The sequence below is a fragment of the Chiloscyllium plagiosum genome, unplaced genomic scaffold (genome assembly GCF_037043375.1).
Source record: "Chiloscyllium plagiosum isolate Xiang-an unplaced genomic scaffold, Cpla_swu_hap1 HiC_scaffold_28, whole genome shotgun sequence".
NCBI classification, from domain to species: Eukaryota; Metazoa; Chordata; class Chondrichthyes; order Orectolobiformes; family Hemiscylliidae; genus Chiloscyllium; species Chiloscyllium plagiosum.
In genome coordinates this window covers 29321140-29457414 of record NW_028270166.1, presented here as the reverse complement: position 1 = coordinate 29457414, position 136275 = coordinate 29321140, and the positions used below count along the sequence as shown (strand labels likewise).

General features: G+C 40.9%; 1 protein-coding gene across 1 annotated transcript; it reads right to left on the bottom strand.

Annotated features, from left to right (window-relative positions):
- Positions 1-17673: 17673 nt before the first annotated feature.
- On the bottom strand, positions 17674-127964 carry ranbp3a (RAN binding protein 3a). The gene is made up of 18 exons (XM_043721086.2): positions 127915-127964; positions 121024-121082; positions 107340-107384; positions 96744-96780; positions 96303-96392; positions 91107-91178; positions 88321-88386; positions 71605-71697; positions 65088-65221; positions 45964-46113; positions 38768-38877; positions 35292-35376; positions 34653-34788; positions 34064-34188; positions 27538-27658; positions 24110-24252; positions 20889-21072; positions 17674-18940 (listed from the first exon to the last, which is right to left on the bottom strand). Exons 1-18 carry the CDS (start codon positions 127934-127936, stop codon positions 18897-18899), a joined length of 1716 nt encoding a protein of 571 aa, XP_043577021.2. The 5' UTR covers positions 127937-127964; the 3' UTR covers positions 17674-18896.
- Between the last annotated feature and the right edge of the window lie 8311 nt (positions 127965-136275).

The following is a 136275-nucleotide window of genomic DNA, read 5'->3' as shown; positions in this document are numbered from 1 at the left end:
GATGTCCACATGTGATCATAGTCCTGCAACATGACTTCTGCATCCTTTAGTCCAGTCCTCTAGATATGAAGGGCAGCATTCATTAGCTTATTGATTGTTTTCTGCATTTGTTCATGACATTTTATAGACCTATGCATCTGAACTTTGGGCATCCATTATTTTAATTTCATACCATCCAGAAAGTACAGTTGGTTCTGGTATAACACAATAGTTCTGTTTTCGTGTGATTTTGCATTATAAGAAAATCAGGCAATACCCACACCATTTAAACTAACGGGGTCAGAATTGTGTTATAGTCAATAGACAATAGGTGCAGGAGTAGGCCATTCTGCCCTTCGAGCCTGCACCACCATTCAATATGATCATGGCTGGTCATCCTTAATCAGTATCAATACAGGTAAGGGAAGTTCGCATTTTACAAATAATGGTCTAAATTGTTCAATTGCATTAAAACCAATTCGCGTTGAAAAAGCACGTGTAGCAGAACCGACTGTAGCCTGATTTGTTCTTTTTCAGTCCAAAATGGATAACCTCACACATTTACATTGAATTCCATCTGCCATAGTTGTGGCCATTCACTTATCTCCCAATATCCCTTTGTAATTTTCTGCTTTCATCTACACTGTCTGCAATGTCACCCAACTTTGTGTCATCAGTAAATCTGGATAAATGACTTTCTATGCCATTATCTAAGTCATTAATGGATAACATGAATAATTGAGGCCCCTACACAGATCCTTATGGACACCATTGGTCACATCCTGCCAAATTTGTGTACCTTCCCATCATCCCTATTTTCTGGTTGAGAGGCAGGCAACAATTTCTCAGCTACGTCAGCAATTTACTGAGAGGCATTCACATCGCAGCTCAGGGGACTGAAGGTAAAAAGGGAATGGGTGACCACCAGGCAAAGAGCATCAGGGATGTCACGAACCAGCTGTAGGGTATTCTGAAGGTGAAGGGTGATAAGGCAGAGGCTGTGGTACACGTTGATATCCATGATAGAGCTAAAATATAGGATGAGGTCAAGAATTCAGAGAGCTAGGCAATAGATTAAGAAGGATCCTGAAGGTTATAATTTCTGGAATACTCCTGATGCCACATGTTAGCGAATACAGAAACAGAATAGAGCAGATGAATGCATATCTCCAGATTTGGCGCAGGAGGAAGGCTTTTGGATTCCTGGATCACTTGGAATATTTCTGGAGAAGGTGGGACCTGTACAAGTGGGATGGTATACACCTGAACCACAACAGGGGAGTAACATCCTTTGGGGAAAGGATTCCTGGTGAAGGGTTTATGCCCAAAGTGTCAATTCTCCTGCTCCTCAGATGCTGTCTGACCAGCTGTGCTTTGCCAGCACCACACTCGACAGTAACATCCTTTGATTGGGTTTGCTCGTGCTGTTGGCAAAACTTTAAACTATTTTGGCAGGTGGATGGGACGTTAGTCCAAAGGTACTAAGGCAGAGTGAATTCAGTCATGTTGAATTTCAAGAGAGTAGAGCAAAGCTGGGTTCTACTTTTTTTAATAAGTATTTTATAACTACTCTACTCCACAGACTACCAAAACACGGGAAAAAACAAAACAAAACTCAATAAAAACTACAATTCAATAAATAACCAAGAAAAATAAAGAGACAAAATACAATTAAACCACGTTTTAACAAGGTAACAAATTATATTCAATTAAATTACTACACTCAGCACAATCTCATCAAAGCTCCCCCACCACTGGGAGCAATAGTAAGTAAACCCGTATTTGTTCGGGATTCTCCCCCCTGGGGGCCCACAAACCGACAGACAATTCTCACGGCTACACAAAGGTCCTGGATAATATAGCTGATATGTCTACATCAATATAATTCAAAAAGGGCCACCATATTCTGTAAAACAATTCAGTTTTCTGGTACACCATACTCGTAAGGAACTCCGGGCGGGGGGTGGGGGGTTTCATGATTATCCTACACCAACTTGAGAGTCCTGGGGGATTCTCCGACACCCAACTCATTAGAATGTTCTTCCTCGCGCAGAAAGAGAGAATATTAAACAATTTCTCCCCATGCATATCCAGGGAGGCATGATTTGGAAGGCCCAAAAGGAGGGACGCCGGATCCAACTTAACCTCAGATCCCAAAACCTTTGCCAAAACACTCGCTATGTCATCCCAATACCTGTGGAGCTTGTGGCATGACCACAAGCAGCAAGAGCACCAACCTCCATTTTACACTTGGGGCACATTCGAGACACCCCGGTCTTAAATTTTGCAAGCCAATCCGGTGCCAGGTGTGCCCTATGAAGTACTTTCAGTTGAATAGCCTAGGTTCCATTACAAATTGAGATCTTCCTAACATTTTCCCAGATATCTTCCCAAGTCTCTGAGGAGATTTCCACCCCTAAATTCTTGAGTCCATGTTTTATATAGCTGTTCAATGTCCTTCGAGACATTACTACCTAACAAGTGATAGGAGTGCTAACCGAGAGGGCACCCGTAGACTGGAGCACTCTCCTCTCCACGTCTGACTTGAGTTGACCATCAGTGTAGTCTTTTTTTGTAAGAAGTCTCTAACCTGGAAGTAATGAAAGAGATCTTTCCTAGGTAGCGCAAACGCCTGACTCAGCTGTTCGACGGACATCATGACCTCCTCATCAAATAGATCTCCCAAACAGGAGATTTCTCTGGACTCTCGTGGCTTAAAGCCAGAGTCCATCAAAACTGGCTGGAATCCCAACATTCCCACTATGGGAGTGAAAGGGGAATTTTTTTGTAAATTGCTCTTGCCCTGCCACATCATTCTCCATGCTTTAACTGTGTTTAGGACATTCGGGTTTTTACAATGATCCATAACAGTTCTCATCTTGTCCATAACAAGTTAATGAGAGGGTGTTTTGTTTGGGAGGCCTCACGTCTAGCCAGATTTATCACGGATTGTGACAGGCGCGTTCAGCCACATAGGATAGTAAGGAACTCATTTGGTACTTCCTAAAGTCTGGAAAATCTACACCCCTCCCCCCACCTTGTGGAAGCTGCAATTTATCCAGCTTAATAAGAGGCTGCCTATGATGACAAATAAAAGATCCAAGTCAGGTGTAAAGCCTGCGCAATATTTGCCTTGGCAGCAAAGGAAGCATTCTCATGGGATATAACAAGTGAAGAAGAACATTCATCTTAACCACAGCTATTCTGCCCAACCAAGATATCGGAAGATTTTCCCAGCGCCGAAGATCCTGCCTTATCTTCTATCGCAGCTACCCGTAATTTGTTCTATTTAATTGATCAAAAACTAGGGTAATAAAGATGCCCAAATAGAGAAAACCTCCTTGTGACCACCAGAAGGGGAAACGGGTTCCATTCCTAAAGTTGGATATATTAGTAAGACCCCCCCCCCCCCACAAGCATGGCCTCTGATTTCATGAAATTACTTTTATACCCTGAAAACAAACCAACTAGATTAACCACTTGTATTAAGCAGGGCACAGATGTCATTGGTTCAGTTAAAAAGAGAAGGACATCATCCATGTCGAGGGTAATTTTATTCCTGCCTGACCCTACCTCTGGGGCAGTTATATTGGGATCCGTCTGGATGGCTTCCACCAGTGGCTTGATCACCAGTGTAAATAATAGTGGCGAGGGAGGGTATTCTTCACAGCAGCCCCTGCTGACACTAAAACTATCTGACCTGATACCATTAGTGAGAACCGCTGCTATTTAGCACTGCCACCCATTTCGCAAAAACCTCTCCAAGACCACACCAGTTCCATGACATAAAAGAGGTACGGCCACTCCACCCAATCACATGTTTTTTCTGCATCCAGAGAGACTACCAAGGCCGGGATTGATCTTTGCTAACATATTTGGACCATATTTAATACTCTTCTAATATTGTTGGTAGACCACAATGAACGGCAGTATCCTCTCCAGCTTTAACGCCAGCATTTTTGACAGGATTTTAAAATCCACGTTCAGTAATGATATGGGCCTGTACGAAGTGCAATCTGGGGCTTTTCCTTTCTTAAGAATAAGAGAAATATTTGCTTCTCTCAAAGAACATAATGTCAGTTAAGTGTGTTTCTTGTAACAAGGGTACATGACCCCCTCTTTTCTAAGGCTTGATAGTATCTTTTTTCTCTTAATTGGTGAGTGACTTCCCTTAACATTCAAGGTGCACCATTTAAACAAATGGCTAGCCATGATCGTCCAAAACAGTCCGAGGCCTCCCGGGAGGAAGAACCCCACTCAGCGCGCCAAGTGAAAACCATAAACAGTTCGTATAAGTTTAAAAATGCAACTTCCAAAACTACTAAATCAAAACTTTTAACAACTACTTCTACAACTTACCAACAAATAACATAACTGAAGGGAGACTTTCCCCCTTGTGCACAGGGGGCACTCATACCACCCATTAATCCCACCATGACTCCTTCTCGCTGGAGCCCTCCACATTGTTATCCTAGGCATTCCTGGTAGAACAACAAAAATATAACCTCTCCCCACATTCCCCAATGCATCCCCATCCAAAACAAAGGATGACAGGAAGTGGAGAGAAAGGAAACAAAAAAAAGAGATAATTATGACCCCGACATATATTAAAAAGAAGACCAAGATCACCTTCTGACAACCAGGCAAATTACAGAGAGAGAAAAAAAGGCAGAATAAAATAATTGTCCATATAATTCAATTCAATTGGTCTATTTTAAAACATCCAAGAAGTCCTTTGCCTTTTCCAGTAAATCAAAGTTGAACACAGACCCTCCGTGGCTGAAACGCAGTATCGGCAGATATTTAATGGAATATTGAATATTCAGGTCCCTCAGCCGCTTTTTTACCTCATAAAAGGCCTTCCTCTTGTGAATCATGACCGGGAAAAACTCCTAAAAAAACATGATTTGTGATCCTTTGTATACTGGGATCCTTCCCCAATGCTTTAGAGGCTTCCAGCTTCATTTATCTCTATAGTGCTGGAATTGCACTGTGGGCCTGCTTGACCCACACCCGGCCCACCTCAACCTTCAGTCTTAGAAACTTGGGAGCCATTGGTCCAGAAAGCTGACAAGCTGGCCTTCTTCCTCCTGTTCGGGAAGATGTTCTTCCGACGACCTCTAGTTTCAAGGTCGTCAACCTGCTCCTCCAAGGCCCGCATTCCAGGGCCTGAACCTGACCCACTGAGGAGTCCGCTGTGGTCTCGGTTACTCTGAAACACCCACCCCCAGCACGCTAGATCTCCAGCTCATACCTCTGCAGCATGACTGAGATCGATTCGAGCCTGGCCCGGTCTCTGCCAATTATGAATTAATCTTCTCTCAGAGTTTCACAACCTCAGAGATCAGGCTCTGCTCTGCAGGCAAGTCCACTGGGGCAGTCACAGAAGCTGTCATTGCAGCCGCAGATGCACTTGCTGCTACAGGAGGGTTCCTGCTTGGAGCGAGCTCCATGGTCCTTTCCCCTTAGTTATCTTCTTAAACTGTGTCAAACCACTCAGAACTGATACTAAATAATTCTAAGGGTCAGGAGATAGTTTTTCCAACAAGTCAAACAGTGAAGGGAGGGTGAGCGCCTCACTTAGACTCAGAGATGGACAGCACGGAAACAGACCCTTCGGTCCAACCTGTCCATGCCGACCTGATATCCCAACCCAATCGAAGCCCAACCTGCCAGCACCCGGCCCATATCCCTCCAAACCCTTCCTGTTCATATACTCATCCAAATGCCTCTTAAATGTTGCAATTGTACCAGCCTCCACCACATCCTCTGGCAGCTCATTCCATACACATACCACCCTCTGCGTGAAAAAGTTGCCCCTTAGGTCTCTTTTATATCTTTCCCCTCTCACCCTAAACCTATGCCCTCTAGTTCTGGACTCCCCGACTCCAGGGAAAAGACTTTGCCTATTTACCCTATCCATAACCCTCATAATTTTGTAAACCTCTATAAGGTCACCTCTCAGCCTCTGACGCTCCAGGGAAAACAGCCGCTGCCTATTCAGCCTCTCCCTATAGCTCAAATCCTCCAACCCTGGCAACCGCCTTGTAAATCTTTTCTGAACCCTTTCAAGTTTCACAGCATCTTTCCGATAGGAAGGAGACCAGAATTGCACGCAATATTCCAATAGTGGCCAAACCAATGTCCTGTACAGCTGCAACATGACCTCCCAACTCCTGTACTCAATACTCTGACCAATAAAGGAAAGCATGTATGGGTTCTGTTGCAGAGCTCAGCAAAGCAGATCTATTGAGTCACCGCCATCTTGAATCCACCCCCTCCCCCGTCACCCCAGTTTCTACTTTAATGCTAAGAGTATTATAAGTAAGACAGATGAATTAAGGATGTGTAAAGCAGGCAGAATTGACGTTGCCATCATCACAGAGACATGGTTGGGTAAAGAGCAGGGTGGCGACTCATTATTCTGGGGAATGGGATCTTCAGGCAATAGAGGAAAGGGTGTAAAAGAGATGTTGTTGCATTATTGATTAAGGAGTCAGTTACTATAGTAAGGAGGAGTGACATCCTGAAAGGGTCTTCAAATTTAGCTCCATGTTTAACCTAAGGCTATAATGAGGTTGGGAGCTGAGTGGCCCTGGCGGAACCCAAACTGGGAGTCAGTCACTGAGCAGGTCATTACTGAGCGGGTGCTGTTTGATAACTGGTGATGCACTGTTGATAACATATTCCATCACTTTACTGATGATCAAGAGTAGACTGGTGGGTGGTAATTGGCTGGATTGGATTTATCCTTTTTTTAAATGTACTAGACATACTTTGGCATCTACCGACAGTGGAAAATTGCCCATGATGTAACTGTACTGGAATAGCTTGGATAGAGTAAAAGTAGCTTTTTGTTTGTCATTTCTACCATATACAACTGATACAGTAAAAATGAGACAGCGTTCAGAACTGACGGTGCTACATGGACAGCACAAACTACACAATCATACATGGCATAAAGTGCATAAGAAATGCAAAGCACACAAGCTATAGTGTAGCAGAAGAATGATGAATGATAGACATTTTTCTAGCAGCAATACAAAAGAATTTCAGATGGGAAAGAGCCCGATCATACTATGTTAAGGAGCCTGATGGCTTGGAGGAAGAAACTGTTGCACAGTCTGGCTGAGAGACCAAATGCTCCAGTATCTTCTACCAGATAGCAGGAGGGAGAAGAGTTAGAGTGAAGGGTGTGTGAGGTCTTCCACAATGCTCTTAGCCTTTTGGTTACAGCGTGTGGAGTAAATGTCTGCAGTGGAGGAGAGACCCCGATGATCCTCTCATCTGTCCTCGCTATCCATTGTAGGGTCTTGCGATCCGAAACGGTGCAATTCCTAAACAAGGCAGTGATGCACCAGCTCAGGGTACTCTCAATGAACCCTCTGTAGAATGTGGTGAGGGTGAGGTGAGCTTTCCTCAACCTGCACAGAAAGTAGAGACGCTGCTGGGCTTTCTTGGCCATGGAGCTGGTGTTGAGAGTGCAGGTGAGATTCTCCACCAGGTGTACGCCAAGAAACTTAGTGCTCTTCCCTATCTTCATTAGAAAAAAGGAGATTGAAAGAGGACCTGATTGAGGTCTACAAATTATGAAGGGCATAGACAGGTGATTAGAAATAAGCTTGTTCCCAGGGTGAGGGAATCAATATCGACAGGTCACATGTTCAAAGTGAGAGGTGATAAGTTTAAGGGGGATACACGCGGAAAGTACTTTACACAGAGGGTGGTAGTTGCCTGGAACGCATTGCCAGCAAAGGTAGTAGAGACATGCACGGTAGATTCACTTAAGGAGTGTCTGGACAGATGCATGAGTAGGTGGGGAGCAGAGGGATACAGATCCTTCGGAATTGTGTGATAGGTTTAAATAGTGGATTGGGATCGGCTCAGGCTTGGAAGGCCGAAAGGCATGTTTCTGGGCTATAATTTTTTTTTTCTATCACCGTAGGGGACCCGTCAATATCTAGTAGAGAGTGGTCGCTCCATGCCCCCTCCTGAAGTCAAAAACCATCTCTTTGATCTTGTCCACCTTCAGAGACAGGTTGTTGGCTCTGCACCAGTCCGTTAGCCGCTGCACCTCCTTTCTGTATGCTGACTTGTTGTTCCCACTAATGAGGCCCACTGCAGTTGTATCATCAGCAAACTTGATGATGTGATTTGAGTTGTGCATCACTGCACAGCCATGTGGCAGCTGGGTGAACAGCAGTTGACTGAGCACAGAGCTCAGTGTGATAGTGTTGGAGATGCTGTTCCTGATCTGGACTGACTGTGGTTACACAGGACCCAGTTACACAGGGAAGTATTTCGTACCAGCAGACTCAGCTTTCCAGTCATGTGCTGAGGAATGATAGTGTTAAATGCAGAACTAAAGTCTCTGAACAGTAGTCTGATGTAGGTGTCCTTCTTCTCCAGGTGGGTGAGGGCCAGGTGGAGGGTGGTAGAAATGGCATCATGTGTTGAGCAGCTGGGTCAATATGCGAACTGCAGGGTGTCCAGTGGGTGGGGGTGGGAGGGCAGTAGGGTCTTAATATGCCTCATCATGAGCCTCTCTAAACACTTCATGATGATGGGTGTAAGTGCAACAGGGCGGTAGTTGTTGAGACAGGACGCTGAAGACTTCTTTGGCACGGGGACAATGGTAGCTGCCTTGAAGCATGTTGGAACTATGGTACAGCCCAGGGAGATGTTGAAGATGTCCATGAGAACATCCACCAGTACATGAGAGTATCCTGAACACTCTGCCAGGGATGTTGTCTGGTCCAGCAGCCTTATGTGGGTTGACCCTGCATAGGGTTTTCTCATGTTGGCTGTGCTAAGACACAACACCTGGTCATTGGGAGAGGGTGTGGACTTCCTCGCTGCCACATCATTTCATACCTTCCAGGAGGAAGGCGTCACCAGCACAAGCAGGCTATGCTGATCTGTGGTTGGTGATGGCCTGGATGCCCTTCCACATATCGCTGCTGTCCTGAAGATGGCTGCGTATTCTCTGTGCATATGCATACTTTGCCTCCTTGATGGCCCAGGTCAAGTTGGCCCTCGCTGTGGTTAGGGCAGCCTTGTCATCTGCTCTGAAGGTGGAATCACAAGTCTTCAGCAGCGGCACACCTTTGTGCTGGTTGGGGCAAGAACCACAGCTTCTAGTTGGGGCAAGAAGTGATGGTCTTGGACACAGTGATGTCGTCAATACACTAGCAAATCACAGACGCCATGTACTCCTCTAAGTTGATGGAATCGTCATCAGTTGCCGCCTCTCTGAATACACGTCAGTCAGCGTGCTCAAAACAGACTTGAAGAGCAGAAAGGGTTCCTGCCGGCCAGGTTTTCACCTGCTTCCGAACCGGTTGGACACATCTGACGAGCGTCTGAATGCTGGGATTAGCATAACAGAGATGAGGTCTGAGAAGCCAAGGCTCTGCTCTGTATGCGTTGGGGATGTTTGTGCAAACCAGATCCAGCTTATCCTCCCCTCTCATCGCAAAGTCCACATGCTGATGAAATTTAGGGAGCACCGTCGTGAGATTTGCATGGTTGAAATCTCCAGCAACAATAAACAGACTATCAGGATGTGCGTTCTGCTGTCTGCTAATAGCCCCATACAGTTCACAGAGTCTAATTAAAAAGGCATTAAGGACATTTCCCTTCATCAGTTATGGTATAGATTATAAGACCAACGAGGTTATGTTGGGCTATTCTGGACTTTAGTTTGGCCACAGCTGGGGTAAGATGCATAGTCCTGGTCACTACATGATAAGAAGGATGTGACTAGTATATTCCAGTTGTGATCACACCATAGTTGCCAAACTAGCCATCAGGAGAACCCCGCTTTGTAGTAATATTGGCCAGTGAGTCACAGGACTGGCTGCATTACTCCAGGTTTTCAGCTATGAGGAGAAAATGAGGTCTGCAGATGCTGGAGATCAGAGATGGAAATGTGTTGCTGGAGAAGCGCAGCAGGTCAGGCAGCATCCAGGGAACAGGAGAATCGACATTTCGAACAGAAGGGCTAATGCCCGAAACGTCGATTCTCCTGTTCCCTGGATGCTGCCTGACCTGCTGCGCTTCTCCAGCAACACATTTCCATTTCAGCTATGAGGGCCAGGGTGTCTCAAACACTGCTCTGAGGAAAGGTCACTGGAGCAGAAATGTTAACACCGATTTCTCTCCACAGATGCTGCCAGATCTGCTGAGCTTTTCCAGCAATTTGTTTTGTTTCAAACTCTGTATGCCACTGCTGCTTCTCCCTGTGCATTTCTACAAAGTCCCTCATTGCCAAGACCATAGGGTCCTCTCCTGCTGGGGGCTGAGCAGGTGCCTGGTCCCCAGCAGTCCCTCCAAGGGCCAGTGGCTTGGGGTGCTTTTTCTCTCACCCATCATCCATTCAACAGTCAGTCTGAGCTCCTCATCTGGCTCCAATCCCACACTGTTGACCCCATCAAGATTCCAGTATCAGAACTGGTAGGGGTCCTGCTGAAGAGTTTGAGATTTTAGACAACCACCTGATGAAGGAGCAGAGCTCCGAAAGCTAGTGTGCTTCCAATTAAACCTGTTGAACTATAACCTGGTGTTGTGTGATTTTTAACTGAGATTTTAGAACACTTTATGAAGATGTGATGGAAGCAAAGTTTTGAGACACAGATAGACTCTTAGGTAGGAATATGGATTTGACATTGCAGTCAGATCAGCCATGATCTTATTGAACAGCAGAACAGACAGAAGGGGCCAAATGACCTATTCCTATATTTTTTTCACGTTTGTGACAAATCCTCAGACAATAAAGCAATCCATGCCTGCATGTGACAAAATCAAATATAATGGATCCATATTTATTGACAGTACCAAACAAAGCGAGAAACAAACCTTTGTGGAGACACAAAGTGGCTGCAAGACGTGTTTATCGGGCTGGGAACGTGGGCAAGAATTGGCAGATGGAATATAACACAAGAAAGTGTGAAGTTATGCATTTTGGTCTGAAATTTTTTTTCATTTTTAGACCCTGCCATTCAATGGAACCTGGAGGTAGGATTTTCTTCATTTTGTTTGAAGTGTGGGGCGGACTTTAATGGTGAGTAAATCCCTGCCCCCACCAGTAAGAAAATTCACCTGATCCAGTGCAGTGGAGAAGACCAGCCCTGCCTGAAGTCGCTGGCCAGAGATTCAGAGAATTATCGGAAGGTGACATTGGGATGGATACATGAAAGGGAAGGTTTGGAAGGACATGGGTCAGGAGCAGGCAGGTGGGGCTAGTTTAGTTTGGGATTATGTTCAGCATGGACTGGTTGGAAGTGCAGTATGACTTTAAGTCTAGGCTGTTTAGTCACAAAGGCAGAGTCTGGTGACGGGTGTGTGTGTGTGTGGAGGGGGGTGGGGTGCTGTTGTGTGTGTCTGTGGGTGTTTTTGGCGTGATTTGGGGCATCATGGCATAACTCAGGGAGAAATGGTCAGCAGGGTCAGAGGCAGGCAAGGGACCTGACTTTTAGCAGCGAGCGCCCTACCCCTCGCAGATGGAGGCCATATGGGATTACCATAAATAGCAAACTAATCACAGTAATGGTAGCATACAGATACTACATAGTTAAAATATTCATTAACTCTTGCAATTTTACATTGAGGGCAAGTGTACACTAAATGCCTGTGGTTAACAGTTTGATCCCAAGTGCACATACATCCACATGCTCAAGCATCAATTCCAGACTTTTAACCACTACCATAGTCCTGGATGTAGGTTTACTCAGAGCTGGAAGGTTAGTTTTCAGCAAGCAAACCTACACCCAGAACCTCAATTTGAGCTACAAATCTTCTCAAAACTCGCTAACTACCATAGTTTTTACACATTGGTTTCTTTATTCTTTCCTGGATATGGGTGTCACCAGCAAGATTGCTGCCTATCTCTAATCGCCCTTGAATGGACTGGCTTGCTGGTCAATTTCAGATGACAATTAAGAGTCAACAACATACATTGATGTGGGTTTAGAGTCACATACAGGCCAGACCAAGTAGGGATGGCAGACTTCCTTCTCTGAAGTACATTAGTGAGCTAGACATGCTTTTGTGCACAATAGTTGTTGGTAATGACCGAGTTGTTGGCATTTGCATCACATTTAAACCCAATCGCTTAATTTTTTTTTAAACCTTAATTTATTAATGACTCCATTGCCTTGCACAACCATTCCTTTTGCCAAACACTTGCCTATGAGATACTTTGCCTTTTGTTTTTTTTCTCTTCTCAACCTCTTCCCACCTCAGCACTTACTTCAAACCTGTTCTACTTCTATCTAACATCTTCCTGTTTTGAGCCAAAACAACAACTAAAATAGAAAATGTTGGAGATGTTTAGCAGCTCTGGGTGCACCAGAACTCGAATTCAAGGGCCATTCGTCTGGAACATCAACTCTGTTTCTCTTTAAACAAATGCGAGCAGACCTGCTGAGTATTTCCAACATTTTCTGTTTTCATACCCAACTTACAGCATCTGCAGGACTTTGCTTGTGTACAAGTGCACCTTGCTTTGTACACTACTGGAGTGTTATAAACTTGAGAAATTATCAATCTATTCAATCATGCACATTCTATAAAAGAAATCAGCCTTCTGAACTTACACTGGCCTTGTTTCACAAAAACAATCAGGTACATCTTTTGAATCATTGAGAAGGGAATAAAAGAGCTTGCGTTAGGATTACATTATTTGATTATCCTAATAAAAAAAACATTTTTAACAACTCCTAGATTATCCCATCATGTATTGGACAATTAAAGTAAACTCGTGTTCATGAGGAAGCTGATAAAGCTTACTCAAATGAGCCCTTATATCAATCATATCATCAAACCAATAATATTGGCATTTTAATAAAACACACAATTATCAGGTGACACCTCCATATATCTTCATTACAGTCTCCAAGATAATATTTCATATGTTTGTAAATGAGACATGAGCATGAAGCAGTTGAAAGGCACCCCAGCCATAGCCTAAATGCTACGCAAAATCAACACATGGGATCAGAAGAGATTTGGGATAAACGTCAGCAAGCAGCACAACACGGGGAGGCTTTAACTGATCAAACCTCATACTGAGTCTTCAATACATGAACAGTCCTCATTTGTGCAGCATTCTGCAACTTACTACCACTGCTTCCAAAATTCAATGGATCATTTTATATTGAAATTATACACAGATTACCATGCAATTCAACAGGGAATTCAGAAGAAACGGCTTCACCCAAGGAGCTTAAGAATATGGAATGTGCTACCACAGGGAGTTTTTGAAGTCAATAGTATGGGTGCATTCAAAAAGGAAATTAGACAAGCATGAGGGCAAAGGACTCAAATGGTTACAAATGGTAGATTTAAATAAGATGCAAGTTCAAATGGAGCGCAAACAACAGCGAGGACATGTTGGACCAAAATGGCCTGTTTTTGTGCTACATATTTCGATCATCGAGTAGTTATGTTTAAAATCAAAGTATATTTTTTATGTCACTGACAACTTATTATATTGCTACCTGTCCACTTTAATTTCTATTTCTAAAACTACATTGTAAAGCTCTGTAGAAGTCTCCTTAGCTCAAAATATCCATGCTTCTGCACTTCAAAACATACCTAATCTTCTCTTCAGATTTCTATTCTTCTGTCCTTTTCCTATTTAAAACAAAGCTATATATATATATAGTGATATATACAACTTCCCATTACATCTCGTCAAACTGTTTGAAGATCATTAGAAGACTTATTCTTTCACCTGTTTTTCTGGAAACCTTTAGTCTTACCCATGTGAACATTCATTTCATAAGCAAGCAGCATTCATGCTACACACAGGTGTACAGGTAATAATTGTAGATCAATTATTGCATTCACTAGAAACTTATGCCTTAGCAAATCTGATAATATTCACTAAACAATTTCCAATCTTCATTCCCATCTCTGCTTACTAGAAAGGAACAAGTTCATCTTTCAGCCTGTGCAACCTGTTCCATCATTCAATGAAATCATGGCAGATCTACAGCATAGCAATATCCACGTGCCTTGAAGCTAGGAACAGAGGAAAAGGAGTAGGCAATACAGCCTGTTAAAAGCTATGCATCTTTCAAACAGATAAGGTTTATCACCTACCACTATGCTATTATCCTCCCCTATCCCCTTATCTTTCAATATAATGAATATCCAGAGGTCTATTGACTTCTATCTTGAATATACTGCAAAATGATTGAGCTTTTACAGTTCTATGGGGTAAGATTGACAACCTTTAGAGTGAAGAAATTCCTTCCCATCTTTAGTCTTAAAGGACCGCTCTCATTTTTGAGGCTGTGCCCCCTTGTTGTAAACTTAGCAACAGGGAAAAAACCCTTATTCATATTAAGGCTGTCATACCTTGTAATAATTTGTAAATTTCCATGAGATCACCTCTCATTCTTCGAGATTCTAGAGAATATAAGCTCAATTTTTTTCAATCCTGCCTCACGTAAGACAATTCTGGCGATTGGTCTGGTGAAGCTCCATTGCACTTACTCTTGTACTTGCTCAATACATCCTTAGATAGAGATTAAAACTGTACACGGTACCAGAGGTGCAGTCTCACCAAGGGCTTCTACAATTGCAGTGAGACCTTCACTCCTGTGTTTCATATCTCTTGCACTATAAATGATTAATTATCAATTTCTTTGATGCGATAGCATTTCACGTTTCTATTATCCTTTGAATGAAGCCTAACTGCTCTCCTGAGTAATACGGCTCAGATTATAAGGTTACATTCTCTTTGATTAAACATCCATACTTGCAGAAATATACTCTCTTTCCTATTAAGTTTGCAAAATCTTAAAAGACTCAATCAAATACCCCCTTATTCCTTTACACTCTAGAGAATACAAAGACTAGTTTATTGAACCTCTTGTCACCACCTTAGTCTTTTGGAGACCTGGTGGGTAGGCCAGATCACAGCAGCCTTGACATCATCAATCATGGCTTTCTTCACATACAGCAAAACTTGCCATCGTTATAAATAAGATTCAATTAGCTATATTTGATTATGTCTTACTACATTTCAATGGTTTGTGTAAATGGACTCTGAAATTTGTTACTTTAATCACCACTTGAATATTCCATTCTTTAGTGCAATATCAATGACCTGTACTGAAATCCATCTGTAGGTTTTACCCACTCACCCATTCTAGAGATTATTTTTCCTGTAATTTTATGCACCAGTCTTAATTTACTGCACCAATCTGTTCATATCTGCAGACTTGAATATATAGATCTTTAATAAATATTGTGAATAATTGAGGGTCTAGCACAGATCATTGAGTACCATGTACTTAGTTATAAGTTGCCTAGACATATGAATTGTGCAAACACTAGAATTTGCAAACACAAATTATGGCACACAACAAATCATGAGAGGAGTGCAGGACAAAAGCAGGCTATAAAAATGGTTGCATATTTAGCAGATACACTTCAATGCAGACAAGGTGACGTATTTCATTTGGAACAACTCAGAAAATACACACACCTAAATCAATAGGATCTTACAGAATACAGGGTATATATAGGTAATCAATGGCACTGGTAAAAGTAGGTACTGTTAGAAAAAGGCTAGCATAATCCTTAATCTTGTACCTTACAGGCACTAAATACAAAAGCATGAAGGTCATGTTGAATGTTTACAATATCTTTAGCAAATCATAGTTGGTTATTGCATTTTAGGCCACTCAAATAAGGATATAAAAGAAAGTATTCACTAGGAACAAAGTGGTTGGTTTTCATAAAGAAGTTAAGGGCTTTTCGCACCAGATTTGAGGAGGCAGAGAGGTGACCTTTTAGAGGCTAAGATTTTGGGAGGTCAGGTTACCTCTGCTGTTTGATGGCAAATGTAAGTTAATACAGAAAGAATTAATAATTTAGAAAAAAATGTTTCAGATTGGTGAGAATGTGAACTCCTCAGGGTATTATTCACTGACCCTATTCTGTACATTCTTTGCAGACCATGGATACCATAGGAACAGGAGTCAGCCATTCAGCCCCTTAACCCTGTTCTACTATTCAATGAGATCATGGCTGATCTGTGACCTAACTCCATATACCTGCTTTGGCCAATTCCCTAATATTTTAGTGTGATAAAAATATATGTATCTCAGACCTAAAGTTAACAACTGACCTAGAGTTGTTTCTGTGTAAAGTGCTTCCCAATATCTCCTGAACAGTCTGGCTCTAATTCTCAGACTATGCCTTTGGTTCTAGAATCTTCAATCTGTGGAAATGGTTCATCTTTACCTAGAGAGAAAGTGAGGGCTGCAGATGCTGGAGATCAGAGCTGAAAATGTGTTGCTGGAAAAGCGCAGGTCAGGCAGCATCCAAGGAACAGGAGAATCGATGTTTCGGGCATAAGCCCTTCTTCATCTTTACCTACCCTGTCTTTTCCTGTTAATATCTTCAAGATCACCCTTTAATCTTCTAAATTCTAGAGAAAACAGGCCTAATTTTTATAATCTCTCCTTATAACTTAACCCCTTAAGTTCAGATACCATTCCTGTAAACCTAAAGTTTACTCCCTCTAAGGTCAATATATCCTTCCTAAGGTGTGGTACCAAATCTGCTCTCACTACTCTAAGTTGTGTCCAACCAGAATTCTGTGTAATTACAGCATAACTTCTGCATCCTTGTTTTCCAGTCGTTACAAGACCAACATTCCATTAGCTTTGCTGATTATTTTCTGCACCTGTTTGTGTAATTTAAAGATGTATGCACCTGAATTCCCCCAAGACTCTTCCAGCATCCACCAAATTTAACTTCATACCATCTAGAAAGTATCTGACATATCCTTTTTAGTCCAAAATGGACAACTTCAAATTTCTTACGTTGAAATCCATCCGCCACAGTTTTACCCTTTCACCTAATCTATTCCTTTGTAATTTTATGCTATCACCTACATTATCAAAAGTATTGTAAGTCTTGAATTTGAGAAAGCCTCTAATGCCATTCACTGTATAAAACAAAACAGGATTGCAACAAAAATATAACATTTTTTTTTAAAATAAAATAGATTCAGGGAAACTCCATTTTATTTAGGTTAGGTTTTATGAATAAATTTAGCATAAACCTGATAAAGGCTGGTTTAAGGATGGTTCCAGAGCCGAGGAACTTCAGTTGTGACAAAGGATTGACGGAAGTCAGAACTGGCTTCCTTGGAGAAAAGAAAGTTGAGAGGAGATTTCAGAAGTATTCAAAATCCTGTAGGTTGTGAACAAAGTAGATAGGGAGAAACTATTTCCGCTTGTGAAAAGATCAAGAATGAGGGGGGAACAGGTATGAGGTAATTGATAAATGAAGCTAAAGTGACATGAGGAAAAACATTTTCATACAGCAAATGGTTAAGGTACAGAATGCACTGTCTGAGAGTTTGATAGAAGTGGGTTCAATTGAGGAATTCAAAAAGGAATTAAGACTTATCTAAAAGAATGCGCAGGGTTACAAGAAGAAGGCAGGCAAATGTCAAAGTGAATTGCTTATTTGGAGAGTTGGTGCAGATAGATGAATGGCCACCTTTTACTTCAAAAAACCTCTGTATTTCTGTGAAATCTTCCAATGACTCTCGTCTCATCTTTTAAAACCCCACTTTGATAATTTGTGAATACTGCTAAAGTGTTCAAGAAAAGAAGAAACAAAGCTAATTAAGATAAAGACAACAACACTCCCACACAACCTGTGTAACATAAAGTGTTTTGTTAAATGTTTAATGTAATTCAGAAATACATTTTGATATAGTAATCTTACACAAACTTTTCAACCACATCAGTAATGATTTCCTCTAGGAGCTAAGGCTTTAGCAGAAAGTAACCACTTTCCAGCTCGGTCCTGTTGGGAGGGGGTGGGAGAGGACAGGATGGGTTTTATTCTATTTTGTTTCAGAACTCTCAACTATTCAGTGTAAAGAAAGCTACTATCAGTCCAAAAAGGACTAACTACAGAGACAGAGAAAACACAAACTGACCTACGCAGATCCAACCCCAAACTACATGGAGCGCTTCTGAAGAAATAAACAGAAAAATAAATTGGAGGTTTTTTGTCTTTTTTTTGAACAAGGAAACATTACATACTAATTGTTTCTGTGCTAAAATTTAACTATTACATTTCCGCTTCCAAGGCTTGCGAAAGCAAGTAGACAGGTAAAGGGAAAAGCACACTTTAATTTACAGCTCAGTAACCTCCCAGCATCTCCGTGTTCTTCCCCCCCAAATTTACCAACGTTCTTGGTTCCTTCAAGAACAAAAACATTAATGTGTACAAAAAAGCCTGAATTGCAGGATTCTGTGAACACACAAGCGTAACTCTTTAAAGAAATTAAAAAAAAACAGCACAACACAAATCCCGGTAATAACATTGGAAAAATGAGAAATGGGCGTTCTTTGCCTAAAAGTCCATTATAAGTCAAAGTCTGTTAATATTACAGCTGCTTTGAGATGCAATCCTGGCAAATTCTCCACTTGTAAGTTGCAAAATCTGACCTCTGTGCACTCATCCGCCAGAGTATAAAATGTGTATGTGTGTAGGTGTGCAAGAGAGACAGACACTGGTAACTACAACCCAGAACTTCGTGCACACTGGCTGTACTGAATAGACAAGTCCCATGGGAAAATTGAAGTGCCTTGCTGAGTTATTCTAGAGACAGAGAGCAAGTTTCACTCATCAATATGATGAGACTCTGCATCCCAAACTGAAAATCAGCAGCTTCTCAGTTTAACGGTGTGAAATCCATTAATTCAGACAAAACACAAGAATAGGAAGGCACAGGCCGCCAGTGAGCTGTGCTGGGCCCAGTCTGGAGTTCATCTTCAACACTGCCTAAAAAAAAACACTGGTCTGGGGTGTCCACAGAGGTGCCTGCAAGACCCTGGAGCAGAAACCTTGCAAGCGGATTAGTTCCAATGTCGCTATGTGCTTCCTGTAGTCTGTTTGTCATCTGTGTCACATGGGCCTGTACCGACAAGAAAATAAGCATTAATTGGTATGTTTCCACTCCATTTGTAACAACAACATTTTTTACCAAAACTTTCCAATTTAATGATTTCATATATTTGAGATAATGATTTAGCACAACAGGTCATTGGGATGATTTTTTAAAATCTACTTCCTCAATTAAAAAAAACTTTAAAAATTGTTTTATTCTCAAGTGAATCAAGCCAAGTCGATCATTTTAGAATGTAGAGTAGCTATTAACTGATAGTATAGCATGGCAAACAAAAAGAATCAATTATCTGAATCTGGTGCAAAAATAACAATTTGAATAAGAATTGTGACAGGTACAAGAAAACGTGGGGCGAATATGTAGAATACACACAAACAGTTTTTTTTAAATGATTAGTTGAAACAACCGTTGAGAAACAGACTGGGAAGGTTTCAGATAATCAATGATACTTCTAAAAAGTCTAGAATATTTTAATTAGTCAAATAATTTAGAAACAATGGAAGGACAAGAAAAAATAGGGAAGACTTGCATTGATATGTACAATTTCACAATCGTGTAAAGGGCACTCATTATTACAGATAATATCACAGCCAATTTGCACTCAGCAAGTTCATACAAACAGCAATCTGAAAATTGAGAGGTAATTTCATAAAATTATTTTTGGCGGAGGGATAGGATACCAGGAAACACTTCATTGTTTTACTTTAAAATAACCCAGAATCCAGCAAAAAGGCAAAGAGGATCTCTATTTATTATTCCACTTGAAAAACAGTACATCCATAATGTAATACTCCATGAGTACTGAAACTGAATGTCAGCCTGGACATGGAGGTTTATGGAGTATGATTTAAACTTGCAGCTTTCTGACTCTCAGGCAAGAATGTTACAGTAAACCACTATGAAGTGCACACATCTTGTAGTGTTGCAACAAAGACCTTATTTGGCTCATCAAACCACAAACTCAGTCAGCAGGCTTATCTTTAGCAGCAGACGTTATACATCTTAATTTCACGTGGTCTCTGAGCAAACAGCACAGATCTTTCAACACAGAAACAGGTCTTTTGACCCATGAGATCTGTCCTAATGTTTTTCTTCACATGTACCTATATTATTTCCACACTCCTGTTCTATTCCCTTAAGCTTTAATATTACTTTTTGAACAGTTACGATCAAAATTGTTTTTTTAAAAAGAATGCACTCTTCTTAGAGGTGATTTGTTACACAGAATTCCAGTCTTCTAAACTTCATTTTAACATGTATTTTAAAATTGTGCCTTTTGATCAATGTCTCTCCCAGCAACAAGCATAATCCATCATTGGGAATAATTCACAATTTGAATACTTATATTAACACTCAACCTTTATTTCTTCAGTAAATAAAACTTGTCTAGTCAAAAACATAATTTTTCATAGCCCTATATTATTCCAAGTGGAGCTCCTTAGAAAAGTATTCTTTGCCTAACTAGCCTCAAATGGACAGAGTGAGCAATGACTTATACTCAGTAATCAACCCCATTCTCAAACCCTCAAATACTGTGCCATCCTACAGCAGGACCCGGAAAACAATGACAGCTGTGCAAACACATGAGATCAATAACGTGGCTACAAGAGTAGTGGCTGGTTAATCTGCTCATTTCCAGCTAATTCAAGGCTCAAGTCAGGGAGATGATGAAAATTATCACTAATTGTTTGGTGGTGCAATTCCTGCAAAAACAAATTGGGAAAAATGGCATGACTTAGTTTAGGACAATTTGCTTCATCAGTGATCCTGCAATTGGATTCAATTATTACTCTTCACTGCAGAAGATATGTGGTTACATCATGTATCATTTAAACAGCATGAGGTCCAGCAGTTTACTGAGATTATCATGTCAACAGCTTCTCCCACAAATCCAACTAACACTACCTGGATCCAGGAAAAGTCATCAGTATTTATTATCAGCCATCATCATACTTACCACTTGTTGCTGTTGCAGGAACAATAACCTCATCGTCATCATCGCTATCTTCCTCATTTGACTGTGTTACCCCTGCCTCTGAGACTATGCATGGAGGTTCTGGCTCCTGCTCACAACGACTTCGCAATGCCAAAATGCGGTGATGTAGTGCTGCATATAGCTGCCCTGCATCCTTTGAACTGGCCTGTGAGGAATTCAAAACAGTCCAAACCTTCAGATTACATAGCAACTTTCTTGATTTAAACAATAACATCAGGAACAGAGTCAAGGTTATGACAACAGTACAATGGAGTCAAATAATTTATCTTGATTTGAGAATAATTATACAATTTTTAATCAGTCTCAAGATTATATCAGTGGATCAAACAGATTACTCACTTATAATAGTGGAAGAAGGAACTTCAGTTCCATTCATGTTTACACTCGAGAGTGTAATTTTACAAGTTTTACAATCAAAGTTGAGACACGGAATACTTTTCATACAGTAGTATTCGCATGGAGCACTCCCAGGATAAATTTCCTGGATAGGTGCCAAGAATATCCACTACCCAAGCAAACCTTCTGATTTAGCATAGATTAGTACATGTAAATTTCCCTATGGATTACCCAAAAATGTTTCTTGTTCTACGCCTCAAGCAACCACCATTTACAGGACAAAAATTAAGATTCCTCTTGCTACAAAACATTAATTTCAATGAGGACCCAATTTACTAACAAATCTGTCATAATTGCGAACTGTTAAACTATATCCACTAATCCAATGAAATAAACAAACGGAGCTTTATCATTGCCCCACATTCGTGGCAGTAGCGGAAGTAGTGCCAGAGTTTGGGGGTGGGGGTAAAGAGAGAAAGAGGGGGGAAAAGAGAAGTGAGAGAGGGGGTGAGAAAAGGGGGAGGAGGGGGAAAGAGAAGAGAGAGAGGGGTTGAGAAAAGGGGGAGGGGGGGAGAAGAAGGGGAGGAGAGGGACGGTGGTGAGGAGAGAGGTGGGGGGGAAGGAGGGAGGGAGAGAGAGAGAGGCGGGGAGGGAGGGAGAGAGAGAGAGGCGGGGAGGGAGGGAGGGAGAGAGAGAGAGGCGGGGAGGGAGAGAGAGAGAGAGAGAGGCGGGGAGGGAGAGAGAGAGAGAGAGGCGGGGGGAGGGAGAGAGAGAGGCGGGGGGAGGGAGAGAGAGAGGCGGGGGGAGGGAGAGAGAGAGTCGGAGAGGGAAGGGGGGGAGGCGGAGAGGGAAGGGGGGGGGAGGCGGAGAGGGAAGGGGGGGGGAGGTGGAGAGGGAAGGGGGGGAGGCGGAGAGGGAAGGGGGGGGAGGCGGAGAGGGAAGGGGGGGAGGCGGAGAGGGAAGGGGGGGAGGCGGAGAGGGAAGGGGGGGAGGCGGAGAGGGAAGGGGGGGAGGCGGAGAGGGAAGGGGGGGAGGCGGAGAGGGAAGGGGGGGAGGCGGAGAGGGAAGGGGGGGAGGCGGAGAGGGAAGGGGGGGAGGCGGAGAGGGAAGGGGGGGAGGCGGAGAGGGAAGGGGGGGAGGCGGAGAGGGAAGGGGGGGAGGCGGAGAGGGAAGGGGGGGAGGCGGAGAGGGAAGGGGGGGAGGCGGAGAGGGAAGGGGGGGAGGCGGAGAGGGAAGGGGGGGAGGCGGAGAGGGAAGGGGGGAGCGGAGAGGGAAGGGGGGGGGAGGTGGAGAGGGAAGGGGGGGAGGCGGAGAGGGAAGGGGGGGGAGGCGGAGAGGGAAGGGGGGGGAGGCGGAGAGGGAAGGGGGGGGAGGCGGAGAGGGAAGGGGGGGGAGGCGGAGAGGGAAGGGGGGGGGAGGCAGAGAGGGAAGGGGGGGAGGCGGAGAGGGAAGGGGGGGGGAGGCGGAGAGGGAAGGGGGGGAGGCGGAGAGGGAAGGGGGGGCGGAGAGGGAGGGGGGGGAGGCGGAGAGGGAGGGGGGGGAGGCGGAGAGGGAGGGGGGGAGGCGGAGAGGGAAGGGGGGGAGGCGAAGAGGGAGGGGAGGAGGCGAAGAGGGAAGGGAGGAGGCGAAGAGGGAAGGGAGGAGGCGAAGAGGGAAGGGAGGAGGCGGAGAGGGAAGGGGGGAGCGGAGAGGGAAGGGGGGAGCGGAGAGGGAAGGGGGGAGCGGAGAGGGAAGGGGGGAGCGGAGAGGGAAGGGGGGAGCGGAGAGGGAAGGGGGGAGCGGAGAGGGAAGGGGGGAGCGGAGAGGGAAGGGGGGAGCGGAGAGGGAAGGGGGGAGCGGAGAGGGAAGGGGGGAGCGGAGAGGGAAGGGGGGAGCGGAGAGGGAAGGGGGGAGCGGAGAGGGAAGGGGGGAGCGGAGAGGGAAGGGGGAGCGGAGAGGGAAGGGGGGAGCGGAGAGGGAAGGGGGGAGCGGAGAGGGAAGGGGGGAGCGGAGAGGGAAGGGGGGAGCGGAGAGGGAAGGGGGGAGCGGAGAGGGAAGGGGGGAGCGGAGAGGGAAGGGGGGAGCGGAGAGGGAAGGGGGGAGCGGAGAGGGAAGGGGGGAGCGGAGAGGGAAGGGGGGAGCGGAGAGGGAAGGGGGGAGCGGAGAGGGAAGGGGGGAGCGGAGAGGGAAGGGGGGAGCGGAGAGGGAAGGGGGGAGCGGAGAGGGAAGGGGGGAGCGGAGAGGGAAGGGGGGAGCGGAGAGGGAAGGGGGGAGCGGAGAGGGAAGGGGGGAGCGGAGAGGGAAGGGGGGAGCGGAGAGGGAAGGGGGAGCGGGTGGCGGGGGAAAGGAGAGAGCGGGGGGGTTGAGCAGAGACAGGGGGGAGCAGAGAGAGAGAGAGAGAGAGAGAGAGAGAGAGAGGAACAAGAGGGGGAGCTGGGGGAGAACAGAGGGAGGGAGGGAGGGGGAGGGGAGAGGGAGAGGGAAGGAGGGAGCTGAGGGTGGGGGGAGGAAAGAGAGGGAGGGAGGTTGGGCGGCGACAGAGCTGGGAGAGGGAGGGGGTGACAGAGGGGGGGCGGGGAGAGAGTGTTAGAGAGAGAATGGGCAGGGGAGAGGGGGAGGGAGAAGGCGGCGGAGAGAAAGTGAGCGAGAGAGGGGGGAGAGAGGACGTGGGGGAGAGAAGACAGGGGAAGAGAGAGAGGGCTTCTATTTGTCTACTTCAATGCCTTCCTTCCCCTTCTGCTTGTTATTACTTTTACTGAAGATTTTGAAACATGACAGTGGATTTTTGTGCAGACAACCAGCAGACTAAAAGACTGAAGTTCGAGTTCTTGCAATATATATAAATGATGCACTACCGACAGACATACCGATATGAGAAAGACTTTGACACCCTGGTCCTCAGCATCCATGGCTGTGATTCGAATGCTCTTCTCACTTGCTTTATCAATTTGCATCTGGGCCCAGAGTTTAGTATTTAGAATTAATCGAAGGCTGCCCTGAGTCCGCATCACTATAACAAAGAAAGAAAAGCACTGAACGTATAAAATTAATACTGTATTGACCACATATTGTAGATTAGCTCTTGTTATGTAGATACTGAAGCATTTTAAACAGCTGAAATAAATACTTTATAATTCACTGGCAAAGATACCTTTGGATCATTACTTTACAAAGTGCTCTTAGCTAGCAACATTACAATTAGGCATTTCATACTCATATGTTCTGTTACAGTAAAGATGCAATGGGTTGATCATTTAATTGATTATCATCTTCCGCATTCTTTGCATGGAGCTGTGCTTCACTCAGTGGGAAATCAAAAACCTGGAAGAGTCAGCCTCCTGATGAGTTTCACATTTCATAGCTGAAGTGTTTTACATAGTTCCCTGAGTTGTACTCATGTTTGCACACTAAAAGCCATTTTGCATCAATGTCGACGCAGCAGTCTAACAAAATCTTTTGAAAGAAATTAAAGTTCCATATTAACTATGGGGCTAAAAAATGAGAATAACTGCCTTTCAAAACAATTATATTTTTTGTGTCATCATCTACCTCCAATACGGTTCTTCCTTTGCTCAAGTCTTTGTCATCTGTACGTACCATAAGCACTAATTTCCAAATATTCACATACGCTAACACTTTGTTTTCTATCCATCAACAGTATTCAACTGCAACATTTCTTCTTGTACCATACACCTAATTTTTTTTTTCCAGCAAGCTGCTTTGTGCAATACCTTAATGAATGCTGTCCGAAAATCCATTTACACTAAAACCATTTATCAATCTAAAATTATTCAAAAAAATCAAATTGCCTTTACCAAATCGATACCAGATGTTGTCAATTACTGATTTCACTTTGAACTATAAATCCAGGACCTTGCTCTCAATGAAAATTTAAACTTTCTCTACAACTGAAACAGTTCGTAATTTCAAAACTAACCATACTAATTTTCCTTGTCAGTGTTATTAGCTGTCTACTCAGTACATCATGATTTCTTCCAAGCTGTTTAAATCTCTGAAGATCAACAGCTAACATCAGTTAATAATAATTTATAATCTCATCTTTTTCCTTCAACAATTCACACTCTTGGCCTTTAATGTCACACATTATTTTCTCTTTTGTAGCATCCCTTTTTCCTTCAATCCTTGATGAAATACAAGTTATACACAGGCTTAATAGTTTGCACTTTATTAAGAGTCTTATCTCTCTTATACTTCTATCAGAAGTGACCCTACACAGGAAAATACACTCGACACACAGAAAATATTTTCTCTCTGCAGCTAAAGAATTATTGAAGAATACACAATCCTGACAAAAACATGGCTGTCTGAAAGTGGAGCACAAAGTCCATTAATCTAGAAACAGAAGTAAGCTATGCAGCCTCTCAAAACTGTTCTGACACTCATCTAGATTGTAACGGATTTATATCTCAACTTACATACATTTTGGACAGCAGTAACTTGTATGATCCTAAAAAATTCTGTCTCTAATTTTAAAGTTATACCCACCTGTTCTGGATTTCTCCATCAGTGAAAATCAGTGCCTAATCGAATCCCTAAATTGTTTTAAACCCTGAATCTTCTAAACCGAAGGGATTATAAATCAAGTTTGTGTAACTACCATTGTAATCAAAGCCAATAAACTGTGGTACCATCCCAGTGAGTGTGGTGATGAAATGGCTCACTAAGTTCTGATACAGCAAATATCCCAAGTGACAAAAGCAATTCTGGAGTTGGGTGTACAGCCTTCTGCGAGTCTCACCTGTATCGCCAGCAGCTGAGAGTAACTAGAATAGGAGTAAAAGATATATTGCTGAACATCTATTACTTTTATAGTAACACAAAACAAAAAGAGCATGATCAGTACCAACAATGACAATGTTTTCAAGCTGAACCTCAAACATTGTGGTACAATGTGGTTGAAGCTCTATCAAGCAATTGAAAGATGCAGTAACTAATAGAACCATCCTGGAAGAACAAAAGGTTTTGTATCCTCAGTATAGTTTTGCACCTAATCCATGGGACATTTCTCAAAATATTGCTAGACCACAGAACACAATCTCAGACCCAAACTCATCTTCCTCACCATGAACACATTCTCAGGAGGTCTCCTGATGGCATGTCAAAAGATTAGCATTTGCATATGCTTTGGTTATAATATAAAAGGCATTCAAAATGTAATCCAAACTAAGCTGCCATTTCCGAGTTTTAATCCAATTTCTATGTTAAGCCTCTTTTCAAGGAAGGTCTGCAGTGCTAAACAATTTCACAGTAACATTGTGTTTTGATTCTGTTTGAGATGATAATCCATACTATGGTAAACTCATGCCATTGTATGACTCCAGCATGTCATACCGTAAGTTGTCAAGTCTGTTTAGCTGAAATTCACTTAATATATTGTTCACAAAGAATACTGCATATCTGCTTGAATTCATTTTACAAGTACCTCGCAGCTGGTTGAAAAAAATATACTTAGGAACTGTGGAAGACCACAAGACTTGTGTGATCTAGGTTACTTCTTTAAAGAGATTGCAGGCCTGATCGAAATTTTATATCCATATTACAAGAAAGAAAAGGTTTCAGAACACAACCCTTTTAAGCTGGATAGCAATCATCTACAACACACGATGCTATTTTTAATGTTTGCAAAACTAATTAATTAAGTTAGATTTTAATCCAAATTTGTATGGAGGATGCAAAAACAAAAATATTTCAGCAGGTAAGGAAAATGGAGTAATTAAGACCCTTCTCCCCATGCATGGCTTTACAAAGGATACAAATCTATTCTCTCTTGTAGCTGTTACCCGCACAATGAGTTTTCGCAATTATACATATGAATTATTTCCCAAGTCCAACTATAGTATGCTACATAGAATAAAACAATAAGTAATCCTACAATGTCTTTGAAAATTTTCCTCTGCCCAACACTTCAACAGCTGGGGCTACTGAGGTCAATTGCAGGATTGCTCCTATTGCGATCAGCTAACTCAAGATTGGATGGGAATCACACTGTGATTTAGCTTATGTGCATGAATAATGTGCTCTGCACTGGGAAGTACAGGTACAAATTACTTGGTTAGGATGTGCGTGTTTCGGGTTCTTGAAGTACTTACAGAAGAAAAATCAAAACAGGATTCACACCATCATTTTTATGAGGTACTGTAATGTTTAGAAAACTAAAATTTCTATTTTTATAGATTATAAGTATTCATTAACAAAAAAAATAAATAACTATTACAAACAGCAAGTGTCACTAAGTATCAGTGTTTAACAGAAAGTACAGAAAATGCACTCATACCTAGCCTTGACTGCAAGGCTCCATCATCAGCAGATGCCATATCGTTGAGTCTCAAGAGGCCTCTTCCCCTCTCTACCCAGGATTGTGATGTCTTGTCGAACACAAATAACTTGCATTGAATCTGAAATTAATCAAGAATATTCTGAAGCTAAGAAATATTTCCTTCTCATAATTGCAAAGGAATTCTTTGTTTTTAACAGATACAGTAGAATAGTAAGTATGTTCATGGACTAGAGATCTGGAGACAGGAATTCAAATCTCAACAGGAAAGCTGGAGAATTGAAATTCAGTTAATTAAGCAAATCTGTCTAAAACTATCAGACTGTATTGTATCCTATCTAGTTCACTTATGTTCTTTAGGGAAGGAAATCAGCTGTGCTTACCCAGTCAGGCCTGTATGCAACTGCTGACCCGCAACAAAATGGTTAATTCTTAATGATCCTCACAAATGGCTACACCAAGCTGGGTTCCCTGAGAAGGTAACAACTCCCCCAAGCATTAGTTTCTTACTTATAAGTAGTTTACATTTTTATAGTCAATGAAGCGGTGAGCAACCTGCTAATAAGTTCCAAATTGTTGCACCTTCAAGGGAACATTGTTAGCAAGCCATTCAATTTACGTCAAAGGCAATTAGGAACTTGCAATAAATGCTGGCTGGCCTTAGCAGTGATGCCTATATCCCATTAAAAAAAACAAAATAAATGCAATTAGGGAAAAAAATTTCAAATCCAATGAAATAATGGGAAATTATTAACCAATCCAAAAGCAACCTTTCACCAAACTGCCAGTCATTATAAAATCTGCTTATTTCTAACTTGAAGTAATGAGTTAGTCATAGAGTCAGGACAGAAACAGACACGTCAGTCCAACAAGTCCACGCCGAACATAATTCCAAACCAAACCAGTCCCACCTGCCTGCAACTGACCCATATCCCTCCAAACCTTTCCTATTCATGGACTTATTTAAGTGTCTTTAAACCCTGTAACTGTGCCAACATCTACCACTTCCTCAGGAATTGCATTCCACAGGCGAACCATCCTGTGTAAAAAATGTACCCGTGTGCTTAAACCTTTCTCCTCCTACCTTAAAAATATGCCCCCTAGTCTTGAAATCCCCAACCTAAGGAAAAGACAACTACCACTAACCCTATCCATACCATGATTTTATAGACCTCTATGCTCTTTCCACTGGCTCTTCTAAAGCTTCCTCATATTGAAGGCTCCTGTAAAGTGGCTGTCCATCATCTGGGCCTGCGCACTATGGAGTCTAGCTGATATCAGAATCATATCTGAAGCATTTTGATCAGTAACAAACATGTTTTCCCAACACAAAAGCACAATGAGTTGGAGAATACACCACAAACCTAATGTCACCACAGCAAAGTAGAAGACATATAAAAGAGGCATGCATAAAAACTATCACCTGATTTCGATAGTGTCACTCAGTTTCTGGATGTGTATCCACTTTTGTATACATATGGCTATGGTCAACCAAAAGGACGGAGTGGGGTTAAGATATATAGTCTCCTTTTAAGATGTTGACACTGTACAATATCTAAGTTAATGTCATACATCTTCCCACGATCAATTGTTTTTGTAGCCTCATTTTAGTTGTATGTCTCACTGGGAGGAGGCAACAGTAGGCAGATAGATTGACAGAACAAGAAACGTGCATTAATACCTTTAAGTCAGTTGGGCAAGTATGGAAGTAGCTTTGAATATGGAACTAAATCTACATTCAAAGGGAGATTATATCAAATGTGGTTATCCAACACTATTCCTCACTCTTTCAGTCTCTTATAGTGTATTAAAAGTGTTACACAGACCTCGTGATAAACGTAGAAATACTATGTACACATTTCGTATGTTGATTCCAATGTCAAAATGGTCACTCTGAACTATTAGGCTTATAAGTTACATCTACATGTAATCAATACGTGGCACTTTAAAACACACCAAATGGTGATGTATTGTAGGGAAGGTAAAAGCACTACTAGAACTTCTGGATAGCTCAAGAGAGAACTGAGAATTATTGTCAATTCGACTACTTGTAAAATATAAAACAATCACTATATTTAAAGATTTACAGCTCATACAATTCAACACTAATTCTCCTTCTCCATCTGTTTCTTTTGATGGTTCCTACAGCACCAATCTAAAAGACTTATTCACCTGTATCCTTCATCTGCCATAAATAATTTTGGATGGAATATCCAATGATCAGTTTGATATACTTTCCCTTTGTCTCACACACACATTTTATGAAAAGATGACCAGTGCATATAAAAACCTATTTGCTTACTTCAGGATGATTCCAGCTGTTTTGGATTCTAAAAGATTCATTAGTTTAAAAACTCACTGAATTCAGCAAAGGTTATGGGGATTTCTCCAATTATTGACAAATAAAGTGATTTAACAAGTACTACAATATTCACTAGCACTGAGTATTGACTCTTAAGAGGGTAATTTTAGTTGGATGGATGTATCCTGGTTCCTATCGGTCTCTCTGAAGGAAATAAAAATGGAAGCCATCAACAGAGAACCATTGTATTTAAATGGGCATTCTTAGCAAATAGTTGTCGAGCTCTTCGTGTGAACAGAGCTGGTTCAAATAGCTCATTGACTGCCTTTTGCCTGCTCATAATCTGAAGACGTGGGCAGGGAACATGAGTACCACACAGAACATCCGTCCCCATTTTGCTTGCGACCAGCCATACTTCAATAAATCAGGAAACGGTCACCTGACAGAAAGCCCACTTAAACCGTTAACCATACATTCTGAAGACTGTACCACCAAACTGTGCTAACTTTGATTTTCACTACAGATTAGTATCCATCCTGTTCAAACATTTGTGTGTGTATCACACCAGATGTGGCTGGGCTCCACACAATTCAGTCACTGTTCCACAGAGAAAATCAAACTATTCTATCAAGCAAAACATTGTTGTTAACCAATTGCAAAAGGGATGATCACCTTATTGGGATTGTATTATAGACCCCCTAATAGTCAGAGGGATATTGAGAAACAAATTTGTAAGGAGATCTCAGCTATCTGTAAGAATAATAGGGGGTTATGGTAGGGGATTTTAACTTTCCAAACATAGACTGGGACTGCCATAGTGTTGAGGGGTTAGATGGAGAGGAATTTGTTAAGTGTGTAGAAGAAAATTTTCTGAGTCAGTATGTGGATGTACCTACTCTTGGGAAATAAGGCAGGGCAGGTGACTGAGGTGTCAGTGGAGGATTACTTTGGGGCCAGTGGCCATAATTCTATTAGATTTAAAATAGTGATGGAAAAGAATTGACGTTCTAAATTGGAGACAGGCCAATTATGACGGTATTAGGCAAGAACGTTCAAAAGCTGACTGGGGGCAGATGTTCGTAGGTAAAGGGACGGCTGGAAAATGGGAAACCTTCAGAAATGAGATAACAAGAATCCGGAGAAAGTATATTCCTGTTAAGGTGAAAGGAAAGGCTGGTAGGTATAGGGAATGCTGGATGACTAAAGAAATTGAGGTTTTGATTAAGAAAAAGAAGGAAGCATATGTCAGGATAGATCAAGTGAATCCTTAGAAGAGTATAAAGGCAGTAGGAGTATACTTATGAGGGAAATCAGGAGGGCAAAAAGGGGATATAAGATCGCTTTGGCAAACAGAATTAAGGAGAATCCAAAGGTTTTTACAAATACATTAACAAAAGGGTAACTAGGGAGAAAACAGGGCCCCTCAAAGATCAGCCAAGCGGCCTTTGCGTGAAGCCACAGGAGATAGGGGAGATACTAAACGAGTATTTTGCATCAGTGTTTACTGTAAAAAAAGGTCATGGAAGGTAGCGAATGTAGGGAACTAGATGGTGACATCTTGAAAAATGTCCATATGATAGAGGAGGAAGTGCTGGATGTCTTGAAATGCATAAAAGTGGATAAATCCCCAGGACCTGATCAGGTGTACCCTGGAATTCTGTGGGAAGCTAGGGAAGTGATTACTGGGCCTCTTACTGAAATGTCGACGTTTCGGGCATAAGTCCTTCTTCAGGAATGAGGCAAGTGTGTCCAGCAGGCTAAGATAAAAGGTAGTGGGGAGGGACTTGGGGGAGGGGCGTTGGAATTGCGATAGGTGGAGGGAGGTCAAGGTGAGGGTGATATGCCGGAGTGGAGTGGGGGAGGAGAGGTCAGGAAGAAGATTGCAGGTTAGGAAGGCGGTGCTGAGTTCGAGGGATTTGACTGAGACAGGGTGGGCGGAGGGGAAATGAGGAAACTGGAGAAATCTGAGTTCATCCCTTGTGGTTGGAGGGTTCCCAGGCAGAAGATGAGGCGCTCTTCCTCCAACCGAGGAAGAAGTTTGTGCATGGGAAATCATGTCTCACAAACTTGATTTGAGTTTTTTGAAAAAGTAACAAAGAAGATTGATGAGGGCAGAGCAGTATATGTGATCTATATGGATTTCAGTAAGGCATTCAACAAGGTTCCCTGTGGGAGACTGGTGAAAAAGTTTAGATCTCATGGAATACAAGGAGAACTAGCCATTTGGATACAGAACTGGCTCAAAGGTGGTGGAAGGCTGTTTTTCAGACTGGAGGCCTGTGACCAGTGGAGTGTCACAAGGATTGATGCTGGGTCCACTACTTTTCATCATTTATATAAATGATTTGGATGTGAGCATAAGTAGGTACAGTTAGTAAGTTTGCAGATTACACCAAAATTGGAGGTGTAGTGGAAGTGAAGAAGGTTACCCAGATTACAATAGGATCTTGATCAGATGGGCCAATGGGCTGAGAAGTGGCAGATGGAGTTTAATTCAGATAAATGTGAGGTGCTGCGTTTTGGGAAAGAAATCTTAGCAGGACTTATACACTTAATGGTAAGGTCCAGGGGAATGTTGCTGAACAAAGAGTCCTTGGAATTCAGGTTCATAGATCCTTGAAAGTGGAGTCACAGGTAGAAAGGATAGTGAAGGTGGTGTTTGGTATGCTTTCCTTTATTGGTCAGAGTATCGAGTACAGGAGTTGGGAGGTCATGTTGCAGCCGTACAGGACATTGTTTAGGCCACAGTTGGAACCTTGCGTGCAAATTTGGTCTCCTTCCTATCGGAAAGATGTTGGGAAACTTGAAAGGGTTCAGAAAAGATTTACAAGGATTTGCCTGAGTTGGAGGATTTGAGCTATAGGGAGAGGTTGACTAGGCTAGGGCCATTTTCCCTGGAGGGTTGGAGGCTGAGGGATGACCTTATAGAGGTTTATAAAATCATGAGGGGCATGGATAGATAAATAGACAAAGTCTTTTCCCTGGGGTGGGGGAGTCCAGAACTAGAGGGCATAGGTTTAGGGTGAGGGGAAAGATATAAAAGGGACAATGTTTTCACGCAGAGGGTGGTATATGTATGGAATGAGCTGCCAAAGGAAGTAATGGAGGCTAGTACAATTGCAACATTTAAAAGGCATCTGGATGGGTATATGAATAGGAAGGGTTTGGAGGGATATAGGCCCGGTGCTGGCAGGTGAGACTAGATTGCTTTGGGGTATCTGGTCGGCATGGACAAGTTGGACCAAAGGGTCTGTTTCCGTGTTATACATCTCAATGTATATACATCTCAATTTAATGACTGTCTCAAGACTTCACATTGATATCAACAGAACCAGATAATTCATTATTTCTTGTGAAAGTTAAGGTCCAAGTGCATCAAAAGCCTTTTATCCTACACCATACAGATGATTGGTGCTCTCTAGATAAACATGTAACACTAAATAATGAGATCAAAACATTTAGGAATGATTATCTAAATTAGCAAGTGTACCAATGGAAAACACAAGCCAGAACCTACAAGACGCATGATCTGGACTTGAATATTTACAGAAGAAAGATGATCATCCTAACGCACTGATTACCTCAATAAAATAAAAATGGGTAAAATTTGAAAGCTCAAGATTTCAGCACTGACCATATAGATCTCTAAAACTCAGTGGAAATTTGAAGAGATCTCCTAGAGTTTCAGAAGAACTTTACCAAGGACTACAGGCAATACTACAACATGTTGCAACTTCTTAGTGAAGCCGAAGAATGGACTGGTACAGATGCCAAAATAATGGAACAAAAATTCAGACGTGTTACCACAGATGGTTGATAAGTAGTAGATACTTGAGATTAACATTAATCTTACATGGAATCAAACTCTTAAAAGAAAACATTTTAAACACTAAACAAGTACCTAATATGAAGGGAAATGGAATAGGGGAAGGTGATTGGGGTTAAAATAGTAAGACCTGCCTTGGCCAACAAAATTGCAAATGAGAGTCAATGAGCTATTTGAACTATTTCTGTTCACTTGAAGACCTAGACAGCCATTTGCCACTTTTATACTTCTCAGAAGTAATCTTGGAAATAGATTTCTAGGACAGCTACAAAGAGAGAGATTATTTAAAAAAACAAATAAAATGTAATCGAGACAATTGAGTAGAATGGACAGCACTAATCAAGAATTAGTCAAATTAAATGCAAATAACAGGTTTTCTGGAGTTTTAAATCACATACCTGCAGGACATTACTCTCAGCTTCTTCACCAGTGATAACTTCCACCTTTTCCAACAAGCATTTCTTGGCTGTTGCTTTGGTGTAAGCAGCTGCTGATTCCTCTAGTGATTCAGTCACATTATTTACTAGAATTAAACAAAGATAATTACTCCTTGCATATATTTGAGGTTTCATTGGACCCCATAATGCTCCACACCAATTCGGTTTTCAAATGCAGTAACCTTTGTTCCATAAATAAATGCAGCAATGATCTGTGCTCACACTACTCCATAAAACAAATTAAAATCCTACAATGCTAGCGTATAAAATATATTGTGTTAAAGGTCTGGAAACTAAAACTAAATACTGTAAGTGTTGAGGAACTGAAATGAAAACAAAATGCTGGAAATATTCAGCAGGTCAGAGAGCAGCTTGAAGTTAAAAGTAGAATTGACCTTTCAGGTCAATAGTAACTTGTGTTCTGATTAATATTATCAACTTAAAATCTTTTCTTCTCTGCACAAGCCCTGCCTGGACTGCTGAGTATTTGCAGTAGTTTTTGTTTTTATGAAAGGCAAAGGCTGGTGGAACTACGAATAATATCCCATACCTAACCAGTCAGTAGCTTTCTCAGGTATAGCTTCCGGTAATGGTTCAGGAAGAGATCCTGATGGAACAGGTACATTTTCTCCAAATAGCTGCTCTTTGTTGCTTTCAATGCTCACATCACCTGCTCGTGGTAAGCTCTGTAAATATAATGAATAATTCTAGGTATATTACTGATCATCTCTTCGCTACCATATTACAATCTTAAAAAATCACACAACACCAGGTTATAGTCCAACAAGTTTAATTGGAAGGCCCACAAGCTTTCGGAGCGCTGCTCCTTCAACCACCTGATGAAGGAGCTGTGCTCCGAAAGCTCGTGTGCCTTCCAATTAAACCTGTTGGACAATAACCTGGTGTTGTGTGATTTTTAACTTTGTACACCCCAGTCCAACACCAGCATCTCCAAACCATATTACAATCTATATTCAAATATAGCAAATGATTACAACCTGTCAGCCACCAATTAATGTCCATACCATGTTAAGCTACTAAAAATCTTCAAACTATTCAACAGATCTACTCCAAATATGTCAAGTTATATATGTTAGAGACTGTCTTCTACTTGACACTTGCCATCTTTCAATAATCGGTACAAAGTGAAGAGGATATACGAATTAAATGTTTAATTTGCTGTACTCACCAATACCCGCTCACTCATGTTCTCCCCAAACACAAACTTGGCACTTCTTGCGTTACTATCTGCATTTTCTCCAGAGTCCAACAGACTGTAGTTGACAGATAAAAATAAATAAATATATAAATAATTTCCAACAAATTGGGCAGAAATATATCAGGTGCAATCAGAATGGTTAAGTGCAAAGAACTACACATTTGAAGAATTGCAGAGGGAAGAGCAGATACATTTAATTAATGGTGTCAAACTCTTTCTAGAAGAGGAAGTGTATTAGATTGGGAATCAGGCTCAATATTTAGTAGAAGAACATACAAATTAAAAGGAGTAAAACTTCAGCCCTTTGAACCTGCTGCAGTTGATCTGATGGTGGTCTCAACTCTACATATGTACTACTCAGTTAACCTTTAAATCCCTTGTTTAACAAGCCTTGAAAATATTCAAGACGCTACCTTCATCATTATTTGGGGAAAAAAGTTCCAAAAAACATGAACTTTGAGGGAAAAGAAATCCTCATTTCAATCAAAATAGAGGACTGCTTATTTTTAAACAGTATCCCGCATGTTCAGTAATCAATGAAGTAAAGAGAATGGTGAACTAATCAGGTTGATGTCATTTACAATACTCTGCTATGGCTACATCATGTTCGGGTTATGATACAAAGTAAGCATCTTAACTCAGTCTTTGTTTACATTGCTGACAAAGAGATGAACTTCTGGAGCCTGAAATTTCCCAAGGAGAGGCTGGCAAGAATTAGACACTGACTCTTCTCAGGCTAAGCATATAGGAACACAAGATATCATAAGAAATGAATCAAGTGACTTTCAAGCAAAAGTTGAAGATAAATTATAAACACAGGAAAAAGGACAGAGACAAAAATCAGTAAAGGACCACATCAGACTGATACCAGAAAGCACTTCTTCATGCAAGTAGGTACTTACAATAATTATCTGGGTAGTGCAGTAGAATGAAAAACTCAATACACAAGAGACATTGTGGTAGTGCAGATGAGAAATTATGAATTTCTATGAAATCAGGCTGGATATTCATCTTCATCTGAACATACCTTTCAGATCGTTATGATTAATTGAATTTGACATCATTTATTTAAGGGTCAGAATATATAAAGTTAAGCATGAAACATTTCATTGGTTGTTAAATGCTGTCTTGCTCATTATTATTAGAAATCCCTAACTAGTGGCCAATTAAGAAGAAATAAGATAAATAGAACAGGGTTCTTTTGCATCTCCATGTTAGAAACAACTTTAGTATGGACATTCATATGTGCACCCCAAACTTATTGAGCAAACGATAGCACTGATGTTTCCTTTTCATTCTTTGAATTAATCAGTATTTACTGTGGAAAAGGATATGGAAGATATAGACTGTAGGGAAATAGATGGTGACATCTTGTAAAATGTTCGTGTGACAGAGGAGGAAGTGCTGGATGGCTTGAAACGGGTAAAGGTGGATAAATCCCCAGGACCTAATCAGATGCACCAGAGAACTCTGGAAAGCTAGGGATGTCATTGCTGGGCCTCTTGCCGAGATGTTTGTATCATTGATAGTCACAGGTGAGGTGCCGGAAGACTGGAGGTTGGCAAACGTGGTGCCACTGTTAAAGAAGGGTGTTAAGGACAAGCCAAGGTAGTATAGACCAGTAAGCCTAAAGTCAGTGGTGTGCCATTTGTTGGAGGGAATCCTAAGGGAGAGGATGTACATGTATTTGGAAAGGCAAGGACTGATTCAGGATAGTCAACATGGCTTTGTGCGTGGGAAATCATGTCTCACAAACTTGATTGAGTTTTTTGAAGAAGTAACAAAGAGGATTGATGAGGGCAGAGCAGTAGATGTGATCTATATGGACTTCAGTGAGGTGTTCGACAAGGTTCCCCATGGGGGACTGATTAGCAAGGTTAGATCTCATGGAATACAGGAAGAACTAGCCATTTAGATACAGAATTGGCTCAAAGGTAGAAGACAGAGGGTGATAGTGGAGGGTTGTTTTTCAGACTGGAGGCCTGTGACCACTGGAGTGCCTCAAGGATCAGTGCTGGGTCCTCTACTTTTCATCATTTACATAAATGATTTGGATGCGAGCATAAGAGGTACAATTAGTAAGTTTGCAGATGACACCAAAATCGGAGGTGTAGTGGACAGCGAAGAGGGTTGCCTCAGATTACAACAGGATCTTGACCAGATGGGCCAATAGGCTGAGAAATGGCAGATGGAGTTTAATTCGATAAATGTGAAATGCTGCATTTTGGGAAAGTAAATCTTAGCAGGACTTATACACTTAATAGTAAGGTCCTAGGGAGTGTTGCTGAACAAATAGATCTTGGAGTGCAGGCTCATAGCTCCTTGAAAGTGGAATCGCAGGTAGATAGGATAGTTAAGAAGGCGTTTGCTTTGCTTTCCTTTATTGGTCAGAGTATTGAGTACAGGAGTTGGGAGGTCATGTTGTGGCTGTACAGGACATTGGTTAGGCCACTGTTGGAATCTTGAGTGCAATTCTGGTCTCCTTCCTATCGGAAAGATGCTGTGAAATTTGAAAGGGTTCAGAAAAGATTTACAAGGATGTTGCCAGGGTTGGAGGATTTGAGCAATAGGGATAGGCTGAACAGGCTGGGGCTGTTTTCTCTGGAGCGTCGGAGGCTGAGGGGTGACCTTATAGAGGTTTACAAAATTATGAGGGGCATGGATAGGGTAAATAGGCACAGTCATTTCCTTGGGGTCAGGGAGTCCAGAACTAGATGGAATAGGTTTAGGGTGAGAGGGGAATGATATAAAAGAGACCTAAGGGGCAACCTTTTCACACAGAGGGTGGTACAGGTATGGAATGAGCTGCCAGAGGAAGTGGTGGAGGCTGGTACAATTGCAACATTTAATAGGCATTTGGATGGGTATATGAATAGGAAGGGTTGGAGGGATATGGGCCAGGTGCTGGCAGGTGGGACTAGATTGGGTTGGGATATCTGGTCGGCATGGACGGGTTGGACTGAAGGGTCTGTTTCCATGCTGTACATCTCTATGACTATGACTAAGTTTACTCTCATAATAAGGTCAAGGTTGATACTTGGATTTTGGTAACATCACTTACGGGTAAGAGCTTTTGACAATAAAAGAAAACTTATCGCCCCCAAAGACAGCCTTACCAAGATGAGAATCTGGCAATCTCAATTTTCAGATACTGATATCAAGAACGTCAACAGACTTGAGAAAGACTAAAATCGGTGATAAAAGGAGTTAACTATTACTCAACTTGAGAAACACTGCAAAACTACATCTTTATCACTTTAGGTAAGTTTGAAGTGCATGGACAAAGACAATATTCTTTACAAATGCCCTTAGATGCCCTTAAAGAACATCCAATCCTCATTTCTAAACAGAACTAACAACATGTTATCAGTTGTCCCTGGCAGTCCCGGAGATGGAAGTTACAGGTTTTACTGATTCTATATGAATAATTAAATTTAGCCACTTACTTTACCGTGTTTTGTTTGATGTACTGGAGGAAGTAGTTGGTTGCTGGCAATGTTTCTCCATCCGCAGAACTTTGCTTCAGAGGACATGTAAAATCACTGCCCTCCATCATCTGCAACATATCACATATAACAGATATGCACAAACTAGAATATGGGTCATCTCTGTTACAAATTCCCAACACCATCAGCTGGTCTTGCCAGTCTCTCGACACTCTAGTTTTTACTGAGTGTTATATAATAGATAGAAAACAGTCAAGGTGGATTTTACTTTCTAAATATTTAAGCTATCGAGCTTCAGAACAAGCTTCTAATTTCAAAACAAAGTAAAACTGAAAACTAACTTTTCTGTAATAGGAGTGAGAGGTTTTTTTTTGACTATTTGCACTTTTCTGATCTGTTAGTGACCTGCAGAGGCAGGAAGGCATATGGGATGTGCAGAGGTCCACAGCAATTGATTCACAAGCTTCTGCTAATAGTTTTGTGATTGAGGGAGTGGAACTGTTTGAAATAAAACCATCATTTAAGCAAAGCTCAGTTACAAAGTTACCCCAGGGAAGAACTATTATGACAGCAGTTCAAGAGGAGTGGGAGTTGCGGTATCCTGGATGAGAAAAACAACAGTATACGGCAATATGGACCAAACTACACCAAGGCTGTTTTGGGATGGTGGGGGAAATTGAAGAGGTGTTGTACAGCATATCAGCTGTGAAGAAGGGAAAGCACTGGTGTGTGTTGGCTTTGGGGCACTGGGAAGAAAATGCATGTGAGGAAAGGATGAAATGGCTTGGAATGGGGATAGGATAGAAGGAATAGAAGGGAGGAGTGGTACAGAAAGATTGTGATGATTTAGGGTCATGGGATAGCAAAGGAAGGAATGAGAAATAGCAATGAGGGGTTGGATGGGAAAGCTGGAATAGTAAAGCATCAATTAGCATTGGCAGATTGGGAGGGAGAGGATGGCATCAGATGGCCAGTAGTGAAAGAATAGAATGAGGGTGGCATTGTAGGATTGGTGAAAGGAGGGAAAGGGCTGGCATGATGGTTAAATGTACAAATTTTGATTATGAATATTTTGTAGGACTCTGCTAGTATTCCAAGAAACATCTTTTACAGAACAAAAGAACTTTCAGGAACAGAAAATCCCAACAAACCTAATTTTAATTTGATATCAATCCCATTCTTTCAATATTGCTCCCTTCAAGAAACTATACCATATGAATTGTCAAAGGGATGAGAGAAGGATGAAGCATAAATCCCAGCACAAGAATTTGGTAAAATGGCTGTACATTTTTTCTTTATACTATTATAACTCAGGTCCCTTAGTATTAAAATTCTACTGTAGTGAGCTACTTGCTGGAGGCAGTTTTGAATTCACGCTGTTATTAAGAAAACTTTATGGAGTCTTTTCAAATAAAACAAGTTTAATTTCCTCAAGCAGTTTTTCATATTTTAACATTTCAGGTATTAGGAATCATCATTATAGTAACTCTCCACATAAATTCAAGGTGAAAATATGCTTCGTACATTTGACAAGTCGACTGTACATCATTTATCTTATTTACTGTTCATCTAGAATCCATAAACTCTTAACTTTATCTTTTTTTAAAAAACGCTATCTTAAGAGTGACTGTAATATATAGCTTTTTAACTTCGCTCTTTATTTCTTTCTACCTTATTCTTAAGTTTTTGTATCTAAGATGGCGCTGCGCGGCGAATTTGAAAAAAACTTTTCACAGTCCTCCTATATTTTTGTACTTGAATACCCGAGACAATAAAATCTAAATCTAAACTCTTAGTATTCAGGTCTGGTATCTTGTCCTCTCCTCCTCTTTCAAATTGGTTGCGCTGATTAAACAAGGCAATCTTCCCCCATGCAATCAGCACTTATGCTTTTGCCGAGTCTGGCTGGGTGAGAGGTAGCTTGAGCCATATCTTGCATCATAATCTCCAAATGTAAAATATCAAAACATAGTACTACTCCAATGCGAACAATAAGTTTACTTTGCTGCTACACTTACAATTTTCCCTTTAATGAGGGGTACAGCCACTGTATTGCCAACATTTTCATTCCTAGTGCACTTATAGGGTCCAGAAGTTTCTCATGTCCTTTAGTCTACTTAAAGTCAGGAGAGAAGCATTCCCAACACACAATTATTTTCATGACATACCTCTACACCAACGACAGGAACTTGGACAATTACAAGCCCAATTTTTTCAGGATCAAATTACTATAATTATTTCAAGAGACTACTAAATGAAGTGTGAAATTCCTCTCTGGCTGCAGCTGTGCTGAATCTTAACTCCTATTGTGTTGGACAAAGTACGTACAGGTCATTCTGCTATAATGCATGTTTTGTCAACACAAAATGGCAACAACGCAATTGATGAATCGGGACGCTGTTTCTAAAGTGTGAACTTTTAAACGTGTGTTGGCCATAATGCAATTGAATCACCAACACTTTAAGTGCTGTTTTTATTGTGAGGTTTTTATATAGTGAGGGATTACACAAGAATGCAACCACTGCGTTATAGAAGAACTATCTGTATTGCTTTGTGTCCACTTTCTCAGTGGAAGCTTGAATGTAAACTTCTGGAATTTGAACAAATTTCACAGAACTGCACAAGAGTTGGTAAAAAGGTTCAGGGAAAGGTACAGACACAAACAGCAAGGAACTGTGAAACGTGGAAAGGAGAAAAATTACAGCATATAAAAACTCGAGCACAAATACAAAATACAGCTCCACACTGAGTTTGGGGCCCTTGGTCAAAAATGCAAAAAGTCAATGCAAAATATGAACTTCCTTTATTTTTACCTGGATGCTTACACGCGCAATGCATCCTCTTCCACAAAACATAGGAAAGATAACTAAGTATTGAAAATAAGGTTCTTTTAATGCCTTTCCATTACCCAAATGGATCTCTGTAAACCATCTGTCCATAAGACACAGGAGCAGAAGTTAGGCCATTAAGCCCGAGTCTGTTCTGCCATTCAATCATGGCTGATGAGTTTCTCATCCCCATTCTCTCACCATTTCCCAGTAACCCTTGATCTTCTTGTCAATCAAGAACCTATCTACTTCAGTCTTAAATACCTGGCTTCTGCAGCCTTCTGTGGCAGTGAATGACAACTATCACTTATTTTCAGCATGCCTATGTTCATAATTCACCTAACCTCAGATAAATTTATATTCAAATATCCTTAGAATCGTAGAGATGTACAACACAGAAACAGACCCTTCGGTCCAACTCGTCCAAGCCAACCAGATATCCCAACCCAATCTAGTCCCATTTGCCAGCACTTGCGCCATATCCCTCCAAACCCTTCCTGTTCATATACTCATCCAGATGCCTTTTCAATGTTGCAATTGTACCAGCCTCCACCACTTCCACTGGCAGCTCATTCCATACACGCACCACCCTCTGTGTGAACAGGTTGCCCCTTAGTTCCCTTTCATATCTTTCCCCCTCACCCTAAACCTGTGCCCTCTTGTTCTCAACTTCTTGGGTTTGTCTATTTGCCCTATTCATGCCCCTCATGATTTTATAAACCGTTATCAGGTCACCTCTCAGCCTCTGATGCTCCAGGGAAAACAGCTCCAGTCTATTCAGCCTCTTCTTATAGCTCAAATTCTCCAACCCTGGCAACATCCTTGTAAATCTTTTCTGAACCCTTTCAAGTTACACATTATCTTTCCAATAGGAAGGAGACCAGAAGTGCACGCAATATTCCAAAAGTGGCCTAATCAACATCCTGTACAGCTGCAACATGACCTTCCAGCTCCCATACTCAATACCCTGACCAATAAAGGAAAGCATACCAAATGCCTTCCTTGCTATCCTATCTACCTGCGACTCTACTTTCAAGGAAAGTACTTCAAGTCCTCTTTTTTCAGCAACACTCCCTAGGGCCTCACCATGAAGTGTATAGGTCCGGCTCTGATTTGCTTTTCCAAGATGCAGCACCATGCATTTATCTAAATTCAACTCCATCTGCCATTCCTCAGCCCATTGGTCCCTCTGATCAAGATCACATTGTAATCTAAGGTAACCTTCTTTGCTGTCCACTACCTTTCCAATTTTGGCATCATCTGCAAATTTACTAATTTTACCTCCTATGTTCACATCCAAATCCTTGTTCAACTTAAATCTGCTGTCCTCTTTTCTTTCATCCACATTTTACTTTCTTTGGTTCTATTAACTTTCGATTTAGATTATTTTACAGATACTAACAAACTCATTCTGCATTCACAACATTTATTGAAATTAAAAGAATCATTTGATACATAATGCATGCCACTTCTTGCTCTATCTACTTTTAATTTCCTACACACAACCAGAATCTTTCAACTCAATTGTTTATTACATTACTTTTTCAATGTTATTATCTTTGACTCAGCACTCACTAGGTAAAGAATTCCATGCTTTAGCAGCTCTGGGAAAAATCACTCCTCAGTTGTTCCACATTTTTCTAAAAATAATGCTTCTTATTCCTTTTTTTAAAACTAATTAGTCAATCACGAGGAGCAATATTTCATCGTTGTCTCAGATCCTTTTTATTATTTTGACAATCTTGCCCTTAAAGCTCTTCATTCCAATGAAAATTCCCAATGTTTTGATCAAGACTGCTGTTCTCCGTTTCATATTGCTGGCCTGCTAATGTTCGTGTCCCATGCCCTTTACTGTGCTAGAATGATATTCAACAAACTCAAAGGACAGCAACTCAACTTGAATTAAGCATTTTGCAGGTTTTAAAAATCAATTTAGCATCCCAACTATTTCAGACCCTGGTTACATTTTGTTTTGTTTCCTTCTCTGCATGCTTTTGCCTTAATCTATCTTTCCCACTGCTTTTGCATTTGGAAGGCAGCAGCTCATTTTTCTGCCTTTCACACCTTCCTTGAATACATCCTGCATTTCTTTCTTTATCCCATTTCCGCTCCCTTTAGCTCTCAGTCATACAACATGGAAACCGGCCGTTCGGTCCGACTAGTCCACGTCGGACATGTTCTCAAACCAACCTATTCCTACCTGCCTGTATTTGGCCCAGATCCCTTCAAGCCTTTCTTATTCATATACTTATCCAAATGTCTTTTAAACTGTACCTACATCCACCACTTCCTCTGGCTATTCGTTCCATACTCTAATCACTTTGTACAAAAAAGTCCAATTCTGCAACAACAGCTATTTGTCATTTAATATCTCCCACATTCAACCCTATCACAGATGTTTCCTTTTGTTTTTTCAATCCCTTATCCCACTTTCACTTGTTCAAAACGTTTTGCATTTCTAACATTTCCCAACATTGAATGAAAGGTCTTAAAACATTTATTCTGCTTCTCTCTTCATAATTACCACTTGACCTGCTGAGTATTTCCAGCATTTTCTAGTTTTATTTCAGTTTTCCAGTACCTAAAGTATTTTGCTTTTGTGGAAGTTCTCACACTCTGGTAGCTATATAATATAAGCAGTTATGCATCCATAATGAGGCCCTCTTGTGACACAGTGGTAGTGTCCAGAGGTGCGTTTATAACTTCGCTGAACAGGTTGATTAGAAAAATAAGTTATTGAAAAATGTATTAAAAAGAGTGGAACTTTGTTCTTGTTCTCTTTTGATAGTATCTTTCTTGTGACACCACAATGTACACCAAAGCAAAATCCTTGTTAATAGAATAAGGAAAGAATCGTTTGACCATCATGCAAACAGCTATTTAATCCAATATATCTGACAATGAATGAAAATTCAGAAATCAGAAGCTTGCGACCTTTCATTTTCAATCTCCCAGCATCTGTCTAAAACTACTTTTCACCCTTTGAGTATTTCTATCTTGTATCATCAGCAGTTGGATGGCTCGTACTACTTACTCTTACAAACATACAAACAAGGAATGACATAAGGCCACGCTGCCCACCACGCCTGCACTGCAATTCAATATGATCAAAAATGATCTAATTTTAACCTCAACTTCACATTCCTGCATATCTCGATAATCTTTCAACTCCGTGATATTCAAGAATAAGACCCATTTCTACCTTAAAAATATTTAAAGATTCTGCATCCACTGCCTTTTAAAGAAGAAAATTCCAAAGACTCTCAACCACCCTCAGACAAAAAGCGTTTCCTCATCCCGTCTTAAACGGGCAACTTCCTGTATTTAAACTATGACCACTAAGTCTAGATTCTTCCACAAGTATCATAGAATCTCTACTGTGTGGAAGCGGGCCATTCAGCCCATTGAATCTACACTAACCCAGGTGACTAACCCACCTACCCTGCACATCCCTGGACACTATGGCCAATTCACTTAATTTGCACATCTTTGGACTGTGAGAGGAAACCCTTGCAAACATGGGGAGTATGTGCAAACCCCACACAGACAGTCACCTGAGGGTGGAATCAAACCCAGGTCGCTGGTTCTGTGAGGCAGCAGCACTAACCAGAGCCATCATGCAACCCACAGACATCCTTTTGACATCCATCTGGTCAAGTCCCTCAGGATCTTTTATGTCTCAGTTAAGTTACTTCTAACACTTCCAAACTCTACAAGACACAGACCTAGCCAATCTGGCCTTTCCTTGTATGGTTATCTACTCATTCCAGCTACTAATCTAGTAAATGTTCTTGACTTATACATCCTGTTACAAATGCAACTCTATGGCTTTTTTAATGTAAGTGTAGCAGAAATATTATTAATAAACTAACATTGAATTTACAAATTACTATAACTTTGTTTCTTTAGTACTTTGTTGTCCTTTACCTCTGAGTTACTCTGACTTCTAGGGTCCAACTTTCCTTCTACAATTAAAATTCTTACTGCCTTTGATGTAGAAGACGTGTCATACAGGAACATTTTATATAACTCATCGCAATTGTTCCAATTTCTTACTATCTTTCATCAATTCATTCTTCATAAACATGATTGATGCTTCATTTTCATACACTAAACTTTCAAATAGATTCTTGCTATAGTGTTAGATACATATTACATATGTTTAAATCACTTAACTGAACACTTCCACTCTTCACCTATCAATATCAAACAATGGAAAAGCTTAAACAAATAAATGACTCAGGAAAGTAAGTAACCAAACCATATGAACCCAAGACAAAACTATTCTATGCAAGCCCATACTACAGGACGGGTTGTGAGAACATTGAACAACACAAGTGGACTTTTCAAAAGTGGAATAACATAAACCTTCACTCTGTCTTGAAGATTTTCCCCAAACACGAAGTTCGTCTGTTCCATCAGCTGTTCGGGTTGCTCCTGGCTATCCAGCTTTTCTTCCTTCTCATCTACTTCACAGCTGCTCTTGGACTCTGATGATTCAGCTAACTTTGTATTCTCCTGAAAATGTGGAGAAATAATTTTAAGTAAACAAACAAGTAACCTAAATATCAGGCAATAAGAATTTATAAACAAACTTTCCAATCCCCACTTCAGGGGCACCTTGCCAAACAAAAAGAGTGACTGCCTCAAAGGTTCTTCCACTATCATTATTACTATAAATTTAATCTGCACTTAAAACAAGAGCTTTAACAGACAAAGGAATGTTACATTCTTCCTTATTCAGTCAACCTCGACATACAAATAGTTGCGTACCAAAGTTCAAGATATGGTTCCACCGTTGGCTCAGTTGGTAAACTAGTGCCCAGTGTAGAACTGAGCCATACAACCAAGAAGATCCCAGGTTCGATCCCTGGTCTATCCTGAGTTAGCTGATCTCAGCTGCAGCAGGTGTACAGGTGCTCCAATTGGCCTTAGTTCCCCTGGGCTAGGGAGGAGAGAAAAAAATAATCAGCCAGGTCTCCCACTCCTGATCATTATCCAGTGACTTGCTAGAAAGTGCATTTGCGGTCATCGGACAAGGACAGGATTGGCTTGGCTGTGCTGCCTCCCAGGATTATGTCACTTTCTTCCTTGACAGATTCTGCTCTGCTGATTTCCAGAACATTGCACCATCACTTCTCAAGCTGATTTCTTACTCATTGCCTAACCATGATGAGCCTTGATTGGATACAAACAAGTTCACATCTGTGGTTCCCTCGACTTTCCATTACAGCTCTCAAGTATACTCCAGCAGCACCAAGATCATCAATACCCAATCAAGGCACTCAAACAAGGAAACAGGTAAGTTGGCTAAACATAATCCAAAGCTAAAGTATCTCGAGCTCACTAGGTTGCTCTTAGTCACCACTTTCTTCATACCCTCTAAATCACATCCAGCCTCAAAACCTGGACTACCAACATCTCCAGATAGTTTAGCTGCTTAACGACCTTGTAACATCTTCAGCCAGATGACATCACATTGCTGAATCTACAAACATCTGGCAGCTATTAGAAGTTTGGCTTGCAATTAAATAAGATACTATCAAATCACATCTTGATTTCTTCAGCTATTATACATACTATATGACTGGAAGGCTTGATGTACCTTTGGCTCATTCAAATTCTCACCACTGTGATTTCAAGCTCCTCCTCCTATTTTCTACTTCTTTCATGCTACGTTGTCATTTCATCTCAGTACTTTCAAACCCCTGATACCCAGTTGCTGACTTCCCTGTCTCCTTCAGTACTGTATTTACATCATCTTCACGCCTCATCTTCACCATGTACACGCCTCATCTTCACCATGGACATCCAGTCCCTGTACACCTCCATCCCCCATCACGAAGGACTCAAAGCACTCCGCTTCTTCCTTTCCCGCCGTACCACCCAGTACCCTTCCACCGACACCCTCCTTCGACTGACCGAACTGGTCCTCACCCTGAACAACTTTTCTTTCCAATCTTCCCACTTTCTCCAAACAAAAGGAGTAGCCATGGGCACCCGCATGGGCCCCAGCTATGCCTGCCTCTTCGTAGGGTATGTGGAACAATCCATCTTCCGCAACTACACTGGCCCCACCCCCCATCTTTTCCTTCGCTACATTGACGACTGTATCGGCGCTACCTCGTGCTCCCACGAGGAGGTTGAACAGTTCATCCACTACACTAACACCTTCCACCCCGACCTCAAATTCACCTGGACAGTCTCGGACTCCTCCCTCCCCTTCCTAGACCTTTCTGTTTCTATCTCAGGCGACCGAATCAACACGGACATCTACTACAAACCAACCGACTCCCACAGCTACCTGGACTACACCTCCTCCCATCCTGCCCCCTGTAAAAACGCCATCCCATTCTCCCAATTCCTTCGTCTCCGCCGCATCTGCTCCCAGGAGGACCAGTTCAAAATACGTACAACACAGATGGCCTCCTTCTTCAAGGACCGCAATTTCCCCCCCGACGTGGTCGACGGTGCCCTCCACCGCATCTCCTCCACTTCCCGCTCCTCCGCCCCTCCAACCGCCACCAGGACAGAACCCCACTGGTCCTCACCTACCACCCCACCAATCTCCATGTACAGCGCATCATCCGCCGTCACTTCCACCACCTCCAAACAGACCCCAGCACCAAGGATATATTTCCCTCCCCTCCCCTATCAGCTTTCCGTAGAGACCACTCCCTCCGCGACTCCCTTGTCAGATCCACACCCCCCACCGACCCAACCTCCACTCCCGGCACCTTCCCTTGCAACCGCAGGAGGTGCAACACTTGCGCCCACACCTCCCCCCTCACTTCTCTCCAAGGCCCCAAAGGAAACTTCCATATCCGCCACAGATTCACCTGCACCTCCACCCACATCATCTACTGCATCCGCTGCAGCCGGTGTGGCCTCCTCTATATTGGGGAGACAGGCCGCCTACTTGCGGAGCGATTCAGAGAGCACCTCTGGGCCACCCGGACGAACCAACCCAACCACCCTGTAGCACAGCATTTCAACTCCCCCTCCCACTCCACCGAGGATATGCAGGTCATTGGACTCATCCACCGCCAAACCACAACAACGCGACGGTCGGAGGAGGAGCGTCTTATCTTCCGACTGGGAACCCTCCAACCACAGGGGATGAACTTGGACTTCACCAGTTTCTTCATCCCCCCTCCCCCCACCTTGTCTCAGCCGAATCCCTCCAGCCCGGCACCGCCTTCCTGACCTGCAGTCTTCTTCTTGACCTCTCCGCCTCCATCCTACTCCGACCTATCACCCTCACCTTGACCTCTTTCCACCTATCACATTTCCAACGCCCCTCCTCCAAGTCCCTCCTCCCTACCTTTTATCTTCTCCTGCTGAACACTCTCTGCTCATTTCTGAGGAAGGGCCTGTGCCCGAAACGTCGAATCTCCTGTTCCCTGGATGCTGCCTGACCTGCTGTGCTGTTCCAGCAATAAAGTTTCAACTATTTACATCACGCCATATAGAGACCAAACCTTTGTATTTTACGAAGTCTTGCACCCCAGACCACACCTGCCAACTTACCAACAACCTCAAAATCTTTTACAATGGAGAAAAAAAATTTATCCCACTGTTACCAAATACTCCTCCCCTCCATGCACCAAGGCATTATTGTTAATGTTTATCTTCTTGGAAACTATCTTTAATTCTTCCTGCAACAAATTCACTTGTAGTTTGCCACTCTTATATCACAGTCTTGAAAGCACCTGGCACATGACTGATTTCGAGGGTCCTGGCCAAAACGTCCACTCTCCTGCTCCTTGGATACTGCTTGATCTGCTTGTGCTTTTTCCAGCACCACACTTTATCGACTCTGACTCTCCAGGATCTGCAGTCCTCACTATCACCACATGACTGAATTTGTCATCCACTGTCAACTTTGGTTTAATACGTTATTTATGATCAGATCCCCTTTTAGTTGTTAAATTGTGTGTCGATACAGGAATAATTCTGGTGGGTTAAGGATAAGTCCCAACTCCTCTTTTCTGTAAGAAAAATCTTAAAAGTTCTCCTCCCTCTTGCCTGAAAAAAGACAAGATAAATTCCTCAAAAATTTAACCTTAAAGACTGAAACTACCCAAATTACTATCTCACTGGAAACTTTTTATTCATCCTCTGACTCATTCTAGCTTCTTTCAACTAATTTATCTCATGAGATTCACCTCTTGCTCTCTTAAAACTTTCCCACTCAATTCATAATTGCTTAATTACATTTCTTCACTCCTGCTTGAAAAATGGCACTAATGGCTTGATTTGTTTTAGTGTTGCCATTACCCTCTTCACAATGCTTACATTATCCCAGCCTCAAAGAAAAACACACACTATCAAGTTGTCTTATTTTGAAGCTCATCTTGAACATCCTCTTTGAATGTATTATTCACTTCCCTGTTCTGAGTTATCCTTTCTTGTAAAAATATATTTTCTAATCTACTTGTTCAGACATGTTATGGCACACCTCTGGAGCAGGTGAATGTAATCTTAGGCCTCATAGCTCAGAAGTAGGGGCACTACCACTGCATCACAGGAGCTATAACCTTTGTAATTTGAATATTTTCACCTTGCTCACATCAACAGCCCGTGACAGTGACTATGATACACCATCCCCTGCTATCCTCTTTGACCTTTGAGGCATGTAAGGAAGCAAAAATAAACTCGCATTTATTCGGTGTCTTTCCAGTCCTTAGGATGCCCTAAAGTATTTCATAGTTGATACACATGAATATGCCATCACCTTCCATTGCAGTTTTGCGTTGTGGAACTGCAGTTTCATACTTAATGTAACAATTCAATCTGTGCAATTAAAACAAAGGGTTCTCCTTCTTCCTCTGCATGACTACTCCAAAGTTGAATGATCCATTGCGACACTCCCTACCCTCCCTTTTCCTCACCTAAATGCTTCCATGAATTATGTTAAAAATCACACAACACCAGGTTATAGTCCAACAGGTTTAATTGGAAGCACACTAGCTTTTGGAGCGTCGCTCCTTCATCAGGTGGTAGTGGAGGGCTCAATCCTAACACACAGTTACACCACACTATAAATTTTTGCTATTAACTGTGTGTGTTAGGATTGAGCCCTCCACTACCACCTGATGAAGGACACGCTCCGAAAGCTAGTGTGCTTCCAATTAAATCTGTTGGACTATAACCTGGTGTTGTGTGACTTTCAACTTTGTACACCCCAGTCCAACACCAGCATCTCCAAATCCATGAATTATGTCATCCATAGACAATTAGAACTATGCATATTAATGTAACTCAATGCTCTCCCACACGTTCCTTCAATGCCATAGCTACCTGTATGCAGGAACCAGAATCTTTGATAAAATGAAAATAAAAGCCAGTGTTGCAGGGTCCCCTTGAGACAACAATAAATCACAATTAATGCCGGAAATAAGCTCTAATATACTTCCCAGTGGGAAACTGAAAGAACGATGCAAATCCAAATGAATGCTCAGAAAAGGGAGATTTAAAAAAATGGTTTTAACAATAACCTTAAAATTGGGAGAAGATCTGAAAAAAAGGCAATGAATAATAGGTGTCCAAAGAAAGAATTTTGGATGGAGGGGAAATATAGGTAGGGGACAGAAGAAATTTGCAGAAATTAGGATGAAAATGACATTTTAAATTTATCCATTTGTAGGCCAATTTACATCACTGAGGATAGGGGAGATGGAGGCAGGTATTTGGAGCAGGAAGCTCACGGGAAGATAAAGGGTGGAGTGGCCTGCCAGAAATCAGCACTGCAACAGTCAAACCTGGAGGCAACACAAAATGTGAATAAGGGTCTCAGCAGCAGAGTTAGCCAATGATGTAATATATAGATATGTGGGTTCAGTGATAGAATTTGAGAAAAACTGGAAACTCACCTTATTGTCTAACAGAATGCCAAGATGCCAATAGTACGATTCAGCCTGAAAGAGCAACTGGGCAGGAAGATGGATGTCAATGGTAACAGAAGAGAGCTTGTGATACGAGATGAAGATTAAGCCTATGGTCATTTTAATATTTAGCTGGAGGAAACTGTTGCTCAAACTGATGTGGACAAAGCAGCTTGACATCACAAACAAAAGGGCAAGTGATGCAGATGTAGTGTTGGGTGTTAGGTTCAGCCCATGTTTCAGATGATGTTTCTAAGGCACAGCATGTTTAATTTTGAGGAAGAGGTGGTCACAGTAACAGGAATAGACCATTTAGACCCCCAGTCTGTTCTGCCATTCAATGAGGTCATGATTGATCTAAAGGTAGATTAGAAAACCAATCAACTCCAAATACCCACCTTTGTCTCATATTCCACAATACATTAGATTAACAAAAACCTATCAATCTCAGTTTTAAAATTAACAATTGATATAGCGTCAGTAGTCACTTGCAGAAGAGAGTTCCAAATTTCCACCAACTTTTCAGCATAGAAACATTTTCTAATTTTACACCTGAAAGTAATGGCTTTAAATTTTCAAGCCAGATTCAGGTTCCTGAACAGAAATAATTTCCCTCAATGCATTCTTCTTAATAACTTGAAAACATCAACAAATCATGGCCTAACCTTTTAATTTCAAATACAATTAACTGTATTTTATGAGGACATTTATCAAACGTCTTTTGGAATTCTACATAAATAATATCCAGAGACATTCTCCTGTCCAGAGCATGAGCTATTTCTTCAAAATATTCAGAGTTGCCAGTCATGACTTATCCTTTATAAATCAATTCCTGACTTTCTCTAATCAGCTAAAACTGTTCAAGGTGTTTCATCACCCTATTCTTAAATAGAAATTGTGACAATGACACAACAGATCTCAGACCTGTCCACAACTCCCTTGTTTCCCTCTGTGATCTTCCTTAAGTAGTGAATCGAGATGTGTAATTTTCCAATCTAAAGGAAGGGTTCCATACAAAGATAAGGACAGACCATTCAAAATATCCAGAGGCAACAGTATAGGGATGGGAAAATAAACCATGCTGGATATATAACCATTTGACTGAATCACTGAATCCAACTGCCAGAAGCCTCACCGTTTGGGATAGCACCAGTGAGATGTTAAAGAAATATGACATGATCAACTGTGTGAAATACTGCAGAGTGTTATGGAAGGCAATGAAAAATAATGAACGATGGTTACAAGTACAGGGACGTTCATCAGATTTTGGTTAGGGCCATCTAAGTACTGTGGAAACAGCAGAAACCACACTGAAGAGAATCAAATGCAGCAGAGCTGGTTACAAACTGGTAAGGTCGTAACATCTTCAAAATTTGAAAGAAAACAATAGAGTCAGCAATGACTGCAGCTTTTGAAAAACAGTCCTGAAGAGAGGAAACCATTTACAATGTCAGCAAGCACGAAGTAAAGAAAGAAAACTTAGGCAGTCAGCAACGTTTTGGGAATAGGATCACAGGAGCAAGAGGTTGGGCTCAGATTATGTTGGTCTTTATTTCAAAGGGAATTGAGTACTAAAAATATAGGGAGGTTTTGATAAAGCTACACTACACACTAGTGATACCACATATGAGATACAGTGTAGAGTTTTGGGCCCCTTACCTAAGGAAAGATATTCTAGCATTGGGGGCAGTCCAGAGGCTCACTATGCTGACACCAGGTACAGAGAGACTTTCTTATGAGGAGATGTTGAATAGGTTAGCCTGTACTCATTGAAATTCAGAAGAATAAGAGGCAAGCTTATTGAGATATTCCACATTTTTAGGAACTTGACAGGAGAAAAACTAGAAATACTTCTTGACAATGAATTTTCTGATCACACAATAGACAGAACAATATTTGGGTCAGAGACAAAGTGGATGAAATTGCCAAGCTCTTTCAAGACTTCCTTTAATAACAGCACTTGACTTGGTTAACAACTGTTTGACAAACAGTCACGCAACTGTGAGAGCCATGCAAACATGACATACTTTCAAAAGCATTTCATAACTTTTTCAGACGAATTGTCTATTTGAGAAAATTAGCAGCATGCTAAAAATGAAAGGAGAGATTATATATTCTAGCTCTTAGCATAAAGAGAAAGCCCAGTAACTAAATGTGATTCTCACTCTTCAGGTTAATCGACAAATGTTAAATATCAATGAACTAACCGACTACAAATTCCAGTCAAAGATCATCAACCACCTAAAAAAATAGCTGTTCTCTCTACAGGTTCTGCTTGACTTGCATTTCTAGCATTTTTTGATTCATTTCAGTTTTCCAACATTTGCAGCATTTTACTTTTGTCAACTTAAAAATTATTAGAATTCTTAGTCACTAATTTCCAGCAAACTGCACAGTGCAGATATTACACTGAACCTGTATTTTCTTCTATATACTATCATGCACATGTATGGTGTCATTCCAAGAAAAACATGACTGCTCAACTTTGATTAGATGACCACAAATTAAATAATTCAACAGAAACTCTCCAACTGCAGAGGAATTTGTGGCAAAGCTAAATGGCACTGATTAACTATAAATTCAGCAAAGAAAATACTGGAAGACCCTGCTCATTGCCAAACTGCATGGAACTTTGTGACAGGCATGTTTGTAAACTTAAAATCTAAAACATGGTAGTCACATTCCAGTCACTTATGCATTTTGTACCAATGAGGGCCAGGATTAGTTAGCAGTACACAGACAACATGGCTGCTTCCAATCAAACCTGAGGAACACAGCTTTTGGTAAACACACTTTTTTAAAAAGAAGATTAATTTTAAGCAAAGTGATCAGAAATACATGCAAATTTGGTCTGTCATCTACGGAGGCTCAGGCCACGTGCTACAGAATGAATACTGACAGTGTGCAGGTTAGCATTGACATGAAGGTATTAAGTTAGAGAAGATATAAGTTGTATGTTGTAGACACTGGTCAATATTTAGCAATACAAGAAAAATATTACAGATTACGTCTGGTACATGTTAAAATGAAACACTATAATCAAATGAAATACATTGTATCAATATTTCATTGATCTATCACTGACTTTCAAATATCTGGCTTCTAGTTTTGAGTCAGGAGTCTAAGCCACGAGTTGTGGTATTCATCGCAATGGAATACAGTGATGTGAGGTGGAGCAGGAGAGAACTTCAAACAGAAAATCTACAAGTCAAGGTCTCCATGAATACTATAGAATTTGAACTGCAGCAAAGCATCTTTCATCACCAGCCAGTCTGTCAAAATTCACCCTCTTTGATAAGCTTAATTTTCAGTCAAGCAGAGAAAACTCTGGAGCAGCTCGTCCAATCCACAAACCCCAACAGAAAGAGCTGCACCCTTCCTAACCCAGAGGGGTCTCCTACAGAAGCAGGAGGTTAATGGTTTGGAGACTGGAACAGGGCTACGAAGACAATTGTTTTCCCTATGAAGCTGCTGGTCTCACTTCCTTTCAGTTATCGGTCTGACTACAGTTGAATCCATTAAACAAACAATGCAGATGCAACCTTAGTAAAAACATTTTAATTGAAATCCCACCTCCTGGGTATGGTTGGCTGACCGATATCAGCATTTTTGCGGCTTCTCCTAAATCTGAAATTGGAAAGGTTGGAGGAGTTGAGATTGTTCAAATTTGCTAAAATCCAATGTCAAGTGACACGATTTCCAAATGCTTTTTTTCCATAATGTCAGGTATTTTGAAAACCCTGTTCAGGTATATAATGATAACTCTGGAACAGTTAGGACTAACCTTAACTCTACAGCAGGTGGGACATGAACCCAAACCTTCTGGCTCAGAAAGACAATGCGACTGTGCCCCAAGAGCTTCGCCTCCTCCTTAATGTTAACCTTAGCAAACAGAAGGGCTTCTTTCAGTTCAATTATTTCTGTAGCCAGTTCCTACACAATATTTGCCAAATGTGAATAAAGTTACATTCCAAAAATTCATCTAATGATGGCCCTTTTCTGGTGAACACAAGAAGTTGTAACAGGTTGCAACTGCACTGATTCTAACAGTTGCAGTAGTACTCTAAGTGTTATGAAACCTAGCACTAAGAGGAGAAGATAGAAAAAGTTACAAGGATATGGTTGATGTATTGTACTTTGTTATGCAATTGAGAAATACATACATTTTCCTGGGGCATTTGTACTAATGGTATAGACAACATTATTAATGGACGACAAATACGTTCATATAAAAATGTTAATGGCCTTTATCCAGAAATAGCCCTGATTATGCCAAGTTGTTTATTATTTAGATGGACATTTCAGACAGGAACATGGAACTATGGGAATAACAAGGCCAACATCTCATTATTTCCAAGTGTTTCAAGTTACCATCACAGAAAATGCTGCATTCAGTGATTAAAATACATAGTTTCAGTTGTAAGGTGGGGAAAAAATCCCCATCAGATACCCTGGACTAAAATCCTCTGAACTTGGGACAGAGGTTTGTGGAATTCACACTTGAACTAAGATTCACTGAGCTCTCTGGCTGAGAGGGACTAAGCAACTTGCAAGCCTAGGGACAATTGTCTGGAACGGGGATTTAGCATATATAGTTAAAGGAAGACCTCCACAAACACCTCAGCTAAAGACAAGGAACAGCAGCCTGCAGAACACACAACTAAGACATTCTGGAGCCTACAAAAATACAAAACCATTCAACTTATAAGCAGTTTGCTAGGATACAGAGATACTGAACATTCCACGTTACAGAACATGCAAACCTTGTTGCCTTTGAATGTGAAGACCTTCACACTACCAGTAAAACTTTAACATACATCCATCCAAGTCAAGAGTGTGGTGCTGGAAAAGTATGGCAGGTCAGGCAACATCCAAGAAGCAGGACGATTGACTTCTCAGGCAAAAGCCCTTAATCAGAAATGAGGCTTGTGGGCCGGGGGCTGAGAAATAAATGGGAGGAGGGTTGGGGTGGGGGGTAAAGTAGCTGGGAATGTGATAGGTAAATGAAGGTGGGGGCAAGGTGGTAAGTTGGAGAGGAGGGTGGAGCGGATTGGTGGGAAGGAAGATGGACAGGTCAAGAGGGTGGTGCCGAGTTGGAGGCTTGGGACTGGGATAAGGTAGGGTGAGGGGAATGAGGAAACTAATGAAATCCACATTGATACTGTGTGGTTGCAGGGTCCCAAGGTAAAAGATGAGGTGTTCTTCCACTAGGCAACAGGTGGTTAGAGTTTGGCAATGGACTCAGCTCAGGACCTGCATGTCCTTGGTGGAGTGGAAGGGAGAGTTAGTGTTCAGCCACAGTGCAGTGGGGTTGGTTGATGCAGGTGTCCCTGAAATGATCCGCAAGTTGGCGTCCTGTCTCCCTAATGTACAGGAGACCATATCCGGAGCAACGGATGCAGTAGATGATGTGTGTGGAAGTACAGGTAAATCTCTGATGGATGTGGAAGGATCATTTGGGGCCTTAGACAGAGGTGAGGGGGGAGGTGTGGGCGCAGGTTTTGCACTTCTTGCACTGGCAGGGGCAAGTGCCAGGAGTGGGGTGTGGGGTGGTGTGGGGGGCATGGATCTGACAAGGGTGTCATAGAGGGAATAGTCTCTTGGAATGTTGATAGAGGTGGGGAGAGAAATATATTCCTGGTGTGGGGTTTGTTTGTAATTGGCGGAAATGGTGTAGGATGTTGCAATGTATCCAGAGGTTGGTGGTGTGGAAGGTGAGGACCAGGGGTTTTCTGCCCTTGTTGCAAGTGGATGGGTGGGGTTCAAGGATGGAGGTGCGAGAAGTGGAGGAAATGCGCTAGAGGACATTGTTGACCATATGGGAGGGGAAATTGCAGTGTTTGAAGGAGGCTGCCATCTGGGATGCTCTATGGTGGAATTGGTCACCCTGGGAGCAGTTGCAGCAAAGGCAAAGGAATTGAGAATAAAGAATGGCACTTTTACAGTAGGCAGGATGGGAGGAGGTGTAGTCTAGTTAGCTGTGGGAGTCGGTGGTTTGTAGTAGATGTCCATGGTTATTGGGTCCCCAGAAATGAAGATGGAGAGGTCCGGAAGTGGAGGGAGGTGTCCAAGATGGTCCAGGTGAATTTGAGATGGGGGTAGTAAGCGTTACTAAATTTGATGGACTGTTCAACCTCCTCGTGGGAGCACGAGGTAGCGTCAATGTAGTCATCGATGTAATAGAGGAAAAAGTGGGGAATGGTGCTGGTGTAGCTGTGGAAGTCGGACTGTTCCACGTACCTGACAAAGAGGCAGGTATAGCTGGGGCCCATGCGGGTGCTCATAGCTACCCCTTTGGTTTGCAGGAAGTTGGAGGACTGAAAGGAGAAGTTGTTGAGAGTTAGGACCAGTTCAGCCAGGTGAATGAGAGTGTCAGTGGAAGGGTATTTGGTTGTGTCAGCGTGAGAGGAAGAAACAGAGGCCTTGGAGGTCTTCGTCATGGCAGACAGAGGTGTACAGGGACTGGATGTCCATGGTGAAGGTAAGGTGTTTGCGGGCAGGGAAACAAATGTTGAAGGGCGTGGGTGGTGTCCCGAACGTAGGTGGGGAGTTTCTCGACTAAGGGGGACAGGATGCTGTCAAGGTATGCAGAGATCAGTTTGGTGGGGAAGGAGCAGGCTGAATGGGTTGACCAGGGCAGTCAGGTTTGTGAATCTTGGGTAGGTTCTCCTTCTCCTTGGATGCCGATTGAGATGCAGTGCTTTTCCAGCACCACACTCTCCACTCTGATCTCCAGCAATGGCAGTCCTCACTTTCTCCATACATTTGGGGGTGGCACAGTGGCTAGCACTGCTGCCTCACAGCAACAGAGACCTAGGTTCGATTCCAGCCTTGGACGACTGTCTGTATGGAGTTTGCATATTCTCCCCATGTCTGCGTGGGTTTCCTCCAGGTGCTCCTGTTTCCTCCCACAGTCCAAACGATGTGCAGGTCAGGTGAATTGGCCACGTTAAACCGCCCATGGTGTTAGGTGCATTAGTCAGCGGGAAATGGTTCTGAGTGGGTTACGCTTCAGAGGGTCGGTGTAGATTTATTGGGCCGAAGGGCCTGTTTCTACACTGTAGGGAATCCAAACTAATCCATCCAAGAGTATGACTGGACATTCAAAACTATCAGAACCCATTCACTCTAATCATAGAACCATTTACACCTCATCTAATAATTAGAAGGCTCATTCTGCCTGAGAGGAAGAACAACTACTCCGTAATCAAATCCAGGTTTGATGGGAGATAAGGGGAACCGACAGTCGATATAACTAGGGAATTCCAATCTCTAAGGGGGGGGGGTCTGATTCAGCGAGAGGTTCAGCCAATCAGCCACAACGAGTCACAGACTGTAATCATCACTGACTCAGGAAAAGAGAGAGAGCAAACAAACTCATCCATGAATCTCCACATACTGACGAGAAGTGACCAGAGAGCAGAGATAACGACCAGGGCAGTGCTGCCAGTGACATCCACCACCATCCAAGCCAATAGAAGCCTCTTTAGGGGTGAGCATAAGGTCATCAAGACCCCCTGTTCCCAGCTCAGTGAGATAGAGTAGGAAGAGTGGGCTTCGAGGCCGACAGTGCAGTGCATCCCCGGCAAGGTAAGCAGGATAAGGATCCCAGGATTAGCATTCTTTCTCACCCGCCCCTTTCCCCTGTTACCCAGTAGTTAACTGCTCTCTGTAATTTTAAATCCACTGTACCAAGTCAGGGCTGCAAGAGTTAACTAGTGAGCTGTCTGACAAGTCTCACTTCACTTGAATGGTAACATTGCTTTTTATAAAATATTCATTTTTCTTTAGTTACTGTACATTTTTTCAATTTTGCTTGTTTTAATAAAATCAGAATTTCTTTTGCCTCTGAAGCATCTGCCTCCTGTGTATTTCACCACAGCACACCTCATTACATAAGCTCAGTGTCAGAACTAGGGAGCTGGTGTACAATAAGCCAACCAGCAGTCCCTCCACAGTAAAGCATGGGCATTTCAAAACCCCAAATGTTTATGCCTATGCTGGCTAAACCATTTTTGCATTTTTAAACTTAACAAAAATGCCCAGTTGCTGCAATAAAACATAAATTGAATTTGTACACATATGATCACCAGGAAATAACTAATAAACTAATTAGTGTATTTTGTTTTACAGAAGCTTGCTCACATAACATCTTAAATATTAGAAATTATAAACCACTGTCCATTATGAGGGAAAGACATTGCAAAAGAGTTCAGCAAGTAAACCCACAAAGATGATGCTTTAATTCATCATTCTAGAATACCAATCCTGCTATCATTCATGACAGCACCTAGCGATTTCCAAACATCAGCCTGACCTCAACTCCCCTTCTTAGAAAACCATTTCAGCTGACCATGCTTTTTTGAAATACGTTAATCTTCTGTATCCACAAAATCACAAATTGTGTATTCACCTATCCGCACCAAAAATTAAGTAACAACAAAAATCAATGTTCGTGGCCAAACTTCACGTGCCTGCAATATTTTAAGTATTTTCAACAAGCTCCGCACCTGTGAATTCCATCATTCATAGGGGTTCTCAGGACTGGAACCCTCACAGATAGGGAGGAATGACGGTACTCCATGATGACCAACCTAAATTTATGATTTGCAATCCCTAATGTTGTGCTGTTTTGTAAAATGAACATAAATTAACTTGATTCTTTATGAATTTTTTTTTTTTTTTAAGAGTCTTAAAGGACATGGTTGTCAATTTGTTTTTCCATCTTTTCTGCTTCCGATAATATGTTATCCTGGTCTAATACAGAACAGTACACTGAGGATGCAGATTAGTCAGGTGCTTTTGCCTGGTTGTTCTACACCCCAACACCGCACGGATCTAACAGTTACAGCTTTTTGTGATGCATATATTAATGTCACCATCAAGTGACAGATTGCTCGCGAGGTGAATCCAAGACATATGAAGCTGTCATTGCCGATGATGATATATAGTGGTATGGCAAGACCCTAGACCGTGACATTTTATCTTGCTGATGGTCACAAAACTTTTCACAACATGTCAAAATCAAACTCATTTGCTAAAGATATTCTTGAATGGCATGCTAGAGTAGCATCACCAGTGTACAGCATCTCTCTAAGGAGGACTGGACATACTCTTACCTTGGATCCCACGGTCTTAAAGTAACATTGAACAGCTCTCTGCTGGTTCTGGTCTAGGTGGACGCATTGTGTATTTGACATGAATGCATACAATGGCTGATGACCATCTGTAGCAGAATACTACCATTTTTGACCCAACTCCAGATCTGAAAAGGCTCCAATATGCCCTATCTTAGTTAACCTTATCCGTTATGTCAAATGGAAATAAGAGATTACATTCAGCAGCTTCAGCAGACAGTCGAGAGTGTGGTGTGGAAAAGCACAGCAGGTCAGGCAGTATCTGAGGAACAGGAAAATCGATATTTTGGGCAAAAGCCCCAATGCGTCGATTTTCCTGCTCCTCGGATGCTGCCTGACCCGCTGCACTTTTCCCGAACCACACTCTCAACTCTAATCTCCAGCAACTGCAGTCCTCTCTTTCACCTAGCTTCAGCAGGCAGCCATTTTTCACCAGCTTAAACAGACCTCTGCTCACAAACTTGAACACCTTGCTAAGGTTAATGAAGGCACCATGTGGTGGTCTTGGTTTATGACATTCATCTTTCAGTTGTCAGACTGAGAAAGTCATGACAAAAGTAGAACTTACAGTTCTGAAACGCACAAGGATTCAAGGTATTTAGTGTTCAGCCGAGATTTGCAGTCTGATAGATACAACAGGCAAATACATATCCCATAATACTTGGCAGGATGATGCTTCAATAGTTGTCGTAATTGCTGGAATCAGTCAATCTTGCACCTGTACAGGTTACAATTTTATGTTTTGGGACAATGCCCTCTCCCTCCAGCAGAAAGGGAAAGATTTGTGCAGATGATTTAAAAGTGCCAGTTTCTCCTGCTTGACAAGTTCCAGAGGCAGCTTCTACTGATGGCAAAAAGTTCAGTAGCTTTCATATGTTTCTGCATTGTGGGTTTGTTATCCAGCTCTGACACGACAGGCAGGCCTCCCGTGGTTTCTAGAATTTCATCAATGACAATTTTTTTTATAGATGTACAACTGAAGGTAGTATTCCATCCATCTCTCCAAATAACTACTGCAATGAATGATGAACTTCCCAGTGTTAGTTTTAAATGAAGCCATTTCCTTTGCTGTTGGATCAATTGTCTCTTTGATAACTTCATACATGCCCCTTGCAGTCCCTATATCAAAGGGCATCTGAACATTCTGCCAAATTTGAAACCACTAGTTACTAGCACACAGCTAGAAGTCTGTTTGACTTAGAGTGAATTAGTGCATTCAGAGCCTCCTCACTCGTAACACCCTTGTAATTCACGAAAGCTTGGATTCAAATCAGATTCCATCCATATGATGTTAGTCCCAAACCAGTTAACATTTCTTCATTCTTTCCTGTCATATTTTGACAGTGCGTTATTGGAAATTGTGGGCCATCAAAGGATGTTCTATTTTGCTTATGCAATTTGACAGAAAATGCTGGAGGACACTTGCTCATTTAAGTTGAGGAATGCTGCTCTTTTATTCAAGTAAGCAATATGACTGAAGATGATACAAGGACAAAATCTGTGCTTTGAATGAAAAAACTTCAACAGCTACACCCTAATGTCTAGCAATGATGGGAGCCAGCTGGTGCTTATGTCTTGCTCTCGGATGTATCCAGGCCACCCTGTGGCATGGTTTGTCTGAAACAAATTGTCATTTACAAAAAGTTCACGCTAGTAGCAAAGTTAAAGTAATCTTTGTTCTTATTTATTTATTCCAGGCCCTCACATCCAAGGCAAAAGGGCCTTATTTCATGATTCTCTTCTACTCGAGACACTAGATAATGTTCCAAAAAATCTGTGGAAAATAATAGCCCATAAAGGTAGGGAGTAACATACTGGCAAGGATAGAAGATTAGCTAGATAACAGGAAACAGTAGGTATAAACGGGTCTGCTTCAGGTTAGCAGGATTCAATGAATGGTAAGCCATACGGATTTGTGTAAGTGCCTCAACTTTTCACAAATCATATAAATGACTGATGTAAAGATCAAAAGTATGGTTAAATTTGCCAATGATACAACGATAGGTAGGAATACAAGTTTTGGAGAGTACATGAGGAGACAACAAAGATATATGTTAAATAATTGGTTAAAGATCTGGCCAATGGAGTACAATGTGGGAGAATGCGAAATTATCTAGTTTGACAGGAACAACAAAAAGGCAGCATATTATTTAAATGGTGAGAGATGACAGAGCTCTGAAATGCAGAGGGATTCAGGTGTCCTATTGGACGAATCCCAAAAGATTAGTATGACAGTGCAACAAGTAACTAAGAAAGCTGATAGAATGTATTCATTCAGTGCAAGGGAAACTGAACAGAAATTAGGGAGGGTCATTGTTGAGACCACATCTGGAATATTGGTCTCCTTACTTAAAGATTGTAAATGTGTTAGAAGTAGTTCAGAGTAGGTATAATGGACTTGTACCGGAAAGGGGTGGATTGTCTTATAAAGTACAGTTGGATCGGCAGTGTTTGCATTCACTGAAGTGTAAAAAGCGTTTTGAACGACAAAACTTGATTCTGAGAGGTTCTGACAGATAGGACATGTCTTGTTGTGGGAGAATCTAGAACAAAAAGTCACTGTTCAAAAATAAAGCATTGCCCACTTAAGACAAGACAAAGAATTTAATTTTGTTGTTGAGGGTCAAATGAGTTTTTGGATCTCTGATTCCTCTGCAATTTGAAGAAGAGTCTTTGAATATTTTTATGGCAGAGGTAGACAGATTATTGATAAACAAGACAGTCAAAGTGTTAGGCACAAATGTGGAGTATCATATCAGCCTTGATCTTATTGAATGGAACAGTAGCCTCAAAAGGGCCAAGTGGCCTATTCCTACTCCTGAATCATGTTTGTAAGTATGTATGCACATCTGTAAATTCCCCAGCAGGTAAACAGGCTCTGACAAAGATCCTACCTGAAGCACCTCACAGAACTAGTCCTTCACCTCTGTATTGGAGCACAATGTTGGATCCAGAGTTGGATGGACAGAACATGAGAACTATTTGCTGGAAATGGCAGCTGGAAAAGGGTTCTGTCAGTGAGAGTAACAAATCTCTTACAGCAAAGCCTAGAACTTGTTCATACATTTGCATTGAATTCTTCAATGCCAGATGAACCTGCAATTGTTTTCTTTTAGTAATCTGCTCTCAGCAAGTCTGGTCTCTTGCAAAAAGGCGGTGTCAAAGTTCAGCCTATCAAGTTTCACGTTCATGTTCTGCAGTCTCTTGCGTGCATGACCGATGAGCTGATAATTGTCTGTCCTGTACTCGTGCTTCTGACGTTCCAGTTTCTTAAATCTTCTTTCTTCCTATCTGTTTTGTTTATGTACCTGATGCAATGGATTCTGTCCTCTTGTTAAGTACAGACGCTTAAGTGCATAATAGCCACAGAAGAAAACACAACACAGCAGAACAACACCGTAGTAGTTGGGAGTTGTCAGATTCAAGGTGGGGCACTGGTTGACTAGTGAGGTACCATGGTCCTTCCCACGATCGGAGACAGCCTATAAGCACTGGCTGTCTACGTTAATCGAGTCATGCTCATAACCAGTCACTGCTGTTTGACATATTAGATTAACGTTCTGCAGCAAAACTGATGTATTCCCTCCAGGGTGCAAACCTGCACAAAATGTATGGACACCGAGGGCCACAGAAACATCAAAGTTTCCCTTCCAACCTTTTAGGCTAAATCACGAGGATACAAAGCACTATGTTAGGCCTTGGTTTGGCTGCAGTTGCTGGACAAAGGACAAATTTAGTCTAAGCTATTTCCTACCAGTACACAAAATCTCCATCAGCAAGACCTTGGACTTGCCTCTTTAAGGGACCATATACAAAATGGATCTCTTGCAGATTGAGGTTAACATTTCAATGGAATTCAGAAGTCTGAACTTGAGGTGTGCAGTGTGCAAGCACACCAGCATATGGACATGCTCTAATGCTCATGAACTAAATCCCAGCTGCACTGCCTTATAGAAACCTTGGGAGAATGTAAGGCTAAGGAATTAAATTCTGAAAAAAATTATGAAGTGAAATTGAAAGGCTGATGTATCAGTATACTGCAAATTTCAATGCTTACACATGTTACATAAGTTTATAGGTTTACGCTCATCAACTTTGCTACCTCACCTATGTCAAAGAGGGAGTGAGAAATATCAAAATACTTCCTAGACTATTATATAAGCCTGTCTCCCATTTTCGCAACATCTGCAGAGTTCCAAATGCCTACTATTTTGGTGACTAATCCATGTGACCAGGTCAATATCGAATTTGACCAATAGGTAACAACAAAAAGAAGCAGAGGAACCTGCAAGATAACAACTAACACACAAAACAAAATCAGCCAGCTTTACTTGAAGTCCATCAATATTATGAAAAAAACTTATGGTCATCATGAAGTACATTCACGCTGTATCGCTGTTAGACATTTACTCATGCTTGCATACTCCAAAACCAGTAAATTCCAATTGCTTCCAGGCATGTTACATACCATATAACTAGGTGTGGCTGCAGAACTGTTGATTGGTGTCGTCTCTTCATCTGATGTGTTGTTCAGAGTTACAGAAGGGGCTGTGATACCTTCTTCGGTTTGTTTGCTCACACCATTGGTGCCACTGCTGGCAACTGGAATATATATATATATATAAATTGCAATTAGATTCAGTTGTACAGCTCTCATACTGGATTACTTGAAAAATGAAAGTTTATCAGGAGTTGATATAGTTGGAGGACAAGTCTATACACAGGTATGCAGCATGCTCAATACTGCAATTCTAAGTGACCCATCTGTTTCAAAAGGCAGAATGCTGGCATACATAACCAAAAACATCTAAAGAAACTCCAAAGATTGGATTGTTATCACAGATTTAGAAATGCAATGTTAAAGAAGCTATTTCCATACACAAACTCGAAGAAACACTTGGAAGAAAGGTTGATATCGCCATTACAGCGGAAAACCTCAAACTAAGATCTGATTACATTAAATCTTATCTTTCATATCTAATTCCTTCAATTTCCATGAAGCTGCTACACCTGTAAAAACAATTGTGTGGTATTGGACAACTACATGACATGGTTATAGTCACATAAACCAACTAAAGGTAGGAGGGCAATGGGGTGCTGTCTCTTCCAACATAATAAAATCACACACAACCTCCTTCAATACTCCCCAACCTTCTTTTAAATTTAAAAGGTCATCAGTCTTTGTGGTATATAAAGCACACTTTAAAATCAATACAGAGTTATGCTGAAAAGCCGGCATGGGTAGCCATCTAGAGTCACCATTTCATAGGTGATGATCTGATATTTCATGTTTCTATTCCAAGTGACGTGCTAGCAATAACAGCTTTGTTGCATTTACCCAGTATTTATTCTGTGACTCCAAATTTTCAGAGTGCCCTGGATACTCAATACCAAGGAAATTTAGTGAGTACTTCAGGAGCATGCCATCCTGCAGCCTTTCTGCACACCCAACTGCAGGATTAAAGTTGAAGGGTGGAACTGTCAAGGATTTACAATTTGGGTATGATAGTTTTCATCTATCCAAGTAAGCCAAACTGTTAACCAAGAATTATCCTCCAGAAAAAGTGAACCTTTACTTGCCCATGCAATTTTAGAAATCACCAGACAACGGTTTTCTTATTAAAGTTCAATTGTTCAAATGTTTATGTTCACAAAAATTCTCAATGGAGAAGTGCTTCAGTTGAGAACATAATGGGTTAAGTTGATGGCATGGAGGAATTGCTAAAATTTAATCTGTAACATCACAGTAAATCAAGCCATTGAAAACATTTATGCTAAAATTTAGATTGCAATTTTAAAAAGGGATTCATTATAATATTATCAATATCAGTAATTATAATTGAATACCCATGCACACAGCCAGATGACAAGAAAAACTGGTTGTTTCGGTCACCATATCGAAGCAGCAGGGAAAGCTTGAGAAGACCAGGATGATTTTAGGCCTTTTGGGACTAAGTTCTGATTCATGCAACGAAACATTTTTGTTGTTGACTGATGAAAGAACTGAAGAATGCAGTACATATTAAAATAATTTCAAGTATAAATAATATTAAAGTAATCATCCTGTACAGCCACAATAAGCCACTGAATTTGCAACTAAATGCCCAAATTTCAAGAAAGATTTGGAAATTAAATGTAAAAGGTTCCGGTTCTAATGCAAATAATGAACAAGTAGAGAATATTTTTAGGGAAGACAGTTGATGTTGAACATGGGAGATAAACCTTAAAAGAATGTGTTTGGTGTGTAAAGAAAGGGGTAATGAGCATTGTTGAGATATCAATGACCCTGCTTACGTTTTTTCTACCAGTTTAAAGGAAGTATTAAATTACGTGATCAACAGATAATAGCGATGGCGGTGAGGAAATACATAAACATTCTTGAAAGAGCTGGAATAACAAACCTTTCTTGATCCAAATTTTTACATATTAATTTATGATTCGTACACGGAGGATTGAGAAAGCATGGAATATTTTGTCAGGAGGAAATATTAAGCATATCAGGCAGCATCCTGAGGCACCATCAGAACTGATGAAACATCATAGACCTGAAACATTAATTTGACATCTATTTCCGCAATGTTAGGCTTAATGGACATTTCCAGCATTTTGTGTTTTTATTTCGGATTCCCCTCTTCAGTTCTCTTCTGCTTTTGACGTTACCATAAGTAACAGTTAAGGTAGAGCTCAAGGAAAACGTGCAAGCAGAGGAACGCTGGAACAGGGGGATTATTTTTTGATTTTCTAATGAAGAGCTAACACAGACAAAATAGGGTGAATGACCTCATTCTGTGCTGTAGTTTCTTATATTAGGGGCTACATTTCAAAAGTATTTCATTGACTAATTCATTGGAGTATTAAGATCATGAAAGATGCTGCACAACCAAATTTTCTTTCTCTCTCTCCCCCTTTATATTTTCATAACAATTTATTAGCAAATCATGACCTGGAAATCTAAACTCAGTTTCATCAAGATTCTGCCCCTTCCATAACAATAACAATCTTAATTGATATGTATGTCTCCAAAGTAAAGCTCTGAATCTTTGTTATTCAATCAGTTAATTTTGCAAGTTTAGCAGTTTTTCAGACTGGAGGCCTGTGACCAGTGGAGTGCCACAATGGTCGGTGCTGGGTCCACTTCTTTTTGTCATTTATATAAATGATTTGGATGTGAATATAAGAGGTATATAGTTAGTAAGTTTGCAGATGACACCAAAATTGGAGGTGCAGTGGACAGCAAAAGTGGTTACCTCAAATTACAATGGGATCTTGATCAAATGGGCCAATGGGCTGAGGAGTGGCAGACGGAGTTTAATTTAGATAAATGCGAGGTGCTGCATTTTGGGAAAGCAAATCTTAGAAGGACTTAATGGTACTTAATGGTAATGTTCTAGGGAGTGTTGCTGAACAAAGAGACCTTGGAGTGCAGGTTCATAGCTCCTTGAAAGTGGAGTCGCAGGTAGATAGGATAGTGAAGAAGGCCTTTGGTATGCTTTCCTTTATTGGTCAGAGTATTGAGTACAGGAGTTGGGAGGTCACGTTGAGGCTGTACAGGACATTGGTTAGGCCACTGTTGGAATATTGCGTGCAATTCTGGTCTCCTTCCTATTGAAAAGAGGTTATGAAACTTGAAAGGGTTCAGAAAAGACTTACAAGGATGTTGTCAGGATTGGAGGATTTGAGCTATAGGGAGACGTTGAATAGGCTAAGGCTGTTTTCCCTGGAGTGTCGGAGGCTGAGGGATGACCTTATGGAGGTTTACAAAATTATGAGGGGCATTGATAGGATAAATAGACAAAGTCTTTTCCCTGGGGTGAGGGAGTCCAGAACTAGAAGGCACAGGTTTAGGGGAGAGGGGAAAGATATGAGATCTAAGGAGCAACCTTTTCACACAGAGGGTGGTACATGTATGGAGGAGGAAGTGGTGGAGGCTAGTACAATTGCAACATTTAAAAAGCATCTGGATGGGTATATGAATAGGAAGGGTTTGGAGGGATATGGGCCACGTGCTGGCAGGTGGGACTAGATCAGGTTGGGATATGTGGTTGGCATGGACAATTTGGATTGAAGGGTCTGTTTCCGTGCTATGCAGCTCTATGACTCTTTGACTCTATGCAACATTTAAAGAACCAATTCTGTGAATTGCTCTTTTACAGCAATACTGCCCTCTCCACTTCTACAACAGTTCACAGACATCTTAATTATATAAAATGCAAAAGTTAAAACACACGGTATATTTAGCTTAACCTGTAGCAATATGAGCTGCTGTAAAATAGTTCTGCAAAAGCATTATAAACGCATGTACCTGACAATGCAGAAACTTGACACTCAATCCACCAAATATAATAAAGAGCAGACAAATCCAGCAACACTAATTCAGAGAATTGCAGAATTGCTACTGCACAGGAAGCTGTTCAGCCCATCATGTCTACACCGCCTCTCTGAATGAGCATGATGATTCAATGTCATTCACCTGGTTTTCCCCATAACTCTTAAGTTTTAACATTTACAGGTTTTTATTTAGGTTGTTAAGTTTGCCAGAACTGCAATAATGGCTAAATATACTGAAAAAAGGTTGACTTTCTCAATGAATGTTAAATCAACTTGGGAATATAGATTCCACTCAAGTACACTCCATATTGCACACACCAACATTTGTGATTAAGAATCTAACCACAGAAGTGCTTAATTGGACATAAGCAAAGAACTTTCTAAAGTCTCAGAATATGTGCAGAGGGAAATTAACAAATAAATGAACTTTGTGGGATGAACACTGTAGAGAAGATTCAGGACCAACTCTTGAATCAATGTGAAATAGAACTGGATGGTTCAGCTTCTCTGAACCTGGATAATTTTTCTTTTAAACAAACAATTCTTTAGAATGCAACATACAAAAATAGGCCAATCCTTTAGTTTTTTTTGTCCAATGATAAGGATTGCATGAGTAATGTTCCAAATAGTGTGGCTGAAGCTTTTAAGCATCTCCAATTAACCGAAAGTTCAGAGGTTACATTTCACTCATGACATAACTATCCATTAAGCTGTGCAATCAAAACGCCAATGTAAATTCTTTTGCATATGAAATATAGCACAAGGTAAGCATCTTATTATATACATAATGCCAAGGTAAGTTTTGGTCAAAGGATAAAGATTCCTATACCACTAAACTTGCATTATGCAGAATCCTATTCTAAGTAGCACAATCATGTAAGGCTCAATACACCCCAAATATATGGACTGACATTTGAAGAAAATGAGTGATACATCTATTAAGATTTAGATTCAATGTTGCTAATATAAAGACATGCACATCAGTCCACCCAGTGGAGAAGTACAGAGGTGGCAACAAGGTAAAATAAATGTATGAAACTTCCAGCTATCCATAAAGACTGACAAACATTAAAGTAATGGAAGCCTTGCCATAAACCAGAAAATAAGTTAATAACAAATAACGATCCATGCCATGAATGGTTGACAACTTCTCATAAACACACTGCCAAGTGAAGATTTTTTTAAAATTAAAACTGTTCTGGATTTCTACAATATGCAACTCCTACTGTAACATTTTCACAATCAATGAGTGGGATTAGTAGAAATGCTTTGCCATCAAAGTAGAAGGCGAGTGAGTGAGTGTGGAAAGCTTGACAGCATCCTGAAATTTTGAAGAGACCATAGCATGGCCTGAAGTGCACTCAAATGTCTCTCCTCATTCTTCACTTTCCATTTTATCGAGCACTGTTAATCCCTCTACATTTTCTCACTTCTGCCCCAAATTCATTAATTCTTTTAGTTTTCTCATTTCTATTTTCTCTTTTGGATCCTGTTCTATCTTTGATTCTACCGATTTCTCTTGATATAATTCTTTACATTCTTCTTTTTTCAAGAAAAGAAATAAAATATATTATCTATCCATTTCATATATCCTCTTTCCTTTTTATTGCATTGTTGATTTTCTTTTTTTTCAATCTCTGCAGGGATACAGAGTCTGCTCCATCAATTACAGCTTTCAAAGCAAGAACAGTAGCTGTCCTTGCTCCTACTGTGAATCCAAGTGCAAGGGTCATTTAAGTGCAGGTTGAGGTACTGCCAGCAAAGGGGATGTGGTAATGGGTGGATACAATGCACATAAACGTGAGAGAAGCAAGCATTTTGCAGTCGGACAAAAACGATGCATCATTAGCCCTCAGAGGGCATGAGTGTTCACTGTTCAATGAAGTGCAGCATAATCCAGACAGTTGTCCCTGTGCATACTGTGATGATTATTCAAAGCCCTGCACTTCATGTTTTTAATATAATCCAATATTTCTCTTGTGTTCAATGACAATTGGCTTATTGAAATAGACTTTGTTCCTAGGCACAATATAAATGAAATTTTTTATGTTTCATGTGGACTCTTCAGTAGTTTAGGTCTGCATCTTGTCTTTGCAATGACTATGGGTTCCCCAAAGTACTGTTTGAAATGTGTCACTGTTAAGTCGACCAGATGAACAGTCTTTGTGGAAGTGAAAATTAAAGGTACATTTCCCAACAATTTAAACAGGAAAATTCACAAGATAATCCTTACCATATTGTAAAAGGAAGTTCACAGATTCTTACATCAAAATCAGTCATATATAAGGGGGCAAAGATAGTTGTAGATGCTGGAAGGTGGGTGTCGGAAAAGAAAAGAAAGGGAGGAGGAAATACGTAGTACAAAATGGATGCGAATTTGGAAGATGGTTCACTGCGAATTTAGCTGGAGTCGCGAACAAGCAACATTTCAAAGCGAGCCAATCCCTACAATTGGCAAAGACTCAATGCAAACACCAATTTGAAAAACTGCTTTTATGGAAGCAAATTGTTCAGAATTTGAATTTATATTTTGAGGATTACATCTTAATTAGGTGAAAATTGTAGAGGAATGCAACTTTAACAGCATATGCAGACTGGCAACAAGACCTCGGAGAGATTATACAGTAGAAACAGGAATTGCAGTTCCAACCAGTTACCGTTTTGTGTAAAGGACTTCTGCTGGGGTGGCTGCAGGACAGCTGGACGTAGGACGCTCCGCTGCTGCTCCTTGGACTTCTGACTAGGAAGACCTGCAAGACCAAACAACTGATTTTACATCACCTCAGCTTTGTTGTGAATCAAGCATGCTGCTTTGAATAAAGTTGCAATTCTAGTATAGTACAACATCATGTTGTAATGTTAAGGCTAAGTGTTCCAAAACAGTCACACATCCTGTTGAGCAGCGTTTTGGTGAAGATTGTGTTGCTTGGGGTAGTTAGTAACTTGCAGAGTTTATAAAAACACATCAGTGTGATGCATTTTACTAGCGGAAAACCATTTCTTGCCAATCTACACAACCTCTAGCCAGCTACATTTCCACAAGGAAATGAAAGCTGCAAATAACAGCAAGCTTAATATTTTTTGCTGATTAGAAAGATGTTTAAAAATCAGCATCAGTTTACTACCAAAAAGGTGCCTGACAGGAAACAGCAGGCAGTTATTGCTATCATACCAGAATTCAGAAACTGAAGACTTAGCCGTGTAGTGTCTGCAATTATGAAGCTTTCCTGCTCCTCCATTGTCAAAATGACACAAAAGGACCAACTGGTTTGTGATAACTGCAACGCAATCCACTAGTATAAATCATCACAAAGCAAATGACCATATGATCGTGTCGAGATGTGGAACAAAGTTGCGCATGTGACCAGTGTCTGTAAACTGAGAATTTTTGGGAATGGGCAACGCTCTAAATACTTACCTCTATAATACGGTTCCATCGCATGTATTTTCTGCTGAAGGAATTACTGTGACACAGAGACAAAAATTGTGCGAAACACTTCAATAGAACATACTGAAGGTTGAGAGTGTACTTCAATTTCTTAATATATGACCAACATATTTTTCTGCCAACTTTAAAACTGAACTTCCAAGTTTCTTATGGTTCTCTTCTTCAAAGGATGTAGCCTTGCGTCTCTCTAAAGGTGTTCAATTGAAGTAGTAGCATTTCAGTCCCATTAGTGACACTGCCCGAACAACAGCGTCTAATTCTCTATTAAAATCATTCTTTTAAAACATTTCAATTGAAATTTATATTCAGTATGAATGGACTTGGCAATTTACATAAAATAAAAATATTAATAGTGCAATGACTGCAGTGAATATAATAAACCCACATGACATTCTATCAAAAACACAGATTTCATATTCTTTTTTGATCTAGTCACTGAAATCCTGCACAGATTTACAAGCATCTACAATTACACAGGGAAACATCTCAAATACTTTAACCATAACTTGCATTCAATACTTTGGAGCGTTGTCCGCCCACAAACACACACCTGCAATATAGTATTTAACACTTTAAAATGAAGCTAATTTTAAAAACTGGTCTGCATAGAAATAAGATCTAGTCATTCTCAAAACATTTTGATTGAAATTACAGCAGATTGAGTTCACTTCACTCATCAATGTATGTGCCAATACTGGCACTTTACCAGAAATTACCCTGTCTATTCTAGTTTGTGTCCTTCCATATTTTTCCTGTTCAAATACTTAATTAATTCTATTTTAAACGAAGTTTTGATGTCCATTTCAATTGAAATTCGTGATTAAAAATCCTTGTCCCGATTAGAAGAAAGATTTCCTTTGTATGAGAATGAGTCCAATTCATTAACAACTTACTAAACACTGAAGATAGCTTTATTTATTTTTCTTTACATCTACCAGAATTTTGAAAATTTACAGTCTTCATAACTTTCCCTTCACTAATTTTCAGCCTTCCTTCATAAATGTAATAGAGTTTCTTTGAGGTTTGCAGAACTTTCCAATGGGTTCAGGTTGAGCTACAAATCTCAAAAATCGCAAATCTCCAATGGGAGTTGTTTCACACAGGGATTGATAAACTTACATTTCACAATACTTGTGAAAGTACCCTACTACAATAGAACCTGATGATACAAAGATACATAAACTCAATGATAGACCTTCAGATAATCTTGAACCAATTTTGCCAAATATATCAGAGAATATTTTATTTATGGATTATTAAATATCAGAAGAATTAGCAGTAAACATGCACAATTTGAATTTGGAGACAAATACATGAAATTGGGTAAAGCCCTGCACAAGAGATAAAAAATGCCTCCTCGCATTACTAGAAATTCAGAAAAGAGAGCCTCGTTCAAATTTATCTTGAGACAAATTAGACACAATTAAATTTAAGTCAGGTCAGGGGAAGTCAAACAAAAAATACCATCTCATGCCCAATTATGGAAGGCATATAGTCAACACTTGCATGTTAGCATTCAGCCATCATTTAAACAAGAATCAGAGGGTAAAACACAGGCATGAAATAACACTTGCAGATCCCATGGATTTTGAACCTGGAGCTGGCAGAATTTGTCAAGCTCAGGAGTAAACATAAAGGGGAGAATGATTCCTGGCTTACAAAAACTCCAAAATGACTAGCAATTGGTTCTCCATTGGCAGAGGATGAACATGGAAAGATTTTGGATTATTATTAGTCATACCTTGAAGCAGGTATTAAGTATGAGGCGGTCATCAATAATCAAAATCAGTTGCTACAGTGAGTATGAAGGCCACTGGGCTACATGTTTGGACATTCTATTATGCAGGTCCATGATGAAGCCAGTTGCAAACATGTCATAAATGAATTGGAAAGATCTAATTGACTGATGAAGGCAATTAAATGAAGAAAGACTGAAGCCAAAACCTTACTTTCCATTGTTGTAAAATAAAATATTAGAAGAGACATGACACAAGTCTTTAAAATGATGAAAGGTATAATGTTGAAGCAAGACATTATTTATCATGGTTAACACAAAGCTAGAGCACTTAAGGAGAAAATTCAAATACCTTAAGTAAGACAATTAGAAAGAAACTCAGGGCAACAGGTATAGAACAGATTCCAAGAGCTAGTAATTGCAGTTGGTTTGATATCTGTTAAAGCTAGACCCTAAATAATAATGTTTGAATATTTTAAAGTGAAGTAGACAATTAAGTTTTCCTTAGTATATCATATAAATACATTGGACTGAGTAGATCTAATACATTATTTGTTCCATTACTTACATCATTGAAGCAGCCTTTATAGACTTCAATACTCATCTCTTACCAAGAAGTTCATGTTTTTAATATTCACAGCAGATCTTTTGGGATTCTTAATTTGCACAATGGTTACTTAACAAATTTGCCTTCCCTCATGTGATATTAAAGAGTTAATGTGCTCTGCTGATCTGCAGAAAAGTGGATGCCCTGAGGCTAGGATGGGATGCCTCTGACTTACAGGTACATTGTAAGGAATTTACATGGCCATCCCTTGCCATTCGGACAGACCTCTTGACATGCTTCGCAAGCACAGTGAAGAGCGTTAAGAGTTTCTCCACAGCTTGTACTGTATTTGCTTAATAAACGTTGGTTGTTCACAGAAGTTGGCTTGTTGCAGTTGCATCAAGTGTGCAAGAATCTCAAGAAAAAAGGAACCTAACATTTGGTGGCAGCGGTGGGATTCCAACATACACAGAGCTTCTAGGTGGACTGAATAAGTGATCGTTTGAGTGCCGGTTGTGTAAGACAGTTGGGTCCACGAGGTACGATTTACCTTGATCTCTCTCTTTAACCTACCACTCAGTTGACCCCTCAGACTCTGTGGTGAAGGTAAATTATGCCGTTGCACGCCGATGAGTTTGCTTTCAGAATCATAAGTTATTGAGAATTCGGGCTACAGTCTCCCGGGAAAAGGGGGCTGGAGTCCTCTAGTAGGGAGGTTTGAGGCTCTAGAGGATAGTGCAAAAAATAAAATGTAATAACTGCATCTGTCTCTATCACCCAGTCTTAGATCGGTTGTTAAGAGGGGAGATCCCCCATGTGAATGTCAAGACCCTGAAGTGAGTGTGGAGACTATAGACATGAGGTTTGAGGCTCGGGAGCAAAACAAAACTTCAAAGAAAAACACCTAAACAAAATTTGGTACTTCTTAAAGTTATCACCTTTATCCCCCACACCTCCCCTTGGAAGTACATTTAGGACAACGTAGCGTCACCGGGAAAAGGGGAGAAAGTGGAGTCGGTCGTAAAGTACATTAACTACCAGGGAAGCTTTGTCTGGGTTTTTGTTGTGGAAGTCTCAGTCTCTGGGCTTGGACTTGATAAATCTTTCTTCTGGGGAAGAGGAGTGGCTTGGACAGTGGCGCTGTGTGGTCCACTGTGAAGGCTTTCTCTTTTTATAAGTGTAATTTCATCGAGAGGGTGTGGAAAAAAAAGTGAAACACTGAGATTAAGGTTGTACAAATACTTGGGTCGAAAAAGGAAGTTTCAATATAAATTATGCCATACTGGAAGTGTTTGACATTTAAATATTTTGGTTTGTTAAAGTACTGGTTCAGAAAATCCTTTTAAGTAACTGTTTTGCCTTATTTGAATCAGGATTTCAATTTGACGCGATTTGTGGGCTATGTTAAAGGGCAGATTATGTTTTTACATTAATATTATACAACATTATGCCCCTTTTTAAATTATCAAACATGTAACCTTAAAACAAATTGATTGAGGGCCTTGAACACCGATTTGTTTGAAATTCTACAATGTCTGTTTAAAAGCAAAACAACGGTGTCAGTGGCCATGCTTTAGCCAAATGAGAGTATTGTATTAAAATAACTTTGCTTTTTTAAATGCAGAGTGTTCACAAACAGAAGAGTGCATTTTAATTTTGACGCTTTGTTAAAATTTTAGAAAACGTTAAGTTCTTTCAATTATTGTTCCAAAGAAAACTTCATTGGCCCCTTTCATGTCACAAATGCAAAGAATCTTGATCTCTACCAAAGCTGTACAGGTACTGATCTGCAACCAAAGTAACTTCGACTGTTTTATTTGAGAAGTTTCATTTGGAGAACATATTTTAATATATTCTGCATTTGTTTACCATGAATATTTGAGATTTAAATTTGAACGGAAACTGCCTTTTCAATGGCGAAGCACAGGAAATGTTCTGTTGTTTTCTTGCTGTTGCAGATTTTTGAAATACTTTTCCTGACAGCTTTCACAGTAGTGAAATATTAATTTGTCGAAGGAAAATCATTTTTGAATAACCTGAATGGGTTCCCCCGAGGGTTTGATTTTAGGATCATTGATTGCTGTTTATAAATGACAGAATTATTTAGGCAGTACAATTTAGAAGTTTATGGATTGTAAAACGTGATAATGTCATAAATAGTGAAAAGAGTAACAGACTTCAACACGATTGAGAATGTTGAAATAGACAGACAATTTAGCGTAGTTAAATGTGTGACTATCTTCATACTAATAGCTACCTTGACAAGGAAGGAATTAAAGAGAAAATGCAAAGATACGTGCAGCAGTGAACATAGTCTCTAGAGTTTCTCCATTCACAGATAAAGCATGTCTTCGGACCATGACCAGCCCCTCCATAACCTGATCCAATGGATTCAATCAGCTCCCCAGTTATGAGCATGAGAAGTGAAGAAGCTAACAACGGTGAAGAGGTCTGTGCGCTTTTTGTCAGTGTCTTCCTATGGATATTAAACCACACGAGCTTTACCTTCGCTTTCAATCATTTAAGGGGTATGAAGGTTCACTGATCAAGCTAACATCAAAACAGCCAGTTGGCTTTGTTATAATTGACAGCAGAGCAGGAACAAAAGCAGCAAAGAATGCTGCGTTCACCTAACCTGCTACTGCAACTGCCGCACTTCATGCTTAGATGTGCTGGTATCCTCCATCTAAAGCATCTTCGCAAGGATGAAAGTTTTGTCGATTTTATTAAGGATTTAACTGCCCTCATCCAAGAATTCAGATTTCTCCGTGGAGTGGCGAGAAGAACAGACTGGATTTTGTTTTCAGGTTGAACATTACTGAAGGAGATTTTGGATAACTGGTTCGTTTCCACACAACTTGGAGGGTGTGGAGTGGTCACTAAGGACTGTGGATTTAAGAGTTTTACTGGTGAAAGTTTTTTCCACGTGGGAGATCCTGAGGATCTTATCTACTGCGTGAACTAGTAATTTTTGTTTTATAATCATTGCATGTTCTTATGAAGGAGACTGTAGTGCCATCTAGGTGGTTATCATGGAATGATAAAAGGAGGAAATGTGATATTAAAGAGTCAATTTGCTCTGCTGACCTACAGGAAAGTGGATGTCCTGAAGCTAGGGTGGAATGTCGCTGACTTACAAGTACATTGTAAGGAATTTACATTCCCATCCCTTGCAATTCAGAGCCATTTACATGGCCATCTCCTATTATTCATAGATAATTTACATTTGCATCATCATCCTGTTCAAAATCAATAAGAACATCACAGCTGAATATCTGACTATTCCCTGTAGTTAAAAAAATTTGCAACAGATTTGACCTTTAAGGGATGATTTACGTTATATTGTTTCTGGAAATGATGTAGTCACTGCACTGCGTCTTGAGTGGCATGTGACTTGAGGCAGTGGCTTGGGTTGTCCTGTGGGCATCACTGACTGCGATGTAAAGATTTTGTATAAAGGACTGTTTCCATTGTTCGGAGAGACTTCTCGACATGCTTCACAAGCATGGCAAAGAGTGTTAAGAGTTTCTCCACAGCTTGTACTGCATTTGCTTAATGAAATTTGGTTGTTGTGCACAGAAGTTGGCAGATTGCAGTTGCATCAAGTGCGTAAGAATCTCAGAAAGAAGAACTTAACACTCAAACTAACTCCAACTTGAATTTTCCTTTAAATGAATTATTTTAAGGAATAACCTTTGCTAGCCATTTTTATATCAATAAAAAGTTATTCTTCTTGACTGTGGTTGTAGATAGGGCCCATGCGTTATAAAACACCTTAAGGTTAAATAATTATTTATGGAAAAGCTTACTAGTATGACTCACTTCCTCTCTGAAACTTAAAATCACCTTACTGTAATATTACAGCAGTCCCAGGAGGAAAGTAACATTTTTAGTGTGACAAGAAATTGAGACATCTCATTCTATTTTGTTCTGATTATTTGACACACATGACACAGGCCTTCCTACAAAGCTTAGTCCATTTCATAAGCCTTTTTCCTGGATTCTGCAAACAAGCAACATGAGCACAAAGTACACAGTCCCGATTTTCCAATCAGGATCAAAAATCCTACACACGACCATAACCAGATAAGAAAATACACAATTGTTTTTTGATTAGTTATGCACTCAAATTTCCTTAACAGAAGCTGTTACAAAATGGCAGACACAATACAGGAATGCTTGTAGCCTGCAACAGAGTCTATCAGCATGGGAACCTTTCTCACCTGTGCCACATTTATCAACAGTATTTGCATCCTACTCCAGTTTATTGGACAGTTGTTGAGAATAGTTAACCACACAAGGCAAGTAGTCAGACATGGAAGTGAGGAGATTAGTTGGCTGGTGGGTAAGGGATCTAGGTGCCAGGAGAGTTATGGGGTTAGGTATGGCACCCGGTAGGGAGTCCAGTGGATGTCAGGAAGGTGCCAGATATGTCGATGAGAGCTTCGGATAGGTGGGGTCAGTTGAAGTGGTTGCCAGGTTGAGGACATGTGGAGACAGTGTAATAGGCCACGGTGGTCTGGTGGAGAAGAGAGTGAGCCCAGTGGTGGCTTGGAAAAGTTAGGGAGGTGCAGAGATTGTTTTAGACATTTGCTGAGGTTGGAATGAGGAGCATCAGGGGCTCAAATTAATAGTTACCCTGAAGTTAGAATAGATTTTGAAATCCTATAACTTTTCTTGTGTAACTACTTAGCTTAAATGATCAGAATCCTCTGATATCTGATTCTGGAAATCTTTTTCAGAGGATTCCACACGCTTGGCAACGGCCCCACGAAAATTCAAATTTTTCCAGGCAATTCCTGCAGAGTCAGTTGCACCAGGAACTTTCCAAGGTCTCAACATACAATGACAATCTACTCCTGCAGAATCGACTAGCTACTTATCAAAGTTTAGTCCCTTAGGTTTCCTAGACATTTTCATGCTGAAGAATTTCAAGTGGCAGCGAGGGTCTGGTGGGGGACACTATAGAATTTTTCCATCACTCATGTCAGTGGGAGCACTATTCTATAACAAAGATTAAGCATGCATTTCAACAAAACTTGCAAATTATTTTAAATTTTACACCATTTTACAGGAAAATTACATGCCTGAACAGTTTCTGGATAGGCTGTAAGTTTGCTCGCAGAGCTGGAATGTTTGTTTTCAGACGATTTATCACCATGCTAGGTAACATCATCAGTGAGCCTCCGGTGAAGCACTGGTATTATGCCTCGCTTTCTATTTGTGTGTCTTGGTCTCTTAAGGTGGGTGATATCATTTCCGGTTCTTTTTCTCAGAGGTTGGTAAACTGGGTCCAAATCGATGTGTTTATTGATGGAGTTCCAGTTGAATGCCAGATCTCTAGGAATTCCCGTGCATGATTCTGTTTAGCCTGTCCTAGGATGGATCTGTTGTCCCAGTCGAAGTGGTGTCCTTCTTTGTCTGTACGTAAGGATACCAGTGATAGTGGGTCATTTCTTTTGGGGGCTAGTTGGTGTTCGTGTATCCTGGTGGCTAGTTTTCTACCTGTCTGTCCAATGTAGTGTTTTTTACAGTCCTTGCATGGTATTTTGTAAATAACATTCGTTTTGCAGGATGTTTGTATAGGTTTCTCGAGGTTCAGCAGCCTCTGTTTAAGTGTGTTGATAGGTTTGTGGGCTACCATGATGCCAACGGGTCGGAGTAGTCTGTTAGTTATTTCAGAGATGTCTTTGATGTATGGTAATGTGGCTAGGGTTTATGGGCATGTTGTGTCTGCTTGTTTGGATTTCTTGTTTAGGAATTGGTGGACTGTGTTTATTGGGTACGTTCTTCTTGAATTCACTGTATAAGTATTTTTCTTCTGCCGCTCATAGTTCCTGGTGCTGCAGTGTATTGTGGCCCATTTAAATAATGTCCTGATACAGCTCAGTTTGTGGGTGTTGGGATGATTGCTTCTGTAGTTGAGTATCTGGTCTGTATGTGTTGCCTTCCTGTAGATGCTGGTCTGAAGTTCTCAATTAGCAGTTCATTCCACTGTGACATCTAAGAAGGGGAGTCTGTTGTTGTTCTCCTCCTCTTTTGTGAAATGCATGCCAGTAAGGATATAGTTGATGATGTAGGTTTCCTCTAATTTGTTCCATTTTGTGATGACAAACGTGTCATCCATGTAGCGGACCCAAAGTTTGGGTTGAATAGTGGGGAGGACGACTCTGCTCAAGAAGCCCAATATTGGAGACCCCATGGGTGTTCCATTGATTTGTTTGTAGGTCTTGTCATTGAATGTGAAGTGGGCAGTGAAGCACTGGTCTACTAGCTAGATCATAAGAAATCTTACGATCTAGCTATTCCAAATCAAAATAATTGCAAATAGAATAGATAAATTATTTGCTTATAACCACTAACAAGAATGGTTTCTACAGATGCCAATAACCAAAATATAAAATTAAAATACACTACTTTAATGCCATTCTATCCTTTTCAAATATTCACTTCCCATCACTGATAATTATGCTAAAGTAAAATGCTATCAAAGTTTAGGCAAATTAATATCAGAAATACCTTGTTGAAATGGAAAATGTTGACAATTTTAATTGATTATATAAACTGTCTGATGAAAGGTGACATTCATTTGAAATTCTGTTAAATTTTATATTATGTTAATTTTGTTCCAAGTCCATAAATACGGCACACACTGAGCACCTGGGTGTAATAGAAGTTACATACATTAATACATAGGGCCCTGTTCTTTGCAGTCAGAAAGAACATGTGCACACATAGTGTCTGGCTGTTTCAACTCAACAAAATAGGTGACAGCCATTCTCTGGTTCATTTGACTGGCCAATACTTTGATCAATCAGAGTCAGCCTGCCTGGTTTAAAATGGAAGCAAGACTTTGCAGCTTAACTGTCAGTCATCATCTGGTACAATTTTCATTGTCTCTACCAATCAAACTCCACTTGCCAACAATTTAGCACTCTGCTCTCATACAATATAAATGTTGTTTTCTCCTTACAATAATATTTTTTGGAAATTGTCCTGATAAATACAAGATGAAAAGTTTTGATAATATGTGCCTTTTTTTAAAAAAAAGGGATACTCAAACTCTCTACACCCAAACAACAATTCTACATTAACATTTTTTCTTCAATTATGTACCATTTGTATCATAATATATTCCACAACTGCAAGAAAACATCACTATAATGTTCTCTGGTTGGCAACCTCGATTTTTACAAAATTAAATATTACAGAATTGCATGTTTTGAATTCTGCAGCAAGAAAATTATACACAGAACATTTAAGGGCAACCCTACACATGCAACACAACAGAGTTATGCAACCAGCAGGCAATAGAGAGGATACTGTGAAAATTTACTGTGATGCAGCCTGGTTGTGGAAAAACAAAGATGTGCAAGCCCATAGATGTTACTGTTAGAAAAAATAATAAATGATTTGATTATGAAGTAGAAAATTATCAAAAGCTGTTAATTTTCTGTACATAGATGATAAACTAAAAGAAAGGAATTCAGGGTACACATCTAATGAAGTTGTAGAATAAAGCACTAGAATTCGTCATTGAAATAGAAACCACATCAATATTGAAGGGTAGGTGGCTGAAAGTAAGAGCAATGAAAACATATGGCACAGAACTAACACGTGGGATTAATACTATTTCTTACATGAAGAATTTAGAACCAATATTGAATGGTTGGAGCAAATGGCCTACTTCCATGTTATAAATTCTCCTGAGTTTTAGGCACATCAGAATCCCCAATCTACAAAGAAGCTGGTCTGTCAACAGCATAGACCAACATGATTAAGAGTTTTCAGAGAGCGTCAGAAATATACTACTGAAAGATTACACTTTGGAAATTGTCGACCGATGCCGTCACCAAAATACTGGAGATTTACAGTTCACATGCAAATACAATTGAAATTGTTCATCTATGCGGAAGACAACTGGTTTCTGCTCCCCATATTTATGTTCCAAAATAACAATGAGATGGGGGAGACTGTTGGATCTCAAAATTTCAAAAATGATTCCTCAGGCATGAAAAGGTCATGACAATATTCTCATCAATTTAGACAGAACATCAAAAAGTTGGCCAATGAGAGAAATCTAGTAAAGTGGATAACATCTATGAGTTCAAAATTATGAAGGGTACGATGAGATCCAATAGATAAAAAGTTAGTGACGAGGTTCAAAATCTGTTAAAACTACAAAAGTAATTAAAATGTAACACTCCTGTTCAAGAAGGGAAGAAGGGACAAGTGGGAAATTACGAGCAGTTAGCCTGATCTTGGTCACTGGTAAGATTTTAGAGTCATTATTAAGGATGAGATTACACAGTACTTGGAAGTGCATGATAAAATAGGGCTGAGTCAGCTTTTGTCAAGGGGTGGTCATGCCAGACAAATCTGTTAGAATTCCTTGAGGCAGCAATGAGCTAATTAGACAAAGGTGCCACACAGGAGACTGGTAAATAAGAAGCCATGGTGCTAGGGCAAGGCACTGGAATAAAGAGAGGATTGGTTGACTGGCAGAAGGCAGAGAATGGAGTAAAGAGGTCTTTTTCAGGATGGCAGCCAGTGACTAGTGGATTTCCACAGAGTGTGTTAGGACCACAACTACTAAAGTTGTGTTATATTGATCTGGACAAAGGAACTGAGGGCATTGTTGTTACGTTTGTAGATGACGCAAAGACAAGTGGTGGGGCAAGTTGTATGGAGGACGCAGGGAGGCTGTAGAAGGACTTGGTAAAACAGTGGGAGATGGAATACAATATGGGAAAGCATGAGGTTATGCACTTTTGAAGTGTAAAGATGTACACTACTTTCTAAATGAAGGCTACTTTTTAAAATGGGCAAATCTGAAGCACAAAGAAACTTGGGGGTTCTAGACTAGTCCTAACATGTAGGTTCAGTTGACAGTTAGGAAGGCAAATGAAGGCAAATTCATTTCAAGAGGACCAGAGCCCAAGAGAAGGGCTGTATAAGACTCGGGTGAGACTGTATTTGTGAGCAGTACTGGGCTCTGTACCTGAAGGAGGATCTGCTCGTCTGCAGGGCATCCAGAAGAAGTTTTCAAGCCTGATCTCAAGAATGAAGGGCTTGACATATGAGGGCTCTGGGTCTGTACTCAATGGAATTTAGAAGGATGGGGCGGGGTGGGGGGAGAGTCTCACTGAAACTTACAGAATACAGAGAGACCTGGAGAAGATGCTTTCAGGGAGGAACTAGGACCCAGGGGCACAGTCTCAGAGTGAAAGGACAATGCTTTCGAAAGGAGATGAGAAGGAATTTCTTCAACCAAAGGGTGGTTAATCTGTGGAATTTATTACCACAGAAGGCTGCTGAAGCCAAGTTATTTGAATGCCTTTAAGACAGAGGTAGAAAAGCTCTTGACTAGTAAAGGAATGAAGGGTTCCAAGATGAAGGCAAAAGAAGAGGGCTAAGAAACATATTAGCCATGATCGAATGGCACAGCAAACCCAATGGTCCTGTATTATGGCTTTCTGGTAATTCAAAATGATGTTTTCATAGTGGGAAGTTAGAATGTAAATTTTGCCTCAAACAATGTAAAATTAGTTTATTGAAGATTGAACATGTAAATAAAAAATAAATATTATGAGCAGTTGGTGAGGAGAATTAGACTAGTGGTTCCCGACAAGAAAAAGCACAGTTCACACTACAAACCTTTCTCTTCTGTACTACAACATCCAATGTCCCGACATCCTACATAATGTATCTTTGTATCAAATTTAACAGTATTATTGCATTAATTAGAGTAATGCTGCACTCTTTGCAAATAGGTTTTCTTTACATATTGTGATACACAATCTTAGAACGTCAAAAGACAAATCAGATGGAAAACAAAGTCATGGAACCTAAGTAAAATCAAAATTCAAATCTGTACTTAGATCTTGCTAAGACCTGCTTGCATAGATAATACAATGACGTTGATATCGCCTTTAGAAACTTGCTGCCTAAAAAAAGAATGCCTAAAGATTGGTCAGAAGAACTCTCACAATATTAAACAAACAATTTACGTTACAGTACTCACTGTAAAGCTTCTCACCCTCAAGTAATGCTAGCTGTGCATACTGCTCACACAGCACAACCGATGAAGTAGCACCATCTCGGAGTGAAAAATACAACAATATTATTCATAATTTATGCTATTTTTAAATAATTGATTCCATACTGTTTCAATGTCACATCAGTGCTGCAAAGTTAGGGAAAACACAAGTACTAAAGAGGCATCAAAAAACCTCAAACTAATTAGTTAATTCATGCTGTGAAGATTCTTTTGTGAACCAGATTAGCCTAAATGTAAGTCTCAGGTAATGTACTCAGTGGAAAATTGTACAATTTTCTCCAAAACTGAAATGTGTCATTCATGAATAGTTTTCTTCCAGCACTTACCAGTATTAGACATCCTAACATTCAAACAGTTTAAAAGTATTTCTTGTCTTGCAGCAAATACAACTAGACCCATGTACATAAATTCTTGCTACAATCACGCAGGTAGCAGGTCTCTGAGGAACACATTACAAAGATAACAAGCTGAGATTGATATTTAGACCTGTTGACAGCTGAGTACAGCATAATCACTTGTGCACACCAGTCTCTTGTAGCAATAGGACAAGCTTGTAAACATCTGTACTAACATGTTGATTAAATCATTTCAGCTTCCATAAAAATCAAACTGAATGCATATTAAAGATCACAAAATATCTGATAATTTAAATATCTAACAGTTTGCACAGAAACATGCTGCAGAAATATTTAGACAATGCATCAGATCAATAATTTGCTATTTGAAGCACGTTACCAGTTTCCAGCTGGATATACCAATATAGCAGTTCCTGAATCTGGCAATTACTTTAAAGTTTCTTTTTAACATTCCATATGCATATTATTAAGCAAGTTGAAGTACAAATTACTTCAGAAGAAAGCAATGTTGCATATTTTCACCACACTCCAAGACAATTTTCTTTCTTTTTAAGTCATAAGTAAACTTTAGAACTGGTGCTTCTCCTCTACAATATACTTTTAGCACTCATGAAAAGAAAATATTAATTTGATGAATTCTGAGCCAAAATTGCTGTTGTTGTGGCATTTCAGTGGGTGAGTAACAAGTAACAAAGATTTAGATTTCTGACAGTTCTACACAAAACACGTTAAAGTAGGATAGATGGAATAGATTTTGTATTTTTCATTTTAATTCAGAATTTTTAAAATTTGTTTGAAAGCCACAACATCCATACCAATTTTTGCCGACTTGAGGCAAAAATCTCACCAGTTTTCAAATTAGGCATGATGTAGCTAAAATCAGTGCTATACATAGCTCCATATGCCTCATAATCACGTGCAGTTTTGAGCAGAGTGCAGAGTGGCATGTCTTTCCTGTCAAGAAACAGCACTGGAAACATTTTGCCTAATATACAACTCTCACTTCACACTTGCAATACTGAACATTCACATAGTCATACAATTTAGGGACAGGAACTTTAAACCATATCCCAGAAGAGGCAACATCCTTTCCACATCCACCCAATCAAGATCCCCTCAGCATCTTAGACCTTTCAGTTAGGTCATGCCTTACTCTTTCAAACTCCAGTGGATACTTGCTGAGCCTTCCAACTTTGTCTCATAAGACAGCCTGCCCAATCCAGGTATTAATCTAGGAAATCTTCTCTGAACTGCCTTTAAAGCATTCACATCCTTCTTTACCATAAGACCACAAGACATGGGAGCGGAAGTAAGGCCATTCGGCCCACCGAGTCCACTCCGCCATTCAATCATGGCTGATGGGCATTTCAACTCCACTTACCCGCATTCTCCCCATAGCCCTTAATTCCTTGCGACATCAAGAATTTATCAATCTCTGCCTTGAAGACATTTAGCGTCCCAGCCTCCACTGCACTCTGCGGCAATGAATTCCACAGGCCCACCACTCTCTGGCTGAAGAAATGTCTCCACATTTCTGTTCTGAATTTACCCCCTCTAATTCTAAGGCTGTGTCCACGGGTCCTAGTCTCCTCGCCTAATGGAAACAATTTCCTAGCGTCCACCCTCTCCAAGCCATGTATTATCTTGTAAATTTCTATTAGATCTCCCCTTAATCTTCTAAACTCCAATGAATACAATCCCAGGATCCTCAGCCATTCCTCGTATGTTAGACCTACCATTCCAGGGATCATCCTGTGAATCTCCGCTGGACACGCTGAGGTGTGGGGAGCAAAACTGGACACAGTACTCCAAATGGGGCCTAACCAGAACTTTATAAAGTCTCAGGTAAGGTGACCAATTCAGTGCACAATACTCGAGGTATAGTCTCACCAGTGCTCTGTACAACTAAAGCATAACCTCCCAAAGTTTTGTTGAAATGCCCTTGTAATAAATGAAAACATTTTATTAGCTTTCCTAATTACTTGCATACTAACGTTTTGTGATTCATGAAGAAGGGCACACTTCTTAGAGGCAGCACACTCATAGAGGCGGCACAGTGACTCAGTGGTTAGCACTGCTGCTTTAAAGTGCCAGCCACCTGGGTTTGATTCCTCCCTCAGGTGACCGTCTATATGGAGTTTGCACAATCTTTCCGTGTCTGCATGAATTTCTTTCCACTGTCCAAAGACGTCCAAGTTAGGTGGACTGGCCATGCTAAATTGCCCTTAGTATCCAGGGATGTGCAGGCGAGTTGGATTAGCCATGGGAAATGTGAGGTTACAGGGATAGAGTGTAGGTGGGATACTCTTTGAAGGGTTGGTGTGGACTCAATGGGCCAAATGGCCTGCCTCCACTGTAGAGATTTCATGATTCTCTCACCATTTAGATCATGTGCTTCTCTTTTAATCTTCCTGTCAAAACGGACAACTTCACATTTTTTCACATTATACTTCAAATGCTACATATTTGCCCACTCACTTAACCTATACCTCTAGCATACTTATGTCATTGTCACATTTTATTTTCCTACCTATCTTTGTGTCATCTGCAAATTTGGTAGTTGTGCATTCCATCCCTTCATCTAAGTCATTTATATAAATTGGAAACAGTTGAACTACCAGTAGCAAACCCAGTGGGACACACTTGTTAATCTTGTCAACCTGAAAAAGACCAATTTATGTCTACACTTCGATTGATGTTAGTCATCCAATCTCAATCCATGCCTATATGCGACCTCCAACAAAATGAAGAATGAGATGATAAAAGCTCAAGTATACGTCAATTTGCAAAATGGGGGCTGGCAGTCTTCTACTGCTGCAACAGGAAATATTGCTCATGACAGGACCCAGGACAGACAGGTACTTCAAGCCTAATGACTGAGACCCAGAACTCTAGGGAGTTGGAGGAGGTGGGATCAGTTTATTTAGCGCTGAGGGAGGCTCTGCTCAGGTTGCTTGGTGCATGGATGGGGTGCTAGTCTGGACAGATGATCCTGTGGTCACAGTGAATATGGGGGGGGGGGGGGGGGTCAAGACAGTGCTCCATACACTTCCTGTTGTAACAAAAGCAGGCATACCTATTATATACATGGTGCTTCTGGTATAGTATCTCGTGGAGACAGCATTGTCATACCTTGGTCCAGTAATTCAACACTTCAGGCACAAGACCTGGAAGGCATTAGACTGCCAAGTACCAGTCTCTTTATGACAACAGTTAACAGTACTCACCAGCACTGGGAGCCTGGCCATGGATTAAAGTTGGAGGTTTCAGCCGAAAGCCAACATTCTTCTCATCTAAAGTGAAATGAAAACTGAATAAGTCTGTGGATGTTATAAAGCAGCATATCAAAGAATACAGCAGCAGAGCAAATTTACTCATCACACATCGTAGAAGATTTACATTCATAGAACATAGAAAAATACAGCGCAGTACAGGCCCTTTGGCTCTCGATGTTGCGCTGATCCAAGCCCACCTAACCTACACTAGCCCACTATCCTCCATATGCCTCCAATGCCCGTTTAAATGCCCATAAAGAGGGAGAGTCCACCACTGCTACTGGCAGGGCATTCCATGAACTCACGACTCGCTGAGTAAAGAATCTACCCCTAACATCTGTCCTATACCTACCACCCCTTAATTTAAAGCTATGCCCCCTCGTAATAGCTGACTCCATACGTGGAAAAAGGTTCTCATGGTCAACCCTATCTAAACCCCTAATCATCTTGTACACCTCTATCAAGTCATCCCTAAACCTTCTTTTCTCCAATGAAAACAGCCCCAAGTGCCTCAGCCTTTCCACATACGATCTTTCTACCATACCAGGCAACATCCTGGTAAACCTCCTCTGCACTCGTTCCAGTGCCTCCACATCCTTCCTATAGTATGGCGACCAAAACTGCACACAATAGTCCAGATGCGGCCGCACCAGAGTCTTATACAACTGCAACATGACCTCAGGGCTCCGGAACTCAATTCCTCTACCAATAAAAGCCAGTACGCCATATGCCTTCTTCACTGCACTATTTACCTGGGTGGCAACTTTCAGAGATCTGTGTACATGGACACCATGTATCATCCACACTACCAAGTATCCGACCATTAGCCCAGTACCCCGTCTTTTTGTTACTCTTACCAAAGTGAATCACCTCACACTTACCCACATTGAACTCCATTTGCCACATTTCTGCCCAGCTCTGCAACTTATCTATATCCCGCTGTAACCTGACACATCCTTCCTCACTGTCAACAACTCCACCGACTTTCGTATCATCCGCAAACTTGCTCACCCAACCTTCTAGCCCCTCCTCCACGTCATTTATAAAAATGACAAACAGCAATGGTCCCAAAACAGATCCTTGCGGAACACCGCTAGTAACTGCACTCCAAGATGAACCTTTACCATCAACTACTACCCTCTGTCTTCTTCCAGCCAGCCAATTCCTAATCCAAACCTCCAACTCACCCTCAATGCTATACATCCGTATTTTTTGCAGTAGCCTACCATGGGGAACCTTATCAAACGCCTTACTAAAATCCATATACACCACATCTACCGTTTTACCCTCGTCTACCTCCTTAGTCACCTTCTCAAAGAATTCAATAAGGTTTGTGAGGCACAACCTGCCCTTCACAAAACCATGCTGACTATCCTTGATCACATTATTCCTATCCAGATGTTCATAAATCCTATCCCTTACAATTCTCTCTAAGACTTTGCCCACAACAGAAGTGAGACTCACCAGCCTATAGTTACTAGGGTTATCCCTACTCCCCTTCTTGAACAAGGGAACCACATTTGCTATCCTCCAGTCTACTGGCACTATTCCTGTAGACAACGAGGACATAAAAATCAAGGCCAATGGCTCTGCAATCTCCTCCCTTGCTTCCCAGAGAATCTTAGGATAAATGCCATCAGGCCCAGGGGACTTATCTATTTTCACCCTTTCCAGAATTTCCAACACCTCTTCCCTACATACCTCAAAGCCGCCCATTCTAATTAATTGTGACTCAATATTCACATCGGCAACAATGTCCTGTTCCTGAGTGAATACTGACGAAAAGTATTCATTCAGTGTCTCCCCAATCTCTTCAGCCTCCACACGCAACTTCCCACTACTATCCTTGACTGGACCTATTCCTACCCTAGTCATTCTGTTATTCCTGACGTACCTATAGAAAGCCTTAGGGTTTTCCCTAATCCTACCAACTAAGGACTTTTCATGTCCCCTCCTTGCTGCTCTTAGCTCTCTCTTCAGATCCTTCCTGGCTACCTTATAACTATCAATCGGCCCAATTGAACCTTCATGCCTCATCTTTACATAGGCCGCCCTCTTCCATTTAACAATGGATTCCAATTCCTTATTAAACCACGGCTCCCTCACACGACCCTTTCCTCCCTGCCTGACAGGTACATACTTATCAAGGACACTCAATAGTTGCTCCTTGAACAAGCTCCACATATCAATTGTGCCCATGCCTTGAAGCCTACTTTTCCAAGCCACGCATCCTAGGTCGTGCCTCACCGCATCATAATTTCCCTGCCCCCAGCTATAACTCTTGCCCTGCAGTGCACACTTATCCCTCTCCATCACTAGAGTAAAAGTCACCGAATTGTGGTCACTGTCCCCAAAGTGCTCACCTACCTCCAATTCTAACACCTGGCCTGGTTCGTTACCCAGAACCAAATCCAGTATGGCCTCACCTCTTGTTGGCCTGTCTACATATTGTGTCAGGAAACCCTCCTGCACACATTGGACAAACACCGACCCATCTAACAAACTCGAGCTATAGCTTTCCCAGTCAATATCTGGCAAGTTAAAGTCCCCCATAACAACCACTCTATTACAACCAGACTTACCTAACCATTTCTTTGCAGAACTAGTACGTTGAACATTCTACAAAATGCACAGCACCACAGGATAGCTTCTCAAAGCTTTATGGAGGGGAACAAGTGAAGCACAGAAGAGGGTTAAGCAAAGGGAAATGCTTCCCATTGTTGAAACATGGGATTTACCTGGTTCCGAGTCAGAGTTGCTGGCCGCTGCCTGGCAGAAACTCAATGGCATAAAGACATTATTCTTTGGAACTGGAAGATAAAGAAAGCAACAGTGAATATGAACAGATCACATCAATTTTAAGAATCCCAATTTGCAAACTACCCAGTAATGGCCTTTCCTTTCAATCCTTATTAAGCTTTTACAGTTAAGGAAAAGGACTGCGGTGTCACTAGCACAAGCAAAATGGTTATTGGTCTGGGAAATATACCAATCCTGAAATACACTGTTGTTTGGATCACCAAACAATGACAGAACATGCTGAAGCTTTTGGGATTAACTTAGTATCATTTGTTATCTATGACATTTTAGAATGTCATTACTGGGCCAAAACACAACTAATTTCATCATTTAAAAGGCATCTGGATGGGTGTATGAATAGGAAAAGATTAGATGGATATGGGCCAAGCGCTGGCAAATGTAACTAGATTAGGCTAGGATATCTGGTCGGCATGGACAAATTGGACCCAAAGGTCTGCTTGCATGCTGTACATCTCTATGACTCTAATTGAGAATTTAATTTTAAAATATGCCTTTATCTTAGAATAGTAATGATATCTCTCATTTCAATAAAAGTCTGACCTGTTGGCAAAGTAGTGCATTTTAATTTAAACTGGTCATCTATTGCAGCTTGTTCAGGATATCACTGTTAAAAGATGTATAAATTTCTGACAGTTTATGCAAGAGATTCTTACTCTTATTGGTAAAGTTGAAAATCAAATTGGATTTTCAATTAGCCTGCATATCAAAAATTTTCTTGAACTATACTTGTGCATTATTTGGAAAACAGAAATCTCAAAATGGCTTTATGATTCGGTTGGAAAACCTGAAGTTACTGTGAACGATCATTATGGCAGTAACTGGGAGTCCAGCTCGGAAGAAAATAAAGATGAAGGTTGACTAAAAAATGCAGAACCTTCAATATTTTAGGTAGTGGTCATTCTCTAAAGAAACTTTAACCATATAGATATTGACAAGTTCCACTATCCACACATCGTTGATAATTAAAGTCCTAACTCAGTTCATCCAATTGCCTTAAAAGTGCTCCCAATTCAGTATTCAATGTGCCAGTCCTATAAAGAGTGGGTTAGTGCGACAGTTTGTGACCCAGAAGCAGTATTTCAAGAAAATGTGTAATTACTTTAAATGTTTCAAGTGGAGATTTATGTTGTAAGGGGATTAATTAATACTAATCAATAAATATTTTTTTAAAATAGTCAATGTGACTTCACAACTTCTGACCTGCAAGCAATACCTACAAGAAGGAAGTTTAAAATGAGAACTATGTGGCAGACAGAAAGACTGAAAACAGGCAGCTGGAGATAGTCAAAAGCAGTGTCAGTGAATTGGATTTGAGCATTTGCAGTGGCATAATCGACAGCATAATGCACCAAGAACAGAAAAGGCGCTCTTTTGCAGCCAGCACAGACATGCCAAACGGTCTCCTTCTGTGCCATACATATGCTGTATCGATAGTCAACCAAGAAGAGATTTTCTTAAAGTAAACCAGTGAATCATTAATAATATTGCTTAACTGATGTCAGAAACATTAAACTGAATGCAGCATTGAACCTTGTAATTCATTACATATTTTTGAGTGTAATTATGCCTTGTGATTTTACACACCAACAAAAGTACAAACTACAGGATTGAAGAGCAGATGTTATAAATTTTCTATTTTAACTATAATAGCTGCACTGCAAGAAACCCGAGTATATTTTATTTCTCCTTTGATTCTATAGATGAGCATTGCTTGGCTGATGCTCATCTATAAGATAGGTGGTTATGGCTTTAAGTTACACACTTGATTCTTGAGCTGATGCTCGTTCCAAGCTGATGCTTCAGCTGAAATGCTGCCTTTCCAATAAGATGCCAAACTGAGTTCCCTTTTGCCGCTTTAGCTGGCTGTAAAGGAAACTATGCCATTATCTCATGAGGTTCGAGCTCTCCCAGATTTCCTAGTCAACATTCATCCCAAAACTACAGGTGGTGAGGAGGAGTGATTCTTCCACTCCTATCTGACCATAACAGGTTTTTGCTTTTGAATTGAGAGAGGATGTGCTTTGTGAATTCTTTAAGTGAATTCTTTTTACATTTCAACACAGTGGAGAATTCACTCAGTTTTCCTTATGCTAAATAAAAATTGATATAATTATTTTTAAGAAACTAACTTCGCAATCTAAAAAAAATGAGGTAATGTGACACTATTCATACACTCTGACACATTCACAGATTTGTATGGGCCTGCACACACACAAGTACATTTGGCAGTGTAAGAGGGTAGCGTTATGAGGATTTTTACAGTCTATGGAAAATTGTATACTCTTTTGTCAGTTAAACCAAAGAGTATACAAATTGTGTCAGCAAGTTCAACAACTGGATGTAGTCAGCTTGCACTTGGAACACTGTGAGCGGTTTTAGACTCCATCTCTAAGAAGGATATGCTGACTTTGGAGGGGATCCAGAGGAAGTGCACAAGAATGATTCCAGAAATCAAAGCCTCATCATATGAGAAATAGTTGAGGGTTCTGGTTCTGTACTCAGGAGAGTTTAGAAAGATGAGAGGGAATCTCATTGAAACTTAAAGAATACAGGGTGACCTCCATATCCGCGGAATTTTCCCCGGTTTCAGTTACCCGTGGCCCAAACATATAAAAGGGCACCAGAACCAGGGACCAGGAGGCTGCCGAGAAGTACATTTCCCATTTAAATGAATGGGTTCGCTCCTATCCACAGTTTCGGCCTTCCGCAATAGATCCTGGAATGTATCCCCCGCAGGTACGGGAGGACTACTACACGTTTAGGCATGCATGGAGTGGATGTGGAGAAGACCAGGACCCTTGGGTACAGCATCAGACTAAAAGGACGATCCTTTTGAACCAGGTTAAGGAGGAATTCCTTCAGCCAGAGATGGAGAAACTGCAGAATGCTGTAGAGACCAAGACATTGAATGCATTCTACTCCGAAACAGACAGGTCCTTGATTAGTGAGGGGATGAAAGGTTACATGAAGAAGCAGGAGAATATGATTGAGAAACATATCAGGAGTACTCGAATGGTGAGCAGAGTCTATGGCATTAATGTCCAAATTCTGCTCCTACATCTTATCGTCTTATGGTTAGTTCTGTTCTTTTCCTTGATCCCCAGTTGCATGGAGAAAGTGAGGACTGCAGATGTTGCAGATCAGATTAAAAACTTTTTGCGATGGAAAAGCACAGCAGGTCAGGCAGCATCCAAGGAGCAAACTTTGTGCCCAAAACATCAACTCTCCTGCTCTTCGGATGCTGCTTGACCTGCTGTGCTTTTCCAGGGCCAGATTTTTTGACTCCAGTTGCTTGGAGCAAATTTTCACATTTTAAAAGATCTTGATCCACAGTTGGCTCTCTCTTAGGGATGGTCACTTTCACAGATTAAGTCACAAAGATGAGGGACGCATACAGCTTTTCAGGCTATCTTTAGTACAGCATTGTCATATCCTCTCTTCTGGCAAGGAGCCCTTAAAGTACTTAGCTTATTTATTCTTAGACAGACTCTATTGGCTAATATCTTTGGCAGTTAATGCTTCAAAACAGGTAATTGCAATGTGATGATTCATCTCTGAAACTTCCATGATGGTGCGAATAATAGGTGGCAATCTATCATAGGTAGCTTAGCAATTTCACTACCAATTAGTGCTATAAGAAATTTGCAATAGCCAGCCTGCCTGGAACTGTCCTTGAGAAAAAAAACACACAATTGCCTGGAGAAAGGCAAATTGTTTTCTCAAAAATTCAGCCAGGAAAAGCAAAATTAAAAACTGCACCTTTAAAAAGATTAATTGATGATTATTACACAAATTGAAAGCCTCCTACCTTCCGACAGTAATTAAACTTCAAAAGTACATCACAGCCTATTAACAGTGAGGACATCCTGAGTTCATGGGAACAGCTACCTTAATACAAGTCTTTCTTCTAAGACATGAATTACATTGTCATTTCATAAAGGAAAGTGTTAGGTAGCTTAAATGAAAACAAAATAGTAGCTCCAGTTCAACATCCAGTAACAGAACCACCGCAATTGCTGAAATTCCTCCTCTTTTGTCATTTTTTATTTGATGATTTAGTAAATTATATCTGTCTTGTAAAAGAATCTGGCTTGCAAGGTACAAATGACACACAACTCTTCCAATATTAAGTTAATGATAATTGCTATGCTCATACCTTCTGAAACAAAATGATTAGCTTTGAGGATAAGGCAATCTAAACGTATACACAACTCAACAAACTCAGGAGAACATTACTACTGACAAATGATACCTGAGGTTTATGCAAAAAGTAAAGAATCTCCATTCATGGATCATAGCTCCTTTGCAATAATTATCTTTCTGGAGAAGTTAATACAAGTTTTGCATATCAAGTATACTTGAAGGAGGCAAAGATATCAGTACTGATAGTTAAAAATACTTCAGGCACAATGTACAGAAGATGAGAAAGGATCACTAGATCCAAAATGTTAAATGATTTATCTTCACAGATGCTGTCAGACTTGCTGAGTTTTTCCAGCAATTTCTACTTTTGATTTGGAGGATCTGCAGTTCTTTTGGTCTTGATTTTATACAGAAGATGAAGCCAACTACAATAGAAAAAGACAACCTTGTTGCACAAAAGATTCAGCATCAAGGTGTGGAAACGGATGGCACCTTCAGAACCGCATCAAAGAAACAATGATTTGTAATAACAGAGCAGATTATTGATTCAGGAAATATTATTAGAGCCAAAGTTCTTCTTAGGAGGAAGCTGGTTGAAGAAGAAAACTAGGCTATATTTATGCAGCAAATGAATTTGGTAAATTGCAATATTTCACTGCAAACTTTCACACCAAGATGCAATATTCCCTCATATGACAAGTGCATTATCAACCATATGTATTGGTTGAAAAGTTTGTTAACACGCAAACTGGCCATTATTAAACACAGACTTATAGAGAACCAGGTCTTCAAAATCAAAGCATGTGGAACAACACCAAAGTCTACTCAAGGACCTGCAAATAATTCCTTGTAGTCCAACTAATGAAGAATGTGTTTGTTTGGTCAATGCATAACCCAAATGAACTGACAATCAGAGATAAAAAGAAAGCAATGTTTCAGCATTTGTTCACTCACATGGAAAAGAAACATACCTGGTTGTGCAGGTGGGAACACCTGTGTAAAAGATGATGATCTCTCTCTTTTCACAGGTGGAGGATAGTTACCATCATCTCTGTCAGAATCTGAAGAAATAAATTTATGACATGGAGAGAAATAATTATGTTTAAAAGCTTAAAGTGCAGACCTAACTGTAAGTGCAACTTACTTTGAAAAGCTGTAACACTTTGACTTGCAGCCAGAAATTTACATGTAAGCTACATAGACACCATAATTGGCTTCAATAATTTCCAGTGAACTAAAATTGCCTAGATTTGCCTTTTTTAGTCCACTTTCAGAGAGTTCTCAACAGTGAATTTACAAAACTGTCTCGGTTTAACATAGCTCCATCTTGGCAACTAAATTTCAACAACCTGTAAACAAGATGATTCTTAAACAATTACATAATTGAATGTTAATTGACTGATCACACCCACCTTCTGCATCTTCAGGACTTGAGGCATCTACTGGCCTCTAAAATGTGAAATAAAAAAGCCCATTATTTTATGCAAATTGTGACTGTTGAAAAACATTCTCCTTCACATTCAATATGAGATAGTATTGACATAATTGAAAATCAAGAGACAAAAATGTGAGATTAATTGTGAAAACCAAAAATCTAGTTGTCAAGCAATGATTATTCATTGGCAGCCAGACTTAAGTTACTGCAGTTTCCACATAGTCGTAAGAGAAATGCAAAAAATGTTAAGTAAATACGCAGGTGGACTGCAGCGGTTCAAGGCGGCAGCTCACCACCACCTTCTCAAGGGTAACTGGGGAGGGGCAATAAATGCTGGCAGCCAGCAACGGCCAAATCCCACAAAAGACATGGGAGTTGCAGTATAACATGGATAAATGTGAGGTTATCCACTTTGGTAGAAAGAAAAAAGAATGGCAGATTATTATCTGAATGGAGACAGATTGGAAAAAGGGAAGATGCAATGAGACTTGAGTGTCCTCGTACACCAGTCACTGAAAGTAAGCAAAAAGGTGCGGCAGGAAGATGGTATGTTGACCTTCCCAGTGAGAGGATTCACATACAGGAGCATGGATGTCTTGCTGCAACTGTACAGAGCATGTTTGAGGAGAAAGTGAGGACTGCAGATGCTGGGGATCAGAGCTTAAAAATGTGCTGCTGGAAAAGCGCAGCAGGTCAGGCAGCATCAAAGGAGAAGGAGAATCGATGTTTTGGACATAAGCCCTTCTTCAGGAATGAGGAGGGTGTGCCAAGCAGGCTCAGATAAAAGGTAGGGAGGAGAGACTTGGGGAGGGGTGTTGGGAATGTAATAGGTGGAAGGAGATTAAGGTGAGGGTGATAGGCCAGAGAGAGGGTGGGGTTGGAGAGGTCAGGAATAAGATTGCATGTCAAGAAGGCGGTGCTGAGTCTGAGGGTTGGGACTGAGAAAAGGTGGGGGAAGGGGAAATGAGGAAGCTGGAGAAATCTGTATTCATCCCTTGTGGTTGGAGGGTTCCTATGCGGAAGATGAGTCGCTCTTCCTCCAGGTGTCGTGTTGCCATGGTCTGGCGATGGAGGAGGCCAAGGACCTGCATGTCCTTGGCGGAGTGGGAGGGGGAATTAAAGTGTTCAGCCACGGGGCGGTTGGGTTGGTTGGTGCGGGTGTCCCAGAGGTGTTCTCTGAAACGTTCCGCAAGTAGGCGGCCTGTCTCCCCAATGTATAGGAGGCCACATTGGGTGCAGCTGATGCAGTAAATGATGTTTGTGGAGGTGCAGGTGAATTTCGGATGGATATTGAAGGATCCCTTGTGGCCTTGGAGGAAGTGAGGGGGGGAGGTGTGGGCGCACGTTTTGCATTTTTTGCGGTTGCATGGGAAGGTGCCAGGAGTGGTGGTTGGGTTGGTGGGGGGGTGTGGATCTGACAAGGGAGTCGCGGAGGGACTGGTCTTTCCGGAACGCTGATAGGGGTGGGGACGGAAATATATCCTTGGTGGTGGGGTCCGTTTGGAGGTGGCGGAAGTGACGAAGGATGATCCGATGTATCTGGAGGTTGGTGGGATGGTAGGTGAGGACTAGTGGGGTTCTGTCCTGGTGGCGATTGGAGGGGCGGGGTTCAAGGGCAGAGGAGTGAGAAGTGGAGAAGATGAGGTGGAGAGCATCGTCAACCAGGTCCGAGGGGAAATTGCGGTCTTTGAAGAAGGAGGGCATTTTTAAGCCCACATCTGCAGTAGCATGTGTGGTTTTGGTCTCCTTATTGAGGAAAGATGTTCTGGTTATTGAGTGCAAAGATTTACTAGACTGATTCCTGGGATGGCAGGACTAATGCATGGGGAAAGACTGGATCAGTTAGGGCCACAATCACTAGAATTTCAGAGAATAAGGGGGCTCTCAAAGAAACCCATAAAATTCTAATAGGATTAGACATGGTAGATGCAGGAAGGATTGTCTCAATGACCAGTGAGTGCAAGATCAGGGGTCACAATCAAAGGATAAAGGGGAGGCCATTCAGGACAGAGAGGAAGAGGAAATTTCTTCACCTAGAGTGGTGAACCTGTGGAATTCTCTGCCACAGGAAACTGTTGAGGCCAAAGCACTGAAGACTTTCAAGCAAGATGTAGATATAGCTCTTTAAACAAAAGGGGATCAAAGGGTTTGGGGAGAAAACAGGAACAGGGTACAGATTTAAATGATCAGCCATGATCATATTAATTAGCGGAGCTGGCTCGAAGGAATGAATGGCCTAATCCTATTCCTATATTCTATGTTTCTCTAAATAGAAAAGGTAACAGTACATTACCATTTTGGGAATAGTGACCATAATATGAACATATTTCACATTATTACAGAAAAGGAGAAAGAACAGGGACAAAGTTTTTTAAATTGGGTGGAGGGTCTTGGAGAAACAGAGACAGACAGACATGGAGACAGAGACAGACAGACAGGAAAGAAATTTTACGAAGCTAAGAGGTAACAGTATACTGGATACAGATACATGAAGAAAGATTAGCAACAAATCAATGGGAGGTGTTCAAAAGTGGAATTCTACACTTTTGGAATTCAAAAAGTAAATTACGAAAGCAAAGGGGGAGATATGAAAAACTGTTGGCAGATAAAAATCAAAGAAAGCCCAAAAATGTTTCTTCAATATATTAAAAGCAAGAGAATAACTAAGGAGATAGATGGCAGATCTTATCAGAGATGCACATAAAAACACATGAATGCAGAAGGTATAAGCTGGATGCTGTGGTTCTGTTCGCCGAGTTGGAAGTTTTTGTTGCAAATGTTTCGTCCACTGTCTAGGTGACATCCTCAGTGCTTGGGAGCCTCCTGTGAAGCGCTTCTGTGGTGTTTCCTCCGGCATTTATAGTGGCCTGTCTCTGCCGCTTCCGGTTGTCAGTTTCAGCTGTCCGCTGTAGTGGCCGGTATATTGGGTCCAGGTCGATGTGTTTGTTGATGGAGTTTGTGGATGAGTGCCATGCTTCTAGGAATTCCCTGACTGTTCTTTGTTTCGCTTGCCCTATAATGGTAGTGTTGTCCCAGTCAAATTCATGTTGTTTGTCGTCTGCGTGTGTGGCTACTAGGGATAGCTGGTCGTGTCGTTTCGTGGCTAGTTGATGTTTGTGGATGCGGATCGTTAGCTGTCTTCCTGTTTGTCCTATATAGTGTTTTGTGCAGTCCTTGCATGGGATTTTGTACACTACATTAGTTTTGCTCATGCTGGGTATCGGGTCCTTCGTTCTGGTGAGTTGTTGTCTGAGAGTGGCTGTTGGTTTGTGTGCTGTTATAAGTCCTAGTGGTCGCAGTAGTCTGACTGTCATTTCAGAGATGTTCTTGATGTATGGTAGTGTGGCTAGTCCTTTGGGTTGCAGCATGTCCTCATTCCGTTGTCTTTCCCTTAGGCATCTGCTGATGAAATTGCGAGGATATCCGTTTTTGGCAAATACCTTGTATAGGTGTTCCTCTTCCTCTTTTTGCAGTTCTGGTGTGCTGCAGTGTGTTGTGGCCCTTTTGAATAGTGTCTTCGTTTGTGTGTATTGGGGTGGTTGCTTTCATAGTTCAGGACTTGGTCTGTGTGTGTGGCTTTCCTGTGTACCTTAGTGGTGAATTCTCCGTTTGGTGTTCTCTGTACCCTCATGTCTAGGAATGGGAGTTGGTTGTCCTGGATTCCAAAAAAGCACTTTAACTGTACTCACAAAGGAAAAGCATAATGTGAGATCAAGTGCTGAGGGAGTGACATCCCTAAAGGAAGATAAATCATTCGGACTCGATAGATTGCATCCTGTGCCATTAAAAAAATGCCAGGAAAAAATTAATAGATGCTCTAAGTTTCATTTTCCAATTTCACGAATTAAGGGCAAGTTCTGAGGAAGGGTCACTGGACTCGAAACTTTAACACTGATTTCTCTCCACACATGCTGCCAGACCTGCTGTGCTTTTCCAGCAATTTCTTTCATTTCTGGTTTCCAGCATCTGCAATTTTTTTCAAGTCTTTTTAAATTCAAAATTCACATTAAGCTTTTCCTTCAGTGACAGTAAACAAATGGTAATGGTCAATGACTGTTCTTACGAATGGAAAGCAGTCCCCATGGTCATTCCTTGCTGGTTATTTTATATATATTAATGATTTAGACTGAAATATGGTAGCCATAATTAGGAAATTTGCTGATGAAACAAAAATTGGCCATGTAATTGATAAAGAAGCAATTTTGTTGTCAACTCCAGAATTATATTGATTGTTTGGTCAAATGGGTGGAAAATTAGCAAATGGAATTTAATATGGAGAAGTGCAAAGTAATACATTTGGGAAGGCAAACAATGCTACAGAATATACAATAAAGAGGATGACACCTTGGGGTATTCTTGATGATAGCAGGACAGAAAAAGATGGGTGTGAATAAAGCTTATGGATTGCTTTCCTTTATTAGACAAGGTATGGAGTACAAAAGCAAAGGAGTAATGCTGGAATGGTAGGAAATGCTGGTGAGGCCACAGCTGGAATTCTGATTACATTTCTGGTCAATGCACTTACAGGAAAGATATAACTGATCTGAAGAGAATATAGTGGAAATTTACAAGAATGTTACCAAGGTGTAAAGATTGCAGTTGTATGGTAAGATTGGATAGGCTAGTGTGGCTTTCCTTAGAAAAGAGGAGGTTGAAGGCTGATTTAACATAAGAAAATAAGAACCAGGAGTAGGAATAGGCAATTCGGTCTGTCAAGCCTGCTCCACCATTTGATACAATCAAGGCTGATCTTATCTCAGTCTTAACTCCACTTTCCTGCCCATTCTCCCTAACTTCTTTAACCCCAAAAGAATGAAAAACCTGTCTACCTCCTCCTTAAATTTAGGGGTTAATTAAGGTGCACAGAAGTATGAGGGGCCTAGGCAGAACAGACAGGAAAGATTGGACCTCCACACTGGTGAAGTCAATTACCAGAGGAAAAAGTCTAAAATGATTGGTAGAGGACTGGAAGGAACAGGAGGAAAAATGTTTTCACATGGAGAATAGTGGATGCCTGGAACTTGCTGCCCAGTTTGGCACTGGAAGCAGAAGCCCTTATCTCACTTAAGACACTTAAAGTACTTTAAGCTGCAAGGTTATGGACCAGGTGGTGGGAGGTGGAAATAAAACCGGTGACTAGATTTACTTTCTCTCTAAGCTGGTACAGTCACAATGGACTGAATGGCCTCTTTCTACACTACCTTTTCTATGGTTACTTGAAACAGTAGCACAACACATTCCATAGAAACTTTTAAAAATGAACCTGAACATGTACTTCTGGAGACTAATTTACTGGGTTATGGGATATGTGCTCATGTGTGGAACTATATCCCAAAGTTCCTCCAAACACCAGCACAGACACAACACTTCCTTCTATGCTGCAAGATTCAATACATTTGGAGTCAATATTCTAAAATATCCAACCATAAGCATTACTGATTTGGAAACAGATCAGAAGATTAATTAGAAGAAAGACAGCAAATGAAGCTTACCATCTAGAAACATCTACAGTCCCAGAGCATGCTTCTTTTTTAAAAAATCCACACTTTTTACACCCAGGTGATCACTCTTTCTTTCTTGGGATGTGGGTGTCACTAGCAAGGCCAACATTTGTTGCTCATCCCCTAATTACATTTGACTGAGTTATATGCTTGACCATTTTAGAGTTAGTCGAGAATCATTTACATTGCTGTGGGTCTAGCATCACATGTAGGTCAGACAAGGCAATGATGGTCAATTTCCTACCCTGTGTAACATTAATGAATCAGATGAAATTTTACAACAATCAATGATGTTTGTCATGGTGACTATTACTCAGACTAACCTTATCATTTGAGATTTATGAATGAATTGAATTTAAATTACACAAACTGCCATGGTCAGTTTTGAACCCCAGTCCACAGAGCAATAGCCAGAACTGGATTACTAGGCCAGTGAGAGTTCCACCACTCTACCTGAAGACATTTCTAACAAATCTTAAGCTTGCCCTTCATCAGTTTCAATCTGTAAATGGGGATTATTGCCCTGTAATGACTATTTCCTTACAGTGAAGCTCTAATTATCTATGCCAAGCCAGATATCCTTTTCATAATGCAGAGGCAAATATCAGAAACCCCATAAACGTCACTTGTTACAGTTTCAGAAATATGGTGGCAAGCACAGCTTATGAGTGACTCACACTTAGTTTGGTAAATTTTAAACTTAGTTTTAGAAAACTAACTTCCAATAGTGCTTCGCCACTTTCTTATCCTCACCAAGCAGTAAATGGTCAAACATAGTACTGCCTATTTCTAACATGATAATATTCCCACTTGCATTCAACTTGCACTTTCATATAAATATGAAAATACATGGCATTGCCTTTTGTAAACTTCCTCATTTGTCCTCATCAAAAAGTTGTTCCACTTACTGCGTTTTAATTTTCATTGGTCACTGCTTCTTACTGTTCAGCTAATGCCATATATATCTTTCCCCTTATCCACTGACATTGATCTGCATTATCATCACCCTTGATCGTTGTGTTAAATGCTCAGCACCTCATTAGTTATCAACATATGCTGGTTCATAGCCTGAAATGTATAGTCAATACCTATTCTCTTGTTATCAATGCAGCAACACACAATGAACTCAAACATTATGCATAAATAGATGTGGCAATGTAATTTAATGGAACTCGGACATAAAAAACAAACATTTAACGAACTAACCATTATAGATCAAATAAAAATAAAGGCAAAGATAAATAAAACTGTATTGGTGAAACACTCAGAATTGTCTGAAACACAAAAAAGAAACAATCAATGAAAAGATAAGACTTCTGTTAACAGATGCAGACAGCAGCATACAAACAAGCATATGTTGACAACTAACAAGACGCTGAGCATTTAACAAAACGATCAAGGGTGATGATAATGAAGATCAATGTCAGTGGTTAAGGGAAAAGGTATATATGGCACTAGCTGAACAGTAAGAAGCAGTGACCAATGAAAATTAAAATGCAGAAAGTGGAACAACTTTTTGATGAGGACAAATGAGGAAGTTTACAAAAGGCATAGAATCCTGCATTTGGGACTCAACTTTATTGGCGTGCATATGGGAAACTTGCCTTACTTTTATCAGTCGTGGCAATAATTTATAAGTCCAGGGAGGTTATGTTGGAGCAGTACAAAACTTTGATTAGGCCATAGATGGAGTATAATGTGAGGTATGGCCACCACACTATAGGAAGGATGTGATCACACTGGAGGGGGTGCAGAGGAGATTCTGGTTTGCATGGGTTAGAGCATTTTAGCTACAAAGAGAGTCTGGATAGGCTCAGGTTATTCTCCTCAGAGCAGAGAAGGCTGAGGGGGACCTGGTTGATGTGTGTAAGATTATGAGGAGCATAGACAGGAAGCAGCTGTTCCCATAATTGAAGGGTCAATTATAAGGGAATGCAGTTTTAAGGTGAAGAGCAGGAAGTCTGGAGGGGATTCAAGGAAAAATATTTTCATCCAGAGGATGGTGAAAATCTGAAATGCACCACTTTGAAGGGCAGTAGAGCGGGAACCCTCACAACTTCTAAAAAAAATTATGTGGATGAACACATAAAATGTTAAAGTATCCAAGGTGATGGGGCAAACACTAGAAATCATAATTAGTGTAGACAGGTTGACAGACTCAATGAACTAAACGGCCTCTTCTGTGCTGTATGTATTAATGAATTATAGAACGGTTGCAGCCAGGAGAAACCTCTTTGATTTGTCACATCCAGCAGGCTCGCTGCAAGAGCAACTTAGCTGGCAATACTCAAATTTCCCTTTGACAGCCCGGATTACATTTGCCTCCACCCCTTTTCTAGATTGTAACCATACACTGTGTAGAGGAAAAATTCTTCGTCATGTGATTTTCCTGCTTGTTTTAAATCTGTATTCCCTTGTATCTCTTATCTACTCTGTTTTGGTCCTTCATTTTTTTGAAAACCTCTATCAAATCGCCAGAACATCTCCAATGTATCTCTGGAACCGTTTTCTTAAATCTCCTTTGCATTGCCTCCAGAGCCTTCACATCCTTCATAAAAGGAATTGGTTGTGATATTCCAGTTGAAAGTAAAAGGTTATTCATAATTATTTTGGTTTTGCATTGTATGCCTCAGTTTATGAAGTTTAAATTCCTGTATCTCTTTTTAACATTCCCTGCCAACTTCTACAAGTTTTGCATTTTTACCCCACCCACACCCATCCCCCACCCCAGATATATCTGTTTCTGTAATGCATGGACCACATCACTTCAGTAATGCCCAATAAAATTACATCATTAAAGCTATTATTTTCCAAAGCAATATGGTGGCTGCTTATGATTATTAAACGACTAAAATTGTTGGTTTCCTTATTCAAGAAAGGGCAGAATGGCATTAGCTGCAGTTTAGAGAAGATGCACTTTATGCACTATTGGGATGAAGAGCTACCTTAGCAGAAAGTTGCATTGACTGGGCCTATACTTACTGTTATTAGAAGATTGAGGGGCAATCATATTGAAACACTTCAGAGGTGGAATGGATCTAATAAAGTGGATGCTGAAAGAATATCTGCTCTTCTGAGAGATATTAGAACTAGAAGACAGAGTTTAAAAAGTAGGAGTCTCCCATTTATGATGGAGATGAAGAGCATTTGTTTTCCTGTCAGAGGGTCCTGAATCTATAGAATTCTCTTCTCCTGAGAGAGCAGTGGAGATCTTGAATATTTTTAATGCAGAGTTAGACAGATTCTTGACTGACAAGAGAGTCAAAGGATACAGGGGATAGCCTGGAAAGTGGAGTTGAGGCCATAATCAGGTCAGCTACAGTCATATCATTATTAATATGCTTGATTTTATGTGAAGAATGGCAAATATACATAAGTGGGTACTTAGTACCACAACCTTGTTACCGACTCTTATATGAAGAGAGTTAAACAAACATTCCTCGAAATTTGTATACAGAATTCAGACAAAAAGTATTTCCTTTTGTGGACTTCTCGGTATCAAATTATTCCAAATTAACAGAGCAACTTCAGAGATAAATAAACAGCATTTTTGTTTTTAAAAATAAACTTGGGTATTTAATAAGTCTGTTGCTTATAGCAGCAAAATTTGAAAACACATTTAAATGAAATTGCCTCCTACGAACTGAAAGAAAAGCAGGTGTCAGGAACACTGGCTTTTTCTGAAATTATTCTCTAATTTTGAGAGTTGCAAATCTGACTGGCTATTAACTGTTGGTCCCATTTTGCTGAAGAATAGCAGCATCTTGATGAGGCATGAAATTAAGGAGATACAAATTAACTCTGTGAAGAACAGGCTCTTGTTGTGCAGCATTAGTGTTCCCGCCTCTGGAGCCCCAGGTTTAAGTTCCACTTACTCCAAGGAGACATCATTATCATCGAACAGGTTGACTCTGAAATATCTATTTCTTGTTCTGAAATATAGAACAAGAACAACTCCCTGAATTGCAAATCACAATGTGCATTTAGCTGATTTTTACAAAATTAATTCATGGGACGTGGACAGCAGGCCAGTATTTATTGCCCATCCCTAATTGCACCAAGGGTCACAATTTAAGACCCCATCTTGCTGAGAGTCTACAGACCAGACCAAGTAAGGATGGCAGATGTGTTTTCCTAAAGGACATTAGTGAACCAGACGAGTATTTCCAACAATCGGCAACTGTTTCATGGTCACCATTAGAATCTGCCATTGAACCCAGGAACCCAGAACATTACCTGAGTGTCTGGATTAATAGTGTATTGATAATACCATGAGGCCAATGCCTTCCCTGACTGCATTGCTTCGCAATTAGAGAAAATTAAGACTACTAATTAACTGTACCCTCTTAACAATTTAATAATTGTTAATAATTGCTAACCCACAAAGTAAGCAAAAGTATGGAATTTTATTAATTTGAATTTGGGCACTGTCAAACGGTTTTAAACGTAGCTTTTTCTTTCTTTCTTTATCTTTTTTTTAAATCGCTGAATCAATATTTTTACCTCTCAAATTTAGTTCACATTTTGACATTGAATTCATCCACTCTAATCCACTGTCCTTCCCTGTCCTGTCTCTGCTTATTTCTCAATCCTTTAATCTACTTTGTTAAAGAGACAGACTATTTACCGCTTTATTCTTCAAGGTTCCAAACACCTTGTTATCAGCACTTATGAGTAGCAACTTCGAGAACAATAATTTTAAAAACCTGAACATGCATGGAAGTGTTTAACAGGGTGAACATAATATGTCATTATCAAGTGAAAATGTGGATGAGTTTTTGGTCCTAACATTAATCTGACTCACATCCCCAGTACCTCCCTACATCCAATCCTGTTCTTTGGACAAGGTCCAATCAGGTATTTCAGCAACTTATGAAAAGTTGCCAACATTTCTAAGTTTCCAATCTGTTCCACAAGAATCTGCTAAATTTCATTTCATGAGGAGCTAATGCTGAGCTTTTCATATTGCCTTACAATATCTTAAGCTAAATTCGCTTTTTAGATTCAATTAATCCAACATTCATTCATCTCAATCCTGGTTCTTTTGAGAAGTTTACTGAATATATTGTTACCTTGTTTGACGGCGGTGTGGTTGAGGTCATTGGTTCAAGTTTTTCCTATAAACACAGTAGTTATGATAAACACTTTTAAAATACTAAGAATAAAAATCAAAAAACAAATATGACATCAAATATAATTTAACAAATACAGTACAATATAAAGTTGAAGCATAAGATAGCATGTAGGTTACTAGGCAATATAAAAACTTTACCTTTGGTCAATGAGTTCCTACTCTGCACTTGAGGATATTTTACATCTTATGGTAACTCATGCACTAATTAGTTTTCCATCTCAATAAAGCTTGACATTCTATCAAACTGCTTGTAGGTTGCAGGGTAGCATGACAGAACATATCAATTTGGACTGATCCAGCTTCTAACTGATATCCATACAAGCAGAGTCACTAGATAGCTATCATGGTCCAAACCATCACTCATTCTCTCTTTCTTAATTCACGGATGCAGAGACCAATTATAATGTCTCCTACCTCATTCCAGCTGGAATCAGCCACAAAGTTAAGATTCCAGATCAAGCCCAAGATAGTTTGGTCTTCACAGGCCACCTATTAACTACTAAAACCAGATTTGTCATTTGGGGAGGTGTATTTCAATACTTAAAGGAAACATGAGTCAGCTACAAGTGGCAAGTGGAGGAGATAGTGTCCACAGAGAAACATACGTGTATTTTCATTGAGATCTCAAGCTAAAATGGCAGATCCATACTGGAAGACATCAAGGTAGAACAGTAAAAGATAACAATGTAAAACCAAAAGACATATTATGCAAAGTTTGAAAACTGTAGACAAGAAAAAAAAAGTGATTGCCCTGTCAAGTTATAAATAATGTTCTCTTGCATAAATCACAAGCACTTAGGAAGGGTCACTATATTGCAAAGGGTACCAACAGTTTTGGAAAAAAATAGAAAATATAAAGCAAGTCCAGAAGTAATAATTAGGGGACATCTCACTTAGATGTTATAACTACAGGTTATACTTACAGAAAAAGATATGGAAAACTATGTTTCGATACAATGGATAAACAGATTTCTAGTCAACTTGAAGGACAACGATAAGATCAAGATATGATCTGGTCAGATCTGCCAACAGACCACTAAGCTAGTTGTGTACCCAGGATTGTCAAATTTTAATCCCACAATATTAAGGGAATAAAGTTGGGGATTGTAATGAGAACAAGAATTGGACTGAACTGTGGTTTTACAGACAAGAATATTAAAGAAGAGGACAAAGGAGCCACAAGCAAGGCAAAAGAAGTGCTGAAATTAAGGGATCTTGGGATTTGACAATGCATTTTTGGTGATTTGAAGGAGGAATTTTGCATAATGATAGTGCTGAGATTGGAGAAGGGTAGTAAGCCATAGGTGGTGAGGCAGATATGGAAGAAATGATCAATGATCGAGACAAAATGTACAAAGGATGTAAGCGATTGTGGTACATAGGGGTAAGGGAATTTACTGAAGTGTGAAATTAAGAGAAAGCATTGACTCTGAAGTAGCAGATAAATGTTTTTGAGATTCAAAAGACTGTAGTCACAAGGATGATGAGTGACTTGATACAGAGACTAAGAATAAAAAGGAGAGAGATGATCTGTGGAAAGTAGTCAATTTCTGCCTTGCAAGTTATAATGTTTTCAAATTGATGGCACATTCAAAACAGAACCTATAACGCACCTATGTGTACTGACTGGTACAACAGCTGAGATACTACAACAGAAGATTAAACAGGGCAGATACAAAATATAGCTGCAGGTGGTCTTTCCCCTAATCTCTCTCCTCATTCAACGATAATTTTGAATTGAACAGCTCACCATCAATTCTTAACCTGGAAAATATTTCCCTATTCATTCCATCAAAGTCTTCATAGTGCATCATCTTTTGGTTTTCTCTGCTCCAGTGGAAATCATACCAAATTTTGCAGGTCTCACCTCATAGCTAGTTCCTTATAGAGATGCCGAGTGTCATCCGGATAAATCTGAACTGTAATTATTTGAATCTGTAGATGGTAAGTTTATTCATAACTTTCAGTGTCTTTCAATTAAAGACTTACCATTGTATTTCTCGCAAATGTATTATCTCATTCAAATCTCCATTACATTTCATGCCAGTTAACTGTTCATTTCCACTAACCTACATCTTCTTGAAGTCATGCTGTCTTATTGTTTGCTGAACCTTCTACATCTGTCCTCTCAGTTAATTTTAAATTATTTTCCTGTATCCAAACTTTAGTACACACACATAAACATATGAAAAAGTGGACCCAGCAGACTACTACTTCCAGCTCTTCTTCAATACTCATTTACTATGTTTCTGGTCCATCAACCCACTTCATTTCCATGTTGCTACATTTCCTTTTATACCACACACCTGATGTCACAAAGCACTTCAAAACAAAGTAATTAATTGATTGTGAAGTGTAATTTCTTTTGTTTAGTAAGCAGGTTTGTAGCGGTAATAAAGAATGGAACAGATATTTCTGCGGCTAACAGTGTTTATCATTATTTAGGACAGAATTACTCAGCAACATCTACAAATAAACTTGAAAATCTGAAAATACATATACAGGCCACTGTATGTTGTTCAAAAACCTCATCATCTGGATCCCCATTCAAATCTATTGAGTGACATCAAGTTCCTGTATTGACATTACAGATACTGACCAAAGGGTGTTTTTTTTCCCTAGTGTGAGTACCCTTCTAATAGTGTGCCAAGTTTTAATCACTGCCAAATAATTCTCAACATTGATAATTTAACTTTTATCAAGTGGAGCTTCATTTCTTTGATTTCCCTGACAAATTACTCAAATTATTTGCCATGTACACATTTCCCTTTCTCAATCAATATTTTCCTTCTCTTTATTTTGCCTTCTATTCTTGATAGAGCATTGAACAAAATACTCTAACTTAGACTCCTGTGCTCATTTACAATTCTTCAGTTTGCGTGGTTTAGGAGACAAGGTTGTTTACCCAACTCTCAATCTCAGGTGTATCGTAAAGGACACTGGATTGTTAGACTGACAGTAACTTTGCATGAAAGAGACCATACTAATTCCACTGTTAAGCAAGTTGAACAAGTGTTAAAGCCTGTCATTCCAATGAGACTCATCATTAACACTGATCACAAAAGCAGGAAACCTTCATATACAGAACAAAACCTTTATTGCTGGAGCTTTCTAAGTTCGCAAAACTATCGTTTTGAAAGAATGTTAAGTGAATTAAATTTGAGAACAGAAAAACGAGAGAAGCTCCTGGAATTAACTTGGTTCTGCTGATCCACCAGATGTCAACGTGTGATTGATTGACCTTTATCAAAAATAAAAACTATGTTAAAATATTAAAGGTTTTTATGAAATTTACATATCTTGAATACTTCAGTATAATACTGACTGACTGTTGGAGGTATCATCTTTCAGATGAGATTCCACACTGTCCTTTCAGGTGAACATCAAAAACCCTTGGTCACAATTCTGAAGGGCATGGGAGTTTCTATGGTGCAGTGGCTAACATTTACTCCTCGACTAACTTCTCTAAAATAGATTATTTGGTCACACATATCTGAACAAGGTTCTGTGCATGTTGCAAATGTAGATGGAAGGCAATTGTATGCCTAAGTAGCATTGCAACATTATTTAAAATGGAAAGCATAATATCAATAGATGCCACTGCTACAGTTTGACATGGATGTTTTTCAGAATGGAGCTCATTAACTAGTGGTGTTATAGAATCATAGAGTTGTACAGCACGGAAACAGATCCTTTGGTTCAACTTGTCCATACCAACCAGTTATCCTAACATAATGTAGTCCCATTTGACCCATATCCCTCTAAACCCTTCCTATTCATATACCCATCCAGATGCCTTTTAAATGGTGTAATTGTACCATTCTCCACTACTACCTCTGACTGCACATCCCATACAAGCTGTGTGAAAAGGCTGCCCCATTGGTCTCTTTTATATCTTTCCCCTCTCGCCCTAAACCTATGCCCTCTAGTTCTGAACTCCCCCACCCCAGGGAAAAGACCGTGGCCTATTCACCCTATTCTTGTCCCTAATGATTTTATAAACCTCGATAACATCACTCCTCAGCCTCTGACACTCCAGGGAAAACAGCCCCAGCCTGTTCAGCCTCTCCCCATAGCTCAAATCCTCCAACCCTGGCAACATCCTTGTAAATCTTTTCTGAACCCCTCCAAGTTTCACAACATCATTCCAATAGGAGGGAGACCAGAATTGCACACAGCATTCCAAAAATGGGCTAACCGTTGTCCTCTGCAGCCACAACATGATCTCCCAACTCCTGTACTCAGTACTCTGTCCAATAAAGGGAAGCATACCGAACGCCTTCTTCACTACCCTATCTACCCAAGACTGCACTTACAAGGAACTATGAACCTGTCCTCCAAGGTCTCTTTGTTCAACAACACTCCCCACGATCTTACCATTAAGTGTATAAATCCTGCTCTGATTTGCCTTTCCAAAATGCAGCACCTTGCATTTATCTAAATTAAACTCCACCTGCCATTCTTCGGCCCATTGGCCCATCTGATCAAGATCCTAAGTAAACACCTTTGCTGTCCACTACATCTCCAGTTCTGGTGTCATCTACAAACTTACCAGCTATACCTCCTATGTTCATATTCAAATCATTTATATAAATGATGAAAAGCAGCACTGATCCGTGAAAAGCAACCCTCTACCACCACCCTTTGTCTTCTACCTTTGAGCCAGTTCTGTATCCAAATGGCTAGTTCTCCCTGTATTCCATGTGATCTAACCTTGCTAACCAGTCTACCATGATGAACCTTGTGGAATGTCTTACTTAAGTGCATATAGATCACTTCTACCACTCTGCCCTCATCAATCCTCTTCGTTACTTCTTCAAAAAACTCAATCTTGTTCGAGAGACATGATTGCCCACACACAAAGCCATCTTGACTATCCCTAATCTGTCCTTGCCTTTCCAAATACATAGTCAATCCTGTCCCTCAGGATTCCCTCCAACAACTTGCCCACCACCAATGTCAGGCTCACCGATCTATAGTATCCTGGATTTTCTGATGTTCCGGAGGGATCAATGTTGGGACCTTTGTTGTTTGTGATATACATATCAATGATCTGAAGGAAAATGTAGGTGTTCTGATTAATAGGTTTGCCAATGACACCAAAATGGGCACAGTTGCAGATAGTCAGAAGGATTGTCCAATGACACTGCAGAATTTAGACAAAATACAGATTTAAGCAGAGAAATGGCAGATGGAGTTGAAGCTGGACAAATGCTAGCACATACATTTTGGAAGATGAAATTCAGTTCTGAATTACACAAGAAAAGAACCCCTAACAGCACTGACTTACAGAGGAATCTGGGCATGGAGATCTGGTCACCACACTACCAGAAAATGTGCATGCTGTGGAGAGGGTGCAGAGAAGATTTACCAGGTCTGGTCTGGTGGGATAAACTCCGACAGTTTACAATGGAAAGATGAAGACTGAGGGGTGACCTGATAGAGGTCTACAAAATTATGAGAGGCATAGATAGGGTGGACAGTCAGAAATATTTTCCCAGGATGGAAAGATCAACTACAAAAATGCACAGTTTCAAGGTGAGGGGGAGGGAAGTTTAGGGGACAAGTGTGGGGAAAACTTTTCACACAGAGGGTGATGGATGTCTGGAGAGTGGAGGTAGTGGAATCAGGCATGTTAGCAACATTTAAGCTGTATCATGTTCAGACACATGAAATTGAGATGAGCAGAGAGCTAGATATTGCATACAGGCAATAAGTAACAGGTCTAAATAAGAATTAAGAATCAACACAGGCTTGGTGGGCTGGAGCTCATTCCTATCTGGTATTGTATATCCTCTCTTACCTGTCTGTCAGCTTTATGGCAATGTTTTACTTTCTTTTGTCTTGCCCTTCTCTATACCTCTCTTTCCTGACCTGGTCCATTCCTCTCTCTCACCCTTCCCCTTTCTATTATCTATTGTTGTCTGTTGCCATCTGCTTCATTTGCTTTTTCTTCTGTCCTTTTGGATGGGAGACAGAGACAAGTATGGAGTCAGTGGGGCCTGCAGGAAACAGATCCAGGTTGTGGGTGCCTTTTGATGCATTAGCAATAAGGAGAGAAATCCAGGCCACAGGCTGCCTCTTCCACTGGAGGAAATGAGGTGGTGGTCAGGAAAACAAGAGAAGGAAAGTTGCAGCAAGAACAGCAAAGTAGAACAGCTCAGAAGAAATTGGCATTTAAGGTTGGAGGTGGTAATAACAAGAGTCAATGGGTAATGTACAAAGTAAAAAAGGAAAGTAGCTGGAAAAGGGCTGGAACTATCAATTCCACTACAGTATCAAATTGAGGAATGTATTGTCATTAAAAGATTTGTCTGCACAACAAACTTTCACAGAGTTGTAGGGAAATATTTTAAGGAATCTCATTCTGCAATTTAAAAGCCTCTTCATCATTTTAACAGTCATACAAACTTAACACTTTCTTGTTCCTTCAGTCATTAGGTAAGTAATAGTTAAATATAGTTATAATCCTTATGTAAAAAGGTGACATAATCATGACTGAGAAACTAGTAAGTATGACAAAGATTGCACAAATTTTGCGATTTTGGCATTTGCAAGCTGTAATGCAATGTTCCGAGCCAACAGCCTGTTGTGGCTGTCACCAAATCTTGTGATAGTCTGAAAACATTTTGAAACTGCATGTAATTGCAGGCCCTAGACATTAGGTGATGCTAAAGCAGAGCTATTGACCTCAGTCAGATTTGCTATGTCATCTTAAATCAAAATACCACGGATGCTAGAAATCTGAAATAAAAATCAAGTGCTGAAAATGTTCAGCAGATCTTGTGGTGACCGTGGAGAGAAAATATGTCATATGAAACATCAACGCAGCTTTTTTTCCACATTCTCTCAACAGATGCTGCCAGACCTGCTGAGATGTTCTGGCATTTTATATTTTAATTGCTGTGTCACCTTTTCGACAATGCAAGACAACTGAACAGGATTAAGAGATCATCTTTCATCTTATTAATTTAATTTCTTGAAAGATAATGACTCACTCTGCTTCTCTACACCAGGAAAAATCAAAGTTTTTTTTTCTCAGAAGCCAGTCCTGATTATTTTTGCTACATTCATATGTGAAGCAGAGATATGATTTAATCGCTGACTCCCATCTTGCAACTGGATCATAGTATTGCCAGGATTTGGGGACATGCTCTCTTCCATTTAGGAGTTCTAGGAAAATTCATTTCATGGTGTAAAGGAAGAATAACCTACACAGCCTTAATATGCTCAGGCAACGAGTGACTGGGAACAGAGTAATACACTTTACCAAACTATTAACTATTGAAAGAAAACATGTCGTAGCTCTTAACAGACAGCACTTAAATAAAGATTTAACAGATGAATAAGATTGAATTTTAATACCGAAGTAAAATAAGCAGTGAATTAGAGCAACACAGGCTAATCACGCCTTAATGCAGCGCCACACAACAAGATGTGATCCAACAGTAATTTTCCATGCAACAATTTCCTAATTTCTCAGGAAGGAAAGATGTAAGAATGGTAATCGGTGCCACTTGCATACACTGTAGATTTACAATGCTTCTCTCCTCACGCCGTCCCACTCCCTCATTCTCTTCTGTCCTCTCTCCATTTATTTCCCTTCACCATACACAATTTTTTTTTTAACTATTCAAAAGATTCTCCACTCAAGCACTCTTATAAATTCATTTTTCTCTCCCATCGCACAATGTATGCTAACCTCCCCAGCACTTCTTCCATTCACAATGCTTTCTTTTACACATACACTTCTCCTCTAACTTTAGATTTTTTGCCAGCCTGTACCTATTTACTTATTCTTAACCTGGTAAAAATTTGTTCTCGCTCTGCTTGTACAAATGTTGTTACCTGAAGAATTTTTGTTTATCCTTTCTATGATGATCCTCATCTTGCCCACCCACTTCAATCCCACATTTTCCAATTTTCCTCTTCTGCTTTCTCTCCCTTATTTTTCTTTCCCATTCCTCACACACATACATACTATTTTCCTATGACACACGCTGATTCTTCCAATGTATCCTTTCCATGCAACATCATTTATGTAGCAGGTTAAAGTAAAAAACATGTTTCAGATAAACACCCAGAAAATTAATGTCAAGCCTGGAAGTGGGGGAGGTTAAGGACACTAGCAATCTAATGTAGTGTGTCAAGACTAGTTACGGGAGAAGAATCATTCTCATAGAACAGGATACATACAATATCTTTCTGGAGACTGGATGTTTATGAAGAATGGAACTAATGAATTCAATAAAGACACTTGAAAATAGGCCACAACAGTTACTATTATGATGGTGAACTCAAACAAACAGTCTTCCTGAGCAAAATAGCATTCAGGGTTAATCAGAGAACCAAGGTTATGAAAGATTTATTTCAGCCCGCGATAGTGGCCAGGAAATATGGTATAATTGGGAATGTTTGTGGCAGACACTGATGTTGATTTAATGGAAGTTGAGATTCATCCAAGATCAGACAGGCATTCCTACAGGTATGGAGACATTCCCAGGAACAGATGGAAAGATGGAGCTGGGTGTAATTGGCATATATGGAAGCTAAGCTCATATGATGTATTATTCTCTCTCCTTTGAACATTCACTCGCTCCTAATTTCCATTTTTGAACTCTCTTTTTCTTTGGGCATCCAGGAGCAAAAGGTAGTAAATCTGACAGATCTAACAGCAGCACTGAATAAAAATATTAGTCAAGTCACTTCATTGTTAGGTGTGTAAGAAGAACATTTCTGACATTTAATTAGGCTATGGTCTATAGGATATGATGGTACGATAGACTGCTTGCTGTAACAATCCTTTCTGAAATGAATTTGAGCCAGACTGAATCTTGCCCTAAAGCTAACACAGTGCATCCAAAATAGGCTGATGATTCACAACCAAATGTTGATATCTGACATTGAAAATAAAATGTATACTCTCTCCCAAAGAGGGTCACATTAAAATGACTACTTCATTGCTCAAATTGGTCTAACACCTACAGAACTTTTGAAGAAGACAAAAAAAAACAGATTTCAGATAACATTTAATCTGACTGCATACTTAAACTCTTGGCACATCACTATCTCATTTATAGGATACCATACATTTTATAACATGCAAATGACATATCATATACACATTTGGACTTGATTGAAGCTCAAATTACAATTTAACCACTAGAATCTAGCATTCACAATAATCCACAAGGATACCTCAAGGTGGGAGCTTGTTTCAAAAATGATTTGAACCATGAGATGTTGTAAATTTTGGTCAACCATCCAGTCACCTGAACCTCCCTGATGCATTAATACCTTGAAACACACAACCTACATGCAGGTTTTGCACCATTAGCACTCCAATACCAGTATAGCTGGTGTGTAAAAACACTATCATATTTACAAAAAGCATACCAAGCTGAAAGTTGAGGTTATTCAGTCAAATCCACTTCCTGCTAATACACAGTTGGAGAAGCTACAGTAAGCTAATCTAAGATGGCACAAGGATACTGCTTTACAGGAGTTGACAAACAGATATTTAAGCCATGTTACCTTAATTATCTTATGGAGTGGAAAACACAATTTCTAGGAGGAGCAGTGATCCTCTCCTATCTTAAGAGGATGGGTGGGCAAGTTGTTGGAGGGAAGCCTGAGGGACAGGATTTACAATATTTGAAAAGGCAAGGACTGATTAAGGATAGTCAATATGGCTTTGTGTGTGAGAAATAGTGTCTCACTAACTTGATTGAATATTTTGAATAAGTAACAAAGAGGATTGATGAAGGCAGAGGAGTGGATGTGATCTACATGGATTTAATTAAGGCGTTCGACAAGGTTCCTCATGGTAGACTGATTAGCAGAGTTCGATCACACAGAATAGGAGGAGAACTAGCTGTTTGGATACAGAACTGGCTCAAAGGTAGGAAACAGTAGGTGGTGGAGGGTTGCTTTTCAGACAGGAGGCCTGCGACCAGCAGTGTGCCACAAGGATCGGTGCTGGGTCCACTGCTTTTTGGAGGAGAAAGTGAGGTCTGCAGATGCTGGAGATCAAAGTTGAAACTTTATTGCTGGAACAGCACAGCAGGTCAGGCAGCATCCAGGGAACAGGAGATTTGACGTTTCGGGCACAGGCACTTCCTCAGGAATGAGCAGAGAGTGTTCAGCAGGAGAAGATAAAAGGTAGGGAGGAGGGACTTGGAGGAGGGGCGTTGGAAATGTGATAGGTGGAAAGAGGTCAAGGTGAGGGTGATAGGTCGGAGTAGGATGGAGGCGGAGAGGTCAAGAAGAAGACTGCAGGTCAGGAAGGCGGTGCCGGGCTGGAGGGATTCGGCTGAGACAAGGTGGGGGGAGGGGGGATGAAGAAACTGGTGAAGTCCAAGTTCATCCCCTGTGGTTGGAGGGTTCCCAGTCGGAAGATAAGACGCTCCTCCTCCGACCGTCGCGTTGTTGTGGTTTGGCGGTGGATGAGTCCAATGACCTGCATATCCTCGGTGGAGTGGGAGGGGGAGTTGAAATGCTGTGCTACAGAGTGGTTGGGTTGGTTCGTCCGGGTGGCCCAGAGGTGCTCACTGAATCGCTCCGCAAGTAGGCGGCCTGTCTCCCCAATATAGAGGAGGCCACACCGGCTGCAGCGGATGCAGTAGATGATGTGGGTGGAGGTGCAGGTGAATCTGTGGCGGATATGGAAGTTTCCTTTGGGGCCTTGGAGAGAAGTGAGGGGGGAGGTGTGGGCGCAAGTGTTGCACCTCCTGCGGTTGCAAGGGAAGGTGCCGGGAGTGGAGGTTGGGTCGGTGGGGGGTGTGGATCTGACAAGGGAGTCGCGGAGGGAGTGGTCTCTACGGAAAGCTGAGAGGGGAGGGGAGGGAAATATATCCTTGGTGCTGGGGTCTGTTTGGAGGTGGCGGAAGTGACGGCGGATGATGCGCTGTACATGGAGATTGGTGGGGTGGTAGGTGAGGACCAGTGGGGTTCTGTCCTGGTGGCGGTTGGAGGGGCGGGGCTCAAGGGCAGAGGAGCGGGAAGTGGAGGAGATGCGGTGGAGGGCACCGTCGACCACGTCGGGGGGGAAATTGCGGTCCTTGAAGAAGGAGGCCATCTGTGTTGTACGTATTTTGAACTGGTCCTCCTGGGAGCAGATGCGGCGGAGACGAAGGAATTGGGAGAATGGGATGGCGTTTTTACAGGGGGCAGGATGGGAGGAGGTGTAGTCCAGATAGCTGTGGGAGTCGGTTGGTTTGTAGTAGATGTCCGTGTTGATTCGGTCGCCTGAGATAGAAACAGAAAGGTCTAGGAAGGGGAGGGAGGAGTCCGAGACTGTCCAGGTGAATTTGAGGTCGGGGTGGAAGGTGTTAGTGTAGTGGATGAACTGTTCAACCTCCTCGTGGGAGCACGAGGTAGCGCCGATACAGTCATCAATGTAGCGAAGGAAAAGATGGGGTTGGGGCCAGTGTAGTTGCGGAAGATGGATTGTTCCACATACCCTACGAAGAGGCAGGCATAGCTGGGGCCCATGCGGGTGCCCATGGCTACTCCTTTTGTTTGGAGAAAGTGGGAGGATTGGAAAGAAAAGTTGTTCAGGGTGAGGACCAGTTCGGTCAGTCGAAGGAGGGTGTCGGTGGAAGGGTACTGGGTGGTACGGCGGGAAAGGAAGAAGCGGAGTGCTTTGAGTCCTTCGTGATGGGGGATGGAGGTGTACAGGGACTGGATGTCCATGGTGAAGATGAGGCGTTGGGGACCGGGGAAGCGGAAATCCTGGAGGAGGTGGAGGGCGTGGGTGGTGTCACGAACGTAGGTGGGGAGTTCTTGGACTAATGGGGACAGGACCGTGTCGAGGTATGCCGAGATGAGTTCGGTTGGGCAGGAGCAGGCTGAGACGATGGGTCGTCCGGGGCAGTCAGGTTTGTGGATTTTGGGCAGGAGGTAGAAACGGGCGGTGCGGGGTTGTGGGACTATGAGGTTGGAGGCGGTGGATGGGAGGTCCCCTGAGGTGATGAGGTTATGGATGGTCTGGGAGATGATGGTTTGGTGGTGGGGGGTGGGGTCATGGTCAAGGGGACGGTAGGAGGAGGTATCTGCGAGCTGGCGTTTGGCCTCAGCGGTGTAAAGGTCAGTGCGCCAAACTACTACTGCGCCTCCCTTGTCAGCTGGTTTGATGGTGAGGTTGGGGTTGGAACGGAGGGAGTGGAGGGCTGCGCGTTCCGAGGGTGAGAGGTTGGAGTGGGTGGGAGGGGTGTGGGAGTTCAGGTAGCGGTTAATATCGCGGCGGCAGTTTGCTATGAAGAGGTCGAGGGCAGGTAGGAGGCCAGCACGGGGTGTCCAGGTAGACGGGGTGTCAGTTTTTTGTCAGTTTCATAAATGATTTGGATGTGAACATAGGAGGTATAGTTAGTAAGTTTGCAGATGACACCAAAATTAGAGGTGTAATGGTTAGCAATGGAGGTTAAATGAGAGTACAATGGGACCTTGATCAGATGGGCGAATGGGCCGAGGAGTGGCAGATGGAGCTTAATTTAAATAAATGAGAGATGCTGCATTTTGGAAAGGCAAATCAGGGTTGGACTTATACACTTAATGGTAAGGTCCTGGGGAGTGTTGCTGAACAAAGAAACCTTGGAATGCAGGTTCACAGTTTCTTGAAAGTGAAGTGGCAGGTCGATAGGATAGTGAAGAAAGAGTTTGGTATGCTTTCCTTCATTGGTGAGTGCATTGAGTATTGGAATTTGGGAAGTCATGTTGCAGCTGTACAGGACATTAGTTTGGCCACTTTTGGAGTATTGCATGCAATTTTGGTCTCCCTCTTATAGGAAGGATGTTGTGAAACTTGACAGGATTCAGAAAAGATTTACAAGGATGTTGCCAGGGTTGGAGGGTTTGAGCTATAGGGAGAGGCTGCAGCTATTTTCTCTGGAGCGTCGAAGGCTGAGGACTGACCTAAAACTGAGGGACATGGATACAGTAAGTAGACAAGTTCTTTTCCCTGCGGTGGCAGGGGGAGTGGGTGAGAGTCCAAAATTAGAGGACATAGCTTTAAGGTGAGAGGGGACAAATTTAAAAGGAACCTAATGGGCAACTTTTTCACGCAGAGGGTGTGTGTGTATTGAATGAGCTGCCAGAGGAAGTGGTTAAGGATGGTACAATTACAACATTTAAAAGCCATCTGCTGGATGTATGAAGAGGAAGGATTTGGAGGGATATGGGCAAAGTGCTGGCAAATGGGACCAGATTCATATAAGATATCTGGATGGTATGTACAGGTTGGACCAAAGGATCTGTTTTTATGCTGTATATCTCTATGACTCCAAGTGTGAATGAATAAAATAAAGCAATGGGTGAAGAATGATGTTAGAAGATATTGAGATCCGGTCTAAATGATAAAAAACGCAATTCACAAGTATTGACCAAGGTTGAAGACTGTGAGAAAGATACACTTTTCCCCACTGGATAATGAATGCCTGTAACAGACTTCCAGGAAAAGGAAGTAAATTTGGATTGAAGTGGCACCCTTCAAATGAGACCTTATTTACTATATGTTGAGTGTATTTTCTGGGCAAGATGCTTTGAAGTTAAAATTTTCAAACTGACAATCCTACTGCCCTCTAAGACATAATACACTAAAATAAATACAAATGTAGAATACTTACCTTCTGTCCTTTCTCGTTTTTCTGGAATACAAAAACAGGTGGAGCAATGGCAGGTTTCTCTGCAAACAAAGAATAAAACATGTATGCACATTTTACTTACAACTGCTTTCTCCAACAAGATGAAAACTGCAGAAATATTCACACTCATCTACACACAACTCTGTCCTCTGCATTTCCTTTCTTCCTTCTCACTCTCACAAACCACACCTTCTCAATTATCACATAGCCTTTTACTCTCCCCCTCACCCACCCATGTTTCAGCACCCCCACATATTATTCCAAACACATTGCCCATGCACTCACTTCATAATGCATTTGCCTCACTTGCTTAATCTCATACTCACCCCATGTACAGTCACTCAATCCAGAAAAGTACTCAAAACTCACAATAACCAAGCACACAGCCCCATTCGCTACACCACCCTTGATTATGTATGGTCTCAATTATGCACACCAGACAAAACTCACAAAAAGCTTGTGCTCTATCACATACACATCTCACTTCAAGCACATGCTTAATCTAATACATATGTGAACGGTCATACAATCTGCTTATGCATATGTGAGCATTCTTTTGTGTACCCTCATGGCACCTATACCCTTGAGAATACTTCCTTCATTCTCCATCTTATATATGCTGTCTTACACACAGATCTCTCATGTATAAAGCTTACCTCACTGCTCACTTGCAGTCACGTTCTCTCTTGCATATGCTCTTCATCTACTCACACTTTGCTTTCCCTCCTCTGGGCTTTCTTGTACAAACTTTTCTTTAACATATGACCTGTCACATTTCCTTAGGTTCACATAAACACTCCCCATTCATGCAAGGTCAATCGCATGCAAAAGAACTCCTTTAAATGCTGACTCCCACTTTCACTGGGTACATTTACTTTTTTTTTTAAAAAAACCTCTCCAACCTCCTAATACATTCACTTTGACATTCACAACTGTCATTATGCACAAATTGATGCTGTCAAATATAAACCATCTCAAGAACTTGTATCAACATGCACAGTTCCCAAATATGCACATTCACATACATGCACCTGCTGGTACTCTCACATTTCCCTTGTGGGTTCTTATCTAAATTTTCATTCAGCTTTTTCACACTACTGATTGCAGACAGACTCATGATCTTGATCATATAGACTACTGCACTCAGAAAAATCACCTCAAGACTCCATACACACATTTATGAACACAACTCTTGCAGAATCTAGATTAGAGTGGTGCTGGAAAAGCACAGGAGGTCGGGCAGCATCCGAGGAGCAGGAAAATCAACGTTTCAGACAAAAGCCCTTCATCAACTCTTGCATACACTGTCACCAACTCAAACACCTGTACTTAAAAACACTTATGGAATATTGACCTTTATCTTAAGGCTGTTGGAATACAAAAATGAGGTGATGATGCTTGAATTGTAGAGTTTTCGTGACTTCCATCTGTAGCTGTTCAATTTTTGGCATGCAGGAAAAATTAATTGGTCTTGTTGGACGACAGCACAGACTCACCATAGAATGACAAAGCACGTCACAAGACCATTCAGCTAATCATGTCAGTACCAGATTATAACTCCCTGTATATAAGAAAACATTCTCCTGTCACCTACAATCTTCTCTTAATGCTTTAATTTCTGACCTCCAGTCACTGACCTTTCTGCCACTGAAAACAGTTTCTCCTTAAAACCGATTAAAACATCCTTTTGATATAAGCACTCAAATTTCTTCTTAACCCTCCATTCTCCAAGAACAGTTCCAGATTCTCCAGCCTGTGCAGTTATCTGAATTTGGTCTTCCTCCTGGTTTAATTAGAGTACCGTATACACTTGCATATAGGTCGAATTTTGAAGGTATTTTAAAATCTGAAATTAGGGGGTCGACTTATACACAAGGTATAATTTTCGAGGGGATGCGTATTTATCTATCAAATAGATAAAATGGGAAATTTACCCTCCTGGCAGCCCCCTGATCCCTGGTTCTGGAACGTTCCCTGCAATAAGTTTGGGTTGCAGTAAACTGCAGTTAGCTGAAACCGACCCTGTGGATATGACGGTCGCTCTGTACTGTCGTTTCATTACAGTAATTGTGAAAACCTGGAGCGAGGCACAACGGCTGGCGGACTGGAAGACCTGGAATGGAGCAGTACGGCCAGCAGACTGGAAAGTCAGAGCATAACGCAATGGACAGGCACACTGACTCATACATGTTGATCTATAACTGTGAAGAACTACGGTCAACTTATATATGGTGTACATGGAAAATACAAGTTTTTTGGCCAAAATATAGGGGGTGACTTATTCATGAGATCGACCTATACACAAGTATATACAGTAAATACACTCCACACCTTCTCCAGTGTTTTGATGGTCCTCCAAAACTAATGCCCAGAATTAGATACAATACTCTAAGTGGGGCTCCACCAGTATAACCTTTGATTCTGCACACAGAGGATCAAATTGGTACACAACAGGAACACAAAATAGGCTGGCAGAAAATAGCCAAATTTGCATCATGTAGTTTTCGTTTCTGAAAACATTACCAAAATCTTCAATTTCAAACTGGGTAAGAACAGCTAATCTTCAATAAGAGTTTGAACTGTTATTCAATGCGTTTCAATGGAAAGCTGGCAATTTACTTTGAGCTTGTTGGCGTTCAGCAATTTCATTGCCTGTATCTCTAAATAAAGCAAAACATACATGACTTAATTAACAGTCTCATCTTGTCGGCTACTTTTTCTACATATACTACAAGGTCTTCCTGTTTCTGCACCTATTTAATGGTTTCAATCTAAACGCTCTGCTTCCATATCTTCAATTGCATCACTCTCAGCTATATAAATAGTGCAGTAAAGTGTTAGGGGAAAACAGTGGCTTAAAGTGTTAGGGGAACATTTGTTGTTCAAAATCTTGAATAGTTTTTAAAGAGTAAATAAAAGAGGAACTTCTTCCAGTGGCAGAAGACCAGTTAACAGAGCATGCAGATTAGAGTCAGGATGGTAAAAGACTTTTCACCCCCACAGTGAGTTATTGTATCCTGGAATGCACTGCCTGAAAAGCTGTTAGATGCAGAATAAAAGTAGTATTCAAAGACAACTTTGGTCGATCACTGAACAAATAAAATTTGCAGAGCTACAGCGATTGAGAAGGGAATGGAATGAACTGAATAACTCTACAAAACAGCCAGAGATGCAACAGTATACATGACCACTTTTTGTACTCTATAATTCTATTCTAGGATTCTTTAAACTGTCTGTCTTCATTATTCAAGCTCAATCAAGTCAATCAAACACTTCTCCTTTAACAAATCCCTATTAGCTTCCATTTTTGAACCCACTTTTCTCCAAGCAGCAGTTAACTGTATCCCAGATTTTTGTCTCTAAAGATTATCTCACCAAACATCTGATTGGATTGCAACTGCCAGGATTACCCCTTCCACTTTTTTTTGGATTGGTGGTGTATAGTTGCAATTCATCATTCATCTAGCACCAATCCCCTATTCAAACACAGTTAAATTATTGTGGCCAGATTTCCATCCTTTACCTGCAGAAAGGAATTACTTTTTTGTTCCATCATTGGCAGCAACCCTCCTTTGACTATCTTTTAGGTTGCTCACTAAATTTATTCTCTCACACTACCTTTCGCAAAACATGAGAATCACCAGCAAGGCCAGCTTTTGTTGCCCATCCCTAACTGATTATATGATGATGATGATGATGATGATGATGAAAAGCTGCTCTCTTGACTCACTGCAGTTCAACTGCTGTAGACACATCATCAGTACTACTAGGAAGTGGGTTCCAGATTTTTGTTCCAGCAATAGAGAAGCTTGGGATGATGCAGATCCACATCAGGATAATGTATGACTAGATGATGATCCCACTGCTCTTGCGATAGAGGTCATGAATGTGGATGGTGCTGCTGATTGAGGCTTGGCGAGTTTCTGCATTTTCTGTATTTGATACACTCTTGCTACAACTGGATGTGGGAGGAACTAATGTTCAATGTCATGGACAAGGTGTCAAAAAAGTGGTCTGCCTTGTTCGAAAGTCGCGTCTCTTGAATGTTGGAAGAAATTCCTTCCCTCAATGTAGTGAGCCTGTGTATATCCTCTGCCACTAAATGGCTAAGGCTAAAACATTGAGCATTTTCAAGGAGTTAGATATACTTCTTAGGACTGAAGCAATCAACAGGCATGGGGAAAAAGCAGGAAAAGGGTATTGAGCTGGCTGATCTACCATAATCATATTGAATGGCAAAGCAAATTCGAAAGGATGGCCTACTCTTACTTTCTATGTCCATGTTTCTAAGTGCAGCGTATTTCGTCACACTCCTGATTATACATTGTAATTCGACTGAATAAAAGAAAAGGATCACTGGACGTGGAACTTTAACTCTGTTTTCTTTCCACAGATGCTACCAGACTTGCTGAGTTCCTCCAGAAATTTCTGCTTTTGTAAGTGGAGTGAGGCGACAAAAAGATCAGTCGTGATCTTATTGAATAGCACAGCAGGCTCAAGTGGCCAGGTGGCCTACTCCTGCTCCCAGTTCCTATGTTTCAAATCTTCACAGTCTGCAGTTATTTGTTTTAATCAAGGAATGATAGTTAGATTTACCCTTCTCAAAGATGGTCATTGCCTGACAGTTGTGTAGCAGAAATGTTACTTGCTACTATCAATCCATGTCTGAATGATATCCAGATCTTGCTACAGAAAGACACAGAAGTTAGTGTTTGTGGTATTGTGAGTGATACTGATCACTGCACAATCATCAACAAACATTCCTACTCAGCATAGGAGAAAGGCCATTGATGAAAGAGCTGCCAGTAATTGAGGCAAGAGACCACCTGAAGGGTTACAGCAGCACTGTCCTCAGGCTGAGTTGAAGGCATTGAATAACTGCCACCATCTTTGTTTGTATTAGATATGACTCTAAGCAGGTAATCTACTCATTACATTTATCAGTTCCCTGAACTTTTTGATTTGGTTCTCTAGGACAAAGTGAGGGCTGCAGATGCTGGAGATCAGCTGAAAATGTGTTGCTGGAAAAGCGCAGTAGGTCAGGCAGCATCCAAGGAACAGGAAAATCGACGCTTCGGGCATAAGCCCTTCTTCAGGAATTCCTGAAGAAGGGCTTATGCCCGAAGCGTCGATTCTCCTGTTCCTTGGGTGCTGCCTGACCTGCTGTGCTTTTCCAGCAACACATTTTCAGATTTGGTTCTCTACTCGATTATGAAGTGGACCTTTATCATAAATCTCTTCATGTTTCAATTTAGTCTTGTGTATCTTTGGTCATCCATGAACCTGAAATCCTTCCTTTCCCATTCTTGAGAATGGTTCTCACCTCTACCAGAACTATCTTCTCACTGATGAACTGCAAATCCTATTTATGATGCTATCAGGGCTAAGATAAGTAAATGAAGACAGTTTGCAAAAACTTGGTTTGTTTTTATTTAGAAGTTTGATCCAAACAATGTCGTGAAAATGACTGAGAGAATTGATAGGATAGGTCCAAGGGAACTATTTCCTGTGATAGGAGAACCCAGAGTATGAATGCATAATCTGAAAATAAGTATGAAAATAATTCAAGAGTGGGATTAGCTAACATTTTCCCCACACTGAAGGTGTTGAGAAAATTCTAAACTCTGATTCAACTGAAATATTCTAATTAGAAATCAACAGCTTTTGTTATATGCATATCAAAGGTTATGGAGAAAGGGCTGGCAAATGGAGCAAAGCCACAGCTAATCTGTAATTGAATAAAATGAGGCTAAATAGTCCACAATTCCTATATTAGAAAACTCTTATTCATCACTGCATTTTTTTTCATCTGTCCCTCGCTCCTTCATGTTCTTCTCTGCCATGAAGGCTTTTCACTCATTGCCATCACTCTGGACTGGGATGAAAGGCTTATTTTATGATAAAAGGGCACTGGATAATAGATACAGGAGAATATATTCTCTTGTGGACACTAAAACTGACATACAGTTTAAGGCAAGTTCTGTTTTGTAACAGAGAGAATTATTTTTCTAGAATCTATAGCATGTGGAATTCTCTTCCACAAAAGGTTGTGGAAGCTGAGTCTTTAAATTTTTCAAGGCAGAACTTGATAGATTTTTGGTCACCAAGGAAGCAAAGGGAAGACAAGAAAGTGGAGCGGAGACTTCAATCCTGGCTCAACAGGTCAATGCCTTACACTTATGTTATCTGCACCCTCCTACTCCCCCTCAATCCAATTTGCCCCTCAATCCCATCTACTCATCATAATTTCCTTCACCCTTTTTTCCTTCATTTCACTCTTATCCACACCACCCTCTAGCTTGATCACACAACTCTGAATGTAATCTTGCCTCACTCAATTTTCCCCTTATGCCTCCTCCCCCATCACTCCTTACTAACCAACTTCTCTTCCTCTTCACATTGATTCTTCCCCGAACCCTGATATTACACCCCACCCACTGTCCAGGTAGCTTTCTCCATCTACCGTTTCTATCCTAATCACTTTCAAAGCTTTCTCCTTCTCGAACGCTCCCCCCACTTCTCGTTTTTAGGCAGATTTATGTCTCAATCACTTACTGTTTCTCACTGTTTACCCCTTACAGACATGTCCTTCCTTTTCATTCTTTACTCTTTCCTCTTGTAGCTATCCAAACGAACATCACTATTTAATTTTGTTATTGATTTGTCTGGCGCTCTGGCCTGGTCAGCCGGTGTTTTGTTGTGGGTGTGTGCGTTCCGCTCCTCCCCCTCGTCTACCCATTCAGTAGACAGCGACACTGCACCGAGGCTGGAGCAAACACCAATCCCAGCTGTGTGCACATCTTGGACGATAGAGGCTAAATTCCCTTGCTTCAGCCGCGTTCCAATACTCCATACCCATTTTCACCTGCTTACCTTCATTTGCTAGATCCGCCATTTTAGGATTCTCCGCGTCCCCACAATACACCGCGAACGGAAAATGGCAATGCGCATGCGCCCTTTCCTGGCGGCGCCACTTTTTTGGGGGGGAAGTCGGAAAAGAATCTCACGCATGCGCACTTGGTACTGAGCGCCGGCGGGATGAGGGAGAGAGCCGTCAATGACGGAAAGTCTGCCAGAGAGCGCACGCGCATTTGGTGTCGGTTTCTTGGGGGCGGGACTAATCGTCGTTCGTGTAGTGCGCTTGCGCCGCATGCATGCCACCACGTGACTTGATCGCTGTCTAGTTGGGATGGCGAGGGGCCAAGAGATTATTTTCCGGAAGCGGTGTCATAGTCAGTCACTCACCCAACGGGTAGTGGCAGCTTCATGAGTGATCGACAGAGAAAAAACGGGAATAAGTCGGCTCTTTTACAGGTCCCGTTTGGGGCTGTAGTGCGCATGCGCCTTATCTTGGTGAGCCGAGTTAAATCTCGATTACGACGTTCTGTCTGAGGGAGTTATTGTCAAACAGGTTATTGGGATTAGAGTGCGTCATACAAATGCAATGCACTCCAGATGCTTGGAATTTGAAGTCAAAACGGAAATGCTGGTTATGACAGATGATCAAGGCCTTGGAGCTGGAACATTCTCCGTCCCAGTGATGCTGCCAAACCTGCAGAGTGTTTGCAGCATTGTCTTATTTTTACAGTGAGAGGTAGACGTCTATTGATTAAAAATAAATGTTCAACATGGCTGGCCTCGCTGTTATAATCACGTGATTGTGATCTGTGAATTGATAGCATTCATTACGACAAACATAGAATGGTTACAACAGTGGGCCATTAGATTTTTAACGTCTCTGTCAAGGCATTTGCTTAGTTCCACTTTCCTGCCTTTTTTTTTGTAATATTTTATCCCGTCTGCAGTGCTTTAAACTGCAGTTTAATGTGGAGGCAAATCTGTGTAAAATCAGAGGCATCTCCTTTGAGCAAATGTTGTCTCCACTAAATACTAAGAAAATCAGTGGTGTCTAGAAAAATTTCAAAGGCCAAGATTAATTTTGAAAAATCAGTATGGATGTAACCTACTTGGATATTAGCAAGGCTTTTCACAACAGCATGGCAGCCTGGTCAAAAAAGTATAAGCCAAAAGAGAGTGGCAAATTGGATCCACAATTAACTTAGTGGCATGAAGCAAAGGTTAGTTGTTGACAGGTTATTTTCCCACTGGAAGTCATGTTAACTTGGAGAGCTGCAGACTCGATACTTAGCCCTTGGGTTTTTAGTTTATATCAATGATGTAGGTGTTCTCTTAAGATGCATGATAAAGATGTTTCAAATTATATGAATCTTAGCAAAAATGTGTCTTGACAGTAAAGAGAAAGACTTTAGACTGCAGAAAGATATAGATGGACAGGTTTGTTGGGCAGAAAATGAAGAATGGAATTCAAACAGGAGAAGTAATACAGCAGGCAAGGGGACATACAGTACATTAAGATACTGAGTCGTGTGGAGGAACAGAATTCCTTTGGAATTTTAGGTTGCACATTTCTCTGAAAAACAGGATAGATTTGAGACATAGAAAATAGGTGCAGGAGTAGGCCATTTGATCCATAGAACCTGCTCCACCTTTCAATATAATCATGGCTGATCCATTATTTCAATACCATGCCCCCATTCCCACTCTATTCTGTTCTTTATGCCTTTATATTTAAAAATCGATCTATTCCTTACATATTTTCTGTGGCTTCATCTCGACAGAGAGTTTCACAGGTTCACCACCCTCTAATTGGAGATATTTCTCCTCATTGCAGTCTGAAGTGGACAACTTGTATCTTGAGACTGTGACCTGTTTCAGTAATCACTAGCCAGGGGAAACACCATCCCACGAGGTAGACTGTCCATCCCTATCAGAACTGTAAATTTTGATGAGACCCCCTCTCATTCTTCTAAACTTCAGTAAATACAGGTCCAGTCATTATAATCTCTCATTTTAGAACAAACTTGCCATCCCAGGATTCGGTCTCGTGAACCTTTGCAACGTTCCCTATTTGCAACGCACCTCCACACATATCATCTATTGCATCCTCTGCACCCGATGTGGCCTCCTCTATATTGGGGAGACAGGCCGGCTACTTGCGGAGCGTTTCAGAGAACACCTCTGGGACACCCGGACCAACCAACCCAACCACCCTGTAGCTCAACATTTCAATTCCCCCTCCCACTCCACCAAGGATATGCAGGTCTTTGGACTCCTCCATCGTCAGACCACAACAAAACGACGGTTGGAGGAAGAACGCCTCATCTTCCGGCTAGGAACCCTCCAACCACAAGGGATGAACTCGGATTTCACCAGTTTCCTCATTTCCCCTCCCCCCACCCTGTCTCAGTCAAATCCATCAAATTCAGCACCGCCTTCCTAACCTGAGATCTTCTTCCCGACCTCTCCGCCCCCACCCCAGTCTGACCTATCACCCTCACCTTGACCTCTTTCCACCTATCACATTTCCGACGCCCCTCTCCCAAGTCCCTCCTCCCTACCTTTTATCTTAGCCTGCTGGACAAACTTTCCCCATTCCTGAAGAAGGGCTTATGCCCGAAACGTCGATTCTCCTGTTCCCTGGATGCTGCCTGACCTGCTGCGCTTTTCCAGCAACACATTTCCAGCAACGTTCCCTATATGGGCAATTATATACTTTTGTTTGGTGAAGAGACTAAAACTGCATACTGTTCGCCAGATGTGATCTCAAAAGACCTTGGACAACTGCAATAAGACTTCCTTAATCCTGTACCCAAACCCTCTTGCAGTGAAGGCCAACATACCATTTGACATCCTAACGTCTTGCTGGACCTATATGCTTGTTTTCAATGATCGATGTACAAGTACCTGCCACTTTGTAAATGCTGGAAAGTGGAGTTGAGGATTATCACATCAGCCTTGATCTTATTAAATGGTGGAGCAGACCTGATGGTCTGAAGGTCTATATCTGTTCCTGTGTCTTATAATACATTAACATTTCCCAATCTGTCACCATTTAAATGATACTTTGCCCTACTGCTTTTCCTACTAAAGTGGACAACTTCACACTTTATCTATGTTGTCTTGTTCAACCACCTTTACATCCTCATCACAGCTCACAAATTACCCTTGTTTTTTACATCAGCATACTTGGAAATATTGCATTTGATTCCCTCATTGAAATCATTGACATATGTTGCAAATAGCTGGCATTTAAAAAGTAGTTAGGAGAGCAAATGGTAGGCTTTCCTTTATTGGCAGAGGCACAGAATACAAGACCAGAGAGTTGTATGTTAGAACTGTACGACAACAATTGTTAGACCACATCTTGAATATTAATATGATTCTGCTCATCACATTTCAGAGTCATGATTGCACTGCAGAAGACATTTACAAGGATGTAGAGTCATAGAGATGTACAGCATGGAAACAGACCCTTCGGTCCAACCCGTCCATGCCAACCAGATATCCCAACCCAATCTAGTCCCACCTACCAGCACTCGGCCCATATCCCTCCAAACCCTTCCTATTCATACACCCATCCAAATGCCTATTAAATGTTGCAATTGTACCAGCCTCCACCACATCCTCTGGCAGCTCATTCCATACACGTACCACCCTCTGAGTGAAAAAGTTGCCCCTTAGGTCTCTTTTTATATCTTTCCCCTCTGACCCTAAACCTATGCCCTCTAGTTCTGGACTCTCCGACCCCAGGGAAAAGACTTTGCCTATTTATCCTATCCATGCCCCTCATAATTTTGTAAACATCTCTAAGGTTACCCCTCAGCCTTCGATGCTCCAGGGAAAGAGCCCCAGCCTGTTCAGCCTCTCACTGTAGCTCAGATTCTCCAACCCTGGCAACATCCTTGTAAATCTTTTCTGAACCCTTTCAAGTTTCATAACATCTTTCCGATAGGAAGGAGACCAGAATTGCACGCAATAGTCTAACAGTGGCCGAACCAATGTCCTGTACAGCCGCAACATGACCTCCCAACTCCTGTACTCAATACTCTGACCAATAAAAGAAAGCATACCAAACGCCTTCTTCACTATCCTATCTACCTGCGACTTCACTTTCGAGGAGCTATGAACCTGCACTCCAAGGTCTCTTTGCTCAGCAGCACTCCCTCGGACTTTACCATTAAGTGTATAAGTCCTGCTAAGATTTGCTTTCCCAAAATGCAGCACCTCGCGTTTATCTGAATTAAACTCCATCGGTCACTTCTCAGCCCATTGGCCCATCTGGTCCAGAACCTGTCGTAATCTGAGCTAACCCTCTTCGCTGTCCACTATACCTCCAATTTTGGTGTCATCTGCAAACTTACTAACTCTTATGCTCGCATCCAAATCATTTATGTAAATGACAAAAAGTAGAGGGCCCAGCACCGATCCTTGTGGCACTCCACTGGTCACAGACCTCCAGTCTGAAAAACAACCCTCCACCACCATCCTCTGTCTTCTACCTTTGAGCCAGTTCTGTATCCAAATGGCTAGTTCTCCCTGTATTTCATGAGATCTAACCTTACTAATCAGTCTCCCATGGGGACCCTTGTCGAATGCCTTACTGAAGTCCATATAGATCACATCTACTGCTCTGCCCCATCAATCTTCTTTGTTACTTCTTCAAAAAACTCAATCAAGTTTGTGAGACATGATTTCCCATGCACAAAGCCACGTTGACTATCCCGAATCAGTTCTTGCCTTTCCAAATACATGTACATCCTGTCCCTCAGGTATCCGTCCAACAACTTGCCCACCACCGAGGTCAGGCTCACTGGTCTATAATTCCCTGGCTTGTCCTTACCACCCTTCTTAAACAGTGGCACCACATTTGCCAACCTCCAGTCTTCCATCACCTCACCTGTGAGTATCGATGATACAAATATCTCAGCAAGAGGCCCAGCAATCACTTCTCTAGCTTCCCACAGAGTTCTCAGGTACACCTGATCAGGTCTTGGGGTTTTATCCAGCTTTAACCGTTTCAAGATATCCAGCACCTCCTCCTCTGTAATATGGACATTTTGCAAGATGTCACCATCTATTTCCCTACAGTCTATATCTTCCATATTCTTTTCCACAGTAAATACTGATGCAAAATATTCATTTAGTATCTCCCCCATTTTCTGTGGCTCCACACAAAGGCCGCCTTGCTGATCTTTGAGGGGCCCTATTCTCTCCCTAGTTACCCTTTTGTCCTTAATATATTTGTAAAACCCCTTTGGATTCTCCTTAATTCTATTTGCCAAAGCTATCTCATGTCCTCGTTTTGCCCTCCTGATTTCCCTCTTAAGTATACTCCTACTTTCTTTATACTCTTCTAAGGGTTCACTCGATCTACCCTGTCTGTACCTGACATATGCTTCCCTCTTTTTCTTAACCAAACCCTCAATTTCTTTAGTCACCCAGCGTCAAAATTGGCCACCTAATACTGTCAAAATTGGCCTTTCTCCAATTTAGAACATCAACTTTTAGATCTGGTCTATCTTTTTCCATCACTTTGTTAAAACTAATAGAATTATGGTCGCTGGCCCCAAAGTGCTCCTCCACTGACACCTCAGTCACCTGCCTTGCCTTATTTCCCAAGAGTAGGTCAAGTTTTGCACCTTTTCTAGTAGGTACATCCACATACTGAATCAGAAAATTTTCTTGTACACACTTAACAAATTCCTCTCCATCTAAACCTTTAACACTATGGCAGTCCCAGTCGATGTTTGGAAAGTTAAAATCCCCTACCATAACCACCCTATTATTCTAACCAGCACTGGAAAAGTTTAGCTGAGAGGTTAGATTGGATAGGCTAGGGTTTTTGATCTTGGAACAAATGAGATGGACTAGTGAATTAATTGAGGTGTATAAAATCATGAAGGGCCCAGATAGGATAAATAATGATGACTGATTTACCAAAGCAGAGAGTGAAAATCAGGGGATCAGAGATTTTTTTAAAAGTTGTGAAAGGATTACAGTGGAGATGAAGTAAAAGGTGGTAGGATTCTTGAGTGCCCTGATTGAAAAGATGACACGCAAAAACTGTCAACACATTTGAAAAGTATTTGGATGGCGACTTGAAGAGCTATGACTTGTTGGGCCATGGAATTTGTGCAGGAATGTCTGATTAGTCTTGGTAATTCTTTGCTGATCAGCACGAATGAGATAAGCCAAATACTATGTCATAACTATTTATGATTTTCAACGGTAGCTGTGACTTCTGCAATCAAGTAAAATCTGTTGTATTGATTTTCTGCTGTCTGTTCTCTATATTTGTAGGCTAATTCATCTATCTAATTAAATGTCACTTTTTCACTATACAAAAGCTAGGAGAAAATAGTAAGATACATGTCAAATCCCATGCACTAACTGGAATAATGAGCTTTTGTTCAACTCCCAGGCAATTTTATCGTACTAGATATTGCACATATAAGATTACACTTTCAATTTTAGGAAGGAAGCTTTGATATTGAACATGAGAAAAATATCTGGGAATGTCCTAAAGATATAGCAACACCCTTTGCTTTGCAATTCAATTGCACATAATTTAGGTTGACACTTTGGGCGTTACTGAAAGAGTGCTGAATGTTAATGTTAACGTCTTGCAAATGAGATAGTAAGTTAAAGTTCTGTCTTCCTATCCAAGTGAACATGAGAGTCCACAGTATTATAGTCCAAAAAATAACTATTTACATAGACTTCATATCCACACTTTTATGTGAGAGCTTTTCTTTGGTTAGCTAAGAAGACTAACTTCATTAGTCTAAGTTAGAGTAACTTAGAAAACTAGCTCCTGATGTTTATACAACAAATTTAAACCCAACTCTTAATTAATATTCCTGATCCTTCTACTGGGTCTCAGACATTCCTTTAGCCTGTATTTGATTATAAGACAGAGCACCATTTAAAGTATTGTCCCGGTGTTGGATCTACATTTCTTTCTCAACCAATATTGCCAAAGTAACTAACTGGTTATTTGTTTAATTTGATGCTTGTGGTACTTCTCTGTAATTCATTCCCTTTGTCCAGACCACTGTTCTCATCCACTTTTAGGACTACATTAGTCTCTCAGCAAATGTTGAGAAACAAGCCAAGGTGACTGGTGATCTGTGCTCTACAGGCAAATTCGACAAAAGAGTTAAGAGAGAACCTAAAAGTAATGAAGATGCATGCAAAACTGCAAAGAATAGAGTAGATTCAAGACAACGGAAAGGAATAAGAAACAACAAAATAGACAAATAAGGTAGTAAGGATACATAAAGAGATATTCCTGAAGAAGGGCTTATGCCCGAAACGTCGATTCTCCTGTTCCCTGGATGCTGCCTGACCTGCTGCGCTTTTCCAGCAACACATTTCCAGCTCTGATCTCCAGCATCTGCAGACCTCACTTTCTCCTCCTACATAAAGAGATAGGAGAAGAAGGTTGAGAGAGTAAAATTAATACATTTTCTAAATTATAAGAAAGAAGATTGTCAAGAACAATGTATACTTATTAAATCAATCTTAAAATAAAGTTCTCTTCAGAGATGCTGATGACCTAGTGAGTATTTCCAAAATTTGTTTCTATTAGATGTAAGGATAGTTGCAGGTCATATTGCAAATGAAAAATTTTTAAAAAGGTTGATTTGTTGAATAATTACTTTGTTATAATCTACACAGTAGAGGAAGAGGAAAATATAGTTGACATTCAAGGATAATTAATAATGAATCCAGAATTAAAAGTAATTAAAGCTAACACAAGCATAAACAAATAGTGAGTCTACAGAACCTCATGGTTTCCACCCAAAGATCTTAAAGAAAATAGGTGAAGAAATTGCCGTAATCTTTCTCAGCTCTTTTAATTCAGAAATTGCCCTTTTAGATCAGCTAATTGCAAATGTAGTTCATTACTGAAAAATGACACCACAGTCTTAACAGACCATAGGGCTGCTCTTCCATTAGAGTTGATTAGCTTGAGGGTCACCATGCCTCAGTTGAGGGGCGACATCAAAAAGGGAACTTCTTCATGGTAACCTCAGCCAGTGCGGGAATGCTGTTGATGTCCCTTTACATTGCAACCAGCCATCCAGCCAACTGGGCTAACCAACCCTCTATTGAAAAAGATAGGATAAAAAAAGCCTGGCAATTATAGACCAGGTCAAACGTTTGTTGTGGGTAATTAATTGGAATCTATAATTGAGAACAGGCTACTTAAATATGTTTGAGGTGATTAGAACCCCAACTTCAATTTGTTCAGCATAGGTCATGTCTAATGAATATAATTGAATTTTTTGAGCAAGTACTTTAAGTGGTGGATTAAAAGAATAGATAGAATCGAAATTTGTTTTGTGTACTTTTAGATGAAAAATACAT

What these genes read in the sequence shown, in the direction of transcription:
- ranbp3a (XM_043721086.2), bottom strand. Translation starts at nt 127,936, where the DNA reads ATGGCGGATCTAGCAAATGAAG. An exon ending in CAACTCTGACTCGGAACCAG is followed by an intron (nt 88,387 to 91,106) that starts GTAAATCCCATG and finishes ATTTCACTTTAG; the next exon opens with ATGAGAAGAATGTTGGCTTT. An exon ending in TCAAAGTCTTTCTCATATCG is followed by an intron (nt 21,073 to 24,109) that starts GTATGTCTGTCG and finishes AATTCCTCACAG; the next exon opens with GCCAGTTCAAAGGATGCAGG.